The 143,438-nt window shown below is 47.5% G+C and overlaps 1 protein-coding gene and 1 long non-coding RNA gene across 4 annotated transcripts; one reads left to right on the top strand and one right to left on the bottom strand.

Annotated features, from left to right (window-relative positions):
* The first annotated feature begins 21,393 nt into the window (after positions 1–21,393).
* UCKL1 (uridine-cytidine kinase 1 like 1) lies at positions 21,394–100,410 on the top strand. 3 transcript variants are annotated; one of them, XM_077929387.1, is made up of 15 exons: positions 21,394–21,527; positions 54,354–54,547; positions 57,182–57,288; positions 61,683–61,853; positions 65,544–65,615; positions 71,516–71,705; positions 73,541–73,602; positions 78,480–78,496; positions 88,383–88,481; positions 88,901–88,994; positions 90,153–90,215; positions 93,006–93,128; positions 94,269–94,376; positions 98,824–98,980; positions 100,025–100,410. In XM_077929387.1, the coding sequence occupies exons 1-15, from the start codon at positions 21,448–21,450 to the stop codon at positions 100,099–100,101; spliced, it is 1,614 nt and encodes a 537-aa protein (XP_077785513.1). In that variant the 5' UTR covers positions 21,394–21,447; the 3' UTR covers positions 100,102–100,410. The 3 variants fall into 3 exon arrangements, with proteins under 3 accessions (XP_077785513.1, XP_028591305.2, XP_028591307.2); XM_028735472.2 differs by lacking the exon at positions 78,480–78,496 and adding an exon at positions 84,197–84,216; XM_028735474.2 differs by lacking the exons at positions 21,394–21,527; positions 78,480–78,496 and adding exons at positions 42,739–43,379; positions 84,197–84,216.
* LOC114599773 (uncharacterized) lies at positions 31,575–51,720 on the bottom strand. The gene is made up of 3 exons (XR_003707376.2): positions 51,543–51,720; positions 45,146–45,332; positions 31,575–32,034 (listed from the first exon to the last, which is right to left on the bottom strand). It is a non-coding gene; the product is annotated as an uncharacterized LOC114599773 (long non-coding RNA).
* Positions 100,411–143,438: the final 43,028 nt, after the last annotated feature.

Raw genomic sequence — 143,438 nt, forward strand, 5'->3', positions numbered from 1 at the left:
GCAAACGGATTGTTAGTGAGAACAGCCAAAATGTCTCTAGGTGAAAAGGAAGTGAGAGTGAACTGCAGCCATAAGCAGAGTTTTGATTTCATGAGTACTTCGGATGAATGGGGTTGTAACCTGGAAAGGAGCGCCCAGGGTTGCAAGCGGCAAATTCTGAAACGTGGGAGCTCTTTGTGACAACCTCCACAGCCCTGCCCCTCCTAAGAATATACCGCAGTAATGAATTTTTGCCTACTGCAGACATTAGGGCTTCAGTACTGAGCCAGTTTGTTTCTTATCCCCAACCCCTGCCTTGCTTAACATGCAGGCTGGCGAAGAGTTCTGTTGAACTCAAAAGCTTACTGTCATGTGACATTTTGATAGATGGAATACTGTAATAAAAGTATTTCGGAATAAAAGTTAGCAGTTCAGCCCTTTAGCCATACACGCTAATGTAACGTACCTCTTCTTCTGCTTAGCTTATTTCAGGTGTAGGGAGCCTGGGAGCCTCCCAGGGGCTGTTGCATTGTGGTGCCCATCACCTTTGACCTTTGGCCATGCCGGCTGGGGTTGGTGGGAGCTGGAGTGCAAATGCTCCCTGTCCCTGGCTTATTTGGTGGGTTGTTTTTCCCTCTTTTATTTGGCATGCCGAGGAATGGCAAGAAACAGCCCAGGAGACGATGCCATCACCGCTGCTGTGGAATGCGTGCTGGCGCTTCATGCCTGCCCTGGGAGTGTCCCTCCCAATTTTGGCTCCCAAGAACCACCTCCAAGCCACTCCTGCTACCTCAGTTTTCTTCAACTCAACCTGTCGTTGATTTCGAGTGGTGTACGGAGAATGAACCAGTTCAGGACCCCCATGAGTCACCCAGTCCAACATCTCATTCATGTTTGTTTATCCAAGTTGCATGTTTGATTGGGGGATGCCAAGTGAGATAAGTCGAGAAGGGCCCTCGACACTAGCTCACGCGTGATCCAAAGGAATGATCTGGGCCGTGCTCCCCAAACCTGGTGCCTTCCAGATGTTGCTGGACTACAACTCCCATCATCCCTGACCATGTTGTCGGCGGATGATGGGAGCCGGAGTCCAGCAATCTCTGAAGAGCACCCGGTTGAGGAGGTGAGCCTGGATCATGGAATTCTGTTTCTTCGGCTTCTGAAACCTCCTCTTCCCAGTCCCACCACCACTCCCTGGGCACTGAGCCTTCTTCCCTGAAGCGTGGTGTAGTGGTTAAGAGCGGTACACTCATAATCTGGTGAACTGGGTTCGATTCCCCACTCCTCCACATGCAGCTGCTGGGCGACCTTGGGCCAGTCATACTTCTCTGAAGTCTTGCAGCCTCATTCACCTCACAGAGTATTTGTTGTAGGGGAGGAAGGGAAAGGAGATGGTTAGCCGCTTTGAGACTCCTTAAGGCAGCAGTTCTCGACCTGTAGGTCCCCAGATGTTGTTGGACTACAACTCCCATCATCCCTGAGCTCTAGCCTTACTAGCTAGGGATGATGGGAATTGTAGTCCAACAACATCTGGGGACCCACAGGTTGCGAACCGCTGCCTTAAGGGGAGTGAGAGGCGGGAATATCAAGTCCAAACACCACCACCACCACCACCACCACCACCACCTCCTCCTCTTCTTCTTCTTCTTCTTCTTCTTCTTCTTCTTCCCTTGAGAGTTCCCCAGCTGGTTCCTCCTACCACTCCTCTGTGCCCAACCAGTCCCTGCCATGATGCTTCAATATTCCAACACTTTTCTTTCTTGGGGGTCTTCTGCTAAGCCAAGGGTGGGGAGCCTCAGGCCCAGGGGCCCAGTGTCCAGGCCTCTCCATCTGGTCCTTGGGAACTCTCGACAGGCCACGCCCCTCTCGACAGGCCACACCTCTTGGGCCCAGCTTTGCGCCTGCCTCAGGCGTGTTTGCATCTTGGGTGTAGGACAAAGGGTGTGCGTGTGTAGGAACTAGCCTACTTTTGCTTCTGGCCCCACCTACCACTGGGATGTGGCCCCCAGAAGAGGAAATGGCCCTCAGGATGGCCTAGACTGTGCAATAACTCTCTTTTTTTTGGGGGGGGGGAATCTAAAGCCATAGAGCGTCATCCTCTCGGGGAAAGCCATCAACATCTTTGGACTCTTGTCCTGAAGAAACTAGACGTATTGCAGCCTTCCCCCAGCTGGCTGGAGCCGATGGGATTTGGAGTCCAAGCATCGAGGGCACCAGAATGGGGGAGGCTGCCTTAAACAGATACAGCTAGGTGAGAGATCTGAAGTTTGAGTGGCGTGCGTCTTGGGGATAAAGGGGCCGGTTCACAAGACATTTTGTTTCTGAACCGTGTGGCTCTAGTGCTGTTAACCCCCTTCTAAGCGAAGGACGTAGAAGCTTGCACTTAGATTTTAAAAAACCCACAAGAATCCCCAAATAACAGGAAGAGAAAATATATCTTCAATAACTGAAATAATAAAGTGTGGAGACTTTACGCATGCTTTCCTGTGCACGGATTATTTTCCCCAGTCTGAACATTTGTGGATTTTTTTTTATTTTGTAAAACTAGATTTAAGAAGGGTTGGGAACAATGCATCACTGGGAAGGGGCTAATGTGGGTGGGTGCAAAATATGATGGGCTGTTTTGGGGCGGGGGAGGGAACTGGAAGAAGAACTCCTACCTCATTTTCCAGCCAGTGCAACCCAAACTTCCACTGGCTCATAAGCCTCTAAATGACTTCAGGGTTTTGTTTCATTTTCCTGCCTCGATGAGGGCCAGGAGCTTATTTTTTACACAATGAAAACCAATGTTGCTCAGGGTTCACCGTGAGCAGCAACCTCTCGTCCTATTTGATCCTGCGCTCACATTTGACCTCAGAAAAGTTCCGCCGGGGCTTTTCTCCCTGCGACTGCTGCACTCACAACACGACTGAATTGTATGTGTGGCGGGTCGTTCCATCCGAACGGGCCATTCATACTGGGTCGCCATCATTTCTCCGCAAATTGTGTTGCAGCCACCGCCATAAATAATTTCTGGACCAGCTAGCAAGTGAGGTGTTAAAATTTCAGTTTCAGGGAATATAAGGTAAAGGGACCCCTGACCATTACGTCCAGTCGTAGCCAACTTTGGGGTTGCAGCGCTCATCTCACTTTATTGGCCAAGGGAGCCGGCGTACAGCTTCCGGGTCATGTGGCCAGCATGACTAAGCCTCTTCTGGCGAACCAGAGCAGCGCACGGAAACGCCGTTTACCTTCCCACCAGAGTGGTACCTATTTACTTGCACTTTGACGTGCTTTGAACTGCTAGGTTGACAGGAGCAGGGACCAAGCAACGGGAGCTCACTCCGTCACGGGGATTCGAACTGCTGACCTTCTGATCGGCAAGTCCTATGGGGTCAGGCAATAAGCATCCTATATGTATTTTAAGCCCACTGCCCCTGAGTTTCTAGAAGCAACCCACCCTTTCCCACTGCTCCCCAAGACTTGGGCAGATTCAGATTTTGCTGCTGAGAGGGAGGTTGGAGGAGCTCAAACATACATGTGCACTCACCTGTGTGCACCCAGAGGTGCTCTTTGCAGCATCAGCTGATCTTGGCAGAAATGCTCGCAACTTCTTTTTTGAGACGGTCATTCATTGTGCATGCCCACACCTGCGTTCTTAGGATTATTGAGGGCATCAGGTGGAAATCGCCAGCTTTTGGCCTTCCTTCTCCCATGAAAGGTGTCCTGTTGAATGAATGGGCTGCCACCCTTCCAGAAGGTCGTTCCAGGTTCGGCCTCTGGCATCTCAAGTTAGTAGGCCATTGGTAGCCAGTCATGGGGGAGCCTTTGCCCGCAGAACCTGGGTGAACTGCTGGCAGTCAAAAGTAGGCAGACCTGGAGCGAGGATGATCTCAGATTTCTGCCTCCAGAGAGGCCAGTTCTGAATCCTCTTCTCCGTAAAAGCAAAGAAATCAAAACCTCCTTGCAGGCAGAGAAGCAGCACTTAACAGCTCATTTATTTGTTATTTATTTAGAAAGATTATTACGCTTTTCCTTACAAAAGAAATACAGTGGACGCTCGGGTTGCGAATGTGATCTGTGCGGGATGCACGTTCGCAACCCGTGTCTGTGCACACACGTGTTACAATTGGGCGCTTCTGCGCATGCGCAAAGTGCGATTTAGCTCTTCTGTGCGTGCGTGACTACTGAAAGCTGGAAGTAACCTGTTCTGGTACTTCCAGGTTTTGGCAGTCCGCAACCCACAAAAACGCAAGCTGAAGCGGCTGTAACCCGAGGTATGACTGTACATGCAGCCAGGGTGGGCTTGCAGCATACAAATTCATATAAAAACACAGGGAGCTTGGGGTTCTAGCTTAGCTTCCCCTCCCTGCTCTGTTCCTTTTCTAGGCCATGGCTTCGTCATTTCGAAAGCGCAGGGGAGCGTTCAAAAGTCGATTCCTGCACCTGCAGCCTGAAGTGGTATAGTCATCTCCCTCGTGTCAGGACTCTCCCACTTCATACCACCGGCTGCTCTCAGGCCTCGGATGTCATAAGATGCGTTTTTGTGTGTTAGCTGTGGCCGTACTTGAGCACTTTTGAGCACTGGTTATGTGCTGGAGCTGTCCCGGGGCTGCAGTACCCCTTATGAAGTGTGGTTGGCTTTGAACGTCAGCTGTTGACACTGAAAGCTCAGTTTGTTGCCACCAGGAGCTGAAGCTAGCATTTCTGGAGAAACCTGCGTGCGAGGGGACCATAGCAGATGAGTCTCGCGTGGCTGGGACTTTGCACCTACCCTGTGCCCTTGGGGAAGGTTAGACGTATCTCCTTTGCATGCAGAAGGTCCCAGGGTGAAACCCGGGATCGGGAGAGGCTCCTGCCTAAAACCTTGCAGAGCCGCTTCCAGACGTTGTAGACAGTACTGAGATACATGGACTAATCGATTCATAGAATCATAGAATTGCAGTATCCTGTACGCTCAGTCATTAAAAAAGAAATAAATTAAGGGAGGACAGGGGAAGGTGATCTACAGCCCTGTCGATCCCGAACAACACCCCTGAGCCGTGTGAAAGGTTTTGGGAGTGAGCTTGCAAGTACAACATCAGTCTTCCTAAGTTAGTAAGACTTGGACGGTCAATTGAAATCCTTTACAAGTTCCGTAGGGTGGCCTGGACTCCCAGTTTCCCAGCAACCTTAGTTGAGAACCGGAGGTGCAAAGCAGAAAGTTTGTGATAGAGGAGCTTCCCGTTAGCAGAGTAGCTAGTGCAACTCCAGCAATTATATTAACTTTATATGAGAGGATGTTTTCTCAGCATGAAATACTTGCAAGGAGGCAAGCACGGGAGAGGCCGGAAGGATTTCAGATCTTAGCAGCGTTGCTTGTGTGGATGCTTTGGGCTTACAATTCCACGCAGCCATGACCATCTTAGACCCGGTATTGTCATGCTCAACCTAACCTACCTCGCAGGCTTGTTGTGAGGATGTACTGGTGAGGGAAGAACCTTTAAGCTCCTCAAAGGACAGGTTGGATATAGTAATGAAGGTTTATTATCAGCTCTGCATAAGCATGTTTTCCCAGGTTGACGCTGTTTTGTGGTGGCACAGCTGGAGATAATCTTAACTGCTATAGGATTCTCACTGGACCAGCCGTGGTTTGTGTTAAATTAGTGGTGGTTTTGTTGCCACTATCGCAATAAACGACTTCAGCGATAGTTTACTAGTGTTTCACCTGGGGCGGGGGCTTGTAAAAGACAGCACAGTTCTGCACTGCACCATCCATCTCTGTCTTCCTGGGTATACAATGTTTGGTACAGTGTCCATTAGAAAATGCACCATTCCCCCATGATCTTTCACTCAGTGGACAGGAATATGGGTTAGTTAGCCGCTAAATTTATTAACATGGAGGCAAAGCAAGAACTGCAACTGTTGTTTGAACCCAACAGAAAAACCGAATCGTCAAAAGTGCCGAAGTTGTTTATTGCAGGAGTTGCAAAGGGGAGGGGTAAACCCTAATTTATTCCTTGGTGGCTTGCTAAAGTGAGTCCATTCACACCATTGCTTTCTCACCAAGTGGTCAAGTTTCTCAGTCGCTTTGGGATGGCGGTTTGCATCACTGGTCATTTGGCCAAGGTGAAGTCTTAAAAGAGTGAACTGTTGGATTTCTACCGAACTTTTCAAATGACCCTGTTTTGTACAGAGCTCTCAAAACGCCATCCGAAAAACAAGGGGTCGGGGAGGAGGGATCAACTGAGTTGGTGGCTTCCCACAGCTTAAATTGCATTTAGCTCTATCACATAAAGTAATCTCAAAAAAATTGCTTTTGTAAAATAAAGTGGTTGCACTGAATTTCTCCCTACGGCACTTGGATGTCCACTTCTGCTGAAGAAAGGTGAGAAAAGAGCTATTTGAATCCACACCGAAGCTTTTCAGCTATCTTGACAATCAGGTCCTCCGCGTTAATGGGGTAAGTGGCAAAAGTGCCCAAAGGATCTTTGCACGCCACTGAAATTCAACACACTTAATGGGGCACCCTGGCCTATGCAGAGTTAGACTGGGCGTAAGCCCAGTGAAATCAAGAAGCACTGAAGATTCTAATTCTGCCTTAGACTGGACTGTTAGTCGCATTAAAATCGGACGGCACAATGTGCTTTTGTGCTCAGTGCCACAAAAAGGGCTACAGGTGGAGAAACAGTCCTATGCATCCATCAGAATGTGCTTGGGCCCTGATCTTGCCATGCGCTCTTGGAGAGACCAGCCCAGGAAAGACCCAAGGGCCTTTCCTCCTTACCAGGAGCATTTTAAGTTGAGGACAAGACTGCCACATGCAAAGCTGGCATACCAGCAGAGCCGGGTGGGGTGTGTGTGGAGGAATTTATCATCTTGCTACTGTAGTTCTCCAAACCTACGGAGATCAAACGTCACTTCCTAGAGCGATGCATTCGGAATTAAAGACAATCACCCTGAACATGGTGCCCATCACTGGGATGTGGGCACACACATCTGCCACCCCCATCAAAGTGGACCAGGGGCAGTTCTGTGAGAGAGATGGGGGGAGGAGAGGGGAGGCAATGGAGGCTGTGTTTTGATGCGACTCTCGTGTGCTTCCGTGCGTCCAAGGAGGCCTGCCCCCGCGATACATTCTCGCCCGTATATCCAAAACCATCTTTCCTTTTCCCCTCCCACTGCATCCCTTTCTTCGTGGTACCCATTCCCGGGCATCTCCAAATGTTGTTTTCAATTGTTTCTTTCTTTTTGTCTTTTTATTTCTTCCTTCTGATGCCAGGCGTTAATGCATAAGTGTATTTTGAAAAGTTAAAATGGGGAGGGGGAAAAAAAAAAAGATTTTCAGTCTATCACTTGTAACCATATATAAATAAATATATATAAATATATATTAAAAAGTGTTTATTTGCAAAAAAAAAAAGAAAGAAAAAAATCCAACACAAAAAATTAAAAAATGTTTTAACTGTAAACTCTCTTATAGACTTCTGATTTGTGACGACCTGTCCTTTTGGTAATCATTGACAAAATAATTCCTCAGCTTGAGTACTGTAATAAAATAAATATTAATATCGGCGCCACTGAAAACCCTTGAAGGGAAAAATCTATGTACTGTATGTATTTAAAAAACAACAACAACCCACAGCTGTATGAAATAAATGTTTATTGCCTTTTTTCATACTTGGTGTGAGTTTCCTTGCTGGTGAAAAGAAAGTGTGGCAGAGCTTGACCCAAAGAGCCTTATGCACAGTTATGTATTGTGCTCTGATTCACAACTTTCAGGAAGTATTTTAAGGTGGCATCTGCTAATGCATTCACCTCACATACAACTACCAGTTATAGGGCTGATTCACACATACTACTAAGCAATTATTCTCCAAACTTGTGCCCTTACGTTGTGTAGGACTGCAAATCCCACCAATCATGGCTGATGGTCGGAGATGATGGGAGTTGTAGTCCAAAATCTCTTGACGGACCTAGGTTGGGGATGCCTGCACTAAACAACGGAGGAGCCTTCAAAGGTCATCACATCCATGTTCTTTCTGTTCCCCACTTGATGGACACCTGTCATTCGTGGACTGAAGCCAACCATCGTTTGCTGCATTTTCTGAACTGCTGGGGGTCTGCTTGTTTCCAAAGGATTGGGAACGAGTCTGGTTTTTCAAGCTGATTAAGATAAAATCACGTGGGTGGCGCTGTGGGTTAAACCACAGAGCCTAGTACTTGCCAATCAGAAAGTCAGCAGTTCAAATCCCTGCGACGGGGTGAGCTCCTGTTGCTCGGTCCCTGCTCCTGCCAACCTAGCAGTTCGAAAGCATGTCAAAGTGCAAGTAGATAAATAGGTACCACTCCGGCGGGAAGGTGAACGGCGTTTCCGTGCGCTGCTCTGGTTCGCCAGAAGTGGCTTAGTCATGCTGGCCACATGACCCGGAAGCTGTACGCCGGCTCCCTCGGCCAATAAAGCGAGATGAGCACCGCAACCCCAGAGTTGGTCACGACTGGACCTAATGGTCAGGGGTCCCTTTACCTTTACATTAAGATGAAAATGCAGACCATGGTTTGCCTTAAAAGGAGGAGGGACAAATTTGCCACACGTCAGAAAGGAATGGATCTCTGGCTTGCTCTTTCTCTGTGCAAATCCAAGTGTTTCACCTCATGCCATTCAAAGTTACATGTGTCTTGCCATTTAAATTGGGCACATTTTGTATCTTGAGTTGAGCTGGTAAAGTGAACAGGTTTCTTGCTGCTAGAGAGAGCTGAAATCCCACTGAAATCCCTGCAACATGATGGTCTGGATCACAAATAATGCTAAAGCATGGCATGTTTAATAAATCACAGATTAACCACAAACAGACAAAAACTTTATTTTCCATCTGCTCCTGCCTTATGCTTAATGTAGTTTGGTGAGTTTCCAGAGTGGGGTGATCAAACAAGCCATAGTTAATGAAGAGTGCTAGGTTCACCAAACCATAGTTAAAGGCTTGTAAGGCAACAACCAACCATGGTTTCAGACAGTGGCTTGTTGGCTGTAAACAAACTGGGCAGGGTTCACACATAACGTTAAGCCAGAGTTCAATAAACTATTGTTTAATAAGCCATGGTTTACTGATTTTTGCAAACCAGGCCAATTTCCACCCAAATATTTTTTTAAAAAAAAAAATGGTGCAAAATGCAGGCAAAGCTGCTGGTAAGAGTTTTCTAGCGGCAAATTCCATGTGTAAGTTCTTTTCTTTTTAAATAACCCCTCTGGGTTTATGCTGTTGGTTGAAGAACGAGAAGCACTCGTGAGACAAAATTGACGCGGCTTTTCCATCTGCTTCCTGCAGCCGAAGCCTGACAGCTGTCCTGAAAGCTTGTAGTTGTAAAAACCAAAGCTGTTTTCGTGGAATAAACATGGCGCATCAGGGAATGGGTGGCTGGAGCCAAACAGCGGCGCCTGAAGTGTTGGCGTTGAGCATCAGGTGGAAGCTGACTGGAGCTCGCAGCTCTCCTGGGGATGAACTGGGAACATGAGAGGGGTCTCTCGGGAGATGTTGTTCCTGTCGTTCGCAACAAGGGGGCATGGATGGGAGGACACAGACATGTTTCTGCCTAACGCCAAGCTCTTGTTTGTTTGCTGTGCCGCTGGGAAGCTTGCCAATCTGGCAGAGACTGGCGATTCTTTCCGATGCTGACCATGGCACCGCAAAAATTAAATATACCACCGTGGGGTTTGCAGGGGAGGGGACAGGAATTATTGCAGAGAGCACTGAAAAGAAAATTGGAATCTATTCTGTTACCGCTGTCAGCTTTTACACAAGGCCTTTCCATTCACACCAGGCTTCTTGCATAGCTCAGTTGGTTAGAGTGTGATGCTGGTAATAGCAAGGTCGCAGGTTTGATCCCCGTGTGGGGCATATTCCTGAATGGCGGGGGGGGGGGGGTTGGACTAGAATCAGGGGCCAGCAAACTTTTTCAGCAGGGGGCCAGTCCACTGGCCCTCAGACCTTGGGGGCCGGACTATATTTGTTTTTTTTTTTTGGGGGGGGGGAATGAACAAATTCCTATGCCCCACAAATAACTCAGAGATGCATTTTAAATAAAAGCACATATTCTACTCATGAAAAACACCAGGCAAGCCCCACAAATAACCCAGAGATGCATTTTAAACAAAAGGACACATTCTACTCATGTAAAAACACTCTGATTCCTAGAGCATCCGTGGGCTGGATTTAGAAGGCAGTTGGGCCAGATCTGGCTCCCGGGCCTTAGTTTGCCTACCCATGGACTAGATCAGGCATCCCCAACCTTCGGCCCTCCACATGTTTTGGACTACAATTCCCATCATCCCTGACCACTGGTCCTGTTAGCTAGGGATCATGGGAGTTGTAGGCCAAAACATCTGGAGGGCCGCAGGTTGGGAGTGCCTGGACTAGATGATTGTTGGTGTCCATTCCACCTCTTCAGTTCTATGATCTTCTACATGAAAGAATATAAAAGACTTGACATACCAAAAGGAAAGTAAAAAAACAAACCGCAGGTACCACCTTAGATTACACTCTAATGGGCTGCAAGTTCTCATTTTTTAATTTGCAGTATTTTCCATGGAGAAATTGAAACTTACCTTGTAATACTGGTTTAAATAAAGAGAGTTATATTTATTTGGCTTGCTTGCCATTTGTGTGCCGATCAGAAGGTTGGGGGTTCGAATCCCCGCGACGGGGTGAGCTCCCGTTGCTCGGTCCCTGCTCCTGCCAACCTAGCAGTTCGAAAGCACGTCAAAGTGCTAGTAGATAAATAGGTACTGCTCCGGCGGGAAGGTAAATGGCGTTTCCGTGCGCTGCTCTAGTTCTCCAGAAGCAGCTTAGTCATGCTGGCCACATGACCCAGAAGCTGTATGCCGGCTCCCTCGGCCACTAAAGCGAGATGAGTGCCACAACCCCAGAGTCGTCCGTGACTGGACCTAACGGTCAGGGTTCCCTTTACCTTTTACACATAGAAAGCACCTCAATTGGGATGCTGCTACACAGAACAGGCATGCTATGATTTCTTCTCATGCTGAGGGCATTCCTCCAAGGTTGAGGGATCATGGCAATAGGTGATTCGATCAATAGGCACAAAGTTGGCTGGTGTGTGATGGGTATGCAAAATAAAGAGGGGGGTGATCTCCTGGGTTCCTTCCAACTCTATAATTCTCTGATTCTATGAAGTACCACCAGCCAATCATGGGGTTACAATAGACCATTCTACATAGCAATTACAACCCACTCCATTAAATCTAAGCCAGTCAGATGTTCAGATTTTACACAAAGATTTCAAACTACGTGTGTGCCAAGAACCTTTCAACTCCTCAACATAGTGCTCTTATTCATTAACTTGTGATGGCGCGTTGTGGTTATCCATCACTGATTCCTGCATTATTCTGTCAAGTCCATGTGCTGGCCGTACCGGGGGCAGTGTTCTTTTTTAATCTATAAACTTCAACATCCTTTTCCGATACCTCTTGATTCATTATCTTATTCATTAGCTGGATTCCATTCTTATCCAAGAACAAACGATTACCGTATTTTTCGCCCTATAGGACGCACCGGCCAATAGGACGCACTCATTTTTTTTGGGGGGGGGGGAATAAAGGGGGGGAAATTGATTTCCCCCCCACAGCCCCAAAGAGCAAAGAAGCCATGACAGCGAGCAGGATGGATCGCGCTCGCTTTCCTGGCTTCGTTTTTAGCCTTGGGGCTGGGGGTCCGGAAGTGAAGGTGAGGTTGCGCAACCTCGCCATCACTCTCGGAGCTTGCGGGGCAGGGGGCGGGGGAAGCCCGTGCTTCCGGCTGCAGGTTGCTGCCCGCAAGCCTTGTGAGCCCGCGGGAAATCCCGCCGGGCTTGCAAGGCTTGCAGATAGCTTCCTGAAGCCTGGAGAGCGAGAGGGGTCAGCAAAAGCCTGCATTCACCCCATAGGACGCACACACATTTCCCCTTCATTTTTGAGAGCCAGTGTGGTGTAGTGGTTAAGAGCGGTAGTCTCGTAATCTGGGGAACTGGGTTCGCGTCTCCGCTCCTCCACATGCAGCTGCTGGGTGACCTTGGGCCAGTCATACTTCTTTGAAGTCTCTCAGCCCCACTCACCTCACAGAGTGTTTGTCGTGGGGGAGGAAGGGAAAGGAGAATGTTAGCCGCTTTGAGACTCCTTAAAGGGAGTGAAAGGCGGGATATCAAATCCAAACTCTTCTTCTTCTTCTTCTATAGGGCGAAAAATGTGGTAAGTGAAATAGTCCCTGCATTCCTTTGCTGGAGATGTCTGCGCTTTTGTGCCAAGCTAAAAACTACCACGAAAACGGGCGTCTTTAAGAAAATGCAGTTTTAAGGAAACAAGAGTTTTCTCCTCTGTATGCCATTTGTGCTCTAAGTGTGGCACGAGCTTTCGTGGGAAATGGCCTGTTTCATGAGAGGCATTTGTCGGCACATTCAAGACGCCTCTCTCACAATTCCCATCAGGCCACTGGGTGGCAGTCTTGACACAGATTCTAAGGCATTGCACAAAGGCTACAGTGACTAGTCACAAGAAATCTGAATTCTCTGCTTTTGCAAAGCTGGCTCTAGCTGTGTGGTCTTTTTGGGCCGAAAAGGCCAGCTTTGCACCTGCCATAGCTCAGTTGGTAGAGGGTCCTGGGTTCCCACCTTCAGCACAAGATTACTGCCTGGCCAGGGGTTGGGCTAGATGATCATTGTGCTCCCTTCCAACTCTACAATTCTATATTTCTATGAAAGGCACTAGCCTTTCTCTAGTCTGGGAATAGCAATGCTTCACAGAAGCAGAGATGCACCTAGGGGTCCTTTGCGCCCTTAGAGGAGGAATGGCCGGCTGGGAGGAGCACAGAAAGAAGAAACGTCGTGGTGTGTCTGCAGCAACACAACCAGATGCCTTCATCTGCCCCGGCTGCAACAAAACATGTCTCTCCTGCATCAGTCTCTACAGCCACAGCAGGCGCTGTAACTCGCCAACAGTTTGACTTCACTCCCAAAGGTGCCCTCTACCATTGTCTCCCAAGACAGATGGATGCCTATATACCGTATAATATAATATAATATAATATAATATAATATAATATAATATAATATAATCATAATACAGTGGTACCTCTGGTTGCGAACGGGATCCATTCCAGAGGCCCATTCGCAACCTGAAAAGAATGTAACCAGCGTCTGCGCATGTGCGCAGGTCACTATTTGCCGCTTCTGCACATGTGCGTGACATCATTTTGTGCATCTGCGCATGTGTGAGCGACGAAACCTGGAAGTAACCCTTTCTGGTACTTCCGGGTTGCCGCGGGACGCAACCTGAAAACGCTCAACCTGAAGCAAACGTAACATGAGGTATGACTGTAATCATAATTTATTATTTATACCCCGCCCTTGTCGGACGGCTTCCAACAAGAGATTAAAAATACATTAAAACGTCAGTCATTAAACATTTCCCTAGCTGCCCTGGACACAGAATTGACCTGCACTTCTATGGACAGCTGTGAGTCCAAAATGACTCCCAGGCTGCGCACCTGGTCCTTCAGGGGCACAGTTTCCCCATTTGGGACCAGGGAGACCCCACCCACCCACCTGCCTCCTGTCCCCCCAAAACAGTACTTCTGTCTTTTCATGATTCAACCTCAATCCGTTAGCCGCCATCCATCCTCCAACCGCCTCCAGGCTCTCACAGAGAATATAATTTATATATTATTGTGGGAAGGGGGATATTGATTTGTTCTTGTTTTGTACTTTGTTACGTATTTCGTGTTCTTATTTTGCAACTTCCTGCTGTGAACCGTCCTGTGATCTTTGGATGAAGGGCACTATACAAATTTAATGAGTAAATAAGTATTCTTTTGGTTACCCGGAAGCGAAGCCATGCTGGGCTTCAAAAACAAGCACATGCACTTTGGATTATATCCCCCACGCTATTTTTTATTATTATTATAATTGCAAATATAGCAAAGGAAGAACAATGCAACTTCGGATTGTGCTTGGAAGCAGACCAGTCGCTGTTGGCGTTCTTTCAACTCAGGCGAGATATGTTCCCTCCTAGCACTTCCTAACAGCTGCATTTTATACAAGCTGCAGTTTCCAGGCCATCTTCCAGCTCTGTGTGCATTGCATTGCGGTAGTCCAGCTGTACATTTGAGGGAACCATTGCCTTGCCCTTTCGCTGTGCTCCCCTCCAAGGTATCAGAGAAATTCTGAGACCCGGACGACCGGTGGAGATGGCCTGAGTTTAAAAAAGGATGTCTTGCGTTGCCAAAGTGAAATTTCCATTATTCAAATCCTTGTGCCTCCTTAATTTGCATGCTGGTCTTCCTGTGCCCTCACAGGAGGCTATTAATGGCTCCCCAGGACAGCTGCGCTGACAGTCAGAGAGATACCAGAGAGCAGGCTGTGTTGCCTTATGCTTTCTTGACTTCAGCTGGCGGCATGTGTCTTTCCTGTAACAGCAGATAATACTCTATCAGCAGGGAGGGCGTGTATGTAAAAACAGAGGACTTTCTTGTTCCGGAATCAAGCAGAGAGCACCCTTCATTTTGCAGGAACGCCTCTTCTGCTCAACAAATGTCTGGCGTGTATGTAATAAGAGTCCGTTTGGGAGAGATTGAACCCTTTCGGCTCCAGAAACCCAAGTGGCTGGTTAGACACCTCAATCCCATTCACAACTTGGCGGCATAGCTGCCAAGCGTCCCTTATTTGGCGGGACAGTCCCTTATCCCAGCGCCATGTCCCGCTGCTGTCCCTTATTGACGAGGCTTCGTTTGGCTGCTGGCTGGGCTTTCTGCCTTTGGCTCGGAGGGGCTCAGAAGTTGAACATACCTGTGCCCTGAAAATCCCTTATTTTGACTGCTGATCCCTTATTTTCGAGGCTGCTGGTCCCTTATTTTCAAATCTGTAAGTTGACAGCTGTGCTTACCGGAATAATTTACGGAACGCTAGAAGCCGCAGAGATCAGGAGCTCCACATTGATGCTCCCCCTTCGAGGCCTCGCCCCACTGCTAGGCCCCTATGTGGGGGCACAGCTGTGCTATATAAATATCTTCAGCAGATCTGGGGGGGGGATTGAGGGCAGGGGGGACAAAGTCTCCATACTCTGCATCTTGTGGGTTGTTGGTCAGCCAGGGAGACAAGAATAACAATGCAGCCCAGCGCTCCCGTTTCCTCCCCCCCTTTTTTATTAACATATAAAACACATACATATACATTTACACAATACACGTACACAACACACTACCTAAATTTCATAACGTAAAACATACCTACATTACTCTATATGATACCTACCTATACTATACATAGGGGACACGGGTGGCGCTGTGGGTTAAACCACAGAGCCTAGGGCTTGCCGATCAGAAGGTCGGCGGTTCGAATCCCCGTGACGGGGTGAGCGCCCATTGCTCGATCCTTGCTTCTGCCAACCTAGCAGTTCGAAAGCACCTCAAAGTGCAAGTAGATAAATAGGTACCGCTCCGGCGGGAAGGTAAACGGAGTTTCCGTGTGCTGCTCTTGTTTGCCAGAAGCGGCTTAGTCATGCTGGCCACATGACCCGGAAGCTGCACCTCGCTTTATTGGCAGACAGCTCCTTGGCAGGAGCAGGGACCGAGCAACAGGAGCTCACCCCGTCACGGGGATTCAAACCGCTGACCTTCTGATCAGCAAGTCCTAGGCTCTGTGGTTTAACCCACAGCGCCACCCGTGTCCCTACTACCATATATAAAAATAGACAAAATATGTATTTTCTATATATATTAACACAGCTTGAGAGGGAAGAATATATGACATATAAATTTTACAAATCCATTAAGCTGTTATTCAAATCACCTCAGTCTACTCTAAATAGGTTGTACCAACCTCATGGGGACCCCATAAACCATGGGAGAAGTCTTCGTGCTCAAGCCCCATTGGAATGAATGGAGCTGCTTTAAAATGAACGGACGCGTGGCAAGCTGTGCTCAGGCAATGGTTTAACCGTCCAGACGAAATAGTTTCCCTCTAAACATTGGGGTTGGACTAGATGACCCTTGGGTCCCTTCCAACGCTATGATTCAGTCATGTTTACTTCCCCATAATAAACACACCGAAGGTCTCAGATGGAAAGTTTTACAGAATTAAGTTCCACGACAAACTAACCCGTGATGGTGACTTAGCTTGAATCATCCAGAATGGAAAGAAGTTCATTGCGCAAGCGCTTTTTCCATGGTCCAACAAGCTGTTGAGGCTTAGAGCAGCCAGCCCTCCAAAGAACACAATTCTATTCCTGCCCCCAGCCAAGAAGGTCTCAGCAATTTTGGTGGCAATGGAAAAGATGGAGCAACAGCAGATGCAGCACTTGTTTGCTTCTCTCCCCCCCTCCCCCCCGTTGCAACCCAAATTGGCAAAATCTTGGCCAAACTGGTCAGAAAAAAAATGACTGTGGGACCAGATGATGCCCCCGAACTGGGGGCTAACCACCCCACCCCCCAGCTTCCAGAGTGGGTGGCTTGGTGCACGGTTCATACGGCCTCAGTCCAGTATATCTGAAGGAGCGTCTCCACCCCCATCGTTCTACCCAGACACTGAGGTCGAGCTCCGAGGGCCTTCTGGTAGTTCCCTCACTGCAAGAAGCCAAGTTACAGGGAACCAGGTGGAGGGCCTTCTCGGTGGTGGCACCCGCCCTGTGGAATGCCCTCCCATCAGATGTCAAAGAGAAAAACAACTACCAGACTTTTAGAAGACATATGAAGGCAGCCCTGCTTAGGGAAGCTTTTAATGTTTAACAGACTATTGTATTTTAATATTCTGTTGGAAGCCGCCCAGAGTGGCTGGGGGGACCCAGCCAGATGGGCAGGGTATAAATAATAAATTATTATTATTATTATTATTATTATTATTATTATTATTATTATTCATAGAATCCTAGAAGTGGAAGGCACCTGGAGGTTCATGTAATCCATGGGTAGGCAAACTAAGGCCCAGGGGCCGGATCCAGCCCAATCGCCTTCTAAATCCGGCCCACGGACGGTCCGGGAATCAGCGTGTTTTGACATGAGTAGAATGTGTCCTTTAAAATGCATCACTGGGTTATTTGTGGGGCATAGGAATTCGTTCTCCCCCCCCCCTTCAAAATATAGTCCGCCCCCCGCCCCCCCGCATGGTCTGAGGGACAGTGGACCAGCCCCCTGCTGAAAAGGTTTGCTGACCCCTGATGTAATCCAATCCCTGCAATGCGGAATATGCAGCTGTCCCATGCAGGGAATCGAACCTGCAACTATGGTGTTATCAGCACCATGCTCTAACCAACTGAGCTATCTGGTCTCAGGCATTATGCAAGCCTGGTTTTTGATGGCTTTCATACATAATTTCCAGATGACATGGTTGGATAGATCTATATCCTTTTTTTTTGTTTTTGTTTTTAAATTAAATTTTATTAGATGTTACAAAAAAAAATGAAAAGAAAAAAGAGAAATAGAAACAATACATAACCATATATACCAAAAAAAATTAATCTACACAATTTTCCAGAATGTAGACTAGAAAAGAAGAAAGACGAAAGATAAAAGAAAGAAAAAAGAAAAAGAATGAAGAGAAAAATACGTTTTGTAATCAATAATTCCAAATTCATACTTCAAACATATATAAATCCTTGGGTTAAGTATTTAATTCGTTCTGGAGGTCCGTTCTTAACCTGAAACTGCTCTTAACCTGAAGCACCGCTTTAGCTAATGGGGCCTCCTGCTGCCGCCGCGCCGCCAGAGCAGGATTTCTGTTCTCATCCTGAAGCAAAGTTCTTAACCCGAGGTACTATTTCTGGGTTAGCGGAGTCTGTAACCTGAAGTGTATGTAACCTGAAGCGTATGTAACCTGAGGTACCACCGTATATAAATCCTAATTAATATCCTTTTTTGGTTTTGGTGGCTCTCCTCCTTAGGAACATCCTTGCTGGGTTTTAACGACCTAGGAAAATAAGAAGCTTGCCTTATGGGGAGTTAGATTACTGGTTCATTGTGCTCAATGTTGTCTACACTGACTGGCAGCAGCAGCAGCAGTTCTCCAGGATCTCAGGATCTCGCAGCCCTACCTGGAGAAAACAAGGGTTGAACCTGGGACCTTCTGCCTGCAAAGCAACTGCTCTGCCGCTGTACTAGCCTAGTTGATATTCCTGCATTGCGGGGGGTTGGACTAGATGACCCCTGGGGTGCCCTCCAACTACAGTTCTGTGATTCAAAGCAAGTTGGTGCTGCAGGTGGGAATTAAATACACTGGCGCAGGGGACCTAACAGTACTCCACTAAAGTCAGCACGCTCAGATTCAGCAAGGGGGGGGGGGGCGCGGAGAGGGGCTCTGCCTTCTCCCTGCTGATAAGAAATCCACTCATCTTCTTGACCCAGGTTTGAGATCTGTAATGCCAAGCAAAGCATAAACCATTCCTTAGGATGAAAGAGTCTTGCAGGACCAGGGCCTTTTCAGTGATGGCTCCGACCTGGCGGAATGCTCTGTCCCATGAGACTAGGGTCCGTCAGGATTTAACCTCCTTCCGTCGGGCCTGTAAGACAGAGCTATTCTGCTTGGCCTTTAATTTGAATTCAGCCTGATTTATTATTTCCCTTCTCTTCCCTCCCCTTTTATGAAGATCACCCGCTCTGAGACCCCACAGCTATTTCTCCCCTGGCCTCCTCGCTTGCCCAAGTAGGACCAATTCAGCCAGCTTAGCCCTGGGGATTATCTAATTGATTTCTGAATTTTATTGTTATTCATGTTTTTATACTGTATTTTATGCTGCTTTTATAATTAAGTGTTTTAAAATTGTTGTTAGCTGCCCTGAGCCCGGTTTTTGAACCAGGATGGGCGAGGTATAAATAAATTATTATTATTATTATTATTATTATTATTATTATTATTATTATTGATTCACAGATTTGTTATATAGCCCAAGGCTCCTTGCAACAGCTAACCTGGCTACCTTTTGTTTTGTTTTTCAAGTTTTTACATTTCAAGTTTATACATTTTGTTAGTTTTACAATTAATTTTAAGTCTGACCTCCTTCCCCCTCTTTCTGCGGTTCCTTAAAATTTATTTTTTAATATCTCCTGCATATCCAAATTCATTTAATTTACTCATTTAATTATCTACCTTAAATATACAGTGGACGTTCGGGTTGCGAATGTGATCTGTGCGGGATGCACGTTCGCAAACCGCAGCGGCACATCTGCACATGTGCGGGTTGCGATTTGGCGCTTCTGCGCATGCGCAAAGCGCGATTTAGTGCTTCTGTGCATGTGCAACCCTCGAAACCCGGAAGTAACCCGTTCCAGTACTTCCGGGTTTTGGTGGGTCCGTAACCCAAAAAAACACAACTTGAAGAGTCTGTAACCCAAGGTATAACTGTATACTCTTATGAAACTGCAGGTTATTACAATAATCCCGCCAATGTTTTTATCTGTTTGCAATTTATCTGCAAACATTCAATCAACCATTTCTGTTCTTTTATTAAAAAGTTTGTTATCTTGATTTCTTATTCTTCTGGTAAGTTTCGCCATTTCTGCATATTCCATATGTTTTTGTATCCATTCTTCCTTTGCTGGGACTTCTGCTGCTTTCCCATTTTTGGGCAAGTAGCATGTGGTTCTGTCCCTCTAATTCCCAAAAGAGAAGCTTCTGGTTTGGTTTGGTTTTTACAAAAGTTATTTCGAACATCCTTTTCCATTCATTATACGTACATCATCGACAACCTGGCTACCTTTTGGGAATCGTATGGAGATTTTCAGATCCAGGTAAGCAGGTATTTCAATAAGAAACAGGGGATCATCCTCTGCTGGCCTTGGGAATGTTTGCGCCTGGATGAGAAAGGCAAACAATGGAAGGCAATTTCAAGGAATGCCAGAAAGAGAGTTGGTAGCTGGAAGCTGGACAAAGGCTAATCAAAAGTTTCAGTTTGCTCCGAGATAAGGACTGCTCCAAGGCTGCATCGGTGGTGAAAAATTTAAGGTGGCAGTGAGAGAGAAAACGCCTTGCTCTCATATAAAAAGCACATTTTAAAGTCAGGGGTGAAGAACAGTTTTCCGTCTGAAATTGGGTAACTTTTGTGGAGGCAGCCGGGGGCCATGCCACTGATGGGTAAGGCCCTGGGTGTTAAGTTGTGGGTGAAAATATCAGACGACACAGCGATTCTTCAAACAGCTCTTGTTTATTCACAGAACAGAACTGAACTGAAGCATTCAGCAGGCCTGCTTATATAGAGCTCAACTACAAAGCAACTGTAACAACTTTCTGTAACTATCCAATCACTGAATGTCACTTTCAATCCCTTATTTGCATATGTGGACCTGAGTGAAAACTATCTACAGTATCCCCCCTGCTGGCCCAGGGTGAGAACTTCAGTACATAACACTGGGCATAGCCAGGCTTCTTGTTAGGGGGCAGGCATTTGTTAGGGGGGTGTAGAACCATGGGGGTCAGCTTTTTTTTAGGAAATCAAAGCTGTTGAGCTTTCTTGGGTAAAAACACCCCGTAAATAGGACATTGAGAGGGGCAGGTTTCTGCTGGAGGGGCAGAACTTCAGATAACTGAGCACTTTCTATGCTTATCAATAATATTTGTGGATCTAAGCGGGGGGGGGGGGGGAGCTGCCTCCCTGCCCCCACCCCCCTTGGCTATACCCATGGATAGAGCCTCAGATTTGTATTGATTTGTATTTTTTTGTGATGGGGGCACGCTCCCCCCGACATGGGCATAGCCAGGATTTGGGGGGGGGGCAGAACCGACGTGATTGGTCAGTTAAGTATTTCTATTGTTTTACTTGATCTGGGGGGAGGCAGCTACGCCCATGCCCTCTGCCCGCCTTGACTATGCCCATGGGTGAGGTCACGCTTTCCTAGGAGTAAGCCCCACTGACTTAAGTGGATCTTATTTCTGAGGAAATGTACATAGGTGGCTAAAGCTCTAACTATCTTTTTAAGCTCAGCCCTTTCTTAAAATGCAGAACGATAAACTGCTTGGCATTGGCATTTATCTAAGCAGAAGTAATGTCGGGCGATGATGGGCCGATCTGTCCTTTGGAACCAAGAAGCACCCAGGTAGCTCAGTCGGCAGAGCAGGAGACGAGTCGTCTTAGGGTCGTGGGTTCGAATCCCGCGTTGGGCAAAAAAAGGCGCTCGGAGTCGCGATGACCCTGGTGCTGCCTTCCAAATTTGGCTTCTATTATTCTCTTCCACCCAACTAATTCCTCTGCAAAGGCCGAACTCTTTCAGTTTCTATTCTCTCCCTTTGCGTAAAGCTCTGCTTTGGAGACCCTCCCGAGGCGCACAAAACTACAGTTCCCGTCGTGCACCGGACAGCAAAGCTTCCGGGTGCTTGTAGTCCTCTTGCGCTCCCTCTTGCCATGGCATCGGTGGAGCCGGGCCCGCCTGGCGAACTACAACTCCCATGGTGCCGCGCGGCGCGCCTCCGCTTCGCCTCCCCTCTCTCTCTGCCTCCCTCTGCCTCTCCCCGCTCCGCGCTCCGAACAGCTGATCGCGAGGCGCAATGGCTGCAGCAACCGCCGCGGATGCGGGGCGCGGGACGGCGGAGAGCGAAGCGGGAGGCAGGGATCTCGGGGGCGACAGGTAAGGGGAGAGACCCCCCTTTGGCAGACACGCACCTTTGGGTGGGGGGGGAAGGGAGGGAGGGAGCCCCGGTGCTTCTTCCCGCACGGGGGTTCCCCGGGGAGAGGCGCGCTCCGTTGCGCCCGGTTGCGAAGGGCGCCCGGGGCGGCTGGATGCGCGGAAAACGGAGCCCCGGCCGGGCTGAGCTCGCTCGCCTTCTGCGCGGATGGTCCCGGGTCCAATCCCCGGCATCTCCTGGGATTTGCGGGGAGCGGATCCCATCAGGAGAGCGGCTGCCCGTTGGCGCAGAAAATGCCAAATTAGACGGGCAAGGGTGCCCACTTGCATAAAACATCGTGGAGGGGGAGAGGTAAGCCCTGTTCCACATAATCGTGGCGCAGGTACACCATTTGAATGGCCTTGCCTATCAACTTGGAGGGAGGGGGCTCAAATATTTCCTTTGCCCCCTAGCGCCTTCCTTTGCGCACCTGAGCACTGCCTCTCTTTGGGTTTCAGTAGTTGGCATGTGGAAGGGCTCCGTGGTCACGGAGTTGAAAGGTACCACGAGGGTCATCTAGTCCAACCCCCCAGCCAGGAATCATTTGGGCCAACCTGGGGCTCGAACCCACAACCTTGAGGTTTAGAGTTTCATGATCTAGTGACTGAACTATGTGGGAAGACTAGGAGCCCATGGGGGGCATACAATGGAGTTGGCGAGTTTGGTCTCTACCATAGGAACCAACTCCTAGGGGCCAAGGTCCCTTTGGCCCCCCAATAAAATAAAGTGCCCCCAGAGTTGATGGACACTGCCATTCAAATGATGTGCATGCGCTGCGTCATGTGATTGATTACATGGGGTGGGGTTTACCCGCCCCCTCAATCTTTTATTCAAGTTGCCCCCCCCCCCCCCGGTGCTTGCAGGCTCCTTTGGGTGCCTTGGCAGAGAAGTACAAGGTGGGGGCAGGAGTCAGGATGACAACTTGGATAAAATATTTGCGGGGGGGGGGAGCGGGTAAGCCCTGCCCCATATAATGGATCACAAGCCACATACACCATTTGAATGGCAATGCCCATCAACTTTCTGGGGGGGGCCCTGAACTACTTTATGGGGGGGGGGCGAAGGGTGTGTGCAGGGAGCTTCTTGAAGGACCTAGGAAGAAGAGGAATTTAGGCAGGAATTTAGAAGGAGAGATTTAGACTGGCTAGGAGGACTGAATTTCACATAACATGTCAAAAACAACCAGGCACTTTTGTTTCTGAAAATACCAGTAACTTTTGACACCTTAAAGACTAGTCAGTTTTATTAAGGATTAAACTTTTTGCAGACCAGGGCCCAATTCATCAGATGTAGCACACTTATTAAAATCTGTTCGTCTTTACGGTGCCCCAAGATTGTTTTCGCTACGGCAGACTTAACACCCTTTGAACTGTGTTTGCAAGTTTTGAGTGGTTGTATATATCTCATCCGGTGACGACCTTTGGGATAGGATAGGCGTTTAAACAAGCAAATAATACTGAGCACCGACGAGGTCAAACGTTGCTCTTTCTGTTGCCACAAACTCTCTTCACACCAGAGCCGTAGCTGGGTGATCTTGGGCCCCTGGCAGAACCGTCCAGATTACGCCCCTAGGTAAAGATAAAGGGACCCCTAACCATTAGGTCTAGGGACGCGGGTGGCGCTGTGGGTAAAAACCTCAGCGCCTAGGACTTGCCGATCGAAAGGTCGGCGGTTCGAATCCCCGCGGCGGGGTGTGCTCCCGTTGTTCGGTCCCAGCGCCTGCCAACCTAGCAATTCGAAAGCACTCCTGGGTGCAAGTAGATAAATAGGGACCGCTTACTAGCAGGAAGGTAAACAGCGTTTCCGTGTGCGGCTCTGGCTCGCCAGAGCAGCAATGTCACGCTGGCCACGTGACCCGGAAGTGTCTCCGGACAGCACTGGCCCCCGGCCTATAGAGTGAGATGAGCGCACAACCCTAGAGTCTGGCAAGACTGGCCCGTACGGGCAGGGGTACCTTTACCTTTTTACCTTTAACCATTAGGTCTAGTTGTGGCCGACTCTGGGGTTGCGGCGCTCATCTCACTTTATTGGGAGGGAGTACAGCTTCCGGATCATGTGGCCAGCATGACTAAGCCGCTTCTGGCGAACCACAGCAGCGCACAATAACACCGTTTACCTTCCTGCTGGAGCGGTACCTATTTATCTACTTGCACTTTTGGTGTGCTTTTGAACTGCTAGGTTGGCAGGAGCAGGGACCGAGCAATGAGAGCTCAACCCGTTGCGGGGATTCGAACTGCCAACCTTCTGATCGGCAAGCCCTAGGCTCTGTGGTTTATTAGCTTTTCTTTCCGTCTCTCCTCCAATCCCACCCGCCATTCAATTCACCCTCTGTTTAAAACCATTTCTTATGAGGCAAAAATCAATACTTATATTTATGGACATATTTTTAGCCGATTTTGTGCCCCCCAATCGCCTGGGCCCCTGGCGGGGGCCCACCTTGCCACCCCCTAGCTATGACCCTGCTTCACACCGAAAAGCTCACTTGGAGCCTTCTGGCGGTTCCCTCGCTACGAGAAGCCAAGTTACAGGGAACCAGGCAGAGGGCCTTCTCGGTAGTGGCACCCGCCCTGTGGAACGCCCTCCCACCAGATGTCAAAGAGAAAAACAACTACCAAACTTTTAGAAGACATCTGAAGGCAGCCCTGTTTAGGGAACCTTTTAATGTTTAATAGGTTATTGTATTTTAGCATTTTGTTAGCAGCCGCCCAGAGTGGCTGGGGAAACCCAGCCAGATGGGCGGGGTATAAATAAATTATTATTATTATTATTATTATTATTATTATTATTATTATTATTATTATTATTTGCTGAGGTCACCAGCCCCTTCCCAAGTTGCAAAGCGTAATTCCAAATGGCTATGGGTGTTGTTTGCTTGGAAGAAGGTCTAGTGAATGCAGTGCTCAACTAGCAGTGTTAGAAATTCGCCAGGCGCATTTTGCGACTGGCACAGGTCAGATTGCAACCACGTGGAGATCTCTGGGTGCCAGGCTCGCGATGGACATCTGCATCTGGCTGGTCCTTCCAGTTTTCTTTAGCAGGTCAGCAGAAGAGCTTATTTGTTGCGTTCATATCTCAACGTAAAACATGGTTCACCTCCCATCCTCAGTTAATCCGCACAACGACCCTGTGAGGTAGGTTAAGAGGCTGCGATCGACTCCAAGGTCACCCAGTCAAACTTCATGGCTGAGTGAGGATTTGAACCCTGATCTCCCAGGTCCTAGTCTGACACTCTAACCTCTACACCACACTGCCTTCCTGGAGTTCTTCTGCTGTGGGCCAGCTCTATAAATCAAGCAAGTGAATCAATATGGGGGAAAGCCAAATGTCACGTAGAGAAGGATCTGAAATGCCGTATGTTTTGGTCTATAAGAGGCACCCATGTATAAGATGCCTCCTATTTTGGGGGACTCAGATTTAAGAATATGGGGGGAGATGTATCTGTGTATAAGACACCCCCTAATTTTTGACATTATTTTTTAGAGGGGAAACCTAGTCTTATACACGGAAAAATACAGTATTTTCCTTGAAGCTTGAATTTGTTTTCTTCTGGATCGTTTCATTTGATGTTTTCATGCGTTGTAAACTGCTTTGAGATTTTTTCCCTTTAAAATATAAAGTGGTATAAAAATGAAATTATTATTAATAATAAAAAATAATAATGGTAAATTTCACCACGAAAAGGTGCCTAGACATTCCTTTTTGGTGTCTGTAACCTCGGTTTAAGGTGCCATTTGGAGATTAGCTTATATATCTGAATTCCTAACACTGTCAGCTGGGCTGGGCTTTTTCTTTGTTTTGCAGCTGTAGGTCTAGAATTTAATCCACTGTGGGGATTAGCCTTCTGAGAAGCATGGGCAGTTTTAACCTGTTGCTGACTTGCACGCCTGGCTGTTTTCGAAAACACCTGTGATGTTGTCCTGAATATCACGCACAGGGCTCTGGAGTTGCACATTTTGGCCAACAAGCCAAAGGCAAATGTGTGTCCCGCCCCACCATACCCAAAGTTTAAAAAGAGGAACCTTCCAGCACGATGTCAGTGCTCTGGGAGTTTCTCCATCTCTGTATACAGACAAACAAACAATATATCTGAATGACAAAAAACAGACAACACACACAAAGAGAAAGGCAAAACAACTTAAGTTCAATGAGAAGAACTTTAGATAATGAAGTCAAAAGAAAAAGTAATATCAAGAGTGAATGAAAATGATGCAATTATGAATCTACAAATGGGGAATAAATTACAACTTGCATGGTGCAATGAAAGAGATAGACAATCCCCCCCCCTTTTTGTACAGTCATACCTCGGGATAAATACGCTTCAGGTTGAGCGCTTTTGGTTTGCGCTCCGCGGCGACCCGGAAGTAACGGAGCGCGTTACTTCTGGGTTTCGCCGCTCGCGCATGCGCAGATGGTCAAAATGACGTCACGTGCATGCGCGGAAGCAGTGAAACGCAACCCGTGCACGCACAGACGCGCTGTCACATCTTACGTTATGTTCAGGATGCGAACGGGGCTCCGGAACGGATCCCGTTCGCATCCCGAGGTACCACTGTATTTACAGTTGCCACCAAATAAAATCATATTTCTAAGGGATTTGCCACCCATGTGACTGTGCTGTGCTATACTTAATAAATAACCCCACAAACAGAGGTGAAATAAGAAGGCTCAACATCTCTCCTAGCCGCAGAAAAATAACATGCCATTTCCCCCCCTGAAATAGCAATGAACATAACTGTTTTTAATATATATAGAGGCTGCTGGGGGTGGCTTGGGAGAGGGCCTTCTCTGTGGTGGCCCCTAAGCTGTGCAAGAAAGCTTCTGTGCAAGAAAGCTTCTGTGCAAGAAAGTTATGTGTTAGGGTTTCTTGCACAGCTTTCTTGCACAGAAGCTTTCTTGCACAGAAGCTTTCTTGCACAGCTTAGGGGCCGCCACAGAGAAGGCCCTCTCTCAAGCCACCACCACCCCCCGGCCTCTGAGGGCAGAGGAACTAATAAGATAGCCCCCTCTGCCAATCTTAGCACCCCAGAGGGACTGCAGGGAGGAAAACTTTAAGATATTTGTTTGAGAAAATGGCCTCAGGCCCCAGGGTCTCGATGGAGGCACTCCCAGCCTCCATATCTGGGTTCGTGCCATATTTTGAACAGCTGCACAGGTGTGTGGAGGGCAGGGGTTCAAGACCAGCAACTGGCTAAAACGTCAGTGCTTTCCAGAAACTAATGCTAAACCATTGACTAAGTTCCTGCTGAGTTACAGTATGGACCTCTTATTCCTCCAGCCCTTCCTCTCCAGAGCTTGGAGCACTCTCTTAGCCTGACAACAAGCCTGCGAGGTAGGCAAGGTATATGCTGCACTACTGCAGAAGAAGAGAAGGATGTGTTGTACGGGAAAGGAATCCAGTTTCTCAAGAACGTTCGGCTTTTAAAAGGAAAAAGAACCCAAAGCTTATCTCCGATGGTTTTCGTGTAAATACATTTTCAAGGCGTCGCTCCAAATCCTGGCAGGTCCGCTATCTGGGGAGAAAAAACACATTTTTCTAAGCAACAATAGCCTGCAATTTGAATGCTGGGGGGGGGGGGAGCAACATCCTTGAAAACAGAAGCATTTCCTTGAGGGATAATTTCTGAATTCCATGCAGTTCAGTTAAAAATAGCCCGTTGATAGATTGGGTGGAGCTCCACTGAGCCTCCAAGTTCCCAGTCCACATGGAACATCTCTCTGAAGCAAGCCATGCTGGAACAAACCGGGGATCTGCTGGAGCTCAGCCGCCCATGAATCCCCTCTGGTTTAGCAGGCGTTGTGCAGGAGATCTTCCTCCCGGTGGATCGCCCTGAAAAGTTCCTTTAAGATGTTTCAGTTCTTGCAGTTCTGCTCCAAGGAAAGCTTCCGTGCTTCTCCCCTCTTCCATTCACTGTTGAAATTCAGATTGTTGGCACTTGGGACTAGGAGGGCTGTGTTTTGGTCTTATTGACAAGAGTGTGACATATGCACTGATGGTTCTATGCACTGAATGGCCATGCTGCCTACTCTAAAGGCAACGAAGGCCTGTGTCCAATGCTTGCCCTACTCAAGGTAGGCCCATTGTAGGTAATGACTGGGAGCGGCCATGGAGACCACATAACACCGGTCTTGAAAGACCTACCTTGGCTCCCAGTATGTTTCCGAGCACAATTCAAAGTGTTGGTGCTGACCTTTAAAGCCCTAAATGGCCTCGGTCCACTATACCTGAAGGAGCGTCTCCACCCCCATCATTCAGCCTGGACACTGAGGTCCAGCACTGAGGGCCTTCTGGCGGTTCCTTCGCTGTGAGAAGCCAAGTTACAGGGAACCAGGCAGAGGGCCTTCTTGGTAGTGGCGCCCGCCCTGTGGAACGCCCTCCCACCAGATGTCAAAGAGAAAAATAACTACCAAACTTTTAGAAGACATCTAAAGGCAGCCCTGTTTAGGGAAGCTTTTAATGTTTAATAGGTTATTGTATTTTAATGTTTTGTTGGAAGCTGCCCAGAGTGGCTGGGGAGACCCAGCCAGATAGGCGGGGTATAAATAATAAATTATTGTTGTTATTATTATTATTATTATTATTATTATTATTATTATTATTATTGGCATGGTTACCTTACTGCAATCTTAGGCTTGGATTCAGCTATGTACCCTACCCTGGAAGTAAGACCCATTGCATTCTATGGGCCTTCTGAGAAAGCATGCCGAGCCTCTGTGACTGCGAGAACGACTTTGGAAACAAGTGTTCCTGGATATTGTTTCTCTTACCAAAGCATGCAATCGCATTCCCCTGCTGCTGGCTTATTTTCAATACTTGCTTTTTGGCAACGGGAGCAGAGCAGAGACGCTGGCAGGCCTCCGGACAGATCCTGTAAACAGATCAGTTTTGTTTGGCCCTTCGCAATTTTTCAACTGTGTTTGCTCGGAAAGGGGGAGGGATATTTCCAAGTCGTAAACGAGAGGCAGACGCCATGCATTATCGTTCTCTCGGTGTTTGAATGTGATGGCCCATCTATAGCTACATGCATGGAGATTTCGCGTGTAAAGCTACCACTGGGTGGCACCAGCTTCATATGGATTGCAGAACCTGTGAAGTGGTCAGTTTGTGGGGTGAAACGGCTTTCTCCTGGCCTCTAGAGCACTGTCTGGAGAAGGCAGCGATGTCCAAGAAAATACACCGTATTTTTCGCTCCATAGGGCGCACCGGACCATAGGGCGCACCTAGTTTTTAGGGGGGGAAATAAAGAAAAAAAAACTTATGTCTTGACTTCGTTTTTAGCCACAGGGCTGGGGCGGGGGAAGCCTGAGCTTCCCCCAACCCCAGCCCCCAGAACAGGCTGGTATCCGCAAGCCTTCGGAGCCCGGTGGGAACTCCCACCGCGCTCAGAAGGGTTGCGGATAGCTTCCTGAAGCCTGGAGAGCGAGAGGAGTCGGTGCGCACCGACCCCTCTCGCTCTCCAGGCTTCAGCGAAAGCCTGCATTCGCTCCATAGGACGCACACACATTTCCCCTTCATTTTTGGAGGGGGGGAAATGCGTCCTATAGAGCGAAAAATACGGTAAGTTGACAATCCCTGAAACAGAGATCTAGTTCTCACTGAAATAGTAAACCAGTGTCCAGACAGTACCACTTCATATTGCCAGTAGGGTTTGCATTACTGGCCATACACCATCTCTCCACCTCATAGAAAGCTAGCATCTCACCCTTCTCCTGGACATGCTAAGTTTCTTTTTGCAGGGAATTGTATTTTATTTTTTTCTAGCAAGGAGAATTTAATCATGCAAGCCTCTATGTGCATTCTGAAGTGGGTTGCAGCCCAGATAAAAGGTAAAGGTACCCCTGCCCGTACGGGCCAGTCTTGACAGACTCTAGGGTTGTGCGCCCATCTCACTCAAGAGGCCGGGGGCCAGCGCTGTCCGGAGACACTTCCGGGTCACGTGGCCAGCGTGACAACGCTGCTCTGGCAAGCCAGAGCCGCACACGGAAACACCGTTTACCTTCCCGCTAGTAAGCGGTCCCTATTTATCTACTTGCACTTTAAGGGTGCTTTTGAACTGCTAGGTTGGCAGGCGCTGGGACCGAGCAGCGGGAGCGCACCCCGCCGCGGGGATTCGAACCGCCGACCTTTCAATCGGCAAGCCCTAGGCACTGAGGCTTTTACCCACAGCGCCACCCGCGTCCCATTGCAGCCCAGATAGCTCAGTCTAAAAGCACGAGATTCTCTTAATCTCAGGAGCATGGTTCAAGCCCCACATTAGGTGAAAGATTCCTGCATTGCCAGCGCCAGAGGGTTGGGCTAGATGACCCTTGTGGACCCTTTGCGACTCAAGCTTCGAGCTACAGCTTGACTCCCTCCACGAGGACCAGAGCATTCGCTGAGATTAATGTGCCGTTCAACAAGCCTGCGTCCTTTCCGCCCACTCTTATTTGGACGGCGCTGCTTTCAATATAAACCATTAGCCTAGGCAAACACGCCTTGCTTATCTTTTGCGGTTGGTGCCAAGCTGCCGTGAGTCTGCATTTTTGCGTGTGGCAAGTGAGGATCTCAGTTGCTTCATCATGTGTTTACTGGAGACAGGGCGGCTGGCGTCCCTTGTTTCGTTTCTTTGAAGAAGGTGCCTGGTTGCTCTTGCGCCAGTAGGGGGAGATGTAAATCCTGCAGCCATAGCTGTCAAGCGTCCCTTATTTGGCGGGACAGTCCCTTATCCCAGCGCCATGTCCCGCTGCTGTCCCTTATTGATGAGGCTTCGTTTAGCTGCTGGCTGGGCTTTCTGCCTTTGGCTCGGAGGGGCTCAGAAGTTGAACATACCTGTGCCCTGAAAATCCCTTATTTTGGCTGCTGATCCCTTATTTTCGAGGCTGCTGGTTGCTTATTTTCAAACCTGTAAGTTGACAGCTGTGCCTGCAGCTCGACTGGAGAGAGGGCCACGATTCATCAACTCTCACTGGGGGAAATGTACAGTGGTACCAGGGCCGTCTTAAGCATATGCGGTGCCGGGGTGCAAAGATCTGCCCAGTGCTGTCCCCCCAGGTTCCCCAGAGTTATCGACCTTTTTTTAGGGGACTAGCACCACGCTTATCTCTGCTCAGGAAAAGAAAACAGGAAACAGGTGCCTGGGGCTGCAAAGATGAAGGAAATGGACCGTGTGGGGAGCAGGATTTAAATCCACACTCACACGCTTAAAAAAAAAAAGAAATCCCCGTAAACACTGCTAATAGAATCCAGCCAGATGGGCAGGGTATAAATAATAATAATAATAATAATAATAATAATAATAATAATAATAATAATAATATACCACCTTTTCCTCCAAGGTGCTCAAGGTGGGGTTACATGGTTCTCCCTCCCATTTTATCCTCAAAACAACAACCCTGTCAGGTAGGCCAGGCTGAGAGATGGTGACTGCCCCAAGGTCACCCAGTGTGCTTCATGGGTGAAGGGGGGATTCGAACCCTGGTCCCAGTCCGACACTAACCATTACACCCTAGAGGCTCTCTGTTTCGGCATCACACATCTTAAATCTTTAATCTTATGGTGAACATCGTCATTATTATTTTCTGTTGTTTAGTCGTTTAGTCGTGTCCGACTCCCCGCAACCCCATGGACCAGAGCACGCCAAGCACTCCTGTCTTCCACTGCCTCCCGCAGTTTGGTCAAACTCATGCTGGGAGCTTCGAGAACACTGTCCAACCATCTTGTCCTCTGTCGTCCCCTTCTCCTTGTGCCCTCCATCTTTCCCAATATCAGGGTCTTTTCCAGGGAGTCTTCTCTTCTCCTGAGGTGGCCAAAGTATTGGAGCCTCAGCTTCAGGATCTGTCCTTCCAGTGAGCACTCAGGGCTGATTTCCTTCAGAATGGAGAGGTTTGATCTTCTTGCAGTCCATGGGACTCTTGAGTCTCCTCTAGCACCATAATTCAAAAGCATCAATTCTTCGGTGATCAGCCTTATTTATTTTTTATTGATTATTTTTTTAATGATTATTTTTTAAAATCATTTTTATTTGTTTTCCCAATACAAAGTTGTAAACAAAGAATAAAAAAGTATATTCAAATAAAGAGATTCCTCCAAATATCCGGACTCTTCCCCGCCCCATCCACCCTGTGGTTTCCCATTTTGAACACTTATTACTGCATATTCTTTCATACTCCAATTTTTATATCAAACCACATTGTCCGTGGTAATTGCTAAACTACAAGTGAGATCAAAATCCTGCTAATGTTTCAATCTGCTTACAGTGGTCTCCTAAGTAACTTATAAATTTTTCCCATTCTTTTATAAAGTTTTTGTCCTGTTGGTTCCCAAGTTTTCCAGTCAGTTTTACTATCTTGCATAGTCTATCAGCTTGGTTTGCCTCTCCTCTCTGCTAGGGACTTTGTCTTCTTTCCATCTCTGGGCTGGTAACGTCCGGGCAGCTGTTGTTCCATACATAAAAAGTCTCTTCTGTTCCTTTGAGATATCAGTACCTGTAATTCCTAACAGAAAAGGAATTAACAAAAGGTTTTTTTTTGTTAATTTGGTTTCTTAACAAAGAAATTTGGTTTCTTAACAAAAGTTATTTTAAACATTTTCTTCCTTTCATTATATATCATTACCTTACAATCCACCACATATGATAAAAGTTGCCTTCTTTTTCTTTACATTTCAAACAAGTATTTGTAGTTGTCCTATACGTTATGGTGAACATCATTTGATCCACCTGTCAAGCTGCCCCACTCAGTTACTTTCCACATGCGCTGTGCAATTTTGAATCAGTGTTCCCATTTTTTATATATGGAAAACTGAGGCCAAGATGTTGCACTCATTCATTGCACCTGTAGGTCACACCCAAGCACACCTCTGTTCTCCTGCATAAACTAGAACGCGTCGTGCCTCTTGGATAAAGGGCAGGTCAGCCAACATAAGCTTTGTGGAAACATCTGAACAAAATGGGGCAAGCTCGGAGTTAGGCATATTTGGGACAGTAGCATTGCCACCCACAGAATTTTTTACTGGGGAGGGGGAAAAGGGGGAGAGTGGGCTACTTTTCCCACCCGACCGCAATATAAGGAGCATTTGCTCTCGTATCTCAGGTTCTACAAATGCTAAAAACTTTGGCAAAGTCTCTTGTTCAATGAAATCTTGCCCCACACCGCACTCCCCAATCAGCTCTGGGGATGCCCACTAATACTGAAGCAGATTGGAGGAAGGAGAATGGGGGGAAGTTCTGTGGTGCAAGCATAAATGTTCTAACACTTTAAAGATGCTCTCAAGGCATAACTTTAAAAAAATTCAGTACAGTCACAGATAACTGGGAAACACTGGCCTGCGAGCGCTCCAATTGGAGAACAGAGCTATTGCATAGCCAACCTGACTGTATGCTTGTGAAACATGGACCGCTTCTAAATGCCATCTCCAACTCCTCGAAAGATTCCATCAACGGTGTCTCCGAAAGATTTTACATATCACTTGGGAAGACAGGCGAACTAATGCCGGTGTACTGGAAGAAGCAAAGATCACCAGTGTCGAAGCAATGATTCTTCAACTTCGTTGGACTGGTCATGTTGTGCGGACGCCTGATGATCGTCTTCCAAAGCAACTACCGGTACTCTATTCCGAACTTAAAAATGGAAAGCCTAATGCTGGTGGTCAACAAAAGAGGTTTGAAGACTCTCTCAAGGAAAATCTAAAAAAGCAACGCAGTATAAACACCGACAATTGGGAAACACTGGCCTGCGAGCGCTCCAATTAGAGAACAGCCTCTACCAAAGGTGTCATGGGTTTTGAAGACGCTCGAACTCAGGACGCAAGGGAGAAACGTGCTAAGAGGAAGACACGCTTGGCAAATCCACACCGTGATCAACTCCTGCCCAGAAACCCATGCCCCCACTGTGGAAGGATGTTTGGATCCAGAATTGGCCTCCACAGTCACTTATGGACTTATTGTTAAAACCATCTTTATGAAAGACAATCTTACTTGGCTACGAGGGATCACCAAAGAAGAAGATATGTTTTAACAGAAGAAGAGCTGTGGGCACTACCATTAAGGGGGTGGGCGTTCAAATGAAAGCTGGGGATTTCCCCCCTTTTCTCTCTCCCCACCATGGGCACCCATTGAGGGCAAGCAAATTTCTGCCCTTCATAGGCAAGGATTGCACAAGGCGGAGAGGCCTTCTCCGATTCTGGTGACATGGTGAAATCTTCCAACTCATCCATTGGTTTTGTTAACTGGGAAAGAAGGAACTGAGCAGTTAGTCTTGGTATCTATTTGATTTTTATTTAGCAGGATTTATATATCACTTTGTCAAAATAATATCATTCCCTCATCGGTTCACGTAAAAGATGTAAGATAGTCACAAGCAAATACTGCTGAGATCAAAACACATTTTGAAAACTCCGGGCCGTAATAAAATGTATCACAGTATAGGGGAAAATCCTATATTTTTAAAGACAAATGTGCACTATAAAAAATGCACAAGTCTCAGTAGGCTCAAAAAGCACTTTTTTGCTGGCGCTGAAAACAGTACAAAGGAGGTTAATATTAATAGGCTGGGAGTTCCAGAAAACAGGGGATGCCAATATTGATTTCTCGCAAGTGCGTTGCAAACAAAGTGGTTGAGTATTGAGTGCTTTTCAAATGGATCTGGAGGCAGAGGAATTGAGTATGGGTTTGTTTGTTGTTGTTTTGTATCTTGTTGTTTGGCAAAAACTTTCAAGGCCACTAAAAGTCACAATCCAAGGATGTGAACATTAAACTTGCAACTCACAAAACAGCAGCAGTGAAAGCAGGCATGCATGAATCATAATAAAACCGAATGCCCTTGATTTCATGGAATGCTCTTTGTGAGATGGCTTTGTTTGCCGGCTGAAAACATACTCTCTCTGTGCAGGCTTTGGGGGGAGTTTAATAATAATATTAATAATATTAATAATTTATTATTTGTACCCCGCCCATCTGGCTGGGCTTCCCCAGCCACTCTGGGCGGCTTCCGACAAAAATTAAAAAGACATTAAAATGTCACACATTAAAAACAGGGCTGCCTTCAGATGTCTTCTAAATGTCAGGTAGTTGTTTATCTCTTTGACATCTGATGGGAGGGCGTTCCACAGGGCAGGTGCCACGACCGAGAAGGCCCTCTGCCTGGTTCCCTGTACCTTGGTTTCTCGCAGTGAGGGAAACACCAGAAGGCCCTTGGCGCTGGATCTCAGCGTCCGGCAGAACGATGGGGGTGGAGACGCTTCTTCAGGTATACTGGGTCGAGGCCATTTAGGGCTTTAAAGGTCAACACCTATATTATTCGAAAGGCAGTTCTGAGCATCAGAAGAGCCATCCTGCTAGATCCAGCCAGTGGTCCATATTGTCCACTGTTCTTACATGACCAACCAGCTGCCTCTGGAAGGCATGCAAGACAGATCTGAGAAAAACAAGAGCTTTCTCTCCGCTTGCAAGCCCCATCAGCTTGAATTCAGAGTGGCATCTTTGGCTCGGCGTTTCATCTGCTCCTCTTGTTCCATTAATTGGATGGCAGCAACCTTTTATGTTTTGAGGATTTGGCATGCAACCTCTCTCTGCAAAATACTGATGCAATCAACGGCACTTCTTGGCTGAGCAAACCTCACCTGGGAATTTCGACTGTGCTGTTTCAGGTAAATGTCTCGTGGTGAGGAGGAGCGATTGCCTCTGGCTTTAAAAGAGGCTGTTGCGCGACCGCTCCTAAAGAGCACAACTTTGGGTGAAACTGGGGCGAATGTTTATTGCCCAGTTGCCAACATTCCTTTTGAGTACAAGGCGATCAAGAAAGTAGTCGCAGCACAATGATAGAGACAGGCTTGTGGTTTCAGGATGGAACTGGCCTTGCAGTCCTTGACAAAGAACCTTTATCAGCAAAGGGACGTCAAGAGTGTGACCTTGCATTTAGCACAGCTGCACCAGAGATTTGCAACACTGCTCCTAAGGAAGTCAGCCAGACGCCCACAACCCTGATATTTCATTTTCAGCTGAAAATGTGTTTCTTTTGCCAGGTGTTATTAAAGAATTGATACGATTCAGCTCAGTTGGCAGAGAACGAGGCTCTTCATCTCAGGGCTGTGAGTTTGAGCCCCGTGTTGGAGTCTATGACTCTATGTAGTGTTGGTTGCTTGTTCTGTCTTTAATAGTTTTATGATGTTTGAGCGATTTCATTGTACATAGACTTAATATTTTTATGAGCTGCCTGTTTATAAATATTAATAATGGCAGCAACTAAAAATTAGCAGCGTAGGAGAATAACATTGTCTTCACCAGGCAGAGGGCCTTCTCGGTAGTGGCGCCCTCCCATCAGATGTCAAGAAAATAAACAACTATCTGACTTTTAGAAGAAATCTGAAGGCAGCCCTGTTTAGGGAAGTTTTTAATGTTTGATGTTTTGTTTAATATTCTGTTGGGAGCCGCCCAGAGTGGCTAGGGAGGCCCGGCCAGATGGGCGGGGTTTAAGTAATAAATTATTATTATTATTATTATTATTATTATTATTATTATTATTATTATTACACTCAAGAGGTAGCATAGTATGTGTCTCTTGTGAGTGTATTGTACACAACCCAGGTGCCACCAGTGAAAAGGCCCTGTCTCCTCACCTCCTATAAAGGCCTGTGGAATGGAAGGTGAGATTTAATTCTGATCTCATCTTTGCGTGACGGATCCCAGCAGAAGTCACTGTGGCCACCTTGCCTTGTCATTCAGATTGTAATCCTTCTGAGGCAGGGACCTTCTTAGCTCACGCCACCCAGTTAAGTTAGTGGTATATGCTTTGTTGTTGTTTAGTCGTTTAGTCGTGTCCGACTCTTCGTGACCCCATGGACCAGAGCACGCCAGGCACCTCTGTCCTCCACTACCTCCCGCAGTTTGGTCAAACTCATGCTGGTAACCTCGAAAACACTATCCAACCATCTTGTCCTCTGTCGCCCCCTTCTCCTTGTGCCCTCCATCTTTCCCAGCATCAGTGTCTTCTCCAGGGAGTCTTCTCTTCTCATGAGGTGGCCAAAGTACCGGAGCCTCTGCTTCACGATCTGTCCTTCCAGTGAGCACTCAGGGCTGATTTCCTTCAGAATGGATGCGTTTGATCTTCTTGCAGTCCATGGGACTCTCAAGAGTCTTCTCCAGCACCATAATTCAAAAGCATCAATTATTCGGCGATCAGCCTTCTTTATGGTCCAGCTCTCACTTCCATACATCACTACTGGGAAAACCATGGCTTTAACTATACGGACCTTTGTTGGCAAGGTGATGTCTCTACTTCTCAAGATGCTGTCTAGGCCTGTCATTGCCCTTCTCCCAAGAAGCAGGCGTCTTTTAATTTCGTGGCTGCTGTCACCATCTGCAGTGATCATGGAGCCCAAGAAAGTAAAATCTCTCACTGCCTCCATTTCTTCCCCTTCTATTTGCCAGGAGGTGATGGGACCAGTGGCCATGATCTTCGTTTTTTTGATGTTGAGCTTCAGACCATATTTTGCGCTCTCCTCTTTCACCCCCATTAAAAGGTTCTTTAATTCCTCCTCACTTTCTGCCATCAAGGTTGTGTCATCTGCATATCTGGGTATATGCTACAGTACTAATAATGTTTAAGAACAATAGATGATATGCCTTGTGGGACACCTTTGGGTGAAGAAAGGGCTAAGGAGTAATCCCTACACAAAGATAGTTGAATACCTCCATCTGGCAGCTCCTGCAGCCAAGCTGGTGCCAAACATATTGCTTTCCTTTCTTTGGGACCACATCAACAAAGCTGAGAGGAGGGGTCTTGTTGTCTGGACAGACCAGGACCTCCAGACACACTGCCCAGGCTTGCGCCCTAGGGGAGTCACTTCGGTGCTACAAAGACAGCAGGAAAAAAATCTGAATTACATTAAATAACATAGTCACTTTATAGCCACAGACGCAGGTCGCGCTGTGGGTTAAACCACAGAGCCTAGGACTTGCCGATCAGAAGGTCGGTGGTTTGAATCCCCGCGACGGGGTGAGCTCCCGTTGTTCGGTCCCTGCTCCTGCCAACCTAGCAGTTCGAAAGCACGTCAAAGTGCAAGTAGATAAATAGGTACTGATCCGACGGGAAGGTAAACGGCGTTTTCGTGCTCTGCTCTGGTTCGCCAGAAGCAGCTTAGTCATGCTGGCCACATGAGCCAGAAGCTGCACGCCAGCTCCCTCGGCCAATAAAGCGAGATGAGCGCCGCAACCCCAGAGTCAGCCACGACTGGACCTAACGGTCAGGGGTCCCTTTACCTTTACCTTTACTTTACAGCTCTTCCCTAGAGTTCTGGGTTGATTTAGCAAAAGATGTGTTAATATGTGTTAATATCTCTCCCCCCATACATTGTGTTTCTTGCATAGCTCATCATCTTTGTAGCTCATCACGGGTGTGAATTGCACAATTGTGTACTTCTCCACATTAGTTGGCCTGGTCATGTGAGGTTGGTCAATCAGTAGACAGACCAGACAACTTCATGTATTTGAGCAATTGAATTTCCAAACTTTTTTAGGCACTGTTGCCTTGGTTCCATAAAATCACGCCAAGGGCCCCCTGCCCTGCCCTGCCGATCAAAGGTGTTATTCAGAATACCAGTTTTCATGAGCCACCAGGGAACATGACGCAGTAAAGTCCAAAACAGTTGCACGTTTGTTCAGAAATCCAAAAACTGGGTTTCAAAGTAGGCTATCTCCAGTTCCAGGCCATGGATGGAGGTGGACGAAACCAGGAAAGGAGATTGACAGCTGTCCCAAAAGGGAACGCTGCTTCAGCGCCAGTAATTACAGGCTGCTTTGTTCAGGTCTCGCCAACCAGATGTTTGGACTACAACTCCCATCATCCCCAGCCAGCGCAGCTGATGGGAGTTGTCCTCCAAAATGTCTGGAGGTCACCAGGTTGGCAAAGCCTGATGTCGTTGATGTATTGCTTAGGAAGAGGAAGAGTACAGGAAAGGATGAGACAATAGTGTGAGACATCACTGCTAGCACACTTGCTGCTGCTTCCTGGCATGTGACCTGGGGGGGGGGACCCCAAGGGCCCCCAACATATGTTTTGTGTGTGAAACCAATAAAAAGCCCCAACTGAATGAGACATTGGCGTTCTGTTAAAATCCTTGGTTCATAATAGTTTCCCTTTGTTCATAAAAGACACGTAGCCTAGTTGCTGCTTGGTTGCTGGAAATACCAAAGATAAGGCATTTGGGGAGGGAACTTCTGAAGAGTAAAATTATGGGAGTCTGGCTGTACCAGCTTCCCAAGTACGACTCCCCTTATGTAGGCTTGTTATCTAGGTGAACATAAATCTCAGACTACAATTCTCCTTTCGTTAGTATGTAGGCTTGTATCTATGTAGGCTTCAAAAGTTTAGAAGCGAGGGGCCCTAGAAGGGCTGGACACACGTCAAGTTGCAGGCTGGGCATCCAGAAAGTTGAATCCAATGAGTTTTTGCCAACTACCCTCTGCTAATGTTTGCAGCATTAAGATTGGATCTTATATTAATTCTTTGTCTGCAAACCCATCACTTGGGAAGACTGGCAAAATAATGCCAGTGTACCGGAAGAAGCAAAGATCACTGGTGTTGAAGCAATGATTGGACTGGTCATGTTGTGCGGATGCCTGATGATCGTCTTCCAAAGCAACTACTCAATTCCGAACTTAAAAATGGAAAGCGTAATGCTGGTGGTCCACAAAAAAGGTTTAAAGACTCTCTCAAGGCACAGCTAAAAAAACGTAGTATAAACACTGACAATTGGGAAACACTGGCCTGCAAGCACTCCAATTGGAGAACAACCTTTACCAAAGGTGTCATGGACTTTGAAGACACTCAAACTCAGGACGCAAGGGAGAAACGTGCTAAGAGGAAGGCACGTTTGGCAAATCCACACCATGATCAGCTCCCACCCAGAAACCTATGTCCCAGCTGTGGAAGGACATATGGATCCAGAATTGGCCTCGACAGTCACTTATGGACTTATTGTTAAAACCGTGTTTATGGAAGACAATCTTACTCGGCTACGAGGGATCGCCAAAGTAGAAACCTTATAAAAGGTCCTGGGTGTGTGTGTGTGTAACACACGCCCATTCAGCCTTTGTGGAAGTGACTGCGCTGAACCTATTTACCGCAGTAAATAAATTTTGGGCTCTTTCTTCAACCCAACTCATGAGTAGTTAATGGTACTAGCGAGACAAGCAGATTTGCCATGCAGCAACCTGATCAGCTTTTCCTTAGTCCCCATTTTTGGCAGCTCGGTTTGCATGGACAGCCAGGGCTCCAACAGGCATCCTGAAAGGGGCCTGCTCCATCTCAGCACCCGATTGGCACCATGGAGAAGTCTACTGATATAATAGGTAAAGCATGGCTTCAGTTTTCCAAACAACTAGCTTTTTAAGCTGCACAACAGGTTATCAACAATATCAGACCATGACTCCATGGTGGAGATAGTTACAACTTTCTTTTTATTTTGTAGATGGCAGGAAATATTTATTACCTTCTGAGGGATGCAAATAAGCAAACATTAAAACTGCAGCAATTTTTGTTAAAACTGGAACAGGATCGCCACTTTGCTGCTTGTTGTTGTTGTTTAGTCGTTTATTCGTGTCCGACTCTTCGTGACCCCCAGGTCCAGAGCATGCCAGGCACTCCTGTCTTCCACTGCCTCCCGCAGTTTGGTCAAACTCATGCTGGAAGCTTTGAGAACACTGTCCAACCATCTCGTCCTCTGTCGTCCCCTTCTCCTTGTGCCCTCCATCTTTCCCAGCATCAGGGTCTTTTCCAGGGAGTCTTCTCTTCTCATGAGGTGGCCAAAGTATTGGAGCCTCAGCTTCAGGATCTGTCCTTCCAGTGAGCACTCAGGGCTGATTTCCTCAAGAATGGAGAGGTTAGATCTTCTTGCAGTCCATGGGACTCTCAAGAGTCTCCTCCAGCACCATATATCAAAAGCATCAATTCTTCGGCGATCAGCCTTCTTTATGGTCCAGCTCTCACTTCCATACATCACTCCTGGGAAAACCATAGCTTGAACTATACGGACCTTTGTTGGCAAGGTGATGTCTCTGCTTTTTAAGAGGCTGTTTGTTGCTAATCTGCCTTTGTTTATTTGGAACAGAATCTGTGTGCATATCCATGTGCAAAAGACTTTCTGTACAACTGGAACCCCGATTTGTCAGGGCTCTCAAAATGTACTGTATTTTTCGCCCTATAGGACGCACCGTCCCATAAGGCGCACCTAGTTTTTTTGGGGGGGAAATAAAGGGGGAAAATTATTCCCCCCCCCCCAGGGCTTCCCCCGACCCCAGTCCCCAAACAGGCAGCTCTCTGCAAGCCATGGGAGCTATGGGAGCTCCGCTGCTTGTGGAGAGGTCCGCGAAGCCTGGACGCGCTGAGTTCAGCGCGCGCAGGCTTCAGCGTGCAGGCAACTCTCCGCAAGCAGTGGGAGCCTCACCGACCCCTCTCGCTCTCCAGGCTTCAGCGAAAGCCTGCATTCGCCCCATAGGACGCACACACATTTCCCCTTCATTTTTGGAGGGGAAAAAGTGCGTCCTATAGGGCGAAAAATACGGTATCTCCAGTTGAATGTGCCAGTGGTGGTGTGGTACCAGCAGCTATGTTGCCCACTGAGCGTTTCATGTTTGCAGTGCTTCTCTTTGCAATAACAGTTTCATTAGGGGAAAGCTTGCGGGAACCCCCCTTTTGACTTTCTATCTCTTTACCGCAATGCGTTCTCATCCTCTTTCAGGCAGATCCACCCTTTGTTTCTAATGGGTTTCGTTTCCCACAACAGACCCCGGGGCTTGTGATGGCTGTAACTTATCCGAGAGGGCAAGCAGCCAGTCAATTTGCTGAGCGCGCAGAGTGAGGAAGCTGCACCGGGTGGCGATGAGGGGAGTTTATTCTTAGACGTCTTGATGGCCCAGATGGACGGCCTGCGTTGGGGCTTATGCAACCACCTCAAGGAGGAACATCTAAGGCTGGGGTAGCTTAACCTGAGGCTGAGCATGGAGGAGAAATTCGATTCAGGGCACATTTGAAGGTGGACTTATCAGATTTGCACTCTCCAAAACAGATATCCTTCCAACTTTGAAATTACCCGAATTTTGCAATGCAAAATTCCAACCAAGCAATGTTAGCAAAAGCACATCTGTTAGGAGGAAGTGTGTGTGTGTGAGACAGAGACAATATCAGGGAAAATAACATATTGCAATGCGTTGTAGAAGGAAAAATTGCTTCTGAATATGTGCATGCTAAACTGAATATACAATTGTACCTTGGATCTCGGACGACTTGCAAGATGAACGTTTTGGGTCCCGAACGCCGCAAACACGAAAGTGATTGTTCCAGTTTGCGAACATTCTTTGGAACCTGAATGTCCGACGGGGCTTCTGCAGCTTCTGATTGGCTGCAGGAGCTTCCTGCAGCCAATCGGAAGCTGCGCCTTGGTTTCTGAACGTTTTGGAAGTCGAACGAACTCCGTTCGACTTCCAAGGTACCACTGTAAAAGCATGCTTGTTAGGAGAAATTCACACTAAAATGCAGATTAATTTTCATGCGGGTTTTTTTAATTATTATTGCATGGAGAGCTTTGAGAAACAGAGAGAACCAAAACTCCCATCTCCACCCACCTCCTCCCTGCAGCCTCCCAGTCGTTGTTGGACTGTCATCAGCCCAGCCAGCCAATGTTCATGGATGACGGGAGTTCTAGTCCCGCAAAATCCGAAGGAGGGCAGATTAGCTGCCCCTGCGCTAATGATTTGCTTTGCAGCAAGATAATTACAAGCTGCGGAGCCTCTGCTCACATTAGCGCCTGGGATCTGGGAGTGTAGGACTAAGGCGGCTTTCCCAGACCTGGCGCCTTTCAGGTGCCTTGGACTACAACTCCCCTCTGCCCCGGCCAGCTTGGCCCATCTAGTCCAGCATCATGTCCTCACGGTGACCCAACCAGATGCCTGTGGGAAACCCACAAGCAAGATTTGAACCCAAGAGCGTTCTCCCCTCCTGTGGCTTCCAGCAGCTGGTACTCATAAGCATTGCTGCCTAATCTTATTTTAAAGCGATCTGATTTGTTGACCACCCCTGCATCCTGTGGCAGTGAGTTCCACAGTTCATGCTCTTTCTTTTATACATCCCGGATTCAGCTCCACCAGCGTTCTCATGCCGAGGAGGGAAGAAAAGCCTTCCTCTGCCCCCTCTTCCCATGCCAGGCATCGGTCCACCTCTCTTGTGCATTGCCCTTCTCCGCCAGGCCCCAGACACGCTCCAAATGTCAGGAGCGGCTGCCTGTGGCCCTCCGCCAGCCATGTTTTGGTGTCTCCGGAGCAGAGGGGCTGCTTGGGAGGCTGTGCCGTGTGACTCCTCCTCTCTTTACAAAGTCAGTGCTATTAATATCAGGTAATGAACATAATCTCTAGGTTAAGCTATCCTCTTATGCGTGTTGGCTACTCTCTCGTTCCCCGGGCAGGGCTCTCTTTTCCCTCCTTCTCTCGCTGTTGACACCACACCGGACTTTTTCGGGTCTCCTTGAACACTACCAGTTTGTAGGTTCTCCCAAGCCTTCTCCACCCCTTTCCTCCCCTTGTGATCACAGTGGCGAGACCCACGTTTCGTTTCACTGTAAAGGCCAGAAGCATGTAGTCAACTTCCTAGGGACTCTGAATTCTTTGAGGCTGGGATGACACACACACACACTCCACAAGCCAGCTCTCCCAGAGTCAAAAACACCTGAAGCCTTTCTGCCACTTCCACAGTCACCCCAGACCCTTCTCTGGCTAGAGGGAGATGAACAGATCCCCTGTATATTCGGGGGTGAGGATTTCTGGCTGCTGGGCCCTCGGACCTGAAGGCAGGTGAGTGTTTTTGTCCCGTCCCCCCCCCCCTTTCAGGATGTAAATTAACTCTCAGATGCAGGATGGACGAGTTTCTAGAAGGCTTAGAAAACAGAGGAGGGGGTGGCAAAGAGAGGAGAGGGGAGATCCGCTTTCCGGATTGCAAAACAAAACACTTGTTTTTGGAAATTTCAGGAGCAGCCAGAGAACTGGCTGTTTCGCAGATATCGGGAGGGTGCAATGTGGGGTGTTGTGCGTGCAACTGGGCTTTTTTGGGGGGGGAGTTCCTGCCTTTCATTCACCTGGGCTGGTTCTTTTGTGAACTGATTCACTGCCCCACCCCCTTAATGGTAACTAGGGAGCAAAACGTGTTTCCGTGGGAGAACGTGCTCTTCATAAAACATGCATCCTTTGGTCAGCCGGAGGCAGGTGGAAAGGTTCTCAACTTGCCCCTTACTGGACCTATGAGCTATCTGGGGAGATGAAAGGTGGGTTTTGATGCATCATTTGAGCCGAAAGACTATTCTGCGCTGTACTGATGATAACAGGTGCATGGTAAAGGGGTTTGGATGTTATTCCGGATTAAATCTCAGAGGGTGGGGAGAATGATCGTTCCCTCTAATTCTGATGTTCAAGCTGTGAGTGCCGTTGCTTGTGTAGTCAGAATAGACCCACCCACCCACGTAAGAGAGAAGTATCTGCAAACTTGGGGGATCCCAAAGTTTGCAATAGAAAAAAAAGTTTGTTTTTTTAATAAAAAATTGGTCAGGAGTCGGTGGGCGGAGGGCAATACAACCAAATGAGGAACTGGGCATGCTTACTTATTGCAGAATGCTGACAGATTGTGGTTGAGACGGAACGGAAAACTGAGCAGGAGGGGGAATGGAATGGAGTATCCTGGAGGAACAGAAACACTCCATACTGCAACATTTTGTTGCAGATCCTACTTGTCTATTTATGGATTTGTGTGTGCGTGTGTTTGCTTGTGTTTCTGTTGTTTCTTCCCACCCCTGTTTTCAAGATGGAAAAATAACAGTATTTTTAAAGATATCACTTCACTTCGCCCTAGCGAACGCCATACCTTCCAACTCTCTGATGAATAGCTATTTTTTTCACTGCATATTTGGCTTGCGGGTGTATCTGATACAAGAGTTCATTCCTTTTCTTTCTCCTTTGACAGCGGAGACAATAATTTTCGGCAATTTTGACCTTTTCACCATTAATAGTATTTTGGAGAACAGGTCGTTCAGCTTATACTCGGTTCTGATATATATTTTGCTGTAGGAGGCTTAGTTTGGACAGAATTGAATACAGTGGTACCTCGGGTTACATACACTTCAGGTTACATACGCTTCAGGTTACAGACTCCGCTAACCCAGAAATAGTGCTTCAGGTTAAGAACTTTGCTTCAGGATGAGAACAGAAATCGTGCTCCGGCTGCGGCAGCAGGAGGCCCCATTAGCTAAAGTGGTACTTCAGGTTAAGAACAGTTTCAGGTTAAGAACGGACCTCCGGAACGAATTAAGTACTTAACCTGAGGTACCACTGTATACCCTTTCAGAGTTAATGCCAAATACATTACTTATGAGAAATGAGCCACCATGGTTGCTAGAAGACCGTGAAAATCTGTGTCCTGGGCTTTTTAGACTCGTCTGCCCATGTACTATCTGAAACCAAAGGGGCGTATTGCTTGTCACATGTGAATTCCCTGCCCCTCAGCTCTCCCACCCAACTACCAGTGGGAAGTAGGGGCAGCAACAGGGACAAAGGCATCTCACACAAATTACCTGTAAATATTGGTGCTGCCGAGGTGCCCAAAGTCCCCTCTGTGTCCCTCTGGAGATTCCAGTGTTCAGATGCAGCAGAAGCAAACTCCTTGCGCATGAACAACAGCTACCAGCGAGCATCATGGATTCCTGCCTTATTCCTTCCTCCCTCCTGTTGTTGTCGTCGCTTGCTCATGTCAGCGTCGCTCTGGGAACAATGCACACTTGTTAATTGCCGCCGCAGCGTTATTCTGTCTCTCTGAGGGAGCCGGTTGGTGGTTATTTTGCAGGTGAAATGCGTGTGTGCTTCCCCGGCCCCCAGTGCCAGATTCCATATTCCAGCGGATCAATGTTGCTAGGAGCAGAGTGCGAGCTGCAAGGCGCCTCTGCGTTGCGCTCACAGAGATGCACTGCATCTGCCCTGGCAAATTGTGAGGGGTCTCCAGCATTGTGCTTAAAAACCACCTGTCAGATGGCAGTGGTGGTTGCTCATGAGTAACCAGTCAGGGCTCCGACCTGTCTTTTACAGGTTTTTATTTTGGTGCAAACTATTTACAGTGCGGGACGCGGGTGGCGCTGTGGGTTAAAGCCTCAGCGCCTAGGACTTGCCGATCGAAAGGTCGGCGGTTCGAATCCCTGCGGCGGGGTGCGCTTCCGTCGTTCGGTCCCAGCGCCTGCCAACCTAGCAGTTCGAAAGCACCTTCGGGTGGAAGTAGATAAATAGGGACCGCTTACCGGCGGGAAGGTAAACGGTGTTCCGTGTGCTGCGCTGGTTCGCCAGATGCAGCTTGTCACTCTGGCCACGTGACCCAGAAGTGTCTGTGGACAGCGCTGGCTCCCGGCCTCTTGAGTGAGATGGGCGCACAACCCTAGAGTCTGGCAAGACTGGCCCGTACGGGCGGGGGTACCTTTACCTCTTTATTTTGGTGCAAACTATTTACAGTGCAGAACCACAAGTTAATGGCTGCCTCAATCACTAGCAGAATCTAGTGGTTGTTTCTGGGTCCTCCCACAACATAATACCTTAGTCACCCCCAGCCTTTTCCTTCCTTCTTTGCGTTTTACACTTCTGTGCAGGGTGGGCGATGGAAGAGGCGTGCTTCCCCTCCTGGCCAGCTTGACCAGGAGCGGTGCTGAGGCTCCCGGCAGCATCCTCTGGTCCTTTCCCCTCTTCCCCACTGGAGGTGTGGCTTTCTCCACCACAGGAAGAGGAACTGCTTCTCAAGATCTTCGGAGGTTCCCTGTAACCCAACTGCCCCTCAGCTTCCCTTCCCTGTTCCGATGGCAGTCCCCTGACACCACCCTTTAAAAACAGGGATGCCAGGAGTGGGGGACCATTAGGCAGAGTGAGGCGGCCAGCTTAGGCAGCTGTTGAGGACACCAAACGGTAGCAAATTGTGGGCTATTTATTATGATAAGAGTCTTCTAGATCAGGCCAATGGCCCGCCTAGCGCAGCATCCTGTTCTCACAGTGGCCAACCAGAAGCAGGATTTGAACACAAAACCACTTTCCCCTTCTGTGATTTCCATCAACATCAAAAAAACAAAGATCATGGCCACTGGTCCCATCACCTCCTGGCAAATAGAAGGGGAAGAAATGGAGGCAGTGAGAGATTTTACTTTCTTGGGCTCCATGATCACTGCAGATGGTGACAGCAGCCACGAAATTAAAAGACGCCTGCTTCTTGGGAGAAGGGCAATGACAAACCTAGGCAGCATCTTAAAAAGCAGAGACGTCACCTTGCCAACAAAGGTATGTATAGTAAAAGCTATGGTTTTCCCAGTAGTGATGTATGGAAGTGAGAGCTGGACCATAAAGAAGGCTGATTGCCGAAGAATTGATGCTTTTGAATTATGGTGCTGGAAAAGACTCTTGAGAGTCCCATGGACTGCAAGAAGATCAAACCTCTCCATTCTGAAGGAAATCAGCCCTGAGTGCTCACTGGAAGGACAGATCGTGAAGCTGAGGCTCCAGTACTTTGGCCACCTCATGAGAAGAGAAGACTCCCTGGAGAAGACACTGATGCTGGGAAAGATGGAGGGCACAAGGAGAAGGGGGCGACAGAGGACGAGATGGTTGGACAGTGTTCTCAAAGCTACCAGCATGAGCTTGACCAAACTGTGGGAGGCAGTGGAAGGCAGGAGTGCCTGGTGTGATCTGGTCCATGAGGTCACGAAGAGTCGGACACGACTAAACGACTAAACAACAACAAAGTATTCAGAACTGTGGTGCTCAGCTTCAGATTTAGGGTGGTGCGGTCTGAAGGCAGCCCTGTGTAGGGAAGTTTTTAACATTTGACCTTTCGTTACGTTTTTATATGTGTTGGAAGCCGCCCAGAGTGGCTGGGGCAACCCAGCCAGATTGGCAGGGTATGAACGCATCATCATTATTATTATTATTATTATTATTATTATTATTATAAATTGAGAATACAGTCATACCTCAAGTTACGTTTGCTTCAGGTTGCGTGTTTTCAGGTTGCGTCCCGCGGCGACCCAGATGTACCGAAAAGGGTTACTTCCGGGTTTCACCGCCCGCGCAGGCGCAGGCACACAAAATGATGTCGCGCGCATGCGCAGACACAGCGAATTGCGACCCGCGCACGTGCAGATGCGCAGACATGGGTTGCGTTCTTCTCAGGTTGCGAGCGGGCCTCCAGAATGGATCCCATTCACAACCAGAGGTACCACTGTACCCATAATTGAGAAGATCCATTTGGGGGCACCAAATTTTAGCCTTGCTCTGGGCACCGTTTTACCAAAGATGATCAAAGTCTGTCTGTGGCGGCAGAGCATATCCCTCATGGCTAGTAGCCACCCGTAGCTGTTATGGGTACATTGATTTATTCTTACTGCTCTGTAGTATACACAAACCAAGGGACCATAGCGACAACACTGCTTTCTGGCTCTTGGGCCCTAGTCACTTCCCAGTCCTCTCCAGTGGTTGCGAGAAGACAAAGCTTGAAGGTCCGTGGGGTAGCTCTCAGTGGAGGCCAGGCTACTGATTCGGTGTCTGGATAGACGCTCCGAAAAGGAGGCTTGTGTGAAAATCTGGATCGAAGGAGGGGAAAGTGTGGGAAGGCAGTGATGTGGAGAAGAACGTCATACAGACATCAGAGAATTAATGGAGGAGGTGCAGAAAGAGGACTATTCTCATGAAACAACAGAGTGGATGAGCGCTTTGTCTGTGCGCACGGGCAGTATCAACACACAGTGAACAAGGGATGGCTAGCCTTTGGATTCCAACCCCCTCTTACCCCCCTGTCTTATTTTTCCTGCTGGTTGGGGCTGATGGAAGTTGAGAGTCCTGCAATTTCTGACTGACAGAATCTTCCCTGCTCCTGCAGCTGCTGGAGCAGACCTTGAAGTGACATGCGGCTGTGAAGAGTGTTCGCATGTTGCAGCAAATGAGTGTGCACTCGAAAAGGGATGCTCGCATGTTAACGTTCAGCAGGTGTACAATCTTTGTCCTTGGTCTGGGAATACCACTGTCATAACCTCACCCTTCTGCTCATCGGAGAAGCTGGATATTTATTTATTTATTTATTTATACATACATACATACATACATACATACATACCCCGCCCATCTGGCTGGGCTCCCCCAGCCACTCTGGGCGACTTCCAACAAAATATTAAAATACAATAGTCCGTCAAACATTAAAAGCTTCCCTAAACAGGGCTGCCTTCAGATGTCTTCTAAATGTCTGGTAGTTGTTCTTCTCTTTGACATCTGGTGGGAGGGTGTTCCACAGGGCAGGTGCCACTACCGAGAAGGCCCTCTGCCTGGTTCCCTGTAACTTGGATTCTCGCAGTGAGGGAACCGCCAGAAGGTCCTCGGAGCTGGACCTCAGGCTGAACGATGGGGGTGGATATGCTCCTTCAGATATACTGGACCGAGGCCGTTTAGGGCTTTAAAGGTCAGCACCAACACTTTGAATTGTGCTCGGAAACGTACTAAACATCAGGAATAACTTTTTGACAGTAAGAGCTGTTTGACAGTCGAACGGTCTCCCTCAAGAGGTTCTGCACTCTTCTTCTTTGGAGATTTTTAAACAGAGGTTGGGTGGACATCTGTCATGGATGTTTTAGCTGAGATTCCGGCATTGGAGGGGGTTGGACTAGATGGCCCTTGTGGGTCCCTTCCCACTCTACTATTCTGTATGAGGCCTCCGCTCCAGGCATATACTCTTCCCTGAAGGGAGCATGAAAATCTTTTCTCAGTGGCCCTGGAATAAGCCAAATGCCGAGTACTGTATGCATAATGATACAGTCATACCTCATGTTACATTTGCTTCAGGTTGCACATTTTCAGGTTGTGTCCCGCGGTGACCCGGAAGTACCGGAAAGGGTTACTTCCGGGTTTCGCCGCATGCGCTCAAAATGACGTCATGCGCAGAAGTGGCGAATCGTGACCCGCACACGCGCAAACACAGGTTGTGTTCTGCTCATGTTGCGAATGGGGCTCTGGGATGGATCCCATTCACAACCAGAGGTACCACTGTAGTAACTTCGTTATGGGAACGCAGGGAACTCTTACAAGGAGCTTTCCAGATGTTGAGTTTCCTAGATCAAAGGCAAGGGGGAGCACTTTGCAAGACGGTTGTCCAGCTTTGCAAAACCTGAGCAATCAGATAAGAAGAGGGGAGGGAAGTTTGTGACTGCTTTTGTTTCCCTTGGTACTCCTTGTGCAACTTTGAAACCCAAACACATGACCTGTCCTTAATGTAATAGGCAGAGCTGTCCTATACACCAATTACAGTGGTACCTCAGGTTACAGACGCTTCAGGTTACAAACCCCACTAACCCAGAAATATTACCTTGGGTTAAGAACTTTGCTTCAGGATGAGAACAGAAATCGTGCTCCGGCGGCACAGCGGCAGCAGGAGGCCCCATTAGCTAAAGTGGTGCTTCAGGTTAAGAACAGTTTCAGGTTAAGAACGGACCTCCAGAATGAATTAAATATTTAACCCGAGGTACCACTGTAAGTCCGAGGAGGAGACAGACACTGCTTCCATGCCCATGTGTTGGGACTGCAAATTCATGGGGAAGACAGCCATCCATGGCTGTTCAACATGTTGGCCCTGCCCTGCCCCTACAGTCGAAGGCAGCGATGCTTGTGAAGAACACTTTCTGGAAACCGCCGGAGGGGAGCTCTTGTACTGGCTCTTGTACTCTGATCGCGCTTGCAGGTTTCTCTCCGTGGTCAGCCACTGTGAGAACAGGGTGCTGGACGAGCTGCTGGAAACCCACAACCAGAAAATGGCAGCAAAAGTGGCCTGCACGCCCCTTTCATCACTGGAAACCATGGGTGATTTTCTTGTACCAGTGTAATGAAAGTTCCACTCACTCTACATGGGGCTGCCCTTGAGACTGACCCAGAAACTCCAGCGGGTGCAGAATGCTGCAGTGAGGCTCCTTATGGGGTCTTCGCCACGGGATCACATTCACCTGGTGCTATACTGGCTCCCAGTGGAGTACAGGATCAGGTTTAAGGTGCTGGTTTTAACCTTTAAAGCCCTATACGGCCTAGGACCCTCGTAACTACGGGGCCGCCTCTCCTGGTATGTCCCACGGAGGACCTTACGGTCTGCAAATAAAAACATCTTGGAGATCCTGGGCCACAGGGAGGTTAGGCTGGCCTCAACCAGAGCCAGGGCTTTTTCGGCTGTGGCCCCGGTCTGATGGAATGCTCTGCCACAAGAGACCAGGGCCCTGCGGGACTTGACATCTTTCCGCAGGGCCTGCAAGACAGAGCTGTTCCACCAGGCCTTTGGCCAAGGCACAGTGTGACCCCCTCCTTCGGTAATCCTCATAGAACTCTAGCCCAATGGTTGCCATTAATTTGATTTTGAATTGATTTTAGAATGAATTGGTTTTAGAATGCTGTGTTACTTTTATTGTTGTTAGCTGCTCTGAGCCTGGCTTCAGCTGGGGAGGGTGGGATATAAATAAAATCATTATTATTATTATTATTATTATTATTATTATTATTATTATTATTATTATTATTATGTCAAATCCTACAGTCCCATGACCGGGATAGGATCGTGCCCCACGGCTGGGAAAACTTCCTTATTAGAGAGAAGACTTCCTCTCTTTATCTTTTCTCTTACTGCTCCTCTGCCTTTTCACAGCAGCCTGGCATGTGGAAACCAAACAGGCGAAGCTTCTCTCGTCAAGAAGACACCCGGCAGGCTGCTGTTAAAAGCACAGGTGTGGGGCCGGTTCAAGTTTCGAAAAGGAGGTCACCCTAAAACAACCCCAGGTTTAGGAACACAATCCCAACCACCTCTTTTCTTCAATATTTCAGCCTGACCTTGGGCTTGGAGACCACATTTTTGACTCCCAGATAATCCTGGAAAGGGGAGAAACTTTCCCCGCAGTTATTGGTTAGGGGGGGTTTGGATCTCCTTACCTGTACGCAAAGGGGAGGGGTCCCCCCTCTCTTCTTTCATTTGCAGGGCACTCTTATAAAGTCCCGCTTTAGCAGTGTTGCTGTCGCCATCAGTGCATTGGCAAGAGGATGTGAGCCCAGGGTGGAAAATGGGAGGCGGAGCAGAGAGAGGCCGGCCGAGGGGAAAAGATCAACTATAAATAACCTGTCCTGTCCTGTCCCCGGCTCAATGAGCTGCTGTTTTGCTCCAAGCGGCTTATCCCGCTGGCCTGGGTCCATTGGGGGTGGAGAGGGGCAGCTGCCTGCCTGCCCTGTGTTTGCCAACCACGAAAGAGCTCGTTGAGGAAGTTTATCTGCCCTGCTCCCAAAACCGCGCAGGGATTGATGGCTGAGAGAGCCTGCTTCGCTGACCTTTGCCAAGTGCTTCGTATCGTATAAATATCAGAGAGACGGTAGCCTGCAGAGCTTCATCACAGCGCCGCGGTCCGGCTGCGATGGCCACGTCGGTGCCAAACACGCCGTTTGTGTCCCTCTCTGCCCCATCGGCTGCCGGCCAGAGGGCAGGGTTCGAAATACAAGCTGCAAGAGCCTCTGTGGCAGAAGAACGGGGGCTTCCGCACCGTATTTTATTTTATTTTTAAATTATTACCAGTTTTCACATAACAAACTATTCAAACAAATCATCATTATCCCCCCCCATTTTTCTCTACCACCTCCCCAACAAATGCCTACGACTTCCCTCACCTCCTCTCTCTGATTTCTCAACCAGCTTTAACTTCTGCCTATTATAAAATTTTATACATCCTTATATTATCTATCTACTATGTTGACCGTCCATAAATTTGTGTATGTTTATTCACAACCTGCCAAGGAGTCCAGTTCATTTTGTTGTCTTTTTAAATAGTTTGTGAAAGGTTCCCATTCTTCTTTAAAGTCGCAGTTGTCCTTGTCTTGTAGTTTGCATGTCAATTTTGCCAGTTCTGCATAGTTCATTTGAAATATACTGGGAGTCGAGAGTGGATTTCATGCTCTTTATTCAGTTCATAGTGGTGAGGAGGAATGGAGGTTCCCCCACAATATCTGCTTTATATACATTATTTACACAATGGGCTGCATGTGATTGGCTAATTCCAGGATTCTCCTGTAGGCCAATCAGGTTGTGGATTCACTTCCACCTGGAGCTGGATTGGGTGGCTCCTGTGGACCAATCATACTGCTGCATTGTTCTAGGACCAATCATACTGCTGCATTCTGAATCCTATTGTTCTAGGGCCAATCAGTCTGCTGCATTTTGGATCCTATTCAACTCAGTACATACCGGTAACAGCATTCATTTCTCTTGCCACTGTTCTTTGGTCTGGGTTTCCTCATTCTTCCATCCTTGTGCAATCAAGACTCTTGCTGCTGTTGTTGCATGCATAAATAATTTCTTTCTTTTCCTTGTCAGGTCTTGTCCTACAATCCCTAACAAAAATGCCTCCGGTTTTTGTGTGTGTAAAAGTTATTTTGAACATCTTCTTCAACTCATTATATATCATTTCCCAGAATTTTTAAAATTTCATCCGCACCGTATGTTTAAAGCGCTATGATACTGCTTTCAACCGTCATGGCTTCCCCACGGCCACCCAAGTATCCCGGGAGCTGTAGTTTGCTCAGTGTGCTGGGAGTTGTCAGGAGATTCCCCAGTCCCCTCCCCAGAGCTACAATTCCCAGAGTTCCCTGTGAAAAGGGATGAATGGTGAAACCACTGGGAATTGTAGCACTGGGGCTGACAGGTTGGATGATTTGAGCCCCTCACCTGAAGCAGGAGATCAGGTTGTTATTTCTACTGCCCTTCATTTGAGCTTCCCAGGGCAATTTACAGGTACCTGTTACAATGGGGCGTGTTCACTTTTTCCAACTTTCAAATTCCAAAAGCAAACAAACGAAGTTGTAACATGGCTCAGGAATTCAAAAGATATTTTGATTAAATTAATATAATTTTGGTTTGCTTGGTAAAAGTAAAACGTGCGTAAAATTGCACGGAAATCTTTAAAACTGATTGCCAGGTACTTACAATCAGAGTATTATATTATCTTCTATTATTATTATTATTATTATTATTATTATTATTATTATTATTATTATTTATTGTTACCATTCAGCATCACCTGACGTTCTCAGAAGGAAAAACTGAAATTCTTTGGCTTGCTGAAACAACTTTTGTGCTTCATCAGACGTAGACTTACCAATCTAAATGTTGTCCAGACACAAAAAGAATAGCAGGTTTTAGTTCCTCACACCCAAAAACGTTCTTTTCTTTTTTTAAAAAAAAAAACTCACTGAAGAAATTAGCAAAAAAAATTTCTTGCCCCTTAAAATGACACACCCTACTGTTACAGCTACCCTGTTACCTGCACAGGCTCAGATTTGTTTGTTTCATTACATTTAGAATAGAATTTATTATTTATACCCCGCCCATCTGGCTGGGTTTCCCCAGCCACTCTGGGCAGCTTCCAACAGAGTACTAAAATACAGTGGTCTGTTAAACATTAAAAGCTTCCCTAAACAGGGCTGCCTTCAGATGTCTTCTAAAAGTCTGGTAGTTGTTCTTCTCTTTGACATCTGGTGGGAGGGCGTTCCACAAGGCGGGTGCCACTACCGAGAAGGCCCTCTGCCTTTTACACCTTACACCTTTTACACCTCTGCCTTTTTCTGCTAAGGAGCTTCAGGCGGCATGCGTGGTTATCTCCTTCCCTCCTCCTTTAATCCCTCACAGCAACCCTGTGGGGTAGGTTTCCCACCTCATCCGCTGATGGAGGCCCAGACTTCTCCCTCTCCTTGTCTCCTTAGCAATAGCAGCGCCGAATCCCTGGACAGGCTGCTCCCCGCAATGGGTTCCACGAGGTCGCCGCGGAAACGGACCACCAGCCAGTGCAAATCTGAGCCGCCCCTGCTGCGGACAAGCAAGAGGACGATCTACACAGCCGGCCGGCCCCCCTGGTACAACGAGCATGGTGCGCAGTCGAAGGAGGCCTTTGTCATCGGTAAGACACCTCACTCTGAGACCGAGGGCTGGTCGCGTTTTGGGAATAAGACGGAGAGGCAGTTCATCATCCTCATCAAACCTTTTATTTGCATCACATACATACATCCAAAACAAATCAATACAGAATTACCACTTCCCCAGTGGCACAAAACATTTGCTAAAAGGAAGGAGGCAGAGCAGTCTATCGTCACATTTCTTGGTCTCCAGGGAGATCAGACGTCTGCAGTGTATTTCGACGAGAAAAAACCAAATAGAGATATTTAGCCACTAACTTGGTGAGCTCCTGATCATTCCCCAGTAACAGAAAATGTATGGCCTCCAACTCTGGTTTCCACTTGGGGGTGCAGAGTTGATCTAGAAATTGCTGGTGGAGATCAGCATATAGTTTACAATTGAGAACCATATGTGTGAGGGTTTCCACCAGGTGGTCTTCACCTGGGCAAGTTCTTTGTCCTTCCACCCTGCCTGAGAACCTTCCCCAAAGGAGGTTTGATGGATTTGAATTAAACCTGGCCAGCAAAAATGTCCTTCTTTCTGAGGGTTAAGCAGAAATTCAAGGTAATTGTGGTTAGTTTCATTTGCCCAAGAAAGTTGAAAATAAAGAGGGGGACATGTTTTCTCTGCTGCTACTGTTAGTTCTTGGCGTTCAATATCCCACAACCTATTTTTTATTATAGCCTTGGCAGATGGCAGGGACATCGATCCCAAAAGTTCCACTGACAGCCCGAGTTGCTGCCCCTTCTTATTAAACTGTTGTAGCCCTGGGGAAAGAAAGGGGTCTAACGAAACTTCGCTGAGGAGAGGATCTTTATCAGATGTAAGGCAGATGTTTAACCAGCATAGAAGAAAGAGGCAGTTCAGTGCTGCCTTCAGAGATCACATCTGCTAGAGTTACGTGAGCAGAATTCCTCCATCTCGACTCCATGCACAGTATGGGTCAATGAGCTCTCCACCACAAGAAAGTGTTCCCAAGTTTACTGCAAACTGTCTTAAACATGTTGCAAAAAAAAAAGTTGCAAGTACAACTCAACACACTGCTCTTAAACAACCAGCAATGCATTCCGGTTTTCTTTAACTTAGTGCCTGTTGATATAGTCCAAGAACTGGGACCAGAGAGAGAATAATAATAATAATAATAATAATAATAATAATAATAATAATAATAAATTTATTTATACCCCGCCCTCCCCAGCCAAGACCGGACTCAGGGCGGCTAACACCCAATATAAAAACAAATTGATTGAAATACATCTTAAAAACAAGATTAAAATACAACATTAAAACAGTAAAAACATTAAAATGCAGCCTCATTTCAATGGAAACTCAAATCAAAAACTTTTTTGGGGATGAAAACGCCAAGTCTTCACCAAGCTAACTATCCAGACTGGTCCTACATGGGCCAGAAAAAAGCCAGGGAAGTCCCCAAATAGGAGTTCCGTCACAGGAGGAGAAAGGAAAAAATAAGAGGGGGAGGGAATCAAATTGATTCAGATAAGCAAGTTGCTTCCTTAATATGCTGGCAATATTCGGGGAGTGGGGGGGGCATAGACTCCCAGGACTGAAATTCCCAGGTGTCAAATAAGGTTTTTTATGTATGCTACTACTGCAGTACGTGTTTCGTTAGCCCAAAAATGCAAAACAAGCGAAGTCCCAACCAAAGAAGAATGGCAACTTAAGTTGACAGAATGTGCACAATTTGCAGACTTAACATATAGAATAAGAGAACAAGAAGAACATGCGTTTAAAGAGGATGGGGAAATGTTTACTGAATATATGGGAAATAATTCTGTACAGCTGAAAACATTGGCAGCATTAAGATAAATTCAAGAGTGTAAATAAGTTTTGATGGATGTAATAATGGAATACTGAATGGTATAGTTTTTTGTAAAAATATGCATGGGTTTATTATGTGTAAAGGGACGCGGGTGGCGCTGTGGGATAAACCGCAGAGCCTAGGACTTGCCGATTGGAAGGTTGGCGGTTCAAATCCCCGTGACGGGGTGAGCTCCCGTTGCACGGTCCCTGCTCCTGCCAACCTAGCAGTTTGAAAGCACCTCAAAGTGCAAGTAGATAAATAGGTACCGCTCCGGCGGAAAAGTAAACGGCGTTTCGGTGCGCTGCTCTGGTTTGCCATGCTTAGTCATGCTGGCCACATGACCCGGAAGCTGTACACCGGCTCCCTCAGCCAATAAAGCGAGATGAGCACCGCAACCCCAGAGTCGGCCACGACTGGACCTAATGGTCAGGGGCCTCCTTTACCTTTATGATGTGTAAAACGAACCATGGAAAGAGCAGAAGGGAAGTCATTGATATCTTAAGGATGTAAAATGTTAAATTATAAAACAGAAAACTTAATAAAATTATATACAAAACGAGAGAGGTAAGAAGCAAAGGTTGCACCCTCAGTCTCTTTGCAGCTCCAACTGCAAAAGCATCCACCTGCGCTTGCTTTCTGCAAAAAGATGAAGGGCAGTATGCAAATTTAATCAATAAAATAATCAATAAAAACAGGCTTCCTATTCTGCCCTGGGATCTGCCAGGATAAAGGAAGGTTGGCAAAAACACGTTTTTAATAAACAGACGGAACTGAAACTAAGCTGATTCCTTTACGTCCCCTGCACCCCCGACCCAGGTCTCGGCGGAGGCAGCGCCTCGGGGAAGACCACTGTGGCCAGGATGATAATCGAGGCCTTGGACGTACCCTGGGTGGTTCTCCTCTCCATGGACTCCTTCTACAAGGTGAGAGAGGCAGAGCTCAGCATCATAACCTTCATTTCCGTTTAATTTTCTTCTTTTAGGAAAGGGAACGAGGTAAAAGCGTTTGAGAAAGGCATCCTATTTGTCTATTCCGAGACATTTGTTTCATGCCTTTTCTCTTCAGCTGGAAGAAACTCCCTGGCTGCCTAGAGCATATACCGTACTTTTTTGCTCCATAAGACGCACTTTTCCCCTCCTAAAAAGGAAGGGGAAATCAGTGTGCGTCTTATGGAGCGAATGCAGGCGGGAGGCTCTGCTCAGCGCTCCCTTTAAAGAGCCGCGTGGAGCGTGTGTGGGGCTCTTGGGGGCTTTTCCGCGAGAAGGGAGAAGGGCAGCCCGTCAGTCCCTTCTCCCTTCTCGGGGAAAAGCCCCCAAGAGCCGCACACACACTCATGCACTCTTTAAAGGGAGTGCAGCTCTTGGGGGAGCCTTAGCCACGCACAGCCTCTCCCGGGCAGGCGATGAAGGCTCCCCTTGCCCGGGAGAGGCTGCGCGCGGCCAGGCAAAAAGCCACTGCAATCCTGCTGGCTGTCCTGGTTTCTTGCTTAGCCCCAGCCCGGGAGATGCTGTGCGCGGCTATCCCATAAGCCAGGACAGCCAGTGGGATCGCTGTGCAATGATCCCGCTAGCCGTCCTGGCTTCTGGGATTCAGAATAATTTTTTTCTTGTTTTCCTCTTCCAAAAACTAGGTGTTGAGCTTACTTTGCAAAGGGGAAAAAATCCTGTTTTTATGGGGTTCAACTCACAGTTCTGCAGCTTCTTTAGGAAAGGAAAGGGAGCCGTTTCTACAGTTTCCAAACAGATAATCTAATCAGCCAGTCACATGTCGCTGGGGAAACAAACAGCCTCCGTCTGCAGAACATTCAGCAATGGAGGCCTGGGCAAGAGCCAGCGATCAACCACACATTCGCTCCATAAGACGCACAGACATTTCCCTTACTTTTTAGGAGGAAAAAAGTGCATCTTATGGAGCGAAAAATATGGTAAATGTAATGAATGAATACATTAAACCATCACCACCTATTTTGGTAAGAAGGCTTCCAGGATGATGATCCATCCCAGGATTTCAGCCTTGACAATGGACCCACCTCAGTTTCTTCTTGCCTGCGTGGCTAATTAAGAGGCCACCCAATTTTCTGCAAAGCTGTCAGGCTTTATCTTCCAAAGCCCACACAGTTTAATTAGCTGATCGTTGCTTCTGAAGTTATCTTTCCGTGCCTTCGATCAGATCCTCCCATATCTCATCATCGCAGCTAATCCGTTTGTTCAACAGAACACGCAGCTCATTTGCCGCCTTTATTGTTCCGACTTCAGCAGCTCAGTGGGAGGGCGGGTGCTTGGCACACAGAAGGTCGCGGGTTCGAATCCCCTTAAGCAAGAATTGGGTAGCAGGTGATGGGAATGAGCGTCCTGAGCCTTGAGACTCTGGAGAGCTGCTGTTGGCCAGATTGAGCAATACTAGGCTAGATGGACCAGTGGGCTGAATCGGTGTAAGACAACCCTCTATGCGTTTAGTTTTCTCTTCCATCAATACGGTGCTCTAAACCTCTGTTTTCTGATAGAAACATTTCTGTTAGGCCTCTGAGGTGGTGAACCTGTGACCTGCAGATCAGATCCGGCTCGTGAAGCCAGTAGATTCTCCTTTTTTGGTTTTTAAGCAGAGGTTAGGGACACGGGTGGTGCTGTGGGTTAAACCACAGAGCCTAGGACTTGCCAATCAGAAGGTCGGCGATTCGAATCCCCGCGACGGGGTGAGCTCCCGTTGCTCGGTCCCTGTTCCTGCCAACTTAGCAGTTCGAAAGCACGTCCAAGTGCAAGTAGATAAATAGGTACCACTCTGGCAGGAAGGCAAACGGCGTTTCCGTGCACTGCTCTGGTGCCAGAAGAGGCTTAGTCATGCTGGCCACATGACCCGGAAGCTGTACGCTGGCTCCCTCGGCCAATAAAGCGGGATGAGCATCGCAACCCCAGAGTCAGCCAAGAAGGGAACTAATGGTCAGGGGTCCCTTTATCTTTACCTTTTAAAGCAGAGGTTGGGTGGTCATATGCCATGGATGCTTGAGTTGACATTCTTGCATTGTGGGTTGGACTAGATGATTGTTGGGGCCCCTTCCAACTCTACAATTCCTACCCTCGATCTTTCCTCCCTCTTTCTCAGTGGTATTGTTATGAGTTTGGGGTGAGGAGGAAGCAGGCTTTTATGCAGAGAGCCTTCTCACCCTGGGATCCAGCAATAGAAGCCTGTCTAGCTTCTTGGGTTGAGGCAACTGCCTGGGCGATGGGCCATTAAAGGGAAGGGGCTCTGTGTGAGATGGGCAATGGGTGGGAAGCCCCACTCTGTCAACGGGCTGGTAGTTAGAAAAAGACCAAGGCGAGTGTTGAGACTTGGCAATGATGTGACCTAGAAGTAAAGCAGCGAGCAGGAGAGTCACGGCACCATTTGAGAGCAACACTTGATTTCTCTTTGAATCCAAGAGAGAAACAAGACCCTTTCGAGGGGTTAATACTGTGAGCCCCTCCACTACAGGCTCAGGTTATATATGTGTGTGTAAATAAGCCATATATCATAAGGACGCCACAGTCTCCTGTGTTCCTAATAATAATAATAATAATAATAATAATAATAATAATAATAATTTATTATATATACCCCGCCCATCTGGCTGGGTTTCCCAGCCACTCTGGGCAGCTTCCAACAGAACACTAAAATACAATAACCTATTAAACATTAAAAGCTTCCCTAAACAGAGCTGCCTTCAGATGTCTTCTAAAAGTCTGGTAGTTGTTTTTCTCTTTGACATCTGGTGGGAGGGCGTTCTACAGGGTGGGCGCCACTACCGAGAAGGCCCTGCCTGGTTCCCTGTAACTTGGCTTCTCGCAGTGAGGGATCCGTCAGAAGGCCCTCGGCACTGGACCTCAGTGTCCGGGCAGAACGATGGAGGTGAAGACGCTCCTTCAGATATACTGGACTGAGGCCGTTTAGGGCTTTAAAGGTCAGCACCAATACTTTGAATTGTGCTCGGAAACGTGCTCATTCTCAAAAGAAAACACAAACCCTGGGTAAGTGCCTGGAAGCCTTGGAATCTCACATCACTCAATTGGGGTTGTGTGCAACACTGGTGTTAGAAGTGGGACACATGTTTTCCAGAGGAGGGAAACCTGTGAGTGAGAGATGCCTGAGTCAAGATGGAGGGCTTCACAGCATGAACCCCCTCAAGAGGGTCCTGTTTCTCCCATAGCCACAGCCTTGGATTTGAACGGAAATAAAACATTGCTCTTGAAAGTTGCTCCGACTCTCTCTCTGGCTCATTGCTTTACTTCTAGGTGGCATCATTGCCAACTCCCGACTCTTGCTTTTGTCTTTTTCTAACTAGCAGCCAGTTGAGGGAGCCCCCCCCCCCCAAAAAAAATTGCCATCTCTCACAGATCTGCTTTTCTTTGTTCCCTTTAATGGCTCATCACCCAGGCTGTCACCTCAACCCAGGAAGCTAGCCTGGTTTTTATTTTAACACTTCCTGGATCCAGGGGTTAGAAGGGGGTCTGCGTACAGCCTACTTGTCCCCACCCCAAACTCATAACAGTATTACAAAGAGAGCGTAGAGATTCTTTATATATATATACATTATTATTGATTAAAAATTCAATAAAAATGTATATATAAGTCTAAAACATTGTATAAGATAAGAAGTTATGTTATATGACTGTTGGAAACGATATGTTTAAAAAATCGTTTCCAACAGTCATATAACATAACTTCTTATCTTATACAATATTTTAGACTTCCATCAACACCTCAGATGATTTTCTGTTCTTTATCACTTATTCTGCATTTCTTAATTTCTCTATTACTCTTAATTATCAGTAACTAATAATTCTCCTCATAGTCTTCCTTGCAATATTTCAAATAGTCCTCACAAAACTTCTTGCAGTCCTACCAGCGTAATCTGTTCATTACAATTGCTTTTCAAATAGTTCATATATTGACTCCAGCCTTCTAAGAATCTCTGGTCCCGCAGGTTTCGAATCCTTCCTATTAATTTATCTAGTTTTGCATAGTCCATCAATTTCATCTGCCATACTTCTTTCGTTGGTAATTCTTCTTGCTTCCGTTTTTGTGCCAATAAAAACAACTTACAGTCCTGTCTGTTAATATCATCTCCTCCAATGCCAAGTAAAAATGCTTCTGGTTTCTTAATAAAGAGAGCGTAGAGATTCAGGGAACAGGAAGCACTTCTAGGCCGTCTTGTAACGGAACCACACCAAAAGAAGAGGTCCTTTTCCAAGGGCTGTCCTTCTCCCTGATTTCCCACCCTGCCCTGCCTGTCCTCCCCATGGCTGCCCTTCGGAGGGTGACCCCCTCTTTCTTTCTCCGTCAGGTCCTGACTAAGGAGCAGCAGCAACAGGCATCCAGCAACGATTTCAACTTCGACCACCCTGACGCCTTCGACTTCGACCTGATCATCTCCACCCTCAAGAAACTCAAGCAAGGCAAAAGCGTCAAGATTCCCATCTACGACTTCACTACCCACAGCCGCAAGAAAGAATGGGTGAGCCACGCCTCAGGTGGTCTTTTAAGGGTTATTATATACTGTATTTTTCGCTCTATAAGACGCACCCGACCATAAGACGCACCTAGTTTTAGAGGAGGAGAACAAGGGGGAAAAATATTCTCTCCCTCTCTGCACAGCGCCTCTCCAGCAAAGCGGGAGGAGAAATGGAAGGGGCTCCGTTTCTCCTCCCACTTTGCTGAAGGGGCGCTGCACAGCTCTTCCTCTCTGCGCAGCGCCTCTCCAGCGAAGCGGAGTCAGACCAGCAAGCGGGATCGCTGTGCAGTGAAAGCAGCAATCCCTCTTGCTGTTCTGGCTTCTGGGACAGCTGAGCAGCCTGCATTCGCTCCATAAGACGCACACACATTCCCCCTTTTTAGGATGGAAAAAGTGCGTCTTATAGAGCGAAAAATACGGTATACATTGTGGGGTATTTTGCGTCCATCCGCTTGGAATCGAAATCCCTGGGGGAGAGGAGGCTTAAGGTCTTGGGGTCTTGCCCCCTTCCTTGGGGCGGCGGAATGAAACTGGCTTGCAGGCGATGCCAATGGTTGCTCAGAGGGAATTCTGGGAGATCAAAGTGGGGGTGCCACCCAGCTGGGGGGGGCACTCTTGCCTCCCCGCCCCACTATTGGTAAGTTGCTCACCCCTGAAAGAATTGCCAAAATGCCCTTCCTTCCCATTTTTATTTTTTTCAAAAAATAATAATATTGGTTTTCCAAATTTATAACAAACATATCAACAAACAAGTAAAACATAACAATATCAAAAAAACAAACAAAGAAACATTTATCCTAACTGTTTTAATCCCACTTTTGTTATCATTGTTAGGTGACTTCCTCAAATCCCCCAAGCTGAGTTTCCATGTAGCTCATTGTAGCAGTTTTCCAACACTATTTTCTTATAAAATTTACTTCTTCAATTAACATCTTTCTTTCTTTTCATATTGACTTCTATCCATAATGTTATACAACTTCACATATTTAAATCCTAGGCCAATCTCTTACTCACAAGTAGTTCTATTTAAGTTATCTTAACATATTTAATTAAATAATCCTTAAATTTCTTCCTTCCCGTTTTTATCATTTTATCCCTCCCAATGCATGCAGTGAGAATTGGGATGGTGGGGAGTATGTCGACTCAGCTGTAGAATTTTATTTATTTATTAACACTTTTCTGTCCCACCTCCCCTCCAACAGGGATTTGAACCCTCATCTCCCAGGTCTCCCCCCCCCCCCCCCAATACAGTGGTACCTTGGTACTCGAATGGCTTGGCTCCCGAACAAATTGGCTCCCAAATGCCGCAAACCCAGAAATAAGTGTTCCGGTTTGCAAACGTTTTTTGGAAGCCGAACGTCCATCGCGACTTCCACATGAGAGCAGGAAGCTCCTGCAGCCAATCGGAAGCCACACCTTGGTTTTCGAACGCTTTTGGGAGTCAAACAGCTCCCGGAACAGATTCAGTTTGAGAACCAAGGTACCATTGTACTCTAAGCCACTACATCACACAGAATGACCCAGACCTGTAACAGAATGGATGAGTTTGGATCTTCTCCTATCATTATTCAGTGAATCTCGGGGGTGGAACAGAGATGTTACTTGCAGAACACAAAACTCCCCCTGATCCATAAGACTGGATCCTGCACCACAGTGGTATTTTTATACAGGGCATTTTAGTTGTTTAAATATGTTCCTTTGGCGTTACACATTTTTGTTTGTTTGATAGGATTTCTTACCTGGTAAGGACCCGGGTTGGACTGCAGGAATAGAATCGCACAATAATAAAACAATTTTGCATTGCTGCACACCACTTAAATATTGTTAAAATAGTAAGCGGTCTAGAAATACTTTAAATGAATAAATTGCATGTGCACTCACATGCATCTGTATATCTGTATGTCCACCCGCATCGTTCTGCCCGGACACTGAGGTCCAGCGCCGAGGGCCTTCTGGTGGTTCCCTCGCTGCGAGAAGCCAAGTTACAGGGAACCAGGCAGAGGGCCTTCTCGGTGGTGGCGCCCGCCCTGTGGAACGCCCTCCCACCAGATGTCAAAAAGAACAACTACCAGACTTTTAGAAGACATCTGAAGGCAGCCCTGTTTAGGGAAGCTTTTAATGTTTGACGGACTATTGTATTTTAAAATTTTGTTTATTTATTTAAAACTTTTATCTTTGTTTTCTTAATTGTAAGTGTTTACTCACATCCTGCTGGTGAGTCCACTTCTTTGCAATATTTCTGTAAATACAACAGATTACAAAATTAAAGTAGAGTAAAACAGGAAGGAGGAATAAATATTTAAAGAACCAGAAGGGGAAGTTGAGGGAAGTCATGATGATTGTGTGGAATATAAAGTAAAATTCAATAAAAACTATTTTGAAAAAAGAAGAGAAAGCCCATTTTTGTAAGGTCGCGATTTTTAAGCCGCACGTTTAACTTTTCACGGTCGGAATTTGGAAAGAAAAGTGCTGCTTATATTCGGGCCAATACGGTAAAGTTAGATGTTCTTTACATTTGGAGCGCAGCTCTTGTGATCTCGGCGTGTTTGGACAAGAACACCTTTGTTCGTGTGAGATAACACCCTGCTCTTTGCAAGGAAAAGTTGTAAAAGCCGCAGAAGGTCATTCCGATTTGATTGCATATTCTTTTGGCGGTCAGCCTGGGGTCATTTATGATGAAGGTTTACATCTTTGCATACATCCGCTGCAGAAATATATATTCCTACGTTCATATGTGCCTTGACTCCTCCACACTTTTCTCTGTACTTAGCGTCTGGCTGGGGGGAATTGCAGGTTCCAGGTTTGGTTTGGGGGCTGGCAAAGGTTGAGAGCCCAGCAACATCTAGGGAAGCCACAGCCTCACCCCCAAGACCTGATCTCACCAAAGGCCACTTCCCTTTGACAGCTTTCCTAATAATGATGATGGTGATGATAACTTCGTTATTTATTTACTGGGTTGCCCCGGCCACACTGGGTGGCTTCCAGCAGAATATAAAAACATAGTAAAGCATCAAACATTCAAAACTTCCCTATACAGGTCTGCCTTCATAGGTTTTCTAAAATGCATATATACCGTATTTTTTGCTCCATAAGACGCACTTTTTTCTTCCTAAAAAGTAAGGGGAAATGTCTGTGCGTCTTGTGGAGCGAATGTGTGGTCCCTGGAGCCGAATTGCCCAGGGGCAAAAAGCAGATCATGCTCTTTTTTTTGAAAGAGGGAAGTGGGTGTTGAAACAAAGCCGCTGATCGTTTGCTGATCGGGGAGAGAGATAAGGGACGCTAGAGATAAAGGAGGCTGCCTGGGAGGGGGGAAGTAAAGACAGCAAACCGGCGAAGGGGAGGAACAGGAAGACTAAAGCAATAAGGAGAGAAATTAGAAGAAAAGGAGGAGCAAAAACCTGCTCCAGCTAAGGAAAAGACACTAAGGCCAAGAAGAGGGAAGGGAGTGTTGAAAGGAAACAGCTGATTGGTGGGATCGGAAGAGAGATAAGGGACACTAGCGGAGGCTGCCTGAGAAGGAGGAGGTAAAAGCCTCCGTTGGGCAAACACCATGGGCAGCGTGCCAGATGTGCTCAGCTGGCACATTTGAACCAGGCTTGCCCTCCTCTCCTTTCCAGTAAGGACTGGCAACCCACCTGTTAGTTTTGTTTTGCTTGTTTATCCGGTCTTCATGGCGTGCCTCTCTCTTTCCAGAAAACGCTCTACGGCGCCAATGTGATCATATTTGAAGGCATCATGGCGTTTGCAGACAAGGAACTCCTAAAGGTATGGCCGGATCCCTGGTGTTTCAGAAATGGCCCATTAACCCTGTTTTTTTAATTGATATTTTTATCTGCAAAGAAAGTGAAGGCCCTTGCCAGTGCTCAGGTGCACCTCTTTTATATATATATATATATATATATATATATATATATATATATATATATGCAGGTTTTGGTGTCCTCGGGTGTCTTCCCGTGTAAAAGTTGGGGTGTCTAGGCGACGTTTCGACGAGGTCTCACTCGTCATCTTCAGGCTGGTGCTTTCGGCTTCTTGTTACTGGAACAGAGCAGGATCTCAGTGTTTGAGTTCCTATAAATACTGTAGAGGAGGTGTGGTGTATAGCCTCCAATGTTCTGGGCAGAGAGGAAGTTCCCAGGCTAGTGTGCCTTTTCTTCTTTTGTTCCTTAATTACTTGAGGGATATCTTGAGTGATTTCTTGAGAGATATCCTGAGTACCACTTAGGTGGGTCATTAGGTGTGGATTAGTTGCTAAGGCCTTTGTGTCTTGACCTCTTGAACTTTGTGAAGAGTTTTTCTGAGAAGATGGCTGTACTGCACTTAGTTGTGCTCTGGCTTGGCTTCGTGTATAGGGGCGAGCTGTGGTTTTGTGGCCTGTGCCAGCCAGATCTGTGTAGGGGTTGCGGGGGGGTGCAGCATCCGGAGGTGCCACCATGGTTTGGCTACTGGATGGTGTCTGTAATTTATCTGTGGAGAGGGTCTGGGTTTGGGTCTGGTGTGGTTGATTGGTGATGGCGTTCTGTGTGCCTCTGGATCTGGTGTCAGATTTTGTGGGGAGGGCTAATTTCCAGATGTCTGGCAAGCGGGATGTGTCGTCACGCTTGTTCATGTTGTGAGGGTGTTTCTCTATCTCGATGGCTTCCATGATTATTCTCTTGTGGTGATGTTCCATGTTAAAGAGCAATTTGGAATCTGCAAAATTAATTTCGTGTCCTGTTTCTTTCATGTGTTGGAAAAGAGAGGAAGTTTTTTCTTCTTTTTTGACGGCATTCTTGTGTTCTGCGATACGTGCATTTATTCGTCTGTTTGTTTGTCCAATGTACGTGGCTGGGCAGACTTTGCAGGGTATTTCATAGACCCCTTGGTTTTCCAACTGGATTTTATCCTTGGGGTTTCTGAGGATATTGGCTATTTTTTGGTTGGTGCAAAAGGCTGTTTTGATATTGTGTTTATGGAGGATTTTGCTAATTTTATCTGTAGTGCCCTTGATATAAGGAAGGAGGGCCATGCCATTGTTTTCTTCTGTGTCTTGGTTTTTGGGGGGTGTTTCTTTTTGGATTAGCTTCGTAACCCTGTTTTGCTGGTATCCATTGGCAATTAACACATTTGAGAGATTCTGTAACTCAGTTGTCAAGTGGTCTTCGTCAGCCAGGCGTTTGGTTCTGGAGATGAGAGTCTTGGCTACGGAGTTTATTTGTGCAGGGTGGTGGTGTGATTGTGCATGTAAGTAGCGGTTGGTGTGTGTTTTTTTCCGGTAGATAGTGTGTCCTAGGGAGCCATCAGGTTTTTTGTAGATTAGGACGTCAAGGAAGGGAAGTTGGTTGTTGGCTTCTATTTCCATAGTGAATTGTATTTTGGGGTGTAGGCTGTTGAGATGTGTGAGGAAGCTATCCAGTTTTTCCTTCCCGTGTGGCCAAATTACAAAGGTGTCGTCAACATATCTGAGCCAAAGTTTGGGTTTGTGTTCTGACTTGTCTAAAGCATTGGTTTCAAAGTGTTCCATGTACAGGTTAGCGATGACCGGTGAGAGGGGTGATCCCATAGGTGCTCCTTCTATCTGTTTGTATCTTTGTCCATTGTGGATGAAGTACGTGTTGGTTAGGCAGTGGTTGGTCAGGTCCAAGATGTATTCGGGGGGATTGTATTTGTTTTGAATGGCTGTCAAGGCTTCATTAATGGGCACTTGTGTGAAGAGAGATACAACATCGAAGCTCACAAGTAGGTCATTGGGTTGTAGGTTTTGCTTCTTTATTGTTTCTATGAACTGGAAGGAGTTTGGAACGTGTGAAGAGATGGATTCTGCATAGGGCTGAAGTTGCTTGGCGAGAAATTTAGCGAGATTTTGTAGAGGTGAGCCTATGGAGCTGACTATTGGTCTGAGTGGTGTTCCTTCTTTGTGTATCTTGGGGAGGCCGTAGAGTTTGGGGCATCTGGATGATTTTTCTCTGGGGATGATGACACACTATCTATCTGGGGATGATGACACACTATCTACCGGAAAAAAACACACACCAACCGCTACTTACATGCACAATCACACCACCACCCTGCACAAATAAACTCCGTAGCCAAGACTCTCATCTCCAGAACCAAACGCCTGGCTGACGAAGACCACTTGACAACTGAGTTACAGAATCTCTCAAATGTGTTAATTGCCAATGGATACCAGCAAAACAGGGTTACGAAGCTAATCCAAAAAGAAACACCCCCCAAAAACCAAGACACAGAAGAAAACAATGGCATGGCCCTCCTTCCTTATATCAAGGGCACTACAGATAAAATTAGCAAAATCCTCCATAAACACAATATCAAAACAGCCTTTTGCACCAACCAAAAAATAGCCAATATCCTCAGAAACCCCAAGGATAAAATCCAGTTGGAAAACCAAGGGGTCTATGAAATACCCTGCAAAGTCTGCCCAGCCACGTACATTGGACAAACAAACAGACGAATAAATGCACGTATCGCAGAACACAAGAATGCCGTCAAAAAAGAAGAAAAAACTTCCTCTCTTTTCCAACACATGAAAGAAACAGGACACGAAATTAATTTTGCAGATTCCAAATTGCTCTTTAACATGGAACATCACCAAAAGAGAATAATCATGGAAGCCATCGAGATAGAGAAACACCCTCACAACATGAACAAGCGTGACGACACATCCCGCTTGCCAGACATCTGGAAATTAGCCCTCCCCACAAAATCTGACACCAGATCCAGAGGCACACAGAACGCCATCACCAATCAACCACACCAGACCCAAACCCAGACCCTCTCCAAAGATAAATTACAGACACCATCCAGTAGCCAAACCATGGTGGCACCTCCGGATGCTGCACCCCCCCGCAACCCCTACACAGATCTGGCTGGCACAGGCCACAAAACCACAGCTCGCCCCTATACACGAAGCCAAGCCAGAGCACAACCAAATGCAGTACAGCCATCTTCTCAGAAAAACTCTTCACAAAGTTCAAGAGTTCAAGACACAAAGGCTTGAGCAACTAATCCACACCTAATGACCCACCTAAGTGGTACTCAGGATATCACTCAAGAAATCACTCAAGATATCCCTCAAGTAATTAAGGAACAAAAGAAGAAAAGGCACACTAGCCTGGGAACCTCCTCTCTGCCCAGAACATTGGAGGCTATACACCACACCTTCAACAGTATTTATAGGAACTCAAACACTGAGATCCTGCTCTGTTCCAGTAACAAGAAGCCGAAAGCACCAGCCTGAAGATGACGAGTGAGACCTCGTCGAAACGTCGCCTAGACACCCCAACTTTTACACGGGAAGACACCCGAGGACACCAAAACCTGCATTCCTGTACCCGTGAAAATCTACGAAAGCATATATATATATATATATATATATATAGAAGCCATGTAAAAAAGGAGACAGAGGACTCCTTTTAGGGGAGGGTCTGTTTCGTCTTAAGGTAAAGGTAAAGGGACCCCTGACCATTAGGTCCAGTTGTGGCCAACTCTGGGGTTGCGGCGCTCATCTCGCTTTATTGGCCGAGGGAGCCGGCGTACAGCTTCCAGGTCATGTGGCCAGCCTGACTAAGCCGCTTCTGGCGAACCAGAGCAGCGCACGGAAACGCCGTTTACCTTCCCGCCGGAGTGGTACCTATTTATCTACTTGCACTTTGGCGTGCTTTCGAACTGCTAGGTTGGCAGGAGCAGGGACCGAGCAACGGGAGCTCACCCCGTTGCGGGGATTCGAACCGCCGACCTTCTGATCAGCAAGTCTTATGCTCTGTGGTTTAACCCACAGCGTCACCTGTGTCCCTTCTTAGAAGGTCCCTGATTCCAATCGTTTCCACATTTAAATGCTCACGTAGCAGGGGGGTGGGGAAGATTTCTCTCTGCCCGAGAACTCGAAAATCTGCTACTGCCAGTCCAAGTTGACAGAGTAGGTCTAGGTGGACAAATGGTTTGACCTGGGGCACAAAGTGTGTCTCCCCACAAAGAGTGACCACAGCTCTCTAAGGATCGTTGTTGCTGCTGCTATTATTATTATTATTATTATTATTATTATTATTATTATTATTATTAATTATTACTATTATTATTATTTCAGTTTATATACTGCCCCTTTATTCAAAGATCACAGGGTGGTGTCCAACATTAAAAACACAATTTACTACTACTAATAATAATAACAAACAATAAACCGATCACAGGAAAAAATCATAATGTATCCCGGACGTTCCTTTAATGGTCTGTTTCAAAGTCGGGCAATCTTGGGGCAATAGTGACCTCCAGTGGCCAGCTGGGGAATTGTCAGCAGAGAAGGATCTGCACTAGAGAGAGGAGAGTGGGTGGTTTGGGGCTGCTTCTCTTGCGTAAAAGACAAATCTGTGAATGGAGAAAGCTTTGGCACTTCCTGCCTGCAGCCCAAGCGCTCCAGGGTGGGCTCCACTTTTGCAAGCAAGTCTTCTCAGCTCCCCTGTTTGCTTCTTTCTGGATGCAGCTTTTCCCTGCTGTTGAGCACTTCAAACTCTCCCCTGACATTGCTCTCCTTTAAAACGTGGAGTTTGCAATGTTGTTAAGGGCCGGCTTTGATGGATTCTGAGCATTATCCACTAACAGCTGTTATGGAAATAATTGGGGGGGGGGCGCATATCTTTAAAGTTGTTACAATGCTACAAATATTATGCCTGAAAGTATCCTTTCGACTTGACAGCTCAGAGAAGATACCTAGCTTTATAAATTCGTAGAAAATCCATACTTTAACCGACTCTCCTCATTCCAACGCCATTTTAACCCTTAAAGAAAGGTGAATTTGGGCTCCAGCTTCCTCCATGAACCAAGAAGCAGGAAGTCACTGTATGCAGCAGGATCAGGGCATCCTGTCATAATTCCCCAAGCAACAAGAGACATCCACAGAGTCAGTTTAGCAAGTCAAGTGTTCTGAAAGCCCATCTCCAGACAAGTCCTGATGGCAAGGATATGTAAAGAGTTTTATTGTTCTTTCAGAGATGGGTACTTAAGAGGTGTTGGGAAAGGTGTCTGATAAAGTGACCTAATGTTGAATTTGCGTAACCCTTGTGTAAAGGTAAAGGGACCCCTGACAATTAAGTCCAGTCGCAAAGGTCTCTGAGGTTGCGGCGCTCATCTCGCTTTACAGGCCGAGGGAGCCGGCGTTTGTCTGCTTTCGCAGACAGTTTTTCCAGGTCATGTGGCCAGCATGACTAAGCTGCTTCTGGCGAACCAGAGCACGGAAACACCGTTTACCTTCCCGCTGGAGTGGTACCTATTTATCTACTTGCACTGTGTGCTTTCGAACTGCTAGGTTGGCAGGAGCAGGGATACAGTAATGCATCAAACATTAAAAGCTTCCCTAAACAGGGCTGCCTTCAGATGCCTTCTAAAAGTCTGGTAGTTGTTTATCTCTTTGACATCTGGTGGGAGGGCGTTCCACAGGGCAGGTGCCACTACTGAGAAGGCCCTCTGCCTGGTTCCCTGTAACCTCGCTTCTCGCAGGGAGGGAACCGCCAGAAGGCCCTCGGAGGTGGACCTCAGTGTCCAGGCAGAACGATGGAGGTGGAGACGCTCCCTCAGGTATGCCGTTTAGGACCTAATGAGTGATTCTCTGGGAACACATTGTATTCAGTAAGTGGAATATCTGCGAGTGCATCATCCCCTCTCCCTTCTTCCAGCTTCTAGATATGAAGATATTCGTTGACACAGACTCGGACATCCGCCTGGTCCGGCGCCTCCGCAGGGACATTGGCGAGCGCGGCAGGGACATCGAGGGCGTCATCAAGCAGTACAACAAGTTTGTCAAGCCGGCCTTTGACCAGTACATCCAGCCTACCATGCGGCTGGCGGACATTGTCGTCCCTCGGGGTAGGTGTCCCTTCTCTGGTCTCACCTGGCGGGACAACAGCTTGTCCAGTGCTTAAATTCTGCGTGTTTTCTGCGCAGAATAAGGCTCTCCATGGTTGTGAGAGATGTTGGGTATGGTGAGCCTCAGGGCCCACACAAGTGCCAGGGGCTGGACTGAGGAGGAATGGCCCTTTTCTGAACCTTCCCAAGGGCAGGAGGGCAGTATTGATTTAGAACAGCGGTTTGCAGAGGGGCATAGTCCAGAGGGGGAAAGCTGGGAAATACTGGGTGAGGAATAGCTAGAAGAGAAAACACCAGGAGAGAGACAGCTGGAAGATTCAGTGTCCTTGGAAAGCGTTCCTGACCCCCTTTCGCCTAAGACAGGGGTCTGCAACCCGCAGCTCCGGAGCTGCATGTGGCTCTTTTACACCTTTGCCGCGGCTCCAGGGCGGATACTACCGAGGGGAGGAGGCACATTGTGTGCCCCGACACTCCCCACTGTGGCGGGTGCTGTACTGGCTGTGATGTCGCATGGGGGCGGTGCGTGCGTTAGTCACCTGCCTGCCTGCCTGCCCGCCCGCTACATTGTAAGGGGCATGTACGCTGGTCACTGCATTGAAAGGGGGCATGTACGCTGGTCACTGTTTTGAAGGGGAGTGAAGAACACACACACAAAAAAAGGTAACTTGTTAATTTAACGTTTATTTCTATGAGGAGGAGTAATTCTGAGGGGTCAAACAAAGAAATAATTTTAAAAAGTGACAAAAAAGTTATTTTTATAATGCTGAGTTTTGCGGCTCCCAGTTTTTTTATCTTCGGAAATGGGTCCAAGTGGCTCTTTTTGTCTTAAAGGTTGCAGACCCCTGGCCTAAGACTAGACAGGCTCTGAGCGTGATAGAACAGAAAGTGCAATGGCAACAAACTCAGATTACCCAACGTAGGAGTGATGTAGATTAATGGGGGTGGAGGGGGTGAACCTTAACTGGGAGCAACGCCATTTCTAGAGAGAGATGCATTCCTTTGTCTCTCGCTGTGATTATTAAGGAAACTAACCAGTAAGAATGCTCCTTTCGTTTGATCTGCTTATTTACTGCCACCGGGGGAGGGATCCGATTCCTCAAAGCATGACTCCCCCCCCCCCACCAGGGAAGAAGGGGTGGGTGATGATCTACATCAGAAACAAAGGGGAGATATTATTATTATTATTATTATTATTATTATTATTATTATTATTATTGGTACTCTGCGCATCTGACTGGATTGCCCCAGTCACTCTGGGTAGCTTCCAGCATATACAGAGACATAATAGAATTGTAGAGTTGAAAGGGACCCTGGGGGTCATCTAGTCCAACCCCCTGACAAATGTGGAACTCGAACCCACAACCCTGAGATTAAGAGTCTCCTGCTTGCCAGCTGAGAAAAAGACTATGCAACTCTGCAAGGCAGCGTTCCTTCCAGCTGCTTCAGACTACATGTCATGGACCGGAATAGCAGGGAGACCCCAGCTGGTAGAGCATCTTAACCTCAGGGTTGTGGGTTTGAGCCCCACATTGGGTGAAATGTTCCTGCACTGCAGGGGGTTGGACTAGATGACCCTCAGGATCCTTTCAAACTCTACAATTCTGTGATTCTATAAATCCCTTCGGTCCCAGTTGGTTGGAGCTGATGGGAGTTGTCATCCAAAACAGCCAGAGGGCACCACGTTGGCAAACAGTGCTGTAAGCAAGGGACATTGCAATGTTAATTTGATTGCATACCAGTTGACTGTGTTCTGCTGCCCTCTAGTGGCTTTTCCGGGTCATAGCTGTTAGGAAACAGCTATCCACAATTCTCTCTCTCTCTCTGCTCCGCTCCAGGCAGTGGGAACACCGTCGCCATCGATCTGATCGTGCAGCATGTCCACAGCCAGCTGGAAGAGGTAAGAACTGCCGTGGGACATGGCAGGAGGAAGGGCTGAACACTGGGTGTGCCGGTTGGGTAGGGGGACTCTTGCAAGCCCCTCCTTTGCTTCCACGTCTTCGGGCAAACAGAGCTGCCAGGGTGGGCTTTCCGGTGGGGTCTGCAAGGAGGCCCGGCCTCTTCCCAGAACGTGTCCCAAAGACCCTCAGAGACGCCATACTTGGCCCAGGCTTCCCAGTCGTCTAGCAAAGAGGACAAGGGAACTCTCAAGGCCATCTTCTCCAGCTGGTCAAATTCCAGACATTTTCAGGCCATCTTGGAAAAGTCTGCCCTCATGCAAATTCTCTGGGCAGGACTGCAAAAGTCATTTTCCATGTCTTTATCCCGCCCTTCCTCCGGCAAACTAAGGCGACCTATCAGGTTCTCTTCCCCGTTTTCCTACACTCCTTGAGCATTTGATCCTCACCACCTGTGAGGTGGGCCACGGGCCCCAGATCGCCCAGAGAGCTCTGCGACTTTGCGGGCAGCCAAATGCCAACCGGCTCAAGTCCTAATCCAAGGTACTCTCCCTGGCTTCCTCCAACCTTGCTCCTTCCAGATGTTGATGTGCTACAACGACCCATAAACCCCCCAGCCATTGGCCACACTGGCTGAGGCAGGTGGGCGTTGGAATCCAACAACATCTGTCGGCATCGTTAGACTGGGGCAAGGCTGGGGCAACCAAAGCCAGGGCCGTCTTAAGCATGTGCGGTGCCAGGGTGCAAAAATCTGCCCGGTGTGCCCCCCCCCCCAGGTTGCCCAGAGTTATTGACCTTTTTTTAGGGGGAGAACCCCAAAGTTGTTGACTTTTTTTAGGAAAGGTTCCCCAGACTTTTTTTTAGAGAGCTGACACCACACTTATAAAGAAAAGAGGAAACATAAAGAGCCCAGTGCAACAAACCAGCCCAAGGTGTCAGCGTTGGTGGCTGAGCAAAGCCGGGCACATTGTGGTGTAATAATAATAATATAATAATACTTTATTATTTATTCCCCGCTGTCAGGGAACTGACATCAGAGCGAGAAGCGGAGGCAGGGCTCCCGAGCGATGCCGGAGAGGGGACCAGCATGGGGGAAGGAATTCATGGTAACACCAATAGAGAAGAGAGGGAGATGGAGGAATTGGAGACAGGGCTCCAAGACCCTTCACCCGAAACTAGTGGAGAGAGCGCTGGCACGCCCCTGCCTTCCCCTTACTTGCGCAGACGCGTTCCGCGCAGGGAACATAGGAGGAGACTCGGGGTCAAACAGCTTTTATGCTGGAAGAGGTTCAAGAAACGCCCACTGACGGATTCTGCAAGTGACTAACAGGTCACGGAGGGTGAGCTCTGACCCTAAGCATGGTTGGGCAAGCAAGCTAACTACATCTAAGGCCATTTACGCACAAGTAACCCCTCACAACCATTACACCCGCCCATCTGGCTGGGTTTCCCCAGCCACTCTGGGCGGCTTCCAACAAAACCCTAAAATACAATAACCAATTAAACATTAAAAGCTTCCCTAAACAGGGCTGCCTTCAGATGTCTTCTAAAAGTTTGGTAGTTATTTTTCTCTTTGACATCTGATGGGAGGGTGTTCCACAGGGCGGGCGCCACTCCCAAGAAGGCCCTTTGCCTGGTTCCCTGTAACTTGGCTTCTCGCGGCGAGGGAACCGCCAGAAGGCCCTCGGAGCTGGACCTCAGAACGATGGGGGTGGAGACGCTCCTTCAGGTATACTGGACCGAGGCCATTTAGGGCTTTAAAGGTCAGCACCAACACTTTGAATCATGCTCAGAAATGTACTGGGAGCCAGTGTAGGTCTTTCAAGACCGGTGTTATGTGGTCTCGGTGGCTGCCCCCAGTCACCAGTCTAGCTGCCGCATTCTGGATTAGTTGCAGTTTCTGAGTCACCTTCAAAGGTAGCCCTACGTAGAGCGCATTGAAGTAGTCCAAGGGAGAGATAACTAGAGCATGCGCTATACCAATCCCAGGTGCGCAGGAGGGTGGAGCCAGCCAGCCACCTCAGCGCCTCGCTAGCTCACTAGCTTGCTCACCCCCGAACTCACGGCGCAGAGCCACCCGCAGTAGAAGAGCCCGCCGCGGCGCTCCAACTCTCAGGGCCCGGACTCTCAGTCTGGTGCCCCTGAGAGCCTGGCGCCCTGGTGCCCCACACCCCTGCCGCCTATGGTTAAGACGGCCCTGACCAAAGCAGAAGGGTGGCATTATTATTATTATTACTACTCTAACCACTATGCAGCACTGCCCAACACAACTGAGGTAGCGTGTGTCCGCATAGTATTTGATTGGGCAGCAGCTCTGAGCTCACATCAAACTGCTTCTCGGCACTGGATCCAATTCTACGATCCTGTGGTGAGGATCAGCCCCACATCAACTAACTGTGTGGAACAGACCCAACTGCCAAGAGCGGCCCTCCAGATACTAGTGGACTCCAACTCCCATCATTCCTTGTCAGCCTGGCCAATGTTCAGGGCTGATGGGATTTGTAGCCTTGGGGGGGGGGGGGGGGAATCTGGAGAGCCTCCAGTTCTCGGTCCTTGCAATAAATAATACGAGAAGCCACCGCAGCTGAATTTGAGAAGTACTGGTCTAACTGGGAAATCCCAGGAAAGGGGGAATTTGCTCCCACTCCACTCCGACCCTTCTGAGAAGTGGGGTGGGGAGTTTTTTGTAGTGGGGGGAGCTGCCCCACCCCCTCCATTTAGGGACCATCAAAAAGGATCAGTAATCTAGAAGACAACCAAGGAGGAACCGAAGAGCCTCTGCCCATCTCTGAGATGCATATATAGGCGGCAAGTTAATTTTTGTCCTGTCTGAGAAGGTTCTTGGGATTTGCCCCCGAATGACTGGGGGGGGGGGTGCCAAAGGTGGGGGCAGGTCTCTGGAACTCACTTGCAAACTAACCGCATGAAATCCTCTGTTGCCCACCGGGTTGTCAGTTTGGGTATTTAGATGTGTTTATTCCAACCGCCCGTCCCCGTTTTCTGTGTTATTTCTTAAAAAGCTGCTTGCTTGTCCAGCTTCTTTGCTCAGTTTGCAGCTCTCACAGGGTGGGGAAAAGATTTCAACTCATGTGGGGGGGAGAGAAGGGGGCGGTTTGCAAGAAATCTGCAACTTGGGGCTGCTCAGTATATGGAGCAAACAATGGACAAAAAACCTTGTGGTCAAATTTCTGAAAGGTGCTCTCAGTTGATTGCACTGCAGTTTTAAAAAATCGTAATTTTTAATTCAAGGACTAAACCATACTAGCAGGGGGGATATGACGAAACCATTTGTCTCCCATGCCTGGGAGGGCATAGCTTCTATACTAAAACGCCTGTGGCCCTCAACTGCACCCCCTAAAATAGCTTTCCCCCCCAGCATGGGGCCTTCCAGATGTTTTTGAACTACAACTCCCAGTGCACGCAACAGCCAGGGATGATGGGAGTTATAGTTCAGAATATCTAGAGGCCAACAGCTTCAGGAAGGCTGCTCAAAAACCACTCGCTTTTCTTCTTCAGAGATAATATTTATGCAAACGTCTTGTGTGTAAGACGTGTGTAAGACGCGGCGGTTCGAATCCCCGCTGCGGGGTGCGCTCCCGCTGCTCAGTCCCAGCGTCTGCCAACCTAGCAGTTCGAAAGCATCCCCGGGTGCAAGTAGATAAATAGGGACCGCTTACTAGCGGGAAGGTAAAACGGCGTTTCCGTGTGCGGCTCTGGCTCACCAGAGTAGCTTCGTCATGCTGGCCACGTGACCCGGAAGTGTCTCCGGACAGCGCTGGCTCCCGGCCTATAGAGTGAGATGGGTGCACAACCCCAGAGTCTGTCAAGACTGGCCCATACGGGCAGGGGTACCTTTACCTTTACCTTGTGTGTAAAGCACATTTTTGTACCTGCTGCCGGCTTGTGGAAACACCACAGATCAGTCTAAAGGAAAACACTAGGAAACCAGTTTAAACAATGGCAGAAATTTGAACAAAGAGCATGAAAGAACCAGGAAGAGCAGGCTTAAAACCTTCAGGGCTGAATTTCAAAGAGCTGAAGTGAAATAGAACTTTCTTTTCTGCCTGCCTGAGAGTCAGCAGGGATGGGGCCAGAGCAGTACCCCCAGGGAGGAAACCCCATAACCTGGGGGGCTGCCACAGAACTTAGGCAGATCTGATGGATTCTGAAGCTGAACTGCAGGCTGGCATTTCCAGTGGCTTCAGCTGACTTAAGATGTCTTTATTTGGTCATTGGCCCATGGGCTTGCGCACCATGTGGGTGTTCAGAGCGAGAATTCAACGGGTCCCTGTAACATGCGCCATTCAGACTGCGCGCGCACGCACACCCCAATCTCTCCCTCCTCACAGTTATTTTTAAATGCTAATTTTAAATTCTAGGGCTGAATCATACCAGGCAATTCTGAAGCTGCCCTTACCAGTTTGGGGTTCAGGCGTATTTTCCCCCCTTCTGTTTTCTCCCCACCACACACACTTTTTTAACCCTTTCAGTCTCGAAGAGACACCGTAAGAAAAATTAGATTTGAGCGAAATCCTAAATCCAATTAAATATGTACGCTACGGGTTTTTTTGGGGGGGGGGGAACCTGCCAGACGTGGCGGTATTTGGGAAACGTAGTTGCGCGGTTAGTTCTGGCAGCTTTGAAAAGCGGCCCCCGCCCCCCTCCCCAAGAGAGCTGCCCTCTGAGCAAAGCTGAAATCGCAGCGGGTGCTTTTTAAAAATAATAATAATAAAGATGCTAACTGCTCCAAGTGCTGTGAATCCTGGGAAAACATGTCTCCCTGTGTTTTTATTTCCCCTTTTGCCTCTTTAATGCCCTGCTGGTGTTTCCACTGTTTTAATACGGGGTTTGCTCGCTGTTCTTTGTGTTGCCGCGGCAGAGAGAACTCAGCGTCAGGTAAGGGCTCCTCCTAAATGTCTCCCTCTCTGTGTGTCCTCCTTTTCCTGTTCGCAAGGACCAAAATGCATCTTAATAACCGGTGATGCTAAGCCGGCTGTTTGCTGAGGCTGTGCGTTTGTGTGTGTGTGTGTATTTGTGTGTTTAAACATACAAATTCCTGCAGAATGGTCACCAGATACACACGCAGAGATCTGATGGTCAGGGGGCAAAGGGCCATCACTTATCTGCATTACTGTAGAATCATAGAGTTGGGAGGAAACCTGAGGCTCATCTAGACCAACCCCGCCCCCCGCCCCCCCGGCAATGCAGGGATATGCAGCCGTCCCTTACAGGAATCGCTGCCCCCTGTATACCTGAAGGAGCGTCTCCACCCCCATCGTTCAGCCCGAGATCCAGCGCCGAGGGCCTTCTGGCGGTTCCCTCATTGCGAGAAGTGAGGCTACAGGGAACCAGGCAGAGGGCCTTCTCGGTAGTGGCGCCCGCCCTGTGGAACGCCCTCCCATCAGATGTCAAAAAGATAAATAATTACCTGACATTCAGAAGACATCTTAAGGCAGCCCTGTTCAGGGAAGTTTTTAATATGTAACGCTGTGCTATTTTTAACACTGATTGGGAGCCGCCCAGAGTGGCTGGGGAAACTCAGCCAGATGGGCGGGGTATAAATAATAAATTATTATTATTATTATTACATGACAATGCCCTCAGATTCTGTGTTGGCTCCCAGGACGTTTCCGAACACAATTCAGAGTATCGGTGCTGACCTTTAAAGCCCTAAACAGCCTTGGTTCAGTATACCTGAAGGAGCATCTCCACCCCCAACATTCTACCTGAACGCTGAGGTCCAGCACCGAGGGCCTTCTGGCGGTTCCCTCACTGCAAAAAGCAAAGCTACAAGGAACCAGGCTGAGGGCCTTCTTGGTAGTGGCGCCCGCCCTGTGGAACGCCCTCCCACCAGATGTCAAAGAGAACAACTACCAGACTTTTAGAAGACATCTGAAGGCAACCTTGTTTAGGGAAGCTTTTAATGTTTAATAGGTTTAGTATTTTAATATACCCAGAGTGGCTGGGGAAACCCAGCCAGATGGGCGGGGTATAAATAAATTATTATTATTATTATTATTATTACATGACAATGCCCTCAGATTCTGTGTTGAAGTGCTCTTGCAGTCCACTTGGTGAGGATGGTTGGTCCTGTGATAAGAATTTTAAGGTTCCCACCTGGCTTGACCCAGCCAACCTCCCAAAACATAAAGGAGCCTTTTCAGGGGAGAATCGGGGAGCGCAGGTAATAATAATAATAATAATAATAATAATAATAATAATAATAATAATAATAATAGTTTATTATCTATACCCCGCCCATCTGACTGGGTTTCCCCAGCCACTCTGGGCAGCTCCCAACAGAATAAACATGATAAAAGATCAAACATTAGAAACTTCCCTGAACAGGGCTGCCTTCAGATGTCTTCTAAAAGTCAGGTGGTTGTTTATTTCCTTGACATCTGATGGGAGGGCATTCCACAGGGCGGGTGCCACTTCCGAGAAGGCCCTCTGCCTGGTTATATAATCATAATCATAATCATAATCATTTATTATTTATACCCCGCCCATCTGGCTGAGTTTCCCCAGCCACTCTGGGCGGCTCCGAATCGAGTGTTACAAACAATACAGCATTAAATATTAAAAACTTCCCTAAACAGGGCTGCCTTCAGATGTCTTTTATAGATAAGATAGCTGCTTATTTCCTTCACATCTGCTGGGAGGGCGTTCCACAGGGCGGGTGCCACTACTGAGAAGGCCCTCTGCCTGTTTTCCTGAAACCTTACTTCTCGCAGGGAGGGAACCACAAGAAGGCGCTCGGAGCTGGACATCTGTGTCTGTGCTGAACAATAAGGTTGGAGATGCTCCTTCAGGTATACTGGGCCGAGGCCGTTTGGGGCTTTAAAGGTCAGCACCAACACTTTGAATTGTGCTCAGAAACGTGCTGGGAGCCAATGCAGATCTCTCAGGACCTGTGTTATGTGGTCCCGGCGGCCACTCCCAGTCACCAGTCTAGCTGCTGCATTCTGGATTAGTTCAGTTTCCAGGTCACCTTCAAAGATAGCCCCACGTAGAGCGCATTGCAGTAGTCCAAGTTTGGGGCTTCAGCTTGCTACCACGAACATGTGAAGCTGTACTGAGTCAAACCAATTGTCCTTCTAATTTAGCACTGCCTATGCCAGCTAGCAAGGGACGCGGGTGGCGCTGTGGTCTAAACCACAGAGCCTAGGACTTGCCGATCAGAAGGTCGGCGGTTTGAATCCCCGCGACGGGGTGAGCTCCCATTGCTCGGTCCCTGCTCCTGCCAACCTAGCAGTTCGAAAGCACGTCAAAGTGCAAGTAGATAAATAGGTACCGCTCCAGCGGGAAGGTAAATGGCGTTTCTGTGCACTGCTCTGGTTCGCCAGAAGCGGCTTAGTCATGCTGGCCACATGACCCGGAAGCTGTACACCGGTTCCCTTGGCCAATAAAGTGAGATGAGCGCCGCAACCCCAGAGTCGGCCACGACTGGACCTAATGGTCAGGGGTCCCTTTACCTTTACCTATGCCAGCTAGCAACAACCCTCGAGGGTTTCAGTCAGGGGTCTTTCTCAGCCCCCCATGGAGACATGGCTGGGGTGGTATTTGGGACCTTCCCTTGAGCCACGCCCCCTGCGCCCTGCCTGACAACCCTCCCCTCTTTCGGCCCCCACTTCCCCTCATATCCCCCAGTCTCTCCACAAACCTGAGCCTGCAGCCACCCATGGGCCATTTGATGCTGTATGGTAAAGATAAAGGGACCCCTGACCATTAGGTCCAGTCGTGGTCGACTCTGAGGTTGTGGCGCTCATCTTGCTTTATTGGCCGAGGGAGCTTCCAGGTCATGTGGCCAGCATCACTAAGCCGCTTCTGGCGAACCAGAGCAGCGCATGGAAATGCAGTTTACCTCCCTGCCAGAGCGGTACCTATTTATCTACTTATACTTTGTGCTTTCAAACTGCTAGGTTGGCAGGAGCTGGGACTGAGCAACGGGAGCTCACCCCGTCGCAGGGATTCGAACCGCCGACCTTCTGATCGGCAAGGCCTGGGCTCTGTGGTTTAACCCACAGCTCCACCTGCGTCCCTGTTTATGCTGTTTGAGTTACCAGCTAATTGGGGAGCTCCAGAACATCTCCGGTCCCGACAAAGGATAGAATTGCGGAGAGTTCGAAAGCGTTTAAATAATTGGAGCCCAGCCGAATAGAAGAGACAACTTCTTTTTCTGGTTTCTCCACACACACACACATTTTTTGTATGTCTGGAAATGCTTTTTGAAAGAAGAAGAAAAAGTTTTTAGGAAACGGCGTTCCAGAAATAGATCCCTCTGCGTGGATCTGCCACGCCTTACCTCAGCTCCCACCCTTGATCCCCTCAAGGCACCCTCCTTATGGGCGCCGGGGGGGCACATTAGCCTCCACATGTTGGAAATGTCAAGCCACTTCAAGGCTGCCCTCCTCCCCGTTTGAAAAACCTCAGCTGGGCTGCACTCCTTCCTCTCCCTTTCTCTGTCTTCTCGCTTCTTCTCTTGTCTGCTTCCTGTTTGATTCTGCGAGAGCGCAATGAAAGGCGCCGGTGACATTTTCCGCCCTGCCTGCTTTTTGTGTGGGGATTTATTGTGTGTCTTTTGAGCTGGTCACCCGGCCTTTCTGAAGCATTTTTGTTCTCTGGGGAGGAAGGCTGAGGAGGAGGAGGAGGGGCAGAAGATTTGGTTTCCAAATGTGAGACTTAATTTTTTAAAAAATAGATGAACGAGGAAAGGAAAAAGACCAAAAAAGAGAGAAAGAAATACACCATCCGCTTAAGGCTGCTTATCAATTTTTTCCACTACCGGTCAGACACAGCAAATTGGTGGCAGGAAGCGCCGAATTCCTGTGTAAAATTCAGGGGCGAAAGGAGGGAGAGGCAGAACCTCCTCTGCAAAGAAAGGCGACCGCTTTAGACATGATAGAAGTTCTTAAAATAACGCACGGAAAGGCGAAAGAGGAAAGACTTTCTCTCTCATAACACCAGGCCTCGACCTCCAATAAATCTGTATGTTGGAAGAGTCAGGGCAGATAAAACAACGCTGTCCAGGGTTGTAAAGACTGCGGAGAGAATAACTGGGTGCACTCTTCCCACCTTGGATCAAATCTATGCTTCCAGATGCCATAAGAAATCTGCAGAGATAGTGCAGGATAGTGTGCACCCTGGAAATGATCTCTTTCAGCTTCTGCCTTCTGGAAGAAGGTACAGGGTTATAAAGACTAGGACTAGCTGCCTGAGAAACAGTTTCTACCCAAACGCGATTTTGGTTTTAAATGTATTGTAAGGAGTCTGTATGGGAGTATACTGTATTTAAAAATGGGGTATCAGAGTTTTTAGGGGGCTAACCAGGTTGGGATAGCTGGGATAGCAGGTTTGTTGGGTTTTGAATGTCCTTTGTAGATTTTTCAATTTCGTTGTTCTGTAAAGCGCTTCTTTACACAGTTAAACTGTGGGACTCCCTGCCACAGGAGGTCAGTGAATATGAAAAACAATACAGCATCAGACATTAAAAGCTTCCCTAAAGAGAGCAGCCTTCGGTTGTCATTTAAAAGTAAAATAGTTGTTTATTGCCTTGACATCTGGTGGGAGGGCGTTCCACAGGGCAGGCGCCACTTCTGAGAAGGCCCTCTGCCTGGTTCCCTGTAACTTGGCTTCTCACAGCGAGGGAACCACCAGAAGGCCCTCGGCGCTGGACCTCAGTGTCTGGGCAGAACGATGGGGGTGGAGACGCTCCTTCAGATATACTGGACTGAGGCCGTTTAGGGCTTTAAAGGTCAGCACCAACACATTGAATTGTGCTTGGAAACGTACTGGGAGCCAGTGAAGATCTTTCAGGACCGGTGTTACATGGTCTCGGCGGCTGCTCCCAGTCACCAGTCTAGCTGCCGCATTCTGGATTAGTTGCAGTTTCTGAGTCACCTTCAAAGGTAGCCCCACGTATAGTGCGTTGCAGTAGTCCAAGTGTGAGATAACTAGATGGGCCACTGGCCTGATCCTGCAGGCTCTTCTTGGGTTCTTAACATTCTTTCCGTTTTAACACGTTATTTTAATAAAGCAGACCTCCAAATGCGATGTTATTTTGTCAATAATGGCCCTGAATCGTTGAGAAGGCGTTTGATACACTTGAGAGGTTCTCAAGGGAGAGTTCCCTGAGTTACAGCTTCTCCCAACTCTTGCAGAAGTTGACATCTCTGCCCTGTGCAATCCTTCAGAGTTTGTGCCAGAAAACACCCTGTGAGACTAAGTTGGTGTGGGAGCGGGCAAGGTTTGATAAGGACCAGCCTGAGGGCCACACGACCTTGCAGGCAACCTCCCAGGGGCCGCATGTAACAAATTCCATGCCAAAGCTAGGCGTTCCTACTCCTCTCCACCCAGCCATACGAATGACTTTGTTACAGGTCAAAGATTCTGCATCCAGGCAAAAGAGATGCAAGATGCTTTTCCAGGGCAAATTTCCTCCCCCCCCCCCTTTTTTTTTAAAAAAAATAAGTGCTCTTACTTCCCTGCTTTATTTTCTCTTCCCTCCCTCTTTGGTTATCCGTGTCTCTCTGTGCGTTTGGTTGTCTGTTACCTGCTTGGCTCATCCCTGAACTACAACTCCCATCTGATGAACAGAGGAAACTCCGCTGGGATATGTGAGGATCAAATTGCACCCTCTGACTTACTATTTTCTTTTTTTCTTTTGGTTTGGTTTGAATACTAAATCGAGTGTCGAGCTTTTGCCGAGGTCTAGGCCTGCATGATGAGGAATCTACCATGTGGGTCGGCATGCCCCCTTTAGCGGGGGTATCTTTTTAATTAAGAAAGTTATATACCTCCCCCCCCACACACACTAAAAGCCACTGGGAGGTTTATAGCATATAACGGAGCATATATATATATATATAGCATATAAACGGAGTCCCGTGGTATATATAGCGTATAAACGGAGTCCCGTGGTACCCAGGATACAAGGCGTGGGGCAGAAATTCAGTCTGGGTCACAATCCAAACCCATCCCAATTTGCACTTCCCCAAACAATCTATGAACCGGAGCACAGCTGCCCTTTGAACTTCTCCCAATTTTGCCAGGAGGGTGTACTATTATTATTATTATTGATTTGCTAATTGCCTCCTAAACAACCACCTCAGGGCGATGTACAACAAAGACTATTAAGAACAAATGAGAACACTAAAACAGCAGAAAAACAACAACAACAACATAACAAAACAGTATTGAGGAATCAAGCAGCTGTCGCTCATTAAGCTGAATCAAGCCCCCCCCGCCCCCCCCAATCTGTTTTATGACTGTTTTATCCCAATGCAATTGGCATTGGGACCATGGCATGGATGGAGGCAGTATTTCACAGAGTCATTGAAATGTGATATTGGAAGGGATCCTGAGCATCGTCCAGTCTAACCCCTCGCTATGGAGGAATAAACCTTTAAACTCCCCCCCCCCTTTTACTATGGTCCCAGTAAATACCCCCCAACAGTTACTTGTTCTGGAAGGGAAGCTTCTGTTGGCTTCTATTTGGGGATTAAAAAAATATTAATCAGGGGTGCAGCATTGAGGGATAAACTGTTCCTCTACCTCCCAATACGGTCCCAATGCAGATCAGGGTCTCCCATGGTTGCTATTTTAAAAATCCTTTAGTAGAAACAAATTAACACACACAAAAGCAAAATAAGTAATGAAGGAGTTGACAACGTGGCGCCCGTGGGCACAGGGGCGCCCTTGAGATCTTCCGCCAGAACCCTTGAAAAGTCCATAAATCTGAGGCTGTTTCTGGCTCCTTGCTAAGCATTCATACAGCTCCCTGACTCCTGGTTAACCCACTTCCGTTCAATTGGTTTGTGGTTGGTTCTCTGTGTGTTTGCGTGCGCGCCTCTTTCTCCCAGACCCAAAACTGGTGAGGCACAAACCTTTAACCATCTTCTTTTTTGCGTGTGCATGTTTTAATGTTCCTCTTTTTCCCCGCTTGCCCTGAATTAAGGCTCGCATGTGTGAGTCCGCGAGCGGAAAGGATCTCCACAAGGCCCTTTGTCCACCCTAACCAATCACACAGACACAGGGGACACAAAAAGCCTGGCGTTGAACAAATAAAGGGTGTCCTAATTAGAACCTCCTTCCTCTTCCTCCTCCAAGCTGCTAGCTAAGCTGCCGGCCGCTCCTCGAAACCACCAGTTTGTCATTCAGATGTGACTCATCCTGACCCTTTTATTCCTCCAACAACTAAGGAAGTTGGGCCGCAGTTTTCATTTTGGCAACGAGGCTTTGTCCTTCGCCCCACCACCCGCAGGAGACAGAACAAGGCTTTGTCCTTCGCCCCACCACCCGCAGGAGACAGAACTCCACCCCTTAGGCTGTTTTGAAATAATAATAATAATAATAATAATAATAATAATAATAATAATAATAATAATTTATTACTTATACCCTGCCCAATCTGGCTGGGTTTCCCCAGCCACTCTGGGTGGCTCCCAACAGAATATTAAAATACAATAGTCTATTAAACATTAAAAGCTTCCCTGAACAGGGCTGCCTTCAGATGTCTTCTAAAAGTCTGGTAGTTGTTCTTCTCTTTGACATTTGGTGGGAGGGCGTTCCACAGGGCGGGTGCCACCACCAAGAAGGCCCTCTGCGTGGTTCCCTGTAACTTGGCTTCTCGCAGTGAGGGAACCACCAGAATGCCCTCAGAGCTAGACCTCAGTGTCCGGGCTGAACAATGGAGGTGGAGACGCTCCTTCAGGTATACTGGGCTGAGGCCATTTAGGGCTTTAACGGTCAGCACCAATACTTTGAATTGTGCTTGGAAATGTACTGGGAGCCAATGTAAGTCTTTCAAGACTGGTGTTATGTGGTCTCGGCAGCTGCTCCCAGTCACCAGTCTTGTTATCTCTCTGTCATCCATCTATCTACCATATTTTTTGCTCTATAAGACGCACTTTCCCCCTCCAAAAAAGTAAGGGGAAATGTGTGTGCGTCTTATGGAGCATATGCAGGCTGCACAGCTATCGCTGAAGCCAGAAGAGCATAAGGGATTGGTGCACACTGATATATAGAGCAAAAAATACGGTCATTTATATCCCGCCCCTCGTCCCAAAGGATACCAGTGCCCTGACCCCACAGTCGGAGGCAGCAATATTCTGAAACCCAGTTGCTGGAAACCAAAGGAGGGAAGAGTCGGCCCTGTGTTCGGATCCCTGGGCAGGTTTCCCAGAGGCTTCTGGCTGGCCACTGTGAGATCAGGATCCTGGACCAGATGGGCCCTGGCCCTGATCCGGCAGGTTCTTCTTAGTCCCACCCTGCCCAACCTCCGGTTCAGCCGCGGCTCCCTGCTAAGCGCTGCCGATAACTTACTCAAGAGAGGTGGCCAGGAGTGAGATTCATGGGGATGATTAGGGAGGCAGGAGAGGATATATTATTTCATGATATCCTTCCTAACTTGTGCTATCAGGTTCCATATTCTAGCAGAGTTCCAAACATCCCCTTTTTAAATTACGCAGTGATCAGCTTGTTACTGACTCATCTGAGTCTTACCATTATAGATTCCTTCCTTGTAGAATCCCTTCTAATCCCTCTTAAAAAGAATAAACACAAGAATCTGATTAACATGAATATAAAAGTACCGTATTTTTCGCACCATAGGGCGCACCGGACCATAGGGCGCACCCAGTTTTTAGGGGGGGAAATCAAGAAAAAAAATATTCCCCCCCCCCAGCCCCAGAGAGCAGCGTACAGGCTGCACAAAACCTCTCCCTGCCAGAGGGGTTGCGCGCAGCTATGGAACAAGCCAAGGCAGAGAGCGGGATGGATCCCGCTCGCTGTTTTGGCTTCCCCTTTAGCCCCGTGCAGCCTCTCCTTGCCGGGAGACGCTGCGCAGGACTAAAGAAGCCATAGCCCCGTGCAGCCTCTCCCTGCCGGAGGGGTTGCGCACGGCTATGGCACAAGCCTGCATTCGCTCCATAGGATGCACACACATTTCCCCTCAATTTTTGGAGGGGGAAAACTGCGTCCAATAGAGCGAAAAATACGGTAGTTTACTCACAGATTCATTGAGGTTCACAGACATGTCCCTGAAGGCAGGCTTAGGTTACATAACAACTAGAACTGCAGTCATACCTCATGTTACGTCCGCTTCATGTTACATACTTTCAGGTTGCATCCCGCAGCGACCCGGAAGTACCGGAAAGGGTTACTTCCGGGTTTCGGCGCTCACACATGCACAAAAGAGCAAAATTACGTCACACACATGCGCAGAAGTGGCAAATTGCGACCCGCGCATGCATAGACGCGCCGCTGCAGGTTGCGCTCTTTTCATGTTGCAAATGGGCCTCTGGAACGGATCCCGTTCGCAACCCAAGGTACCATTGTATTCCATAAATAAGTTAGTCCCAAGTGACTGCGACTAAGCAGTCACTTCTCCAAACACACAGCAACATACAAAATGGAGAACACACACTGATCAGAACATGGAGGCCGTGTGGTCCTCCATGCTAGTACAACAGACCACCCCCTCTTCAGGTCTGTCCCAGCTCAGGAGGAAACAGGAACTCTTCTCCTGGGTTGTATAAAATATCCCCTAACATGTCCACTGTAGGAATGTTGTACTGGACTGCAGTTTTACATCCCACAAGATTCCCTTCCCCATTGAGCCTGTCCATGGGCCGTTTTAGCCGTGGCGAAAGGTCTGTGTGGTTTGTTCGGATGAGGAAAGCAGTGAGATCTTTGGGGTGGCTTCTCTTCTCTGGCTGGGGGAGAAAGCAGCACTTCCCCAAGAAGCCTTTAACTTGACTTTCATTCTCCTCTTTTTCTTCAGGGCAGCACTGGCCTCGGCCCACCAATGCCACCCTCTCCCCAAGACTCTCAGTGTGCTGAAGAACACCCCGCAAGTGAAAGGCATGCACACAATCATCCGGTGAGTTGGGTGCCTTGTTCTAAGTTCTTTTCAGCACCACGGAGAGCTCCTGGAGAGCCGCTTACTCCATTGAGAGCAGGAAGCAAACTGTTGCCTGTTGAGCATCCACCTTTAGACCCAACTCACCCTTTCCTGTACTCTGCCACACAAGTGGCAAGAAAGGAGAGTTTGACAAAACAATGGGAAGAACTTTCTGACAGTAAGAGCAGTTTGACGGGGGAACCGTCTCCCTCGGGAGGTTGTGGACTCTCCTTCCTTGGAGGCTTCTAAGCAGTGGTTGCGTGGCCATTTGTCATGGATGCTTTAGCTAAGATTACAGCATCGCAGGGGGTTGGACTAGATGACCCTCAGGTCCCTTCCAACTCTTATAATTCCATGAACCTAATACCTTCTTTTTCTCCTCTTTGTTACCCTTTCAGGGACAAGGAGACAAGCCGGGATGAGTTTATATTCTACTCCAAACGGCTGATGCGTCTCCTGATTGAACATGCACTGTCCTTCCTGCCTTTCCAGGTAGGCTGATCAAAGCGGTCTTCCAAACCACGGGTAGGCAAACTAAGGCCCTGAGGCAGGATCTGGCCCAATCGCCTTCTAAATCTGGCCTGTGGACAGTCCAGGAATCAGCGTGCTTTTACATGAGTAGAATGTGTCCTTTTATTTAAAATGCATCTCTGGGTTATTTGTGGGGCATAGGAATGTGTTCATTTCCCCCCAAAAAATATAGTCTGGCCCCGCCCCCCACAGGGTCTGAGGGACAGTGGACCGGCCCCCTGCTGAAAAAGTCTGCTGACCCCTGTTCCAAACCATGGCTGAGCTGAAAGGGATCAGGACTCTTTTGAAAGAGGATCCCATCTCTTTGGGTGATTTGTTGCAGTATCATTGGGAGGGAGCAGGCAGCGTGCTCATTTTGCATCTTCTTGATTGGTTGGGATCAGCCATGTGGCCTCTATAAGAGGCATTGCCCTTGCTCAAAATGGCGCCCATCTCCCATCTGATTAGTTGCATTCTATTGCAATGTTGCCTCCTGTGTATAATCTCCAATGGCTTGGGATTGCTTGAGGGAAATACAGAGGGGAAATGACTGATTTGGCACCAGATTGCGAGGCAGGGAGGTGATTTGTGAACAGCGTCAAACAGCTATGAGAAAAGCAGAGTTGGGGGGCTTTCGGAGAGTGAGGTTTGCCCCACCTGAAATCATGGATTTCAAGCTAGAAGGTGGACCTGGAAAACATTCTATTCAGCCCTAAATCTAAGAAGAAAATTTGAGGGCAGGTGATGCCACAAAAGCAGTGGTGTTCAAGTCCAGAGATGAGTTTTCTTCTCTTGCTGAACACAGTTTAAAGAAGCAATATCAGGCTAAACTTAATTATGCCCCAAAAGTGACCTTCCTTGCTCATAAAATCCTCTAGAACCTCACCCTCTCTCTCTGCACCCTTTTTGTGGCCTGGGAAGAGAGCTGGATAGAAATGGTTTCAGCAATGGGCGCTTGCATTCTGCCCTAAGGAAACCTGGATTTGCAGCCTGCATAAGTTGTTTTTTAAAAATGCACACGTCTGTTTGTTTTGCGTAATTTATTCTGCTTTTCTGCCACTGATGAGCTCCGTATTTCTCACTTGGACTCTGTCCCTGCCCAAATTCCCTATTAATTCCTGTGTGCCGTTGCCTTTCCAGACCTGCACAGTTCAGACCCCGCAAGGGCAGGACTATGAGGGCCGAAATTACAGTGGGAAGCAAGTAAGTGTCGCCGGCAGAGGATTCTCAAAGCAGAGTCCGGAGAAAACCAGGGGTGTGTGAAACCTGCTCCTGTTTTGATTCATAGTTCCGGCTTTCTGCATGTGGCATCTTCTATTTTGGGTCAAATCTTAACTCTCTTTTTGCATTGCGGTGTTTTGAGGGGGATATTTGCTGAAGCCTTTGACAGGTGCTGTGCTGACAGTCACTCCTGCACCTGTCTGTGTCACAACAGTGACCCCTGGGTTTCTATATCTGCACATTCAGTAGTTTTCAATAACTTGGAGCTTTTGGACAGCTTTCTCCTAAAAATAGCACACATCTGGGTCTGAGCATCCTTGAGTCTGGTGCACCTGGAGAGTGTTAGAACTGTGGGATGGAAAGCCAGCTGGCTTGGCCCCAGCCGGATCGTGTCCCTTCTCAGCCTTGCCATTGCGGAGATCCATCAGTCATCCTCCTCCAACATGCGTCCGCGACTCATGCTACTGTGCATGCAAGAGCACACATTACTCAGCAGAGTAAACACACAACAGATCAGGCTCGAGGCGTGGATACTATACTAAACTACGCATTTATGATACATAAATCAGGACAAAGAAAAACATGGCTTCTCTCCTTGTCGTTCTTCTCAGAGAGAGAGAAAACAAAAGCAATACAGAGCGGAAGTTCCGCTCACGGGACTCCAGCAATCTGTGCTGGAATGTAAACAGACATGTCACATGTAACAATCCCACGTATCTGCAGCAAAGGGTGGAATGGAATTCCCAATTCAACCTGACACAAAAGGAAAGAACAGGCCCGGTTTCTGTTGAGAAGAACCCACCAGCAACTGAAGGAAGCAAGAGGATAATGTAGCAAGAGAAAGGTTTTCTACTGTTTAAAAGATTTTCTAATTGATTAATTGCCTAGCTTCACTCGGTTTAAAATTAATTAACCGATTCAATTCAAATGCATTTGGTATCACTTTAATAAAGGCTCCTTTTCCAGGATCCTGAAAAAGAGGGATAATTTATCGGAGAACAGCTGAGCGAGATGACAAACTCCCACTGAGTCTTCCTGAAAAACATTGGTGTTGATTTTTTTAAAAAGGAATAATTCTCAAGAATGCTTGGAGTGAAGCGGTGGGGAGATTTCAGTGTTTGATTAAGTATTCTTAGAGAAACACACACACAAATCCACACTAGGTTTAAAAAAGGGTAAAAGACCCATGGACTGTTAAGTCCAGGCAAAGGTGGCTATGGGGTTGCGGCGCTCGTTTCGCTTTCAGGCCGAGGGAGCCGGCGTTTATCCACAGACAGCTTTCCGGGATTAAACTGCTACTGATGCACGGAGGACCGTAACGAGTGCCAGAGCGCATGGAAACGCTGTTTACCTTCCTGCCGCAGCGGTACCTATTTATCTACTTCCACTGGTGTGCTTTTGAACTGCTAGGTTGGCAGGAGCTGGGACAGAGCAACAGAAGCTCACCCCTTCGCGGGGATTTGAACCGTCAACCTTCCGATCAGCAAGCCCAAGAGGCTTAGTGGTCTAGACCACAGTGCCAACCACGTCCCTTAACAAATCCGCACTACCAGAGGGTGAAGCATGCACTGACAATTCTTGCCAGGGATCATGGGACTGCCGTTTCCTCTGCCTCCCAACTCAATGTAGAAGGCAGAGTAACTCCAAGTACCAATCTTGCCGGCCGGAAATGACTGTCCTAGGGAAATTCTACTATCCTGCAGCCTGATTTCCACTTAACAACTGGATAGAAAGAGCTCTCCTGTCTCTTGCAAACCCACCTCCCCACCAGCTAGCCCCTCCCTTCTCAAAGGAAAGAAGCTTTCTACTTGGAAAGGGTTTGGAACTTGCAAGGAGAGCTGGCTGACGTTACAGATGAACCCCTTTTTGAACTGAACCCCGTCCGAGCCCTCTTTGAAATGGAGCGGAGCTTTTTCAGCTTACTCATTTGTCTAAGGCAGGCATGAACACAACTCCACAGAACTTTGCCTGAAAACGGAAGAACAAGGCAGCGACTCCTTTGTATTCATTTATGACAACGACACTGCCTGATCAGCTGGAGGTGATTTTTTTTACTTAGCCCAGCCACGTTCTAAGAAATGCAGAATGGTGAGATAGAAGAAGAAGAGGAAGAAGAGTTTGGATTTGATATCCTGCTTTATCACTACCCTAAGGAGTCTCAAGGGGATGCGGGTGGTACTGTGGGTTAAGCCACAGAGCCTAGGGCTTGCCGATCAGAAGGTCGGTGGTTCGAATCCCCGCAACAGGGTGAGCTCCCGTTGCTCGGTCCCTGCTCCTGCCAACCTAGCAGTTCGAAAGCACATCAAAGTGCAAGTAGATAAATAGGTACCGCTCCGGCAGGAAGGTAAATGGCGTTTCCGTGCACTGCTCTGGTTCGCCAGAAGCGGCTTAGTCATGCTGGCCACATGACCCGGAAGCTATACGCCGGCTCCCTCGGCCAATAAAGCGAGATGAGTGCCGCAACCCCAGAGTTGGCCACGACTGGACCTAATGGTCAGGGGTCCCTTTACCTTTAAGGAGTCTCAAAGCAGCTAACAATCTCCTTTTCACTTTCTACCCCTCAGCAAACACTCTGTGAGGTGAGTGAGGCTGAGAGACTTCAGAGAAGTGAGACTAGCCCAAGGTCACCCAGCAGCTGCATGTGGAGGAGCGGGGAAGCGAACCCGGTTCACCGGATTACAAGTCCACCACTCTTAACCACTACACCACACTGGCAGTAGAGAGCTGGAGGAATTATACTTGCGGGTTTCCACCTTGTCCTCTGTCTTCCAGATTACTGGCGTGTCCATTTTGAGGGCTGGGGAGACCATGGAGCCAGCACTGCGGGCCGTCTGTAAGGATGTCCGGATTGGCACCATCCTCATCCAGACCAACCGGTACACAGGGGAGCCAGAGGTAAATATCCAGGCCTGGTATGGGGCAAGGGCTTGGTAGTGGCCACCTCTCTAGCGGTATCCCAAACCCTCAAAACTCAAGGCATTGTTGCTCTGCACTGTGGTCCTGTTAATACGGTTATTGGTCGGTTTTGTGGCTTGTTATTTTATGATTTTAATGAGACTGAGTTTGGGGCGGTATCCGGCCAAAGCGTCCTTCCAGCATAAGGATCTGTGCTCCTGCAAGAGAACTTCCCCCCCTTTCCCCATTGCACCCCCTTAATCTTAACCCATCCAGAGCAGATTTGGGAAGGGCGCTGGGTGTGCCTAGGGAGAAAGTTCTATTGTGCAAGCATTGCACTGATATTATTTGGATACCATCGTCAGTCTTTAATTCTGATATTTTTGTAACCTGTCCTGGGACCTTTTGGTCAAGGGCTAGCTAGAAGTGGGTTGTGGCCAACTAAATTTTGGGTCTGCACCCATTGAAACGGATGTTTCCATTAATTTCAATGGGTCTGCTCTGAGCATGACTTGCATTTGATACAATCTATTATTATTATTATTATTATTATTATTATTATTATTATTATTATAATACAGCGTCTTGTTCTTTGACGGCATAGTTCACGCTACTTTAAGAGGGATGATGATGTAGAAGCAGAGTGATAACAAAGATATTTAAGCAGTGTTGCTTGATAGATACAGGCCAGCCCAACGTCCTGTCCGGCAAGATCAAAGAGATCAGGTGGATATTGAAGGAGTCCATTAATTTTGTGTGGTCCATCCTTTGCCAGCTGAGTGTCCTTCAAATCTTTTGGACTACAATTCCCGTCAGCCCAGCCACAATGGGCAGTGGTGTAGAGTGGGCATGAATAAAACTTAATATTGCCGACAATGGAATGCTTTGCAGCTTTCTCTGACCTAGAGCTTTATAGAAGTTGTTGGCCAAAACACCTGGAGGGCACCAGGTTGGGGAAGACTGGCCTAGTCTATATCCACCTCTGGGCTCACTTGATGGTACTCGACAACTTTTGTCTTGGGAGATGTGGGTTGCCAACAGTGACCCTATGCAACGAATGAGCAGGGCAGTCCTTCTGGGGACACTTCCCTCCCTGCTTGCCGTCTCCGAACGCTCCCTTCCTCCTTCTCCCTCCTCCAGCTGCATTATCTGAGGCTTCCGAAGGACATCAGTGAAGATCACGTGATCCTCATGGACTGTACGGTCTCTACAGGAGCGGCAGCCATGATGGCTGTGAGGGTGTTGCTGGTAAGGGAGGCAGGTGGCGTGGGACAGCTTTGACTTAGCTGTTGGGAGAGAAGGAAAGAGGCTGTTGGGAGGGAAGGAAAGAGGCTGTTGGGAGGGAGGGAAAGAGGCTGTTGGGAGGGAGGGAAAGAGGCTGTTGGGAGGGAAGGAAAGAGGCTGTTGGGAGGAAGGGAAAGAGGCTGTTGGGAGGGAGGGAAAGAGGCTGTTGGAAGGGAAGGAAAGAGGCTGTTGGGAGGGAAGGGAAGAGGCTGTTGGGAGGGAGGGAAAGAGGCTGTTGGGAGGGAGGAAAAGAGGCTGTTGGGAGGGAGGGAAAGAGGCTGTTGGGAGGGAAGGAAAGAGGCTGTTGGGAGGGAAGGGAAGAGGCTGTTGGGAGGGAAAGGAAGAGGCAGTTGGGAGGGGAGGGAAGGGAAGAGGCTGTTGGGAGGGAAAGGAAGAGGCTGTTGGGAGGGAAAGGAAGAGGCTGTTGGGAGGGAGGAAAAGAGGCTGTTGGGAGGGAAGGGAAGAGGCTGTTGGGAGGGAAAGGAAGAGGCAGTTGGGAGGGAAAGGAAGAGGCAGATGGGAGGGAGGAAAAGAGGCTGTTGGGAGGGAAGGGAAGAGGCAGTTGGGAGGGAGGAAAAGAGGCTGTTGGGAGGGAAGGGAAGAGGCTGTTGGGAGGGAAGGAAAGAGGCAGTTGGGAGGGAAGGAAAGAGGCTGTTGGGAGGGAAAGGAAGAGGCTGTTGGGAGGGAAAGGAAGAGGCTGTTGGGAGGGAAAGGAAGAGGCTGTTGGGAGGGAAAGGAAGAGGCTGTTGGGAGGGAAGGAAAGAGGCAGTTGGGAGGGAGGGAAAGAGGCTGTTGGGAGGGAGGGAAGAAGGCAGTTGGGAGGGAAAGGAAGAGGCTGTTGGGAGGGAAGGGAAGAGGCTGTTGGGAGGGAAGGGAAGAGGCTGTTGGGAGGGAAAGGAAGAGGCTGTTGGGAGGGAAGGAAAGAGGCAGTTGGGAGGGAGGGAAAGAGGCTGTTGGGAGGGAGGGAAGAAGGCAGTTGGGAGGGAAAGGAAGAGGCTGTTGGGAGGGAAAGGAAGAGGCTGTTGGGAGGGAAGGAAAGAGGCAGTTGGGAGGGAGGGAAAGAGGCTGTTGGGAGGGAGGGAAGAAGGCAGTTGGGAGGGAAAGGAAGAGGCTGTTGGGAGGGAAGGGAAGAGGCTGTTGGGAGGGAAGGGAAGAGGCTGTTGGGAGGGAAAGGAAGAGGCTGTTGGGAGGGAAGGAAAGAGGCAGTTGGGAGGGAGGGAAAGAGGCTGTTGGGAGGGAGGGAAGAAGGCAGTTGGGAGGGAAAGGAAGAGGCCGTTGGGAGGGAAAGGAAGAGGCTTTTGGGAGGGAAGGAAAGAGGCAGTTGGGAGGGAGGGAAAGAGGCTGTTGGGAGGGAGGGAAGAAGGCAGTTGGGAGGGAAAGGAAGAGGCTGTTGGGAGGGAAGGGAAGAGGCTGTTGGGAGGGAAAGGAAGAGGCTGTTGGGAGGGAAAGGAAGAGGCTGTTGGGAGGGAAGGGAAGAGGCTGTTGGGAGGGAAAGGAAGAGGCAGTTGGGAGGGAAGGGAAGAGGCTGTTGGGAGGGAAAGGAAGAGGCTGTTGGGAGGGAAAGGAAGAGGCAGTTGGGAGGGAAGGAAAGAGGCTGTTGGGAGGGAAGGAAAGAGGCTGTTGGGAGGGAAAGGAAGAGGCTGTTGGGAGGGAAAGGAAGAGGCAGTTAGGAGGGAAGGAAAGAGGCTGTTGGGAGGGAAGGAAAGAGGCTGTTGGGAGGGAAGGAAAGAGGCTGTTGGGAGGGAAAGGAAGAGGCAGTTGGGAGGGAAGGAAAGAGGCTGTTGGGAGGGAAGGGAATGGGCAGTTGAGAGGGAAGGAAAGAGGCTGTTGGGAGGGAAGGGAAGAGGCTGTTGGGAGGGAAGGGAATGGGCAGTTGGGAGGGAAGGAAAGAGGCTGTTGGGAGGGAGGGAAAGAGGCTGTTGGGAGGGAAGGGAATGGGCAGTTGGGAGGGAAGGGAAGAGGCTGTTGGGAGGGAAGGGAAGAGGCTGTTGGGAGGGAAGGAAAGAGGCTGTTGGGAGGGAGGGAAAGAGGCTGTTGGGAGGGAAGGGAAGAGGCAGTTGGGAGGGAAGGGAAGAGGATGTTGGGAGGGAAGGGAAGAGGCAGTTGAGAGGGAAGGAAAGAGGCTGTTGGGAGGGAAGGGAAGAGGCTGTTGGGAGGGAAGGGAATGGGCAGTTGGGAGGGAAGGAAAGAGGCTGTTGGGAGGGAGGGAAAGAGGCTGTTGGGAGGGAAGGGAATGGGCAGTTGGGAGGGAAGGGAAGAGGCTGTTGGGAGGGAAGGGAAGAGGCTGTTGGGAGGGAAGGAAAGAGGCTGTTGGGAGGGAGGGAAAGAGGCTGTTGGGAGGGAAGGGAAGAGGCAGTTGGGAGGGAAGGGAAGAGGATGATGGGAGGGAAGGGAAGAGGCAGTTAGGAGGGAAGAAAAGAGGCTGTTGGGAGGGAAGGGAATGGGCAGTTGTGAGGGAAGGAAAGAGGCAGTTGTGAGGGAAGGGAAGAGGCAGTTGGGAGGGAAGGGAAGAGGCAGTTAGGAGGGAAGGAAAGAGGCTGTTGGGAGGGAAGGGAATGGGCAGTTGAGAGGGAAGGAAAGAGGCTGTTGGGAGGGAAGGGAAGAGGCTGTTGGGAGGGAAGGGAATGGGCAGTTGGGAGGGAAGGAAAGAGGCTGTTGGGAGGGAGGGAAAGAGGCTGTTGGGAGGGAAGGGAATGGGCAGTTGGGAGGGAAGGGAAGAGGCTGTTGGGAGGGAAGGGAAGAGGCTGTTGGGAGGGAAGGAAAGAGGCTGTTGGGAGGGAGGGAAAGAGGCTGTTGGGAGGGAAGGGAAGAGGCAGTTGGGAGGGAAGGGAAGAGGATGTTGGGAGGGAAGGGAAGAGGCTGTTGGGAGGGAAGGAAAGAGGCTGTTGGGAGGGAGGGAAAGAGGCTGTTGGGAGGGAAGGGAAGAGGCAGTTGGGAGGGAAGGGAAGAGGATGTTGGGAGGGAAGGGAAGAGGCAGTTGAGAGGGAAGGAAAGAGGCTGTTGGGAGGGAGGGAAAGAGGCTGTTGGGAGGGAAGGGAATGGGCAGTTGGGAGGGAAGGGAAGAGGCTGTTGGGAGGGAAGGGAAGAGGCTGTTGGGAGGGAAGGAAAGAGGCTGTTGGGAGGGAGGGAAAGAGGCTGTTGGGAGGGAAGGGAAGAGGCAGTTAGGAGGGAAGGGAAGAGGATGATGGGAGGGAAGGGAAGAGGCAGTTAGGAGGGAAGAAAAGAGGCTGTTGGGAGGGAAGGGAATGGGCAGTTGGGAGGGAAGGAAAGAGGCAGTTGTGAGGGAAGGGAAGAGGCAGTTGTGAGGGAAGGGAAGAGGCAGTTGGGAGGGAAGGGAAGAGGCTGTTGGGAAGGGAATGGGCAGTTGAGAGGGAAGGAAAGAGGCTGTTGGGAGGGAAGGGAAGAGGCTGTTGGGAGGGAAGGGAATTGGCAGTTGGGAGGGAAGGAAAGAGGCAGTTGGGAGGGAAGGGAAGAGGCTGTTGGGAGGGAAGGGAAGAGGCTGTTGGGAGGGAAGGGAATGGGCAGTTGGGAGGGAAGGAAAGAGGCAGTTGGGAGGGAAGGGAAGAGGCTGTTGGGAGGGAAGGGAAGAGGCTGTTGGGAGGGAAGGGAAGAGGCTGTTGGGAGGGAAGGGAATGGGCAGTTGGGAGGGAAGGGAAGAGGCTGTTGGGAGGGAAGGGAAGAGGCTGTTGGGAGGGAAGGGAAGAGGCAGTTGGGAGGGAAGGGAAGAGGATGTTGGGAGGGAAAGGAAGAGGCTGTTGGGAGGGAAGGGAAGAGGCTGTTGGGAGGGAAGGGAATGGGCAGCTGGGAGGGAAGGAAAGAGGCAGTTGGGAGGGAAAGGAAGAGGCTGTTGGGAGGGAAGGGAAGAGGCTGTTGGGAGGGAAGGGAAGAGGCAGTTGGGAGGGAAGGGAAGAGGCAGTTGGGAGGGAAGGGAAGAGGCAGTTGGGAGGGAAGGGAAGAGGCTGTTGGGAGGGAAGGGAAGAGGCTGTTGGGAGGGAAGGGAAGAGGCTGTTGGGAGGGAAGGGAAGAGGCTGTTGGGAGGGAAGGAAAGAGGCTGTTGGGAGGGAGGGAAAGAGGCTGTTGGGAAGGAGGGAAGAAGGCAGTTGGGAGAGAAGGAAAGAGGCTGTTGGGAGGGAGGGAAAGAGGCTGTTGGGAGGGAAGGGAAGAGGTAACAGCACTCCCCTCTGAACATTAGAAATGAAGGGAACAATGCTGAATATTTCATCTGACCGTTCGCCGGAAGCATAAGCTGGGTGTGGGGAAACCAGATGTTGCTGAACTACAATTCCCTCCAGCCCTAGCAAGCACAGCCAGTAACAAGGGTTGCTGGGAGTTGTAGTTCTGTAAAACCCAGAGGGCCAAAGGGAAGCTGGGAAGTGAAACTAAATGGCCGAAACCCTCTTCTTTCTCTTAGGACCACGACGTCCCAGAGGACAAGATATTCCTCCTCTCTCTGCTGATGGCCGAGATGGGCGTCCACTCTGTCGCTTACGCCTTCCCGCAGGTGAAGATCATCACGACAGCCGTGGACAAGAAAGTGAACGACCTCTTCCGCATCATCCCTGGTATTGGTGAGTGGCCAGGGTTGGGAGGTCCTGCCCCTGGTCTCGAGCCAGCGAAGCTTCTGAATACCCGTTACTGGAAACATCAAAAGGGGAGAGTTTCTCTTATGCTCATATCCCAATTATGTGTTTCCACTGTGAGAACAGGATGCTGGACTGGAGTGGCCATTGGCCTGATCCAGCAACCAGCTCTTCCTTATGTTCTTACGGTTGTCGGATCCCTGGAAAAGCTTTTGAGTTCTTCATTCTCTAGTGGCTCAGAGCTGCTTGCAAGCAATAATATAATTCCTAACCACCACCATTGATGCAGAAAATAAGGGGTCGTTTCTTAGCATTGTGGTTTTTTTCCCCTGGCTGCAGACAGTTTGAATAAGGCAGGCATAGGCAAACTCGGCCCTCCAGATGTTTTGAGACTACAATTCCCAACATCCCTGACCACTGGTGCTCTTAGCTAGGGATGATGGGAGTTGTAGTCCCAAAACATCTGGAGGGCCGAGTCTGCCTATGCCTGGAATAAGCCATCTGAAGGCAGCCCTGTATAGGAAAGTTTTTTAATGTTTGACGTTTTACTGTAGCCTTACAGTTGTTGCAAGCCACCAACAACTTCCAAGAAAAATAATTCCAACCAGGGCAAACCACTGGGTCCCACAAAACAGACTTCTTTTCAGCATATGACAAAAGCCGGACAATGGAGATTCATCTCTGTGGGGAGTTCCACAATTTAGGGTCTGCCTCAGAGAAAGCCCTCTCCTTGGCCCGCTTTCCCACACTTCCGAGGGTGCTGGAAGTACCCAAGAGAGTCTCCTCTGCCAGATTTAACACCCAAGAAGTGGGCAAGGCTTCAAGCACGCTTCTGCCACCACCTCGAGCCACGAAGGTAGCAAATCTAGTTGCAAGAATGAGACTCTAGCAGAAGGATTTGGGGATTTTTGCCAGACGGGAACGTTCCGGGCACATCTCTGAATAGCGCAGACACAGCTCAGCGTACTTCCTACGTGCACAAGGGTTTCTCGTAGCTCTACCTAATTCCCGTTCCCTCCTGCCTCCCTCTAGGAAATTTTGGAGACCGATACTTTGGCACGGACGCGCCTCCCGACTGGAGTGATGAAGAAGACCTCCTGGACTCGTAGCAAGGTCCTCTTTTGTAAAGGAACCACTCTGGAGGGAAAGAGGCTTCTGCACTGCACCTTAACCCCCCCCCCAAACGCCCCCCAAACATTTGCAAAGAGACTATCGCACTGCACCACAGTTTTATCTTACTCATCTTCCATCAGAGGCCGTGGCTGAGAGCATATTTTTTTTGGAAATGGAGCGGATGACGAGAGATGCTTGCTGCCTTTTTTTACGTGCTCAAGAGCGTTTCTGAGCCTAGAGGCAATGTATTTTAATTTAAAGATTTACTATAACTTATTTTATTAAAAAAAAGAGAGAATGTTTCAGCTAAGTTTCAAGTGTCTTGTTGACGACGGGTGTCAATCATGCCCAACTAGCGCAGCAGTTCAACCATCTTTTGTGTTAATGCGGCCACAGACCCAACTTTCGTCTCCTGGTGAGGCAGTAAAGGCAGCTAGTGAGCCTTGTGGCTAAGTGGAGATTTGAACCCTGGACGCCCAGGTCCCAGTCCAACACTTTTAGCCACCACACCAGCTCAACCGTTTTTAAAACGGTCTTATCCAGATGGGGTAGCCCTTAGGAAAAAGAAGCATTGTGTCGTATGAGGCTGGAGCTGCAATAGTTTATACAGGACATAGAATACAGTCATACCTTGGAAGCCAAACGCCTTGGCACTCGTACATTTTGGCTCCTGAACGCGCAAACTCAGAAGTAAGTGTTCCGGTTTGCAAGAGTCCTTTGGAACCCGAACATCCAGCGCGACTGGCAGCTTCCAATTGGCTGCTGTAGCTTCCTGCAGCCAATCAGAAGCCGCGCCTTGGTTCCCAAACGTTTTGGAAGTCAAACGGACTTCCGGAACGGATTCCGTTCGACTTCCGAGGTACAGGTGTACTGGAAAGGCATTCCTCAGTTTAGAGAATGGCTTTTATGTACAGAAGAGTTAGCAGGAATAAAGCTGCGGAGGAATGGAGAAGCTTTAGGGAATTTTGGAATGCAGAGTAAAAACTCTAATTAAGAGCAACACCTTCCACTTAACCGTAATCCTTTATAGGAGTGTTTTTGATATTATATGACCCATTTTCCAGAATACCATGATTGGTAATTTGGGCTGTTTATTCTGTTGTGCATTGCAGTTTTGATGCAGTTAGTAAAAAAAAAAAGTTTTTTAAGTGCACTCATCCACCAGTTCAGCTTCTGGCCAGACTGTTTGCAGCGGCAGTAGCTGTACATGGGAGCTGGTGCATCGAGTTTAAAAAGCAACAAGGTTTTCAGTGAGACTCCAGGCCATGTGAAACTTGATTTGGGTATGTTTTCACATTGTTTGTGCCTTCCGCATCTCCTGCAAATGGGCTCTGTGATTCACACTCTGAAATATAAACAAGCTGGAGGATGAAGCAATCTCAGGAGCTGTTGTTTTAGGAGAAATGTCAAGGCAGATTAATCCCAACACCTCTCACAACATGGGTACCTTGCTAAGGGAATGAAAGTGGTAGATAATTCAGGGGTAGGGGACTTGTCTCCCCTCTCCCAGATGTTTTTGGATTCCAGCTCCTACCGGCTCCAGTCATCAAGGCCGATAATGAGGTATGATGGGAGTCATAATCAAGCAATGTCTGCCGGACTAATCAGTTGGGTATAAAACAAGGCTAGCTAGGTTGCTTTCCTCCATTTTGATGTGAAATGGGCACCTATACTCTGCAAGAGCAGACCTACTCAAGATGGCAGCTGGGGCTGAGTGACATGCCGTGCTGCCATCTTGGATTTGGCCAATGGGCTAACGAACAACACATGACAAGTCACGTGATGCTCCAAGATGGCTGCATTCATGAGAACTCTCTGGCACTCTAGCTTGGTAAGAGGCTCAAATCGGCCAAATTTGAGAAGGGCTTTCTGGAGAAGGAGCCTTGAAAACAGGATCCAGAACAATCTCTCTGATTATAGCAAGTCCCGAACCAGTATTTCCACACAATTTGGCTTGGCTTCCATGCGGTGCTGAGATTAGCCAAGGGACAAAAAGTACCTGTGAAGAAGTCTTGCTCTCAGCCAGGAAACTGTTCCACCAAAGCCAGTGCTGCCTGTTCTGGGTGGCAGGGGCTCTTTGGGGTCTCAGGTAGGGATCCTGCCTTGCCCTTCTATGCTGAGTGCACTACTGGGTTTCCATGTGTTTGTTAAATTTATGTCATCCAAATTTATATCAACCAAATGGGGCTCAAGATGGGTAGCAGGAGAAACATAAAAATAGCAATTTAAAAAATGTGAAAGCATGCTACCTTTGAAGGTGACTTGGAAACTACAACTAATCCAGCATGCAGTGACTGGGAGCAGCTTCCTGGACCATATAACACCGGTCCTAAAAGATCTACATTGGATCCCAGTACGTTTCTAAGCCCAATTCAAAGTGTCGGTAAAGGGTAAAGGGGACCCCTGACCATTAGGTCCAGTGACAGGGTCCTAAAAGATCTACATTGGATCCCAGTACATTTCTAACCCTAACAAAAATGCCTCTGGTTTTTTGTTGAAGTTATATTTAAAAACCTTTTTCAACTCATTGTATATTATATCCCAGAAGGCTTTCACCTTAGTACAAGTCCACCACATATGCAGGAAATTCCCCTCCTCCTCCTTGCATATCCAACTGTTTTTATCTTGGTTTCTATACATTTTAGCAAGTTTAGTCGGCGTAATGTACCAATGATACATCATCTTCATTAAGTTCTCTTTAAGTGACACACATAAGGTAAAGGTAAAGGTACCCCTGCCCGTACGGGCCAGTCTTGACAGACTCTAGGGTTGTGCGCCCATCTCACTTAAGAGGCCGGGGGCCAGCGCTGTCCGCAGACACTTCCGGGTCCTGTGGCCAGCGTGACGAAGCTGCATCTGGCGAGCCAGCGCAGCACACGGAACGCTGTTTACCTTCCCGCTGGTAAGCGGTCCCTATCTATCTACTTGCACTTTGACATGCTTTCGAACTGCTAGGTTGGCAGGCACTGGGACCGAACGACGGGAGCGCACCCCGCCGCGGGGATTCGAACCGCCGACCTTTCAATCGGCAAGCCCTAGGCGCTGAGGCTTTTACCCACAGCACCACCCGCGTCCCTAAGTGACACACATGCTGTGAATTTAATTGTTCTTGTCGACAATTTTCCCCACCTTTCAAAGTCAATATTATGTCCCAAATCCTGGGCCCATCTAATCATAACACTTTCCCCCTCTTCATCCTTTGTATTCCACTCTAATAATATCTTATACATTTTCGACAATATTTTCCTTTTAAAGGTAAAGGTAAAGGGACCCCTGACCGTTAGGTCCAGTCGTGGCCGACTCTGGGGTTGCGGCGCTCATCTCGCTTTATTGGCCGAGGGAGCCGGCGTACAGCTTCTGGGTCATGTGGCCAGCATGACTAAGCCGCTTCTGGTGAACCAGAGCAGCGCACGGAAATGCCATTTACCTTCCTGCCAGAGTGGTACCTATTTATCTACTCGCACTCTGACGTGCTTTCAAACAGCAATTCTGTCTCAAGGAATTTTTCGCTCTTTCTGGCTGGAACTTCCTTGAGGTCTCAGGTGGGTTGTCCGTTCTTCAGCCTCTCAACCCAATACAGTGGTACCTCGGGTTACATATGCTTCAGGTTACATATGCTTCAGGTTACAGACTCCACTAACCCAGAAATAGTACCTCGGGTTAAGAACTTTGCTTCAGGATGAGAACAGAAATCGTGTGGTGGCGGCATGGTGGCCCCATTAGCTAAAGTGGTGCTTCAGGTTAAGAACAGTTTCAGGTTAAGAACGGACCTCGGGAACGGATTAAGTACTTAACCCGAGGTACCACTGTACCTCTTTTTCCGCTGGCAATGCCGGGGATTAATTTGGGGACCGTCTGCCTGCAGTGCCTGCGCTCAACCACTAAGCAAAGCTCTTCAGCTTGCAAACTTTCCAGTGCAATTTTAAATTTGCTGCATCGCTCGTCTCCTGACCAACCCTGCCTTAAAGGGCTGACCTTTGAGAGCATCCTGCTGGTTGGGGCAGCTGCCCCACCACACTGGAAAAAGCGTGTGGGCGTCCTTGCGAACCCAGTCCCTGATTATGATCATACCCTGCCCCTCCCTTGCCGAGTGACCAGAAAACCCAGATTTGTGCTGATAGTGAAAACAGCGGCAGATAGAGATCTCAGATAGGCCAAGCTGTCAAGCTCTTCCATATATAGCTCAGAGTGAGAGAGTCTATTCTTTCCAGCGGAAGCATCCATTACGGTCAATATCCTATACAGAGACTGTGTGCAGGTAGGGGGAAATTCTACAGGTCCTTTTATATACAGTGGTACCTCGGGTTACATACGCGTCAGGTTACATACACTTCAGGTTACAGACTCCGCTAACCCAGAAATAGTGCTTCAGGTTAAGAACTTTGCTTCAGGATGAGAACAGAAATCGTGCTCCGGCGGCGCAGCAGCAGCAGGAGGCCCCATTAGCTAAAGTGGTGCTTCAGGTTAAGAACAGTTTCAGGTGAAGTACGGACTTCCGGAACGAATTAAGTACTTTACCCGAGGTACCACTGTATTGCAGGGTTTTGGACTAGATAATGCTTGGGGGGTTTACCTTCCAACTACACAGGCGTTCCAAGCCCAGCAGAAAAGATTACACAGGTGCAGTCCAAAAGGTGTAAGAATTGGAAGGGTGGCGCTCTGTTATTTCAGAAGTAAAGCCCTTAGAAATCAACTGCTCTCTAATCTTGATATCGCGAATCTGTTGCACCTGAGATGGTCTCCCCCAGCACCTATGAGGCCTCTGCAATTCCTCCCACATTTTTTTTAATCTCCTTTGGAAGTGGGGAGAAATAGAAAATAATAATATTAACCACGACCTATCTATGCTTCAAATATCATCTTACTTTCTCTTTGTATTTACAGGGTTGTGGAAAATAAAATATCCGTTATATTATATATATATATTTTATTTTAAAAAATGCTGATGGTTGTGTTTTTTAAAAAAAAAAAAAAGGAAAAGGAAGTGGGGAGGTTCTGACCACAGCCGTAAAAAGAACAGAGAGGAAGTGAAATGGGCGTCACTCTTTCCTACTTCCACCCTGTGAACTTGGCCAGCCTGGCTTTGGCACCCAGGTAGACAGGCAGGAAAGAGGGAAAGTGCCTGGAGAAAATGTGTTAGAGGGCAAAGAGGGAGGGACAGAAAAAATGTTATTTTGTGAGGAACATCAGCAGTCACTAGGACTAATTTAGGACTAATTTGTTTTTTCTTTCTCTTCAGGGTTTGTTTCTGGGGCTGGGTTGATGTTTATCACTCTGTTGAGCTGGGTTTGGGTGTCCTAGGAGTGGTCCATTTGCCTTCCATCAGGTTTTTGTGACTGGTAGCCATTTTGTGAATAGCTACCTCCTCCATGGCAGCCATTTTGTGATAGCGGCCACAGCGCTCTGTATTCCCACAAATCCCAAAGGATTGACAATAAATGTGCTTCTCTGGAGCGAAGTGAGGCCAGAAAAACCATTGGTATGAGCACCAGCACATCTGTTTACATTTTAATCCTACCTTTTTCTTCAGGGTGCCATTTGTATGGTTGGTTCCATCCCATTCCCCTTTTATTTTCCACAACGACCCTGTGAGGTAGATCATGCCAAGATCTTGTGTGTTATGTACCAAAGTTCTCACCCTGGGCCAGCAGGGGGATACTGTAGATAGTTTTCACTCAGGTCCACATATGCAAATAAGGGATTGAAAGTGACGTTCAGTGATTGGATAGTTACAGAAAATGGTTACTGTTGCGTTCTAGTGGAGCTCTATATAAGCAGGCTGGCTGAACCCTTCAGTTCAGTTCTGTTCTGGCCTGTGAATAAACAAGAGTGTCGTCTGATATGTTCACCCACAACTTAACATTGTGATTCTCCCAATGAGGTCACCAAATGAGCTTTATGGATGACCAAGGATTTGTGCCTTTGTAAGTCCAATATTCTGGCCACGGCATGTCACTATTGGCTTTCAGGGAGTGGAAGGAGAAATTATCATTAGCCATTACATGCAGGGACGGTTTGTCTTTAGTCTATTTCACTTTTGCATTCATTCATGTTTATTTGTAAGTCTGTTCCACCTTGCTTCCTAGTTAATCTTCAGGGCAGCAGCTGAAGAAGGAACAAAAAGGGTTTTCTTGTGTGAGTTTCTTGTGGCTGTTTAGCTGCTCTCTCTGGGCAAAGGTCAGAGGGGGCAGGGCTTCTGTTGAGGTAGGTGATTAGCTGTGGGAGGAGCTCATCAGAGCTTTAGGGCAGCAGCTGAAGAAGGAACAAAAAGGGTTTTCTTGTGTGAGTTTCTTGTGGCTGTTTAGCTGCTCTCTCTGGGCAAAGGTCAGAGGGGGCAGGGCTTCTGTTGAGGTAGGTGATTAGCTGTGGGAGGAGCTTATCAGAGCTTCAGGGCAGCAGCTGAAGAAGGAACAAAAAGGGTTTTCTTGTGTGAGTTTCTTGTGGCTGATTAGCTGCTCTCTCTGGGCAAAGGTCAGAGGGGGCAGGGCTTCTGTTGAGGTAGGTGATTAGCTGTGGGAGGAGCTTATCAGAGCTTTAGGGCAGCAGCTGAAGAAGGAACAAAAAGGGTTTTCTTGTGTGAGTTTCTTGTGGCTGTTTAGCTGCTCTCTCTGGGCAAAGGTCAGAGGGGGCAGGGCTTCTGTTGAGGTAGGTGATTAGCTGTGGGAGGAGCTCATCAGAGCTTTAGGGCAGCAGCTGAAGAAGGAACAAAAAGGGTTTTCTTGTGTGAGTTTCTTGTGGCTGTTTAGCTGCTCTCTCTGGGCAAAGGTCAGAGGGGGCAGGGCTTCTGTTGAGGTAGGTGATTAGCTGTGGGAGGAGCTTATCAGAAGGAACAAAAAGGGTTTTCTTGTGTGAGCTTATCAGAAGGAACAAAAAGGGTTTTCTTGTGTGAGTTTCTTGTGGCTGATTAGCTTCTGTTGAGGTAGGTGATTAGCTGTGGGAGGAGCTTATCAGAGCTTCAGGGCAGCAGCTGAAGAAGGAACAAAAAGGAAACAAAAAGGGTTTTCTTGTGTGAGTTTCTTGTGGCTGATTAGCTGCTCTCTCTGGGCAAAGGTCAGAGGGGGCAGGGCTTCTGTTGAGGTAGGTGATTAGCTGTGGGAGGAGCTTATCAGAGCTTCAGGGCAGCAGCTGAAGAAGGAACAAAAAGGGTTTTCTTGTGTGAGTTTCTTGTGGCTGATTAGCTGCTCTCTCTGGGCAAAGGTCAGAGGGGGCAGGGCTTCTGTTGAGGTAGGTGATTAGCTGTGGGAGGAGCTTATCAGAGCTTCAGGGCAGCAGCTGAAGAAGGAACAAAAAGGGTTTTCTTGTGTGAGTTTCTTGTGGCTGATTAGCTGCTCTCTCTGGGCAAAGGTCAGAGGGGGCAGGGCTTCTGTTGAGGTAGGTGATTAGCTGTGGGAGGAGCTTATCAGAGCTTCAGGGCAGCGGCGCGCGCCTAGCGGCGCGCGCAGTTTGATCCATATTTTAGATTTAGGGGAGCTAGTCTCAAACATTTGTTGGGGGAGACCTAGGTTTTTTGGGAGGGATTTATTTGTCCTGTCTCCACACTTTTTATGATAGAGGACCACTGTAGTCACCCCCAACGACACATTCCCAAGATGGAGGGTGAGGGAACAGCTGCAGTCGCCTGTGGTTCCTGCGCAATGTTTGCCATCTTGCCAAAGGTTGCAGGCAGCTTTACCTGCAGCAATTGCATGTTGATTGCCCTCTTAAAAGACAAAGTCCAGCAACTGGAGGAACGTGTAGCTACGCTCCAAAGAATTAGAGAGCTGGAACTCTTCTTGGAAGCAACAGAGCACACCGTCTCCACCAAGGAAGAGACAGGGGACTCCCCTGAGAAGGTGGCTAGTTCACCAACGCAGGAGCCAGATATATGGAGAAACGTGACTCAAAGAAGTAGGAGGCCCAGGGTTCGCTCTGATTGTTTAGAAATACGCAATCGCTTTGAGGTCCTTTCCCCTAGCATGGAAGACGAAGAGCAGACTCCATTTGAGGATCTCTCCCTCATTACAGTCGATCAGGTATATGAAGACGAGGAGCAAAGGCAGTCCTCTGGGAATGTCCAGGCGACCTTGGAACCGACAGCTCACAGAAGAACCCCGACCAGACCTAAGAGGAGGCGTGTAGTGGTGATAGGGGATTCCCTACTGAGGGGAACAGAAGCAGTGATCTGTGGGCCTGACAAGATGTCTCGGGAAGTGTGCTGTCTCCCCGGGGCTAAGATCCAAGATGTAACTGAACGACTGCAAGGAATCATAAAACCCACTGACAAATACCCCTTCCTCTTGGTTCATGTGGGAACCAATGACACTGCAAGCAATAGCCTCCAGAAGATCAAAAGAGATTACGAGGCTCTGGGCAGGAAATTGAAGCAATTAAATGCACAAATTGTCATCTCATCTGTCCTCCCAGTTGAACGACATGGCCCAGGGAGAGAGGGAAAAATAGTGGAAGTGAACAACTGGCTTCGCAAATGGTGCAAACAGGAACGGTTTGGATTCTTAGATCACGGAATGCAGTTTCTTGAAGATGGACTTCTGGCAAGCGATGGGCTGCACCTCACAACGGTTGGGAGGAATGTTTTTGCAAAAAATCTCAGAAACCTCATCAGGAGGGCTTTAAACTGACTAATGTGGGGGAGGGAGACAGTGCTCCTGAAGGTAGGAGTCTATCAATTGATGAAGATGATCATCCAAATGTCATAGACCGAATGGAGCAAAGAGCATGCAGACCTAGTGGTGGGAGGAGAAAATCCTTAAATAAGAGACACGGGGGAATGATTAATGGACTTCAATGTCTGTACACTAATGCGCAAAGCATGGGAAATAAACAAGATGAGCTTGAGCTCCTGGTACAGCAAACTAAATATGACATAATAGGAATCACTGAAACCTGGTGGGATAAATCCCACGATTGGAATGTAATAATGGAGGGATACAATCTATTTCAAAGAAACAGACCAGACAAGAAAGGAGGAGGAGTGGCATTATATGTCAGGGATGTGTATACCTGTGAAGAGATCCAAGATTTAGAACCTCAAAGCCAAAGTGAGAGCATTTGGGTCAAAATTAAGGGAGAGAAGAATAACAGTGACCTCATTGTGGGAGTTTACTATAGATCCCCAAGCCAAACGGAGGACATAGATGATGCCTTCCTGGAACAGATGGCCAAGCATGCAAAAGGAAGGGAGATAGTAGTAATGGGGGACTTCAATTACCCGGATATTTGTTGGATGTCAAACTCAGCCAAGAGCATAAGGTCAAACAGATTCCTCACTGCCCTTGCAGACAACTTCATTGTCCAGAAAGTGGGAGAAGCAACAAGAGGAACAGCCATTTTAGATCTGGTCCTAACCAATGTTGATGACCTGGTTAGTGGGGTAGAAGTGGAAGGATCATTAGGCGCGAGTGATCATGCTCTTCTGAAGTTTACTATACAGCGGAAAGGAGCAGCCAAGCATACTAGGACTCAATTTCTCGACTTTAAGAAAGCCGACTTCATAAAGCTTAGGGAAGTGCTGGGTGAGATCCCATGGACAGTAATACTAAAAGGAAAGGGAGTTCAAGATGGCTGGGAGTTTGTTAAGAGGGAGATAGTAAAAGCACAACTTCAGGCAATACCAATGAGACGGAAACATGGAAGGTGCCTAAAGAAGCCAGGGTGGCTATCTAAAGAACTTTTATCTGAGTTAAGATTAAAAAAGGATGTGTACAAAAAATGGAAAAGGGGGGAAACCACCAAAGAGGAATTCAAACAAATAGCCAGCACGTGTAGACACAAAGTCAGAAAAGCTAAAGCACAAAATGAACTCAGGCTTGCTAGAGAGGTTAAAAGCAACAAAAAAGGCTTTTATGGGTATGTTCGTAGCAAAAGGAAGAACAAAGAAACTGTGGGGTCACTCAGAGGAGAAGATGGTGAAATGCAAACAGGGGACACAGAAAGGGCTGAACTCCTCAATGCCTTCTTTGCCTCAGTCTTCTCCGATAAAGAAAACAATGCCCGACCTGAAGAATTTGGAGCAAATGATTCAGCAGAGGAAACACAGCCCAGAATAACTAAGGAGATAGTACAAGAATACTTGGCTAGTCTAGATGTATTCAAGTCTCCAGGGCCAGATGAACTGCATCCAAGAGTATTAAAAGAACTGGCAGATGTGATTTCAGAACCACTGGCAGTCATCTTTGAGAATTCCTGGAGAACAGGCGAAGTCCCGGCAGACTGGAGGAGGGCAAATGTTGTCCCTATTTTCAAAAAGGGGAAAAGAGAGGACCCAAATAATTACCGCCCAGTCAGTCTGACATCAATACCAGGGAAGATTCTGGAGCAGATCATTAAGCAAACAGTCTGTGAGCACCTAGAAAGGAATGCTGTGATCACCAATAGTCAGCATGGATTTCTGAAAAATAAGTCATGTCAGACTAACCTGATCTCGTTTTTTGACAGAATTACAAGCCTGGTAGATGAAGGGAACGCAGTGGATGTAGTCTACCTTGATTTCAGCAAGGCATTTGACAAGGTGCCCCATGATATTCTTGTAAAGAAGCTGGTAAAATGCGGTCTTGACTATGCTACCACTCAGTGGATTTGTAACTGGCTGACTGACCGAACCCAAAGGGTGCTCATCAATGGTTCCTCTTCATCCTGGAGAAGAGTGACTAGTGGGGTGCCACAGGGTTCTGTCTTGGGCCCGGTCTTATTCAACATCTTTATCAACGACTTGGATGATGGACTCAAGGGCATCCTGATCAAATTTGCAGATGACACCAAACTGGGAGGGGTGGCTAACACCCCAGAGGACAGGATCACACTTCAAAATGACCTTGACAGATTAGAGAACTGGGCCAAAACAAACAAGATGAATTTTAACAGGGAGAAATGTAAAGTATTGCACTTGGGCAAAAAAAATGAGAGGCACAAATACAAGATGGGTGACACCTGGCTTGAGAGCAGTACATGTGAAAAGGATCTAGGAGTCTTGGTTGACCACAAACTTGACATGAGCCAACAGTGTGACGCGGCAGCTAAAAAAGCCAATGCAATTCTGGGCCTCATCAATAGGAGTATAGCATCTAGATCAAGGGAAGTAATAGTGCCACTGTATTCTGCTCTGGTCAGACCTCACCTGGAGTACTGTGTCCAGTTCTGGGCACCACAGTTCAAGAAGGACACTGACAAACTGGAACGTGTCCAGAGGAGGGCAACCAAAATGGTCAAAGGCCTGGAAATGATGCCTTATGAGGAACGGCTAAGGGAGCTGGGCATGTTTAGCCTGGAGAAGAGGAGGTTAAGGGGTGATATGATAGCCATGTTCAAATATATAAAAGGATATCACATAGAGGAGGGAGAAAGGTTGTTTTCTGCTGCTCCAGAGAAGCGGACACGGAGCAATGGATCCAAACTACAAGAAAGAAGATTCCACCTAAACATTAGGAAGAACTTCCTGACAGTAAGAGCTGTTCGACAGTGGAATTTGCTGCCAAGGAGTGTGGTGGAGTCTCCTTCTTTGGAGGTCTTTAAGCAGAGGCTTGACAACCATATGTCAGGAGTGCTCTGATGGTGTTTCCTGCTTGGCAGGGGGTTGGACTCGATGGCCCTTGTGGTCTCTTCCAACTCTATGATTCTATGATTCTATGATTCTATGATTCTATGATTCTTCTATGATTCTAATCTGTGGCGTTTCTCATCCAGCACGAAAAAACACATTTAAATACATAATTCGAAGCATATACCATCCCTAGTGGATTTCGCTCCAGTAGCTGGGATCCAGAGACAACCTAACTTCAAACATCTCCGTCTTTAATAATAATTAGGGATGCTTGAAGAATTTGATCCTTGCAAATTCAGAAACAAACCCACACAGCACCTCCCAGACTTACATGTAGACCAGAATGTTGATATCTATTACTTTATTTGGAATTAAAGGCAACCACCCATTTGCATGGGGATCACGTCATAAGGATAATTATACTACAGTGGCACCTTGGGTTACAGACGCTTCAGGTTACAGATGCTTCAGGTTACAGACTCCACTAACCCAGAAATATTACCTCGGGTTAAGAACTTTGCTTCAGGATGAGAACAGAAATCGCCTGGCGGGAATGGGAGGCCCCATTCGCTAAAGTGGTACCTCAGGTTAAGAACAGTTTCAGGTTAAGAATGGACCTCTGGAACGAATTAAGTTCTTAACCTGAGGTACCACTGTATTTATATCCCACACATCTTACTGGGTTGCCTCAGCCACTCTGGGAAGCTTTCAACATGTATAAAAACAAAACAGTAAACATTTTTAAAAAAACTTCCCTATACAGATTGCCTTCAGATGGCTCAGGGGTCAGATAACTCCATCCCCTCCAATATTTCTCCAATGAAAATAGGGGTGTCCTAAGGAAAAGTGGGACATTCCGAGATCAAATCAGAAACCGGGACATCTTCTCTAAATCAGGGATGTCCCTGAAAAATAGGGACACTTGGAGGGTTTGCCACTGTTCAGAGCTTTGGGCACAATCCAGCGAGCAACACGAGAACGGGGCCTTTTCTGTAGTGGCTCTGCGTCTGTGGAACGCTCTCCCCAGGGATGTTCGCCTAGAGCCTTCATTATACACCTATAGCAGGGCTCTCCATGCACAGCTGTGTTATGGGGAGAGGAGGTGGGACGAGAGTAGGGCCGTCTTTAGCATATCCACTGCCAAGGTGCAAAGATCCACCCAGCGCCCACAAATTTAGTGCTGCCCACATCTACGCCCAATATATACTTCTCCGCGGTTGCAGGCAAGGCCATGGCGGTGATGGCAGCATCCTGCTCTTCTGAGTCTCACTGCCGTCATCCCTCAAGAACTGGGCGCCCAAGCTCTGCAAAGGGACGCAGCTTCACATCCAGGCGCTTTTAAAAGCTCCCCAGGAGTAGAAGAGGGACGCAGCAGCTGCGCCGATGACGGGCAAGAGAGCAACGCCTCTCCATGCAAGGCGGGACTCCGGGGAGGAGAAAGTGGCTAGGGTGGAGGCGGAGGCAGCAGCCGGTTTTGAATGCATAGCTGTCAAGCGTCCCTTATTTGGCGGGACAGTCCCTTATCCCAGCGCCATGTCCCGTTGCTGTCCCTTATTGATGAGGCTTCGTTTGGCTGATGGCTGGGCTTTCTGCCTTTGGCTCGGAGGGGCTCAGAAGTTGAACACACCTGTGCCCAGAAAATCCCTTATTTTGGCTGCTGATCCCTTATTTTCGAGGCTACTGGTCCCTTATTTTCAAATCTGTAAGTTGACAGCTATGTTTGAATGTCAGCTTGATCAAAATTATTTTTTATTCCATAACAGGTAGATAGTTAAGAGCTTAGGTTGCTTCAGCGGCGGGTGACTGGCGCCCCCCAGAATTGGGCGCCCAGGTGCCCCGCACCCCTTGTAACCCCGGGTAAAGACAGCCCTGGATGCGAGAGTATTTTATTATGGGACAAGACTCACCCATTACCTGCCCCCCTCCCGCTCCAAATGTATTTTGGTTGAAACAAGCAAACCAGATAAGCACCAGACACAGCTAACAGAAATGCGATTACAAAAGGCCTACTGATCTAGCCTCTGTTCGGGTTCCAGCTTATGAAGGGAAGGAAGTTATAAGCATTCTTGCAAGTGGGTCATTATCTGCGTGCGCCCCTGCCCCCCCCCCCCCGGACGCTTCTCTAGGTGACAGTATGTGAAAGAATCGTGTGTGGGAGTAGCGTAAGTGGAGAAGGTGTGAGAAAAGCACATCGCACATGAAAGGGGAAATGGACACTCACAAACCTCTGAGCAAACAAACACATATTTCTACCTGCAGACCTAAACATCCAATTTATCTTCTGCAGCATGAAGAATAAAAGGGGGGGAGGGGAGAGAGCCAGCTGGAAAAACTTCTTCGTTAAATTTACAAGTTTGCAGAATGACTGCGGTGCTACCACTGACCACATATCGAAGATGCTAGTGTTATCGTGTATGTTTTTAAATCTCATTATATTTTAAACTGCAATTTATATATTTGTGCACGTGGCTTGGAGCATTTTTTCAAAAGTGACTGATACAACATTACAAATATACGTACGCTTGCACTAAAAGGGGATCCAGCAGCTCTAAAGTCATCCAGAGGGCTTCAGAAAGGAATGAAGAGGAGTTTGGGCATTGGAGGGCGGCTGAAGTTAAACCACAGGCATCTCATATTCAAAATATCTCAGGTAGGAGAGATTGGGGAAAAGCAAAATCTCTTTGCCAAAGCTCTAGGAAAACTGCCACTAGGAGCAATGAATTAATGGGTGAGGAGCAGGGCCGGCCCAACCGGGAGACAGGGTGAGGCAGCAGCCTCCGGCGGCAGAAGCGGCATGAAAATTTCATGAGATCTCGTCGAAACCTCGTGAGATCTCGTGGAGCACACTATACAGGGAGACCAGAGCAGTTTCTGTGCCAAAACCAGGCCACAACCTCGATTGAAATGGCTCCAGAAAATCAGTTTCTTCCAAAAGTGCTTGGATCTGGTCTGCAGCCACTCGCTCCAGAACCTTGCCCAGGAAAGGGAGGTTAGCAACTGTTTGGTAGTTAGTTAAAAGGTAAAGGGGCCCCTGACCATTAGGTCCAGTCATGACCGACTCTGGGGTTGCGGCGCTCATCTTGCTTTATTAGCCGAGGGAGCCACCACACAGCTTCCGGGTCATGTGGCCAGCATGACTAAGCCGTTTCTGGCGAACCAGAGCAGTGCATGGAAACGGCGTTTACCTGCCCGCCGGAGTGGTACCTATTTATCTACTTGCACTTTGACGTGCTTTCGGACTGCTAGGTTGGCAGGAGCAGGGACCGAGCAACGGGAGCTCGAACCACCGACCTTCTGATCAGCAAGTCCTAGGCTCTGTGGTTTAACCCACAGCGCCACCCACGTCCCTTGGTTAGGTAGTTAGTTAGGTTTTCCGCATTCTGGAAAGGTTTCTTAAGGAATGGTTTTACCACTGCCTCCTTCAAACAGGCAGAGACCACTGCCTTTCGTAAAGAGGCATTGATCACTTCCCTGGCCCAGCCAGCTGTTCCCTCCCTGCTAGTTTCTATCAGTCAAGAGGGGCAAGGGCCTAGAGCGCAACTGGCCACCCTGATTGCTCCAAGCACCTTGCTCACATCCTCGAGCCATACCAACTGAAACTCATCCAACACAACAGGATTAGACTGCGCTCAGGACACCCCGTGAGATTCATCTGCTATAACAGCAGAGTCAAGGTCTTGGTGGATGCAAGCAATTTTGCAAACAGGTCACAGCGAACTACCGCTGGTTCTACCACCTCCTTTGGGCCAGCCTGTAAAAGGCCCTGTACAACCCGGAAAAGCTCTGCCAAACGACATAATGAGGATGCAATGGATAATAATAATAATAATAATAATAATAATAATAATAATAATAATAATAATTTATTTATATCCCGCCCTCCCCAGCCGAAGCCGGGCTCAGGGCGGCTAACAACACTAAAACAGTGCAACATTATAAAAACATTATAAAAATTAATTAAAATACAAATTGATGGCAACCATAAACTAAAGTTGTTGCCAATGGAGGCAACAAAGTATAGTGGTACCTCTGGCTGTGAACAGGATCCGTTCCGGAGGCCTGTTCACAACATGAGCAGAACACAACCCGTGTCTGCATGTGTGTGGGTCGGGATTCGCCGCTTCAGCGCATGAGCATGCCGTCATTTTGCACGTCTGCACATGCGTGAGCAGCGAAACCCTGAAGTAACCCTTTCCAGTACTTCTGGGTCGCCGCAGGACGCACCCTGAAAACGTGCAACATGAAGCAAACGTAACATGAGGTATGACTGTATGCCTTCTTTGCTGCCCTCACTGCCACTAGGCAGGCTAGTGGCAGTGTTTGTTTGTTTGCTTGCTTGCTTGCTTGCTTGCTTGCTTGGTTGGTTGGTTGCATTCATTCAGATGGTTCCTCCACCTGCATTCAAGGTGTCTCCCAGCTTGTTTCCTCTCCCCTCAGCTCTGGAGAATACCAGGGGGCCAAAACGGGCTCCATGAAGTGGGGAAAGGTCTCAGGGCTTGAGCCATTCAGGTGTTCCAGAGGTCGGCCAGGGCTTTGACAGGTGCACCAGTTATATCAGCCGGAAAACTCCCTAGACCCCACTGGATCCATCAGCCTCCAAGGGCTCCCCTGCCTTTGTGGAGGGGAAAATGCACTGGCAGCCTAAATCTCAATAGAGAGTGATCTGACCATGACAAGGGAGCAATGTCAATGTCCCCACCTTCAGATCACCCTCTTCCTGCCCAGTTGAGAAAAGGCTCGTGTGCATTCAAAGCACCACAGCTAGGAGATATTCCCCACACAGAAGTACAGAGATGGGGAAAACCTCTGCCGCACAGGAGTGTTGCTGGCAGTCCTCCTAGGGCCAAAGGTATTCATAGATTCATAGAGCTGGAAGGGACCCCTGAGGGTCATCTAGTCCAACCCCCTTCAATGCAGGAATCTCAGCTAAAGCGTCTATGACAGGTGGCCATCTGATCTCTGCTTAGAAACCTCCAAGGAAGGAGAGTCCACAGCCTCCCCAGGGAGACCTTTGCACTGTCAAACCGCTCTTGCTGTCAGAAAGTTCTTCTTGAAGTCATTGGTTCAAGTCCTGCCCTCCGGAGCAGAAGAAAACAAGCTTGTTCCGGAGGGTAGGACTCGAACTCATGGCTTCAAGTTGCAAGAAAGGAGACTCTCTGCCTCGGTGACCTGCCCCCCCCCTCCAATGAGCCCACCTTGCTTCTGTACAAATGTCTGTCTATTTTGATAGCGACACCTTTCGCTCCTGTCTTTGAAGGCAAGGCAACCATTGCTTGTTTCACCCCACAGAAAAAGCAATCATTGCTGGGGGTGGGGGGAGAGAGTGGCGAGGGACGAAGAACGTGAAGCTTCGCCTCAACTGTAAAAACCCGGACTGGCGCGCCTGTCAAACAAAAGAGCAGCAAGGTGGCCAAACGTGCTCTCGGGTTTAATATCTGTGGCTTGGGACCGGCCTATTTTTAGCTGCCTAGGGGCCCTCGTTCGAGAGCACCTGATTGTGGCACTTGTGGCTCGATTTCTTTGTGTCCGGGCAGGAAGTCGGTCTAAAATTTCCAGCAGAGCATTGCAGAAGAAGGAAAGCGCAGTGGGGCGGAGGGAGGGAGGGAAACCTTGGGCCCCATAGAGGGCGGGTGCGGCTGTGTAGCTGCATCCTCACAAAGTGTGCAAACAGGCACATTCCTTGAGGGGGTGTATGTGTGTGTGTATGTTTCGGGGAGGGGGTTTAAGTAAGGTAAACCCAACAAACCTCCAGCAGCTCCTCTTTATCAAAGCGAAGTTGCTCAGCATTTGCAAATGATGGCTAGTCAGGCCCCCTGCCCCAAGGAGCTTACAAATCTGCAGCTCACTCCAGGAAGACAATTGCTTTCATTTTATGCCGCCCTTCTTCTGACAGAGCTCAGAATATCTATTTACCATATTTTTCCGTCTATAAGACGCCCCATGTATAAGACACCCCCTATTTGGGGGGACTCAGATTTAAGAAAATGGGGGGAGATGTATCCGCGTATAAGACACCCCCTAATTTTTGGCATTATTTTTAGGGGGGAAACCTAGTCTTATACATGGAAAAATACGGTATTTATTGTGTTCATATCCCATCTTTCCTACAGGTTGGTCCGAGAGGCCTATGTAGTTACCCCCCTCCCCATTTTATTACTATTTATTAAATTTCAATACTGTCCTTCACCCTCACAACAACCTTGCGAGGGAGGTCAGGCTGCGAGTGAGTGACTGGCCCAAGGTCGTTTCCCATGTTATCCTTGCAAAAAGCCTGACTGATGAAGGTCAGCTTAATTCTTTAAGCAGGCCTTGTGGGTATCTGCCCCCTTATCCATGCATTCCCAAATATCCTATTTTTCTGCCTGTTTCTGCTCTGCTCCTCCCTCAACTACTAGGTCCTGCTCAGGACAAAACCCTGCCATCCCCGCTGCCTAATTCACCCCCATTGCCCACTAGGGATGGAAGAGAAATTTGACTCAGTTCCCATTCAAAGCCTATTCACACTTTCTGAAACAAAAAGCAAACTGCGACACAGCCATCCCTCGAAAAGTGCATTTCTCTGAATTTTGCAATGCAGTTCTCCAGCCCAGTCGTGAGTATATTAGGGAAAGGTGTACATAAAAAATGCACATATCCGGGAAAATAATGTACAGGTGGGAAATTGCTGTGCAACAAAAGGGCACACATTAGGCAAAAGGGCATATGCATTAGGAGAAATTAGCACTAAAATGCTGGTGAGTTTTCATTTTTTAAAAATGTGAACATGTGAAAAACTGAAGTTAAGGACACTTGGAGGGATGTGCCTGGGAGGAGAGGAGGGGGAGGCCCAATTACAGTGGTTCTGGGTAGGGGGAGGTATGTCGTGGGAGGAGGGGCAAGCCGAGTAAGGGGCACACGGCCCAGGCAGTTAGTGACTGTGCTGTGTGCCAGCCCCTCCTCCAACCTGGGGGATTGTGGTAGTCATATCAGCCAGCTCTTGGGTCTCTGACTGCTGTTGTTGAATGCCAGGTCGGTTTGGAATAAAACCTCCCTCATCCATGATCTGATTACGGGTGAGGAGGCTGATCTGACATGTATCACTGAAACCTGGGTGGGTGAACAGGGTGGAGTTGGTCTCACCCAGCTGTGCCCACCTGGGTACTCAGGGCAGCATCAGGCCAGACTTGAGGGTCAGGGAGTTGCTGTGGTCTATAGAGATTCTCTATCTTCAGGCTCTCTGTCCAGTCGTGTGTGTGTGTGTGAATCTAGAGTGTGTGTTCCTGGCGTTGGGCAATCAGGACAGATTAGGCAGGGGTCAGCAAACTTTTTCAGCAGGGGGCCGGTCCATTGTTCCTCAGACCTTGTGGGGGGCCAGACTGTATTTTGAAGGTGGTGGGGGGAGGGGAGGAACAAATTCCTATGCCCCACAAATAACCCAGAGATGCATTTTAAATAAAAGGACACATTCTACTCATGTAAAAACACACTGATTCCCAGACTGTCTGCGGGCTGGATTCAGAAGGTGATTGGGCTGGATTTGGCCCCTGGGCCTTAGTTTGCATACCCATGCACTACTAAGTCATCCTTGAAATCAATGGACTAATCGATGGGCTTCAGCCAGCCACGCCCATTGAGTTTGCTGGATCCAGCTGAATATTTCCATGTTAACTCAACCGTGTTCCACCACATCCGGCCCATGACTCTCTCCAATGATTCACGCAGAGATACTTGAAGAGATCTTGCAAATAAATCTATTGGGAGACCTTTGGGTGACCCCTCCCGCAATTCAATTTCGGTTTCTCCCTCATCAGCCCACGCACCAAAATGCTCTTTTCCGTGCTCCAGGTCACTAGATCTACAGCCGACACCACCCTCACAAACCCCTTTCCCACACTGCAAGATCAATTAAGTTGTTTAATGGCAGGAAATCGAGTCTTTTCTGCTGTAGAGAGAAACGGCGCAGGCAGTTCCATCTGCTAAACCTCTGTGTGGCAGGTTGCTGTCAAAGAACCAGTATCAGAGGGAGACAGAAAGTTGGCAATACTTCAACCCTCAGTATCAAGAAACTCAGATTTCTTATGTCAATCAGTTAGCAAAATCTTCCTAAATTTGCATATCAAATTTGCATAACTGGGGAGAAAACAGCAAAGACCTGATGAAGAGAGCACAGCAGAGGTTATATATTTTGAGAATCCTCCGGAAAAACAATCTCTCAAAGGTCCTGTTGATGGCATTTTACCATTGTACTGTGGAGAGTGTATTAACGTATGGTCTGTGTGTGTGGTTTGGGAGCTGCACGGTCAGGGAAAAAACAACGCTGTCCAGGGTTGTAAAGACTGCGGAGAGAATAATTGGGTGCACTCTTCCCATCTTGGATCAAATCTACGCTTCCAGGTGCCATAAGAAAGCTGCAGAGATAGCACAGGATAGTGCGCACCCCGGAAATGATCTCTTTCAGCTTCTGCCTTCTGGAAGAAAGTGCAGGGTTATAAAGACTAGGACTAGCCGCCTGAGAAACAGTTTCAATTTTGGTTTTAAACACAGTGTAAGGAGTCTCTATGAGAGTATATTGTTTTTAAAAATGGGGTGTCAGAGTTTTTAGGGGGCTAACCAGGTTGGGATAGCTGGGATAGCAGGCTTGTTGGTTTTGAATGTCTTATGTAGATTCCCTCCCCCCCCTAGTTTTGTTGTTCTGTATGGGACAATGACAATAAAGATTATCGTATCGTATTACCACACGAAGCGTACTGTACATAAAAATGCGCACAAAAGTTGCATATGAAAACGGAAAACTGCTTTGTGTATATGAGGCAAAAAGGCACCCAGCAACACGTATATCGGGAGAAATGCTGAGGAATTCTCAGCAGGAATATTCAGGGGGGAAAGAACTGCTTTGGAAAAATGAGAAATGAAAAGGAAACAGATTTGCTTACCCCCACCCAATGCTAATGGAGTTATTGTGGTACTCAAGGCAGAAAGCCCCATACGTGCCTTTGCTCTTCACTGGCAAAAAACAAAACAAATTATAACTAACAATTTTCTGCCTTTTCATGATGCCCAAAATCAGCTGCCACCTGAAAATGCCCATTGACAGGACCGGCCCAAATCCTGTCCGCTGCCATGTTGCTGATACCTCAGTAACCACCAGCTCTTAAGCATTGGGGACCCTCTCTTCCCTGCTGTGTAATATCCTGAACACCAAGATCAGGAGATCATATGTGTAAAAGGAGACTGTAATTGACAAGGCAGACAGAGCCCAATGATCTTAGTGTTGACTTAGTCATGCCTGGACCAGACTCACTCAAATCAGTATGACTAAAGCCAAGCCCATGATGTCTCTGACAGGCATGTCGAAAAGAAGAAAAATGTTCTGGCAACACAGAGGCTTGCCAGCAACTCCACACACTCCAGTGCCGGATTTACGTATAAGCTAAGCAAGCTATAGCTTAGTGCCCCACTCTCTTGGGGACCCCCCAAAAAAAATAAAGGAAAAAAACACCTGGATATACACTTCCAAAATATAAGATAAAAAGCAAATAAAATAAAACCTACATACAGTTTGAGCTTAATAATTATTTCACTATTAATATACTTCTTCTTGAGGGATGCAGGTGGTGCTGTGGGTTAAACCACAAGCCTAGGACTTGCCGATCAGAAGGTCGGCGGTTCGAATCCCCGCGACGGGGTGAGCTCCCGTTGCTCAGTCCCTGCTCGTGCCCACCTAGCAGTTCGAAAGCACAGCAAAGTGCAAGTAGATAAATAGGTACCGCTCCAGCGGGAAGGTAAACGGCATTTCCGTGCACTCCTCTGGTTCGCCAGAAGCGGCTTAGTCATGCTGGCCACATGACCCGGAAGCTGTACTCCGGCTCACTCGGCCAATGAAGCGAGATGAACACTGCAACCCCAGAGTCGGCCACGACTGGACCTAATGGTCAGGGGTCCCTTTAGCTTTACCTTTATACTTCTTCTTAATTATATTTCACTATTAATATACTTCTTAATTGCATTTCAGTTCAACAATTACTTTGATAAAATACACATTTTGTTATGTGCAAATGGCTTTAGATACCTATTAGGTCCATGAATTACCATATAGCATATATTCGACACAAAAAAACAATGGCAATTTGGTGTTGACAAAGGGCAGCTGGACATATAAAGGGCCCCATTACCTCCAGTAGCTTAGGACCTCATCAAACCTAAATCTGGCCCTGCCCACCCCCTTCTCCTATACCCTTAGAATCGTTTCCCCAGCACATTGTGGCTTGATGAGAGAATGGCTCATGTGTTATGACTATCAAGGCATTTATGCAATTACTCCAAGGTTTCTAACCCCCAAAGTCCAGGGAAGCTGCCATTTATATCTTTTTCATGTGGGAGACACGACTAGATCAGTAACAAAAGCGGCAGCAGGACTCTTCTGAAGACAGGTATGCGCCCTAAAAACAAACCTGTTTGTGAAAATCGTCTAGAAATTTCTCTTCTCTGGTGCCCTCGCCTACTGAAGTTGGGCAGATGGTGACCAAAGAACGGCCATTCTTATTCCTGACACCCCAATTTTGGAATGAGTGGCTCATATCCACCAGGAACTATGCATGCCGTCTGGTGGGTCCCCAATTCTGTGGGATTCCCTCCTGGCTGGGATCAGACAGGCTTGAATTTCTGATGTTTGGTGAAGACGTTTTTCTTAATTTCTGCAAGGGATTTAAACGAGTTTTCTATTTGTTGGTTTTCACCGATTTTATGCTATATTCCTATTCCAATCCTTTTCTGTCTCCATGTACGCCACTTAGAAACTGTGATATATATGATTTCTTTAAAAATATATTTGTGAAATTATGATGGGACCACACAGACAACTAAACAACAAAAATAAAGGGTGGTATACAAATTAAATGAATTATAATAATAATAGCATTGTATATCCAACAAAGTAGAGTCATCACCTTGCCAACAAAGGTCCGTATAGTTAAAGCTATGGTTTCCCCAGTAGTGATGTATGGAAGTGAGAGCTGGACCATAAAGAAGGCTGATCGCCGAAGAATTGATGCTTTTGAATTATGGTGCTGGAGAAGACTCTTGAGAGTCCCATGGGCTGCAAGAAGATCAAACCTATCCATTCTTGAGGAAATCAGCCCTGAGTGCTCACTGGAAGGACAGATCCTGAAACTGAGGCTCCAATACTTTGGCCACATCATGAGAAGAGAAGACTCCCTGGAAAAGACCCTGATGTTGGGAAAGATGGAGGGCACAAGGAGAAGGGGACGGCAGAGGACGAGATGGTGGGACAGTGTTCTCGAAGCTACCAGCATGAGTTTGACCAAACTGCAGGAGGCAGTGGAAGACAAGAGTGCCTGGCGTGCTCTGGTCCAGGGGGTCACGAAGAGTCGGACACGACTAAACGACTAAACAATAACAACATATCCAACAAAAGGTGGATAAACACAAAACCTAAACATATCAAATAATAACACTCAATCTGAAATAAATGACAACTGTCTCTCTCTTCACAGCACAGGGAGAGATGCCTGTAAATCTGAAAACTCTGTAAAATGAAATCCCAACAAATGGACTAGGCGTTATCAGGGTCTTCTCTTCCTGTCCCTTAGAGACCCACAACCTATTTGCTGACTTTGTTCTGCAGTAACTAAATTCCAGAAATCTTTATATCATTAGGAAACTGAGCAGGGATTTGAACCCGGGTCTCCCAGATCATAGGCTGACACTTTAACCTTTATACTGCACTGGCTGCTATACTGTTCTTTTACCTGCTGGCATCTTTTAGTGTTTTGTTGAGCAACTGCTGTTCCGCTGCTTCAAATAAATTTGGTGGTGCTGTGAATTTATCATTTTGTGTTGTTTGACAACTTTGTGGTACTTAAGGGTTTTTTTTTGTGCGCCCTTAATTTGGGAAATTGAAAATAATCATATTAAAAGACAGGGTCAAAATATGTTAAATGAACGCATCAGTAACTTCCTTGATTATTAGATGTTTGAAATTATTAGATGATTTAAAACCACCCTGAGATGCCAAAAAGTTAGTAGCTAAAGCTTTTTTTCTGTAGCAGGCATAAGGTTCACCTCTGTAGTGTAGGCTGTAGAACAGGGGTCAGCAAACTTTTTCAGCAGGGGGCCGGTCCACTGTCCCTCAGACCTTGTGAGGGGCCAGACTATATTTTGAAAAAAATTAAAATGAACAAATTCCTATGCCCCACAAATAACCCAGAGATGCATTTTAAATAAAAAGACACATTCTACTCATGTAAAAAACATGGATTGCTGGAGCGTCCGCAGGCCGGATTGAGAAGGCGATTGGGCCGGATCCAGCCCCTGGCCCTTAGTTTGCCTACCTATGCTTTTTCTATTAGCTTTTTCTATTAGCTTATAGGACCAATCTACAGATTGTGGGAAGGTCTTTAAATTCTGTTATAAACACAGCTACATTCCCCCCTTAACCCTGGTCTTCTGCTTTGCACAACTGCAAGACAAAAGGAAATTCAGCACATCCAGCTTTTCTCAGAATGGAAATACATTGCAGGCAGGAAGGAATCTCCTTCCTTGGAGGTTTTTAAGCAGAGGTCGGATGGCCATCTGCCATGGATGCTTTAGTTCAGATTCCTGCATTGCAAGGGGTTGGACTAGATGACCCTCAGAGGTCCCTTCCGACTTTACGATTCTGTGATTCTGTACATGCTTTGCAATAGAAAAAGAGTGGGGAACCTGTGGTTCTCTGTGTGTTGACCATGATGGCTGGGGGCTGATGGCCTCTGGAATCCCACAGTTTCTGGGGGCTCATTGGTTCCCCACGCCGTGGCCCACAGTTACATCCCAGCTGAAAGGGATCAGGAAAAGGGCACGAAATTATAAGTCATGAAACGAAATCGCGGGGGCAGATTTGAGATGAAAGCAGCGGGAGGAAAACGACAAAATAATTGCAACGGAGAAACTTTTTATAATAGATAAAGATACAGCGGTACCTCAGGTTACAGACGCTTCAGGTTACAGACACTTCACGTTACAGACTCCGCTAACCCAGAAATAGTACCTCGGGTTAAGAGCTTTGCTTCAGGATGAGAACAGAAATCGTGCGGCGGCAGCGGGAGGCCCCATTAGCTAAAGTGATGCTACAGGTTAAGAACAGTTTCAGGTTAAGAACGGACCTCCAGGACAAATTAAGTTCTTAACCCAAGTTCTTAACCCGAATTAAGTTCTTAACCCGAGGTACCACTGTATTTATATCCCACACATCTTACTGGGTTGCCTCAGCCACTCTGAGCAGCTTCCAACATGTATAAAAACACTGTAAATCCCAGAACTAACAGAGTTAACAGAAATGGCTGTTTTTTCTAGGGCTATACATTGGTACCTCGGTTACAGACGCTTCAGGTTACAGGCGCTTCAGGTTACAGACTATGCTAACCCAGAAATAGTACCTCGGGTTAAGAACTTTGCTTCAGGATGAGAACAGAAATCGTGCTCCAGCGGCGCGGCGGCAGCAGGAGGCCTCAGGTGGTGTCTCAGGTTAAGAACAGTTTCAGGTTAAGAACAGACCTCTGGAACGAATTAAGTTCTTAACCCGAGGTACCACTGTACAATGCAGCTGGAAAGGTTTGAGGGCAGAAATGACCGGCAGAATCCGAGACCAGGGAGAAGAGTCGGTGGAAGAAGATTGGAAGAAATTTAAAGACTACCTACAGAAATATTGTAAAATTAATGAATGTTCGAATGATGTTGGATGAAAAGTTATGTGGTTTTTAGCTATAATGCTATAAGGAGTATGAAAAAAATGGGCTATTAACAGACAAAAATTTAATGTTACATTATTTTAAGATTAAAGATTAGGATAAACAAAGAGGGGAAGGATTTGCTGAACTAACAAATTGAACTGGAATACAAAAAGGGAGGTGTGAGGAGGTCCGAGAAATAAGCAAATGAAAGAAAGTGATGGAAAGATGGAATTGTTTTTTTTATCTATTCTTATTTTGTATTTTTCTTTTTCTTTTTTCATTTTGTAAAATTCTAATAAATATCTTTTTAAAAAAAATGGAAAGGTTTGAGGGGGAAAACACTGTGGAGTTGAAAGTGGGAAGTCAAACACTGTGGAGTTGAAAGTAAGAAGTCCTTCTTTGCACAAAAGATAAACCCTGAATTTCGTTCCTGCAAGGTGTTCTGTGGTGGCCACCAACCTCAACGGCCACCTGACCTTTCTAACTGAAGATGCTGGTGTCAAACCGGGGGGCTTTCTGCATGTGTTCTACCACGCATGACCTATGAGGGATGAAAGCCATCGCCCGCCGCGCATGAATCGAGCCCGAAACCCTGTTTCGTTGTTCATCATTCCAGTCCCCTCGTGCGGAGAACTGGTGAGCTGGCGCGATCAGAGATGAATAGGCACTTCTGGTGAATCACCATTGAAGGCCTGAAAGGCATGAATCATCCCGTAGGGTACGAAACCCCTTAGGGAGGTCTGGTGCTCCCCCTCAGTGGGAGACCTCGGCACGGGAAAATACTGGCTCTCCTCCTTTCTCAAGGAGGGAAGATCTGAACCAGGGACCTCGTGATTCAAGGCGATGTGCTGCACCACACCGTCCCACACGGCTGACGAAAGAAAAGAGCGAAACTCACATCGTTCTGTGACTTCCCCCTTCAAATGAGCCCTGAACTCCTCTTTTCACCCCTTGAAAGTCTTTTCTTTATAGAAACACACACACACACAACCTTCATTCTCAAGGCCTTTTCTGCTGCCTCGCTCTGTCCAGTGGTGTCATGGAAATTTCAGCGCAGACGTTTCGACGAGGAAACAGGAAACCGGTCGTTGGTGTGGCAAGTCGCAAGAGCCGCCTTGGCTTGCGGAGGGCTCATAAAAGCAGGTAAGGGGGTTAGAGATAAGGAGAGGCAGGAAGAAGCTGGCTGGGTGTGGGATCCTGTCCAAAGCAGCAGCTCCCCCCGCAATGCGCACCTCCAGGTAAGAGAAACGAACTTTGATTTTTAATTAGATAGCCTCTGGCAGAGGTCCCCCCCCCCATGTCCTTCAGTGCCCTTCTTCTCCCAGCTTTCTTCAAATCATAGAATTGAAGAGTTTGAGGGGACCCCAGGGGTCATCCAGCCCAACCCCCTGCAATGGTGAGCCCTCGCTACTTGGGTGGCTACCTGTTTTTAGTGTATCGGCAGCTAATAGTTGACAGGATGGAACCTACTGGCATTATGCATGAACAGGATACCCATGAATGCCCGATGCTCGGCACAAACAGGCCAGGTAAGTCAGCAACACCTTGCTGGAATCGTAAAAATATTTTTCATAGCTGCCTTATAGTGAACTAGACTTTGGGTCCATGTAGCTCAGCATGTCCGACACTGACTGGCAGCAGCCAGGAAATAGTCCTAGTTCTCCTTAGGGATGATGAGGTTTGAAGCAAGGAGCTTCTGCAGCGCAATGGTGCTGATTATTATTATTATTATTATTATTATTATTATTATTATTATTACCAATTTCTTTTTAAAAAAATTATTTGGTTTTTCCAAATTTTGAAATTTACAATTATCAAGCAACCAAAATAAAAAGAGAGTTCGGCAGAATCTCCTGAATTTCCCTCCTCTCTTTTTCGGGACCTTATATTATCCTTTTCCTCCTGCATCTTGTCTATTAATCCAAATCTATTAAATCTCCATTATAGCCAAAATTCAACATTAAACTACAAGTGTTATTCCAATCCTACTAATAATTTTAATTGCTTGCAACGGTTTCTAAGGTAAGTTATATATTGTCCCCATTCCTTATTAAAATTTTGGTCTTCCCGATTTCTGATTCTTGTGGTCATTTTTTCCCATTCGGCACAGTCCATCAACTTCATCTGCCCTTCTTCTCTGGTAGGGACTCTTGTCTTCTTTCCATCTCTGGGCTTATATTTACTAATTTCTAAAGGAGGCCCGAGGGACAAAACAGCAAGGCAGTAAAGCAAAATGAAAAATATTTTTAAAAACAACTAAGAACATTTAAAGTCCTTCTTCGTGTGTCTCCTCCGCTAGAAATACAGAGGGTGGCAACACGAGAACAGGGCCTTTTCTGCAGTGGCTCCTTGTTTGTGGAATGCTATCCCCAGGGAGGCTCGCCTTTTAAATATATCTGCGGGAAGCGGGGCGGGTTACTGTTTTGTTGTTTCGGTTTAGTTATTTACTGCTCTTGATCTCGTATTTTATTCTGTGAACCGCCCTGAGATCTTTTGACGAAGGGAGATTTATAAATTTCTTTCTTTCATTAATTGTAGAGCATTTTAAAATAGCCACATGCCCTCACAGCTAATATAACTTAAAGGTTTCTGGGGACATTCCCTTTCAGCCATTCAATGCCTGGGGCAAACAAGAATGTTTTAAAATTCCTCCTGAACTAGGGTTACCAGATGTCCCCGATTTCCCAGGGACAGTCCCCGGATTCACAGATCTGTCCCTGGGCAAATTCCGTCCCCGGAATGTCCCCAGATTTGCAAATCTGTCCCTGGGAAACGTGGGAGCAGCAGCCTCAGCAGCCCGGAGCCAGCCTGGTAGCGCAGTTGGCCCTGGCTGGCTTCAGGAGCTGGGCGCTGCCGCCGCCACTGCCAAAAGGGAACCGGGGACGTCCAGCGGTACAGATCTCCTGCCCCCTTCCCCCTTTGTTTTGACAGATTGGGGGAGGCTTGGGCGGGCGGGCGTTGCCCAGTTTTTTAAAAACTCTGCGCATTTATGTTTCACAGGGTGTGAAAGAAGGGCTTTGCACCTTGCCTGGCAGAGAAACCACTCTCCTTGCGCCCCTCCTTGGCAACAGCCGCCCGCCCGCAACTCCCAAGCCTCCCCAAATCTGTCAAAAGAAAGGGGGAAGGGAGCAGGAGATTGGGGAAGGGAGCAGGAGATTGGGGAAGGCTCAGGAGTCACGGGCAGGCAGCACGCTGTTGCCCAGTTTTTTAAAAAACTGTGCATTTATGTTTCACAGGGTGCGAAAGAAGGGCTTTGCACCTTAATACAATATGCATGTGTGCTTGGGCCCAGGGTCTTTTGCCTCACCATCCCCACTACTGACTCCCTGTTGCTACTCAGCTTCAAAAAATAAAATAAAAGTGTCCCCGGATTCATTGGGGAAAAATCTGGTAACCGTATCCTGAACGTTATTAAAAAAAAATTATTAATTTTTCCACAATTATAACAAATACCACATAACAGAACAACAAACAAAAAGAAAAGCAGAAAAGTACGTCAAAGAAGAAAACAAACAAAAGGCACCATCCTACCCACCACAATACAAAAATAAAATAAAAACTAACTTAATCCTTTAAAAACCCAACCTTAATTACATGTTGGTTGACTTCCTCTAATCCCTCCCTTCTGAATTTCTTTGTATCTGCATGTAACAGCTTTCCAATATCATTCTTAAACAAACATATTTGCAACTGTTATCTATCTTATTCACTTTTCTTACCAATCTAAATCACATTTATAGAATTACATCCTAATTTAGTCCTAGGCCTATTTGGCATTTTCAAGTGACTTCTAATTATTCATATTACAATATTTATTCAAATAGTCCTTAAATTTATTCCAGTCTTCTTGGTATTCCTCTTCTTTCTGGTCGTGGATTCTTCCAGTCAGGTCAGCCAGCTCCGAAAAGTCCATCATCTTCATCTGCCAGTCTTCCACTGTTGGTACTTCTTGTGTTTTCCAGTTCTTAGCTAGTAAAATTCGAGCAGCCGTTGTGGCGTACAAAAATAATTTAACATCTTTCCTGGGCAATTCCAAACCTGTTATTCCAAGAAGAAAGGCCTCTGGTTTATTGATAAATGTATATTTCAACATTTTTTTCAATTCATTATAAATCTTCTCCCAGAAGTCTTTCACCTTGGGGCAGGTCCACCACATATGACAAAAGGTACCTTCTTTATCCTGAACGTTATTAAATGAGGGAGACAGGCGGCTGCACCTCCAGACCCTGCAATTGTCCCTCCTTTGGCAATCTCTACAAAGCTTTAGTCTATGGTTGCCATCAATTTGTATTTTAATTAATTTTTAGAATGTATTTATAATGTTATACTGTTTTAGTGTTGTTAGCCGCCCTGAGCCCGGCTTCGGCTGGGGAGGGCGGGATATAAATAAAATTTATTATTATTATTATTATTTTCCAGGGACAACCCCAGATTTACAGAAGCCGTCCCGGTTTCCAGTTTGACCCCGGAATCTCCCGCTTTTCCTTAGGACATTCCTATTTGCATCGGAGAAATGTTGGAGGGTATGGAATAGGTTGTCCCTGTTTCTGTTGGAGAACCCCCCGCGAACCATCTGAAAGTAGCCCTCTATAGGGTAAAGGTTTTAAATGTCTAATGTCTTATTTTGTTTATATATATGCTGGAGTGGCTGGGGCAACCCAGTCAGATGGGCGGGGTTATAAATAGGAAAATTATAACAATAGTTATTATTATGGAATAGGGTGTCCCTATTTTCATTGGAGAAATGTTGGAGGCTATGCACTTCATCTGTGAAGGCGTTCCACAAACGGGGAGCCACCACCACCAAGGCCCTGTCTTGAGATCGCCACTAACCAGACAGCACCTAGCTATATGCCTTCCAGAGGTATTTGGCTGGCTGTTGCCGGAAAAGGCTTTCAGGGTTAAGATGGTCTTTGCTCTTATCCCAGCAAGCAATATAAAATATATTGGAAATTTAGCCGCTGAAGTTGTCCAATGTCCTTTGTTTCGCCTGCAAATTTCTCCTGATAAATCCACAAGTCCACGATCTCCACCCAGCCACAAACCTTACTGTGGGCCTGTCCCTCGTTCTCAATCTAACCTGCCTCACAAAGAGGTATGGAAGGAACCATTTATTAACATGATTATTTATTAAATGTGTTGACCGCCCTTCATCCAAAGATCGGAGGGCTGCCCTGAGCTCTGTTGAGGAGAGGCGAGGTGCAAATGCATTAAATTAATGTATTTAAATAAAAACAATTAAAGACACAGGAACAGAACAGAAATACAAATATGAAAAAATACAGAAATGCAAATACAAATATTCATCAGCTGGATGAAAAGGTCTCTTCCTTTGGTGCTCATTTTTTATATTGTTTTTAAAAGCCATCTTTAATTGTTTTTGTACTGCTTTCAAAACTATTTTAGCTGGTGTTTTAGGTATTATCGTTATTTTATTATTATTATTTATTTTGTATACCACCTTTCACCCGTAGATCTCAAGGCAGTTTTGTTGCAAATTGTCATGAACATGTAAATGACTATTAATAAATTGTTTTGTAATAATGGGTTGTAGCCAATGATTGTCCTGCTCAGAGTAGACCCACTGACATTAGGTTCATTAATTTCAGTGGGTCTACTCTGAGTTGGACTAGCCTCAGCTCAGTGGCGTAGCGTGGGTTGTCAGCACCCGGGGCAAGGCAAGTAATTTGCGCCCCCTAACCCGTGGATTTGCGCCCCCTAACCTGTGGATTTGCCCTAACCCCAGATGTTGCGCCCGGTGCGGCTGGCCCCCCCTGCACCCCCCACGCTACACCACTGCCTCAGCTGCAGCCCAATAACAATAAATCTTAAAACTAGACATTAATATTGGCAGCCAAAGTAAAACATGATGCACACACAAACTGAGCAAAAAAACAACCCCAGAGCAGCTGTTTATCCACGAATTAAGCAAAACAAATAGGATCTGCAACTGCATATTCTCATCTCCTAGCACTCGCTCCTGTTCAGGGTTCCAGCCCTCCATATGCATGGAAAGCTCTGTCAATTTCAGTTTTCTCAGTGCCTCCTTTTCCCAGTCTGAAATTCACTTCTCTGCATTTCTGCGGCCATTTGTGATTTAAATAAATAAATAAAAACCACATGGGAATTCTTTGGCATTTTGGTGTGAATTTACCCTTTTTTTAAAAAAACAACAACACATTGTTGCATGGCATTTTAACTAACACACACATTTTTTGCAAACAATCTGATCGCCCAGTAATGCATTTCTGTATGTTATTTTCACTAGCAGATTCATCTTTACACACATTCACCCCTAAAACATTTATGCAGTACTTTTGTAAGCACTGTTGGGCAGGAGATCTGCGCTGCAAAATCTGGATAAGTGCGGGTTTTGAAGGATGGCTGTGTTTTTGATTCTCGTTGTTTCAGAAAGTGATAATTTGATTCATTTGGCTCAAAATGGAAACCAAATAGAATTCCTTCCCCATCCGTAAACTACCAGACAGACATTATATGAGCATTGTACAGATCAGCAAAGGTTTTTTGTCTCCCAGTTCTTTAACCAGAAAGAAAGCCTTCCCCAAATTAGGCTTTTAGAATCCCTGATCTGTAAAACTCAAATTTCTGCTTGCGTGTGTAGGTCATCCCTGTGAGTAAGACTCACAGTCTGGAGAGGCAATTAACTCTCCCCCAAGCCACTGTTTTATACCCAGGTCAGGTCAACCAACCTCAGTATTATAGTGGAACAAAAAAACAACAACCCCTAAATAGAACCCACAGTTCTGAAGTCTGTCTATGCCTTTCTTAATGTGCCTGGCGGGTTCTATATCTGTTTATTACAATTCCTTTATTTTATACGTGCATTTCTGCACTACCCCAGGATGTTCACGATAAGATAGATATCGGTATATTGAGGAGCTACCGGCAATGAAATGTACCCGGTGAAGTACATTGGGGTGTGTATATATATATATATATATATATATATATAAATTAGTTTTTTAACATATCATTTTCAACAGTAATTAAACATACTTTTACATCTTATTCAATTTTTTTGACTTCCATCAATCCTGTCTGAAAATTTTCCAATCTAATCTCTTCGTATGCATTTATTATCTTCCCCATTACATTTCAAACTCATAACCAATACCTCTATCTTTTCCTACTTTGTAACGCTTCGTATATTTCTCCTTACAAAACTTCTTGCAGTCCTACTAGCGTAATTTGTTGATTACAGTTGCTCTTCAGATAATTCATATACTTAATAATAATAATAAATAATAAATTTTATTTATATCCCGCCCTCCCCAGCCGAAGCTGGGCTCAGGGCGGCTAACAACAATCAAATAACCAAATAGTTGAATAATCACACCTTCTAAAATATTTCATTATAAAAATTAATTAAAATCAAATTGATGGCAACCAAAATACTGTGCAGGTTGCCAGAGGAGGGAGTCAGGCTGCGCCCTGACCAAAGGCCTGGTGGAACAACTCTGTCTTGCAGGCCCTGCGGAAAGATGTCAGGTCCCGCAGGGCCCTAGTTACTTCTTCCAATCTTCTGTAAATCTCTGGTCCCGCAGGTTTCAAATCCTTCCTGTCATTTTGTCCAGTTCTGCATAGTCCATTAATTTCGTCTGCCATTGTTCTTTCGTGGGAATTTCTTCTTGTTTCCATTTCATTGGGGTAAATCTCACTCCGGAGATAACTGAGCACCTTTTCAGGATCATAAACCTGGAGTAGCTCAGTTGGTAGAACACGAGGCCCTTAATTTCAAGGTCATGGGTTTGAGCCCCACGTTGGGTGAAAGATTCCTGAATTGCAAGGGGGTTGGACTAGATGACCACCGTGGGCCCTTCCAACTTTACAGTTCTATGAGTCTATGATAATCAGGCTGTCGATGCAGCAAAGAGATCCTCCACTGTATATTTTGGGAGACACCCAGCACTAGCGGCGTTTTCCCAGGTGGTTTGGATGCTGGTCACGCCTAACTAAGAGTGTGGATCTCCGAATGTGTCCGCCTGTAACCCGCTGGCTAAACACTTTGAGGACAAAGTTTATCAGCTCCGCATTGATTCAGATGCCGCCGTTGTGGCAGCACCAGGCAAGGTTTCCAAAAGCATGTTGAACTCAGTGCTGTGGGATCGGTTTCAGTGACTGCAGCCTGTACAGTGGTACCTCGGGTTACATACGCTTCAAGTTACAGACGCTTCAGGTTACAGACTCCGCTAACCCATAAATATTATCTCGGGTTAAGAACTTTGCTTCAGGATGAGAACAGAAATCATGCTCGGGCGGCGTGGCAGCAGTGGGAGGCCGCATTAGCTAAAGTGGTGCTTCAGGTTAAGAACAGTTTCAGGTTAAGTACAGACCTCCGGAACAAATTAAATACTTAACCCAAGGTACCACTGTATGTCCCAACCTTCTGTTCATTGTTGTTGTTGTTTAGTTGTTTAGTCGTGTCCGACTCTTCGTGACCCCATAGACCAGAGCACACCAGGCACTCCTGTCTTCCACTGCCTCCCGCAGTTTGGTCAAACTCATGTTCACAACTTTGAGAACACTGTCCAACCATCTCGTCCTCTGTCGTCCCCTTCTCCTTGTGCCCTCCATCTTTCCCAACATCAGGGTCTTTTCCAGGGAGTTTTCTCTTCTCATGAGGTGGCCAAAGTCTTGGAGTCTCAGCTTCAGGATCTGTCCTTCCAGTGAGCGCTCAGGGCTGATTTCGTTAAGAATGGATGCGTTTGATCTTCTTGCAGTCCATGGGACTCTCAAGAGTCTTCTCCAGCACCAGAATTCAAAAGCATCAATTCTTCGGCGATCAGCCTTCTTTATGGTCCGGCTCTCACTTCCATACATCACTACTGGGAAAACCATAGCTTTAACTATACGGACCTTTGTTGGCAAGGTGATGTCTCCGCTTTTTAAGATGCTGTCTAGGTTTGTCATCGCTTTTCTCCCAAGAAGCAGGCGTCTCTTAATTTCATGACTGCTGTCACCATCCTTGTTTATCCCACCTTGTTAAAGCTATCCAGACTGAACGGGTCAAAGGTAAACACACCTTGGTGGGTTGGAGTGTTGCCTGCTGCCTTTAAAGAGATGGTCCCTCTTCTTAGAAAGCCAATTCTGGACTCCAAACAGCTGCGCTGGCTGCCCATCTGCTACCAAGCCCAGTTCACAGTTCTTGTATTAATTTACAAAGCCCTGGACAACTTAAACCAGGGACCGCCTGAACTCTTATTTCCCAGCTTGAACAGCGAGATCTGTAGAGGCGTCGGCCGTTGTCTCCTGCATTGGTGAGGCTCATTTGACATGGAGTCCTGAATGTCAATTGCCCAGCCCTCTGGAATAGAGATTCAGCACCTATGGGTGCCGGCACCTTGGGGCCCCAGTTACCCATGCACCCACAAAATTCCCCACGAAGGGGCTGCGCACCCACAAATTTCGGTGCCAGGGCCATGCACACTACCTGCCACCCACAGCCCAGGGCACCCAGACACTTTCTATTTTAACCTTTGAACATTTGATGAAAGCCTTTCTCTTTTTCCCCAATTACATTTTGTTAAGTTCCAACATTCTTAACATGTACCGTGGTACCTTGGGCTAAGTACTTAATTCGTTCCGGAGGTCCGTTCTTAACCTGAAACTGTTCTTAACCTGAAGCACCACTTTAGCTAATGGGGCCTCCCGCTGCAGCCGCGCCACTGGAGCACAATTTCTGTTCTCATTCTGAAGCAAAGTTCTTAACCCGAGGTACTATTTCTGGGTTAGCAGAGTCTGTAACCTGAAGTGTATGTAACTCGAGGTATCACTGTACCACCAAAACACAACTTTGTCTTTCATTTCATTTTTATCTACTTCCCACCCCGTTTTCCATAGACTTGTTGTTTCTCCCTTTCTTCTGCACTCTGTCTTCTATCTATTAAACCATAACCACAGTATTATACTGTAATCTAATTACTTCTGTCGCTCCTAACTCAGACCCCGCTCGCAGATTTGCTGAAAACCTTTCTATGCAGCCAGGTTCCTGCCGACAACGAAGAAAACATATTCTGTAATGGATGATCTATGATTTCAAATTTTTACGTGGGTTTTTTTTTTGTCCGTGTGCAAACTGCTTTGATATTTTTAAAGAAATTGCAGCACAGAAGTATTTTACAAATGAATCAATAAAATGGTTTGACAGTTAGTTGTTCTGAGAATTGTAAGCTACCAGCGAAGAGCAGTGGATCATTTTATTATGAAATAGAATGATAAAATTGTAAAGTTGGAAGGGTCTGTGTGGGTCACCTAATCCAACCCTCTGCAATGTAGGAATATTTTGCCCAACATGGGGCTCGAACTCTCAGCCCTGAGATTGAGAGTCTGATGCTGTATAGACTGAGCTAAGAACTCAGGTTTGGTTGATTTCATGTGTCCTGTCCAGGCTATTCCAAAGCTGAAGCCTAGCTGTGAATTGCTAGAGGTGACATTGGCCTTCTCTAGGGCTGTTTACCATTACTGGGATCTTAAAGGCAGACTTGATGTCCGGGGGAAATTTCAGAAAAGCAGCGCTTTGTCCTTGATCTTAGGCAAGTCAATTTTAAAATTGTGGTTCTTTTGGCATTTGGGGTGTGTTTCTTAACAAAAGCTCAATGACTTTCAGGGCGTCCTGGTTTTTACTTTTTGAAATATGGCAACCCCATCTTCTCCAAATTAGGATCTGTCGGTAATGCTTGCCTCTGGTTTCTCTTCGGATTGTATAAATCTTTCACCTTTCAAATATGTCTTTATTTTCCTGCAGTGACCACACCTGAAGGACAAAGGGAGCCCTTTCCCAGGTGAGGGGTGTGTCAAGGACTGTCTAACCTGAGAATGGTGAAACGTGAAGGTCAATCTCAGGTCCGTCAGCCCATGAGACGCTTCCTCCAGAGCTCTGGAGGCAGCTGGGACCAGCAAGCATCACTCAGGTGGCCAGCCTTGTCTTCCGACACCAGGTGAGATCCCTTTAAGCAGGTGTGAGCGAGACACAGAGAGAACTTTCCCCCTTGATTTCAGTGGTGGTAGGAGCTGCCATGTCCTCATGGCCTAGTGGTGTCCAAACTTTTTTCAAAGCGGGCCAGATTTAATGAAGTGTTGACCTTTTTTTAGGATTTTACCCCAAAGTTGTTGGGGTATTTTTAGGATTTTTTTACCAAAGGAAATAAACTGCCACAGTGGACAGATTAAACCGACCAGACTGACAGGCCAAATTAAGCCCCCAAGACAGGCTTTGGACATGCCTGAAGCAAGAACTCTCTTAAGACTTGAATTCTTTTTTTTTTAAAGCTGTTCTGGCTAAAGGGCAGAAAATCAACGCTGTCAATCAATCAATCAATCAATCAATCTTTATTACGGTCCAGAGACCCAACAAATCATTACAAAGCAACACACAATTCATACAGCCTACCTCCAGGTTAAACAAGCATTTTGTTCAGAATATAGGGATCATTGGTTCTTGCTACCACCAATAAAAACTTGGCCACTTCTAACGTTCTAGCATTTGTCCGGTCTTCCAATAGGAACCTGACATAGTGAGCCTCTGATTTTCCCGGGAAAGGTACCAGCAAGGGTAATATCAGTTCAGCCCTGGCATGCTCATATTTTGCACAGTGCAACAAAATATGTTTTATAGAATCGATGTATTGAGCACACGAGCAAAGTCTGTCCTGGTAGGGAACTCCTCTCAACCTGCCATCCAACACTGCAGAAGGAAAGACGTTTCGTCTGGCTTTGGTGAAAAGCCTTCAATAATTTGGTACTGTCAGGTTTTTAATGTAAGATGTTAACTTACAGACATGCCCATATTGTACTCCTACTGTCAGCGGATTGCAGACTGCGTGTGATCGAGATCGCAAGTCACTGTGTGCATTATCCCATAATCTTTGCTTTAACGTCTTTAGGGTCAATAAATGTATAAATGATTTAAACATGGTTCCATTGTGGAGATATGAGCCCCTAGCACAAATTCCTTTTGAGTTTTCGTCCCTCCAACTTTCAGGGCCAAAGTATAAAGGGTGCTTATTGCACAGTGTTATGGGAAAGCATTGGCTTTTACCTGTGAACACCATGGGCATAGCCAGGATTTTTTTTGAGGGGGGGGTGCAGCCAAAGTTGTTGATCCACATTGCGAGGAGCAAATTTACATAGCGGGGGGAGGGGGAGGCATCTGCTGGGTGGGGAGGAACCTCAATTAATTGAGTACTTTCTTTTTTTAATTTTATTTATGCTTTTCAGGTTTATACAGTTAAAGGTAAAGGTAGGTAAAGGTACCGCTGCCCGTACGAGCCAGTCTTGACAGACTCTAGGGTTGTGTGCCCATCTCACTCAAGAGGCCGGGGGCCAGCGCTGTCCGGAGACACTTCCGGGTCACGTGGCCAGCGTGACAAAGCTGCATCTGGCGAGCCAGAGCCGCACATGGAAACGCCGTTTACCTTCCCGCTAGTAAGCGGTCCCTATTTATCTACTTGCACCCGGGGGTGCTTTCGAACTGCTAGGTGGGCAGGAGCTGGGACCGAAAGACGGGAGCGCACCCCGCCGCAGGGATTCAAACCGCCGACCTTTCGATCGGCAAGTCCTAGGCGCTGAGGCTTTTACCCACAGCGCCACCCGCGTCCCTTTCTTTCAGGTTTATACATTTCATTAATTTTACAACCATTTTAACATTTCAAAATTTGGACTTCCTTCTCCCTCTTTCTGCGGTTCCTTAAATTTATTTTTAATATCTTTTGCATATCCAAATTAACTTAATTTGCTCATTTTTTCATCTACTTTAAATATATACTGCAGGCTATTACAATAATCCTGCCAATGTTTTTAAGACGTTTAAAATTTATCTGGAAATATTCAATAAACCATTCCCCAATTAACTGAGTACTTTCAATGATTTTCAATCATTTTTGTGGATCGGGAGGGGGGCAGCTGCCCCACCTGAGCATCACCCGTGAGCATGGGGAGGTCCTATGCAGGTTGGGACCCCAAGATGCAAATTTCAGGCGTCCGAACCAGACTGGAACCACAGTGGGATGTGAAGCGCTAAACCCCCTTGCTTCCCCCAACCTGGGGGCCCGGTTCTGAATCAGAGGCCCTGTGCTGCTAATTTATGTGATTGGGGGGGTGTCAAGGGGGCTCCCCAACAAAACAGTGGCATAGCGTGGGGGGTGCAGGGGGGGCCGGCCGCACCGGGCGCAACATCTGGGGTTAGGGCAAATCCATGGGTTAGGGGGCGCAAATCCACAGGTTAGGGGGCGCAAATCCATGGGTTAGGGGGCGCAAATTACTTGCCTTGCCCCGGGTGCTGACAACCCACGCTACGCCACTGCAACAAAAGGAATGCACAGGGAAGAGTTTGGATTTGATATCCTGCTTTATCACTACCGTAAGGAGTCTCAAAGCGACTGACATTCTCCTTTCCCTTCCTCCCCCACAACAAACACTCTGTGAGGTGAGTGGGGCTGAGAGACTTCAGAGAAGTGTGACTGGCCCAAGGTCACCCAGCAGCTGCATGTGGAGGAGCGGAGACGCGAACCCGGTTCACCAGATTACGAGTTCACCGCTCTTAACCACTTAACTCTTTATTGTCAAAGCAGGCAGTTGTTTCTACAGCTCTGAATACCCATGCACACTAGTCTAGCATCTAGGCAGCTATTCCCAGGTCCACGTTCATAATAATAATAATAATTAAAATTAAAAAAAAAATTATTTATACCCCGCCCTCCCCAGCCAGAGCCAGGCTCAGGGCAGCTAACACCAATAAAATAAAATCACAGTAAAAACATAATAGGGAGAAAAGAGAGGGAGGGAGAAAAAAAACAATTAAAAATACAGGTTAAAATGCAATTTAAAATGCAGCCTCATTTTAAAATAACTGATAAATCAATACCATAAGGGGAGGGAAACATAAGGGTCAGACAGAGTCCAAACCAAAGGCCAGGCGGAACAGCTCTGTCTTGCAGGCCCTGTGGAAAGATGTCAAGTCGCGCAGGGCCCTAGTCTCTTGTGACAGAGCGTTCCACCAAGTCGGGGCCAGTACTGAAAAGGCCCTGGCCCTAGTTGAAACCAATCTAACCACCTTGCGACCTGGGATCTCCAAAGTGTTGTTATTTGTGGACCTTAAGGTCCTCTGTGGGGCATTCCAGGAGAGGCGGTCCCGTAGGTACATGGGTCCTAGGCCGCTGTTCTTTTTTTTTTTTGCTTTAACACAGTGGGTTTTACTGTTCTGCTCTCTCACACATTAGTTTTGTGTGATATAAATTTTTATTCAAAGTTTTCGGCATACATAGAAAGAGAAAAAAGAAAAAAGAACAAACAAAGAAATACACATACAGAAAATATAAAATAAAACAACAATATAACATCGTAATCTGAATCTTACTTTCTTTTACTATTTGGACTTCCTCGCATCTTTCGTTCCTGCTTTCCAAATTCAGTAGTTTCTAAACAGCAATTTATCACCTTGTATCATATACTTATTTGTATTTTCCAATTATTATATTTCCCATTTTGAATTTATCTCCCCCCCCCAAAAAAAATTAATATCTTAATTTCAATCTGATGTTCTTCAAAAGTTAACTTTAACTCAAATTTCATTATACTCTCAGACTCTTTTTAACTAATTTGCTGAGGCCAGACTTATTTTAGCTCTTTCATTTTCTTAACATTCATACAGTTTACAGTATTTTTGTAAATAGTCTTTAAATTTCTTCCAGTCCTCTTCCACTGCTTCTTCTCCCAGGTTACGGATTCTGCCTGTCATTTCTGCCAGTTCCATATATTCTATCAGTTGCATCTGCCATTCTTCCAGCGTGGGCAAATCTTGTGTTTTCCAATATTTAGCTATGAGTATTCTTGCTGCTGTTGTTGCATACATAAAAAATGTATAATCCTTCTTTAACACCCTCTGGCCAGCAATGCCCAAAAGCAAGGCCTCTGGTTTCTTAGGAAAGGTATACTTAAATACCTTTTTCAGCTCATTATATATCATTTCCCAGAAGGCCTTAACCCTGGGGCATGTCCTAGGCCGCTGTTCAATGGAGCAGTTGCAGCAGCAATAGGGACCACCGCCTCCTCCATCAGTTTATATACCCTCCCCTAATGGGCTGCACACATGCTTCCAGAGACTATGCTCATGTGGAAGCTTCCTCTGCTCATCCCTCATCAACCCCTTCCTGGTTCTTGTGGGATGTAATCCACTGGGAGCAGTCAAATACAACACTCCTTGTTTTCCTAGAGCGGACATGCAAGGGGATGTTTGGTCCAGCCAGCTGAAACTTCCTGTTCCTCCTGGGCTGGAGCATCCTTCCTTTTGCATGTGATAGAAGGTGGGTGTGACCTAACCTGTCCAGGTAACAAAAGGTAGAGTCATGCAGCGCCCTTCCCTCTTTTTCACTTCCTTCTTCGTTTGACCAGCTTTTAGCATAAGCACTGTGATTATCCCCCAATATGGGGTAGATCCACATAATAATAATACTTTATAATAATAATTTATTATTTATACCCCGCCCATCTGGCTGGGTTTCCCCAGCCACTCTGGGCAGCTTCCAACAGAATATTCCAACAGAATATTAAAATACATGCACATATTTGTAACAAAGTCTGCCTTCAGGGATCCAACCGTGAACTGATGTAAGAAGAAGAAGAGTTTGGATTTGATATCCCGCTTTATCACTACCCTAGGGAGTCTCAAAGCGACTAACAATCTCCTTTTCCCTTCCTCCCCCACAACAAACACTCTGTGAGGTGAGTGGGGCTGAGAGACTTCAGAGAAGTGTGACTGGCCCAAGGTCACCCAGCAGCTGCATGTGGAGGAGCGAGGAATCGAACCCAGTTCACCAGATTACGAGTCTACCGGTCTTAACCACTACACCACTAGTAAACTTCTTTTATTGACTTATGAATAAGATTGTGGTGTGTTTATCTTTTAAGAGGACTTCAAGGGAACTTACAAGGCACGTACAATTCAATCTGAGACAGACTGAATGGTATAACAGGGAGAGGCTCACACGAGCCTGCAACCAGCTGTCTGCTGTGCATGTAAAAGGGGAATGTAAACTCTATTAGCAAAGGCACTTGCCAGCCCAAGTTAGGAAGGATATTAATAAACAATATATCCTCTCCTGCCACCCTGAACATTCCCACAGTTCTGGGAGACAGTGGGGCAGGAGAGGGTGGGGAAACACCTGGCCCTTGGCTGACCTCACCTGCCTCTTCCTTCAGCTCTGACGCTTCCCCTGCCTATGACTCTTGCTTTCTGACTGGTATAGGTAAAGGTAAAGGGACCCCTGACCATTAGGTCCAGTCGTGGCCGACTCTGGGGTTGCGGCGCTCATCTCGCTTTATTAGCCAAGGGAGCCGGTGTACAGCTTCCAGGTCATGTGACCAGCATGACTAAGCCACTTCTGGTGAACCAGAGCAGCGCACGGGAATGCCGTTTACCTTCCCGCTGCAGTGGTACCTATTGATCTACTTGCACTTTGACGTGCTTTCGAACAGCTAGGTTGGCAGGAGCACGGACCGAGCAACGGGAGCTCACCCCGTCGTGGGGATTTGAACTGCCGACCTTCTGATCGGCAAGTCCTAGGCTCCTGACTGGTATGGGTCCCCTCAAATCACTGGCCCCCTCTCCCAAGTCAGAATCCAACCCATTTCCCTACCCCTGTGCACCCTTGGGGGCGGGAGGAGCTTGTACTCAAAGCAAACTCTGTGATATAAAAAAGCACTTGTGGGCAATATGCTAGCACGCATGTATGCCTTTATAAGCATAGGGCATTTGGTGGGGTGGGGTTACAAAAAAAACAACAACCCAGTCACTTTCTAACTGCAAAAAAACCCCACCTTTTAAAAAAGTGGATGTGTTGCACGAGGTTGGAAGAGCACGTTAATGCAACTTCAGTCAATCCTGATTTTTCTGGCATGCACTTGAACCCCTCTTGCAAAATACTGACAGTCTGGAGGCGACCAATCTTGAATACGATAATATACTTTAATAATGTTTAATGCATCCTTTCATTACTTAAGTGGAGCAATTACCCTTTCACATTCTCCTCTTCAGATAAGTCCATTAAGTTGGCAGTCTAATTCCGCCCTGTCCGGGGGGGGGGGGGGAGGTTGCGGCATGGGTGAAGACCCCACAAAACAACAGGCTAGGCGGCAAACTCATGTCTGGACTGTACCAATTCAGGTTTCTGGCATGGAAACGCATGATTCCAAAAATGTCAGGAAGAAAGGTGGCCGGGAAAAGGCCCTGCAACGCCAACTGGGCATGGATTTGAGAAATCTTTTTGCAAAAAGGGATGAGTAAATGAAATATAAATTCATCCAAAAGAGTCTGTGCCAGAAACTCTGCGGGTTTCATAGAATCATAAATTCTTTAGATTTGGAAGGGGGGACCCCAAGGATCATCTAGTCCAGCCCCCTGCAATGCAGAAATCTCAACTCAAGCATCCATGACAGATGGCCATCCAAGCTCTGCTTAAAAACCTCCAATGAAGGAGAGTCCACCACCTCCCAAGGGAGACTGTTCCACTGTCCAACAGCTCATAATAATAATAATAATAATAATAATAATAATAATAATAATAATAATTTATTTGTACCCGGCCCATCTGGCTGGGTTTCCCCAGCCACTCTGGGCGGCTTCCAACAAACATTTAAAATACATCAAAATGTCACACATTAAAAAGCTTGCCTGAACAAGGCTGCCTTAAGATGTCTTCTAAATGTCAGGTAGTTGTTTATCTCTTTGACATCTGATGGGAGGGTGTTCCACAGGGCGGGTGCCACCACCGAGAAGGCCCTCTGCCTGGTTCCCTGTAGCTTTGCTACTCACAGTGAGGGAACAGCCAGAAGGCCTTTGGAGCTGGACCTCAGTGTCCGGGCAGAATGATGGGGGAGGAGACGCTCCTTCAGGTATACTGGGCCGAGGCCGTTTAGGGCTTTTAATGTCAGAAAGTTCTTCCTGGAGTTTAGCTGGAATCTCCTTTGTTATAACTTGAAGCCATTGATTCGAGTTCTCCTGCCATCTGGAGCAGGAGAAAACGAGCTTGATCCTTCTTCCATGAGGCAGCCCTTGAGATATTTTAAGATGGCAATC

The sequence above is a fragment of the Podarcis muralis genome, chromosome 5 (assembly GCF_964188315.1).
Source record: "Podarcis muralis chromosome 5, rPodMur119.hap1.1, whole genome shotgun sequence".
Lineage (NCBI taxonomy): Eukaryota > Metazoa > Chordata > Lepidosauria > Squamata > Lacertidae > Podarcis > Podarcis muralis.

Bases quoted from the DNA above. Each gene is read 5' to 3' on its own strand.
- UCKL1 (XM_028735472.2), top strand. From the start codon at position 21,448: ATGGCTGCAGCAACCGCCGCGGATGCGGGGCGCGGGACGGCGGAGAGC. The intron at 88,995-90,152 runs GTAGGCTGATCA...TTGCCTTTCCAG, and splicing joins TGTCCTTCCTGCCTTTCCAG to ACCTGCACAGTTCAGACCCC. The intron at 98,981-100,024 runs GTGAGTGGCCAG...GCCTCCCTCTAG, and splicing joins CCGCATCATCCCTGGTATTG to GAAATTTTGGAGACCGATAC.